This window comes from Poecile atricapillus, chromosome 15 (assembly GCF_030490865.1).
Source record: "Poecile atricapillus isolate bPoeAtr1 chromosome 15, bPoeAtr1.hap1, whole genome shotgun sequence".
In the NCBI taxonomy this organism is placed as follows: Eukaryota; Metazoa; Chordata; class Aves; order Passeriformes; family Paridae; genus Poecile; species Poecile atricapillus.
Window position 1 is genome coordinate 6377367 of NC_081263.1, and position 142022 is coordinate 6519388.

Here is a 142022-nt window from a genome sequence, read left to right on the forward strand (position 1 = left end):
ATGAGCTGCTGCCTTTCCAGGACAGGGCTGCAGCTCTGTGGACATGAACAGAGCAGGCTTCATCCCACCCCTAAACCACATTCCTGCCTCCCCTTTCCAGGCCCCTCGTGCTTGCAGACTTGCTCAGCCAACAGCCAGACTTGTTTCTGCTGTTCTGCACAGCAAGGACCCTGCTCAGGCATGGGGAGTGTTGCATAAACTTTATTAACTTTATAAATTCCAATGTTGCTGTTGGCTCAGTCCCACTGGACACCTGCAAAGGGCCAAAATGGGCTTGTCAGGAGGAATTCTAAAGCTCTGCCAGCTGCCTTTCACCCACAGCCTGTCTGCTCCTGCCACCAGTGCCCAATTTTGGTAGGGCTCCAAAAGCCCTGCTCAGGCTGCCCCTGCCTGCACCAGCCTGGAGACTTGGCATTGCTCCAATTCCTGCTTTTCCACGTGTTCTTCCACTGCTGCCAATGACAGTCCGGCCTCTGGGAGTGTTCATGGAGCAACAGGGACTTGGCTGGAGCAAACCCTGCCCTGGCTTGGGAGGGACCAGAGGTTCAAGGTCCCCCTGTAATGCCATATCCTGGGGTTAGGGGGGAGCTGGGGGTGGTGGGAGTATCTCTTGGCTTGCCCAAGGTGGGATAAAGAGCAAAGCAGGGTGGTGCAAGGGTTTTGCCTTTGCTGTCTGCACCTGGGATATTCAATATTAGAACACAGACATTCATTTTTCTTGGAATAACCACACGATGGTGGAGTGAGACAAGGATCCAGAGTGGAGCAGCCAGTCAGGAGCTGACTGTGTGGAGTCCTTGGGGAATGTGGGACTGCTGCCTGGGAAGGGGGTGGCAGAGGCACGCAGGGGAACTTGGGTGAATAGAGTCCAAAGGGACACAAGAATGATTTTATCTGTGGTTGCAAGAGTGGGACTGGTTGCAAATCAGTGCTTCCCTGAACCTACCCTTGGTGGGTTCCTTGAACCCATCCCTGGAAGTGTTCACATCCAGGTTGGACAGGGCTTGGAGCATCCTGCTCTAGTGGAAGATGTCCCTGTCCATGCCAGGGGGGGCTGGAGCAAGATGAGCTTTAGGGCCCTTCCAACACAAGCCATTCCATGATTCCTGAGAGGGAGTGGAGCAGGGTGCTGAGGGAGGAGCATCCAGCTCTGACAGGACTCCTGTGGGTGGATGCACACACATTTATTGATAAATACACCGAACACACACTACGAGATAAATCAAGCAGAGCCACAACTGAACATGAACTGCAAACTTTCACGTTTGTGTGGGGAGCAGCAGGGACCTCCCACCCTATTGAGTGAAGGAAGATGTAAACTTTGATTGATGCCTCCATGGGGCTTCTCCAAATTTCCACAGTCAAGCACTGGCAACGAGTTCTCCACAACTTGTTGTTTCCTCCCTTGGCCACCTCCCTGCACCCTGACTGTGAGGGACCACAGGCTGTTTTCTGGGGAATGTGCTTTCCTTGTAGCCCTGTCATGGGGCAAACCAGAAGGAAGGAACTTCTTGGCAAGAGCTGGCCTGGAGGGGCTTGTGTGGGAAGGATGGTGGGAAGGGGTCCCTCAGGAGAGGGAGCTGAGCAGCCTCCTGTAGATGAAGCCCAGCTTCTCCCGCAGGGCCAGGAAGGTGGGACGCTCCTCCGTGTTGCCGCTCCAGCACTCCAGCATGATGCTGTAGATCTCGGGGGGGCAGGGGCTGGGCCGGGGGAGGCGGTAGCCCCTGGTGATTTGCCGTACGGTTTCTTGGTTTGTCATTCCTGCAAGGAAGGAGAAGATGGCCCTGACTGTGATGTTCCCAAAGGATGCCCTGAAGGTACACCTGCAGTGGCCAAGATGTCACTGGTGCTGCTGTGAAATGGTGCCTCTCTGCCAGAGGGGAGCTAGAAAAGAGGATCTGGGAGATCCAGACCAACTTACTGCCCCTAGCACCCACTCTGCAACCACTGAATAGCCCTTTAAGCCAACCCCTAAGTGTACAATAAGCTGCTCGTGCTCCAGGAGCTGCTTCCATATCCCTTAGGAAAGGGGCACTATAACAATCCGTGACCCTCTGGCTTTTGGGGGCCACGGGCAAGCTGCCCAGCAGTGGATGGAGGGCACAGGAGTGGGGCAGCAGCCCTACCTTCATATGGGATCTGTCCATAGGTGAAGACTTCGTAGAGCAGAATCCCATAGGACCAGACGTCGGACTTGAGGGAGTAGGTGCGGTAGTTGGCTGCCTCCGGAGCCGTCCACTTCACCGGGATTTTAGTGCTGCTGCTGGTGGAATAAATGTCATCCTGAAAAGCAATGGGAGACAGGACATGAGGGATGGGCTGAACAGCACAGACAAGGCTTTTGGGGATGGCAGGGAATGCCTCCATCATGGGACAGCTTTATGAGCTCGAGTGGTGGGAGGGAGGGACCACAGCATCCCCTGAACTGACCTTGAGGAGCCGGGCAAGTCCAAAATCAGCGATTTTGCAGGTGAGTTCTTCTCCAACCAGGATGTTTCTGGCTGCCAGATCCCGGTGGACAATGTGCTTCTCCTCCAGGTACCTCATCCCATCCGCCACTTGGCAGGCAATGTTGAGCAGGTGGGAGGTGCCCAGGGACTTCCCTTCAGGACCTGTTAATCCAGACAATCACTGGGGGCAATCTACCAACATTTATTTTGGGTGTTCTGGTTTGGAAGGAGACCCTGTGCTGGCAGTGTGGGACATGGGGAACATGTAAAACCTCAAATTTGTGCTCCTGCCTAACTATCCTGGTTGTTCTGTGTGGGAAGATCATCACAGCCATGTGCTCCTTGGGCATGGGACGGAGGTGAGCTCTGAAGAGCACCAAGGTCACAGATACCCGTGGCTTGTTGAAAGCCAAAGGTGACCTTCTGCCATTCAAATCTCCCTGCAGGCCTCTCAGCCTGTTGCAGCTGTGAGCTCCAGCTCCTCAGGCACTGAATGCTGCTGGAGCCCCAACCAGAAACAAGGTCAGTGTGGGTGGGAGGGGGAGTACCCTGTAGAAAAACAGGTCTTGGTGGGAGCGGTTTGTTTTGTTTCCTTTCAAGATTGATTGTGCTGGGTCAGGAAAAGAAAGGCCAAGAAAATTAAAGTGGGTGATGAGTGGTCCATGGCACGTTATGAGCTCTGCACACGCACAAACCCATGGGGAGGTTTGGCTGCTTCATTCCTAAAGAAGGTGGAGTTGCCCAAGCACAGCAGGGGGATTCTGTGCACTGGTGGGAGCTGGCAGACCATGGGTAGGTGGAGGAGGGATGAAGGTCCCTACCAAGGGGCTTGGGCTCCCAAGGGTTGATACAGAGCCAGCCCACATGGACACCTAAAGGATCATGCCAGACTTTGTGATCCCAAGACCATCTCCACTAACTGCCCATGGATTGTTCTGCGTTAGCCCTGATCAAACAGGACAGAAACCAGGCTGGCACTCTCTTAGGGTCCCCATTCAGATTCATAGGGCTGCTCTGAGGCCCAGGAAGCAGTGACCCAGGATCCCCCATCCCGTGGGGCCAGCACAGCACTCACTGTTGAGGTAGCTGTGGAGGTTGCCTTTGCGCATGAGCTCGGTGATGATGTACACGGGCTCCTCCAGGGAGCACACGGCATGCAGCTGGATCAGCTTCTCATGCCTCAGGCGCTTCAGGTTCTGAATCTCCTTGGTGAAGTCTTCTGCTTTCATGTCAGCTGTGGGAGAAAGCCAGCACAGCCCTTGTGAGACACTTTCTCATGTGTCATTGGGACTTCAGTGCCTCCAGCTGGGATGAGGACCTTTTTTACCTCCTCACAGCCCATCCCTGCTCTCAAAGCTCAGGTCTGCACAACCTGTGTCTCAGAGACACATAGATATTTTCCATGGGGCTTTGGATCCTGTTTCCAGGATCATAGTCCAAACAGGACTTGATTTATCACAAACCCGTTGGATTTGATGTGATGTCACTTGTCACACACCCACTGGCTGAAGCCATTTTATAGGAATGCAGCCCAAGCACAGAAATATTCCAGTGGCTCCTCACCAGGTGCTACTGCAGTTTGCCTGATAAAACAGTCACAGTGGCCAAGAGGGTGAGGAAATAAAGGAGGGTCAATGATAATGGCAGTGAATGAGAGACTCAGCTGGCTGCTGTTAACATCTGATTCCCCACGTACCTTTAATGATTTTGATGGCCACTGGCACCGTGTTCCTCCACAGCCCTTCCCACACCTCTCCAAAGTAGCCCTCTCCCAGCTTCCTCCGCAGGGTGAACTCCCAGCGCGGGCGCTCCCAGCCGTCCCTCTCGGGAGGAGTCTGCCAGATGGACATGGAATGGCACACTCGGACCAGCCAGCCAGGAAGGACCTGCTGGTGGAGCCTGCACCAGCCCTTGGTGCCCACAGAGGAGCAGGACCTGCTGCTCCACCAGCCAGGGGCTGAGCCTGAGCACTGCCCTTCCCTCAATGCTCACTGCAGACACAAAACACACGGGGCATCCTCTGCATGAGCCCTGCTGGGACCCCAAGTGTGCAAGGAGGAGAGTTTGGAGACCACATGAAATACCAGGAGTTCAAGTCATAATTCACTCCTTATCAGACCTCCAAAGTGGCTTTTCTCCATCTCCACCAATAAATAAAAATCAGTGAATTCATATTATTGCATATTATGGCTGATTCAGACTTTAGCTCATTAAGCATTTCTTTTATCCCACACCTTTCAATTTCACTCTTGGATTATTCGCGTAGTTAATTGCTATTTCCAAGACATAATCAGTGGATGGAACTCTAATCAGGAAATGAGTTGGCAATTTGGGATTAATACTGTAATTAGACTTGTGAGTGCTCCACTAATTGGTATGAAAACTTCATAAAAGCCATGTGTTTTGTCTTATATTCTCAGGAAAAAATGGCAAGCACAGGTATTTCGAGATTCCGTATTGAAGGGGATGGCAGCAGCTTGGTTTCCAGTCTTTGAGATGGACAACATATTTCAGAAAATTCTGTGCCTTTTGTCTGGTCAAAAATACCAGCTATATATAATGTAAATTTATGTATATAGATAATATATATAATTATATATATATAATTATATATAAATATATTTATAATATCAATGCCATGCTGAGCCTTGACTAGGCTGCTCAAAGGTGATGCTGGCAGCTATACTAATGGCGGGCTTTAAATTTAGTTTAATAAAGCTCAAAACCCAAACGGACAGACGGATCACTTCTAATTATTTATCTAATCTAATCTAATTAATTATTTCTAGTTTCCCTCGTTTCCCTGTCCTTTTTCCCATCCCAGGCTGAGCGGTGCTGGTGTACGCACCGCAGGGCTGCAGGGCTGCAGCAGGGGGCTCTGGATGACCTTCCAGTTCTCCGTGTAGAAGGCGAGGAGCTCCTCCATGCTGGGAAAGGGGTGTCCCCTCTGGATGTAGAGGCTGCCCCTGGGGCTCTTGCAGATTCGGAAGTGGCTGACCTTGGCGTGGTTGCGCACTGTGGGGAAGCCCAGGTCGGGGAAAATTCACCTCGTGTAAAGATCAGGCCCTCCCCACCTCCCTGCTGACTCCACCCTCTCTCCTTTAAAGATTACGAGTCTTTTAATAAAGATAAAGGAACACAACTCTCCCCTGGACTGCTTCACCCCACTGCCCACCTCCCTTCTGATCCCACCTCCTGCCCCAGAGGACTCCTGGCCATTGTGACCCAGCCTCCTTTGGACCACGGAGGTGATGCTTTGCTATCAGGGATAATTGATAAGCCTTATTGACAGGCATAATTCCAGCATAGACTGCTCAGAGAACAGTGGAGCTGCTCAAAGAGGATAAACCAGGGACTGTGACTCCAATAACTCGGTGACTGATGGTGGGATGCAGAGTTTGCCATGACTTTCCTAGGATTATTTTTATGAGGATAAAACCAGATCATATTGGCACTGCCTTATCCAAAACCCCCTGAATTCAGATTCCAGTATGTAGGAGCAGCCCAGGCTCTGGTAATCTGGAGTGGCAGCATATTTTTAAACAACCTTTAGATGACAAAAGCTGCTGGAATGAAATCCTGAGAGTTAGTGCCACAAAACTATTATTAAACTGCAGTGAAATGTTTATGGCTTTCATACCCCAGACAGGAGCCATGCACTTTCCTTTGCCACAGTGATTCAACAATCCATCCCTGCTCTGTAAACTTTCCCCTTGGACTCAGAAAGCAGCCCATTCCCTTCAACAAGGTGCTGAAAAGTGCATTGAATTTATTCCCATTTCTCACCCCATGTTAAGCAAGCCAGGAGCTGCCCCTAAGGAACAGGCTGCTTCCTTTCCCTGTGCTAATTTTATCTGGATAATTGCCACAAGGTCACCTGAGAGAGAGTATTCGCCCTTGCTGCTCTCGCTGTCCCGGACGAGGAAGGAGCCGTGCTGGTTGGGAGGAGAGAGGAGGAGCTGCTCCGCTTCGTTTCGGCTGATCTTGCTGAAGTACCAGCTGGGGAGCAGAGCAGAGGGGTCAGGGCAGGGCAAGGGGATGCTGCACACATGGGTCTGCACCCATTTCAGAGGATTCTGCACCCTCTGAGCTGGGGAGAGGGAGCAGCTGCTGGGATCCTAGTGTTTGCTCTTCCCTACAGCCACCAAAAGCAGCACACTGGCTAGTCTATGTCTCAAAACCTACAGATGTGGCTGTCTGCACCAGGGCTGTTCCACTGGGTGGGCTTTACAGGCACTTGCTGCTGTTTATTGCAGCTCACTGCCTACAGATCATTTTACAGAATCCCGGAATGGTTTGGGTTGGGAGGGACCCCAAAAGTCATTTCATTCAACCCCTCCTGCTATGGGCAGGGATGCCTTTCACTAGCCCAGGCTGCTCAAAGCCCCATCCAGCCTGGTACTGAACACTGCCAGGGATGGGGCATTTCCTCCACCAGTGTCTGGACACTGCTCTATCAAGCTGTCCAGGTCTCAGCTCCATCCCAAACCCATGAGGTTTGTCCTCTTGGGCTGACAGCCTGTGGTAAATAAAGCACCAAGCAGCTGGTGCTGTGTGGAAGGTGCTCTGGTGAGGCTGTCCCCGTGTCCTGCCATGAGAGCAGCATCTGCAGGCACAGGATCCCTTTGCACTTCTTGACCTGCGGCTCATGGGCAGGACCGGCTCTGAGCCCATGAGCAAATGGCATCCATGAAAACATCTCTGGCAATTGCCTTTTGCTGCTCCAGCCATGCCAGTGCTGCTTGGGGACTTCACAGCACCAAGCAGGGGGGAAGACCCAGCCAAAGCCTTTTTCTGTGTCACATCACTGAGATTCATCACTGAATTCCCGTAAGGAAAGGCAGCTTGGCTGGCTGGGTCCCGACACAGCGGGGTGCACAGGAAGACGCAGCTCCATCAGCCTAAGGCCACCAGGACGTGAGAAGCCAAAAGTTTCGTCATTAGCTGGGATCACCGGCGTCTGAGAAGCCGCGCAGGAAATTATACGTGATGGGGTGAAGAAATTAGCACCCAGCTCCGACCTGCGGCTCCGCGGAGTCTGTGCGCTCACGGCTCGCTCCGGCTGGGCAGCCGGGCACGATCCTGCTGCCTGCACCCCCACGCCGGGGAATCGCCCTGGTCCCTGTCCTCAGCATGTGGAACAGCTGGGGAACAGCTGCTCACGGCTGGTGCTCACACAGGTACACACAGGTGTACACACACAGGTACACACAGGTGTACACACACAGGTACACACAGGTGTACACACATGTACACACACACAGGTACACACACAGGTACACACAGCTGTACACACACAGGTACACACAGGTGTACACACATGTACACACACACAGGTACACACACAGGTACACACAGGTGTACACACACAGGTACACACACGTACACACACGTACACACACACAGGTACACACACAGGTACACACACACAGGTACACACACAGATGTACACACACCTGTGTGTGTCCTACACTCTGCTGTAACCTGTCCCATGCCATGAGAATAAGGCAGGGATCCAAGCCCACGGTCTGCACCGCTGTGGTCCCAGCACAGCCCAACTGGACTGGATTTGCCTTCCTCAAAGCACACGCAGGGAGGGTCTCTCCCATCCGACCTGCACACTGGGGACCCTTCTGGGGCTTCTCCCGCTCCTCTCTTTACCCCACTCAGCACAGGGCGAGCACGGAGGGCTCTCCAGGGTGTCCCTCCCGGCCCAGCCCCGCGCTGCCCGCTCTCGGTGTGACTCAGGGCCGGGCACAGGGAACAGATGTGTCTCGGGGCGCTTTGCCCGGCGTGTCGGGACCAGGCTGCTTTATGCAACGAGGAGCCTGGGCTTTCCCCAGCTGCCAGAGGGCTGAGACATGCCCCGAGCTCTGTCGGCTGGGAGAGACACCGGCCGGGAGGAAGCCCCCGGCCCTGGATAAGCCGGATGGCTGCAGAAGCAACAGAGCTCTGGGCTTCCTGGCAGGTACCAACCCAAAATGCCTCATCCCGTGCTCCCAAGCCCTTTGGAGCAGGCAGGGCTCAGGTACCAGGTCCCCAGCTCCCTCCCTTGCTCCCGGCTCCCCTTTAACAAGAAGGAAAGCAGCCGGAACGAGCAGGAGCCTTTGCAATCCTGCCCACCAGCACCCCGCACCGCTGCCCGGAGCGGTCCCATCCCGTGCCCGGTGATGCAGCCGGGAAGGGGCACCCGCACCTCTCCCCAAATCTCGCTTCCTCTGCCGAACACCACCCCGCTGCCACGGGCTGTCGGAGCCGCAGCGGCTGCAGGGCAGGGATGCCCAGGGGAGGGCGGATCACGCTCGGTCCCAGCTCCGCGGACGGCCAAAGCAGGGGACGAGGATGTGGCGCTCCCCGCGCTGTGGAGGGCGAGCGCTGCCTTTCCCCGGGCGGGGATGTGCTACCCTAGCCCAGCCTCCATCCCCCCGTGGCTCCAGGGGATACTCACGGGCGGCGAGCCGAGGTGCCCTGGCTGAGGTTGGCCACGTAGGCGGCAGGGACGTAGCCCATGGCCGGCTCCCCCAGCAGCCGCCGGGCCAGGACATACTCGCCCTCTTCTCTGAGGACGCGCAGTTTGTCCCCTGCGCTTATGCTCAGCTCCTCTGCGCTGCGGGCTGTGAAAGCGTACAAAGCGATACAGAGAGACGACTTGGGGATGAAGGAAATGGAAGTCGCCTCCGAGTTCAGCGAAACGGAATCAGAGCCAAGATACCCCAGCGAGCAGCTCTCGGTGACGGAGCGGGGACGGAGCTTGTTCCAGAAGGATGTCAGGAAGGTCAGGCGCTTCCTGACGAACTGCTCCATGCCGGCTGATGCGGTGGGTGCGGTGGGCTATGGCACCGCGCTGGGGACGGCCGGGGGCACGGGGGATGCGGGGCTGCTGCCGCCGGCCGGGAGGCTCATCCTGCCTTACCCGCACGCGTCTGGGAGCTCGCCGGCCCTTCCCGGCCAACTTCCTATTTCTGAAAGTGAAACTGGTTCGTCTGGTGAGACGAGTCTGCAGGCGGGACGAGTCTGCAGGCAGGAGTCCCACGCTCAGACCCACGGGCACATCTGGGAGACAGGCACAGCTGGAGCCGGGCTTGCTGCTCTCGAAGAAGGAGAGCGGCTGTTGTTTTATTTAATCATTATTTTAAAGTGTGCTCTTTGCTTCTTACCAGAGCACCATAAACGCAGCTCTCTGTTCTTCAAGCAGCTCTTGTCACAAGTGGCTGACTCCAGTTAATAGTTTTCATCTCACTTGTGTGGGAGGATATTTTTTTTTTTCCATAAGACAATAATTGCATCCACAAATGTGGGAGAGTTAAAACAGAATCAAGGAAATAACCTTAGAATAGATCTGAAGTGTTTGGATATTTCCTGGGTGGACATTGTGGGGTTTATAACACAAGATCCTTTCTTCCTTCAGTCTACAATGACCTCCCAGAGTTCCTCACTAAGGCATTTGCCTCCTCACACTAATTCCCCGTTGCAGAGGATTGCTAGATTCACATCCCAGATCCACCAGGATCTGCTGCTCACTCAGCTTCCACCAGAGATGGGTCCCCCTCAGAATCAGATCTTTTCCTGATTCAGAGCCTGAGTCAGCCCCAGGTGTTTGCATGGCATCCACAGCCAAGCCCTGGGATGCAGCCCCCAGCTCCCACTGTGTCAGCACAGCCACACTTCCCCAGTCCTGGTCACACTCACACACTGACAGGCTCCAACCCCCCTCCCAAATCCCACAGCCATCAGCCAGAGGACAGAGATTACCGCCTCACATCTTCCATGTGCACTTTAAGCCACCTGAAGACCACTGTTCTGGTGAGAAACCCCAACTCCAACCCCCCAGCCCACCTGGACTTTGTCATTTAACTGTTCTATCTAATTAGTGGGAGTTTTGTGCCTGGCAACTCTAATCCTAAAGCCCATTATTTTGATTCTCCTCTGCTTGTAGTTCGTCTGTGTAGCTCATTTTGGGTATGTGGTTGGGATTTGAAAGAGACTGCTTAAAAAGAAAAAGAAAAATTAATTGTAGGAGTCTGGGCTGCTCAGCTGCAACCGTGTGGGGTATGAGGAACAAGCTGGACCCACCCTTGGGTCAACAGCTCTAGACATGCTGTGTCCTGTATCCTGGGTGTCCCATGATGGCCAAAAAAAATTGCAAAAGGATTTCCCTGTCTGGGTTTTGGGCTCAGCAATTTCCTCACCCTCTCCCAGGCAGAGATGCTCAGGGCAGAGGGCAGGAGTACAGAGCACTCCTCAGCGTGCCCTATGCATTCCTGAACTGATGAGAACAGGGAACAAAGAGAGTCTTTAATAAAATATTCTGCTCCCTCCTTACCCAAGTAGCACCTGAATGTATGGGTAAGTCCCCCAAGGTCTTCCCTCTGCCCAGCTCACAGCCTCACCTGCAGTGCTACACAGGGATGTGCAAAGTCTCCAAGCATTCTTCACACTTTGTAATGTCTCTGTGCATTCTTCACACTTTGTAATGTCTCTGTGCATTTTTCTCACTTCAGTGTGAGAAAGGGAACTGACGAAGGAGCACAAAAGGGTTTGCAAACCAAAGGGAAGGGACACCCCCTCTGCTGTCCTTCTGCAGCCCTTGTGACAAGTGTGCTCCTCACGTCACACTCCATCAGGAGCAAAAGAAGCTGCCTGGTTATGCCTTTAAAAAATATCAGATCCAGCACAGAACATTTGTGCCTCACTGTTTTGAATGAGGCCTTACTGAACTTCTGGTCTGCAAAAGGAGACTGAACTGATTTACCTTTACTGACCTTTGCCAGATTAGATTCTCCAGTGGTACCAGCGATAGACGAGTGCAGCTGATTTCTAACACGCAGGGCTTTGGATCTTGATTTGCACCTAAATGAAAGAGTACTTCCAAATGACAAACATCCCTGAGGACTAAATACTGCCTCTGAGCTGAGCCTACCAGACATGCAGAGCACACACTCATCCCTGCAAACCTCTGTCTGCACAGGTCACACACACACAGCTCAGCCCCATGACAGGAAAGAGGTGATAAAACACAACCTTTTTCTAATATTTTTTTATTATTATTATTATTATTATTTTCCTATTCAGTTCCAGGAGCATCCCTGCTGCTTTGAATCCCTTTTGGTACTATAAAACACCTAAAAAATAATGAAGAAAAAGCATGTTCATAGAAGTTTCTGGTCCTTGTGCTGTGGGAAAGAAAGTGTGAGGATGCAGGAAAAGTGATAAAGATAAGGAAGGCACAGGTATCAAAGGGATCAAGTATTTTCTCTTCAGTCCCTGTGACCAGCTTACAAGGATGAATTAAAAACCAATCTGCTCACAGATTTGGGGTTGTGGTGGGTACACAGGGACTTCAGCTCTAGCACCAGTAAAGAGCACCCCCAAAGAGCACCGAAACCAGCAGACCTGAGCAGCAGAGCTGCCTGCACAGCCCTGGTTTGGCTGCACCAGGGAGCCACAAACACAAACAGCACTTTGCATCCACCCGCGTGTCAAACACCACAGCGTGGCCTCCCAGCCTAATTGACAGAAACCAGCAGCTCCCCTCCACTAATGAGAGTGCCCATTACGCCTAATTAGCTGAGGTTCTGTTCCAGGTCCTGTTACGTTTACACTCAAAATACATCTTCCAGCAAAGAGCCCTTTTGGAGGGAAAAAAAAAAGGAAGAAGAGCATAATTCCAATTAAGCCCCTAAAGAGGCAGGAAGCTGGGTAATGCAGGTCATGCTGAGGAAAATGGTTTTGAGGAATGGTAGGTGACTCTGGGGTCATGGGATGTGCCACTTGTCACCAATGACTGGCAAAGCACAGCTGGAGATCAAGGGTGGCCATGCCATGCCCGGCACCCCATGCTGAAACACCCAACCCTGAGGTTCCACTTGCTCTTTTTGATGGCATCAGAAGATGGCTGGGGTTTCTTCTGGGCTTCATGTTCCTTTATTCTTTTTCTTTACTGATTTCCCCAGATGTTTCCTGGCAGCACAGTGCATTTGAGACAGGTTTAGTCTCTTAATGAATTGTTTCGGATGGGTGTCCACGGGTCAGCTCAGACAAGGGTTGGTCGGTGATGACAGCAGTGCATGGAAAGAGGAGCAAAGCACAACAGTGGCATTAAAGCAGCTTCAATTTGTCTCTATTTCCTGGATGCTGAGGAAGGAAGAGGCACCTTGGCAGACTCTGGGCTGTCACCACCAAGGGCAGAGCCCATCCTCGGGAGGCTGACAAGGGCAGGAAGGGTCCAGGGGCGGAGAGGCTCGTAGACAGTCAGTGCAGAGGGTTCAATACAGGAAAACTACAGTGGTCCTGGCACAGGGAGTGGTGCAGGAGGTGTGAGAGCAGGCACAGCATCGTGGGGGTCTCATGGTGGCTCTCTGAGCCCTGTTGGGGTGGGTTGGACTGGCTGCTGGAGAGCACGAGTGCAGGTCACAGGGCACCTGAAATGGCACAAGAAAGCAGAAAAGCTCTGTAGGAGCAGCTGGAGGCAGAGTGAGCTGTTTGTACAGTGCCTGGCATGTCTGGGGCAGGAAAACCTTTAAACCCACAGTAACACTTTTCAGGGATCCTGTAAACCCAGGCCCCATCAAGGATCTGAAACAATGGCAAAGAAAAGCCAATTCATATATCACTCTGCACTCTGTCACATTTCTGAAGCAGAGTCACTGGGTGGAAATTGTGTAAAGACCAAAACACCAAATCATGCTGATAAACAGCCTGGCCAGCCCCCAGGCTTTCCCTTTCTGCTTTTTGGTGTGTTCATCAGCACAGACCAGCCTTCACTTGCCCCATCCTTCAATCTAACTTCCAGAGAATGAATGTTCCTCCTAGTACTGACTGCCTGGCAGAGCTGCACTTCTCGAAACTCCTCTGCTCCTGCCCCTGAAGTAATCATTTACAACACATAAAACCCATTCACACCTTCTCCAGATTGGCAGGTGCCAGGGAGCTGTTCAGCCTCTCTGTCAAGGCTGCAGGGATCTCCAGGGGAAGCAGGAGAAGGGAGCTCAGGCTCTGTGCCCCATGCCCACGAACACCTGAACTTAAGTTCTGGCCAGGACTGTGTCACTGCTGAGAGTCCCGAGGCTGGCAGGGGCTGACAGGGACCTTACACAGGCACCTCACAGCTGTGCTGCCCTGGCTTGGGCTCAACAAACAGAGGACTGGTGCCTTCAGGAGTGAGGAGCACAGTGACTCAGATGGGGAAGGGGAAATCTCTGCCAGTTTGTAAGCAAATGATGGATTGCTCCATCTTCCCAGATGTCCTTGTTCCCCTGGGGAGGAACCAGTCCATCCACTCCATCACTGAGCTTTGTTATATCCCTCCCCACAAAGGTCCTTCCAAGGCTGTTGGATTTGGGGTTATGACATTAAATGCTGTTAGAATAAACCTACCCAGAGTGCCAGGAGAATAGGCCCAAGAGACCTCACCCAACCCACCTGGTCCATCCTATACTTATGTCTTTCCCCATCTTTGCCAAACCAGTTCTTAAAGGACCTCCAGGAATGGATCTGTCCCCAGACAGCCCATTCCAGTGAGTCACTAATCACTGCCAGCAGAAAGGAGTGTCTGACCTGCTGAGTTTAAGTCTATTACCTCATGTCCCATTCATCACCTCACTGCTCCACTCCTTCCTGCATGGGAACACTGCTGAGGTGCCCCCCACGCTGACCCTGTGGGGGCCCAGCCCACAACAAACACACTGACCTTCTCCAAGGAGGCAACATGGTCATCTTTTTCTCCATTTGTCCCCAGTCCTCTTGCCCTGTCCACGTGTGCTGGTGTTCCTGTGGTGCCACCTCAGCTGGCTCTCTAGTGCATTCACCTGGGGGTGAGAAAGCAGCAGCTCTGAGAGGAGTCTGCACCACTGCACAGATAATCTTTAACCTGTCCCAAACACAAGGAGTCTGCACCACTGCACAGATAATCTTTAACCTGTCCCAAATACAAGGAGTCTGCACCACTGCACAGATAATCTTTAACCTGTCCCAAATACAAGGAGTCTGCACCACTGCACAGATAATCTTTAACCTGTCCCAAACACAAGGAGTCTGCACCACTGCACAGATAATCTTTAACCTGTCCCAAATACAAGAAGAAAATGCTGGCTCAAGTTTTCTTTGCTGAGGTTCATGACTCCATGACAAGCATTGGGGCACCAGGTTTTACCTGTTTCCGTAGGGAAGTGACTGTCTTCTCCAGTTCAGCCACAAGGGACTCAAGATTCTCTCTGGAGGAAGAGCTTGGAGAAGGTGCTTCGTCTCTGGGGTCAGGGATAAAAAGTGAAAGGGGTTATGCAAACAGCAGCTTCCTAGGTGAGGGAATCATTTTGCCTTCTCCAACATCAACCTCCAAGTAAGCACCAAAGGGAAGGGCCCAGCTGCCAGATTCACCTGCCAAGAGATGCCAGCCAAAGATCCCCTTGGCCCAGGTATTTGCACATCAGAGTTGGGCTCTGCACTGAAGTGTGGAGGACTGGCTGAGCTCAGCATCTCTCTACTGATCCACCCCTGACCCCAGATTCAGAGGCCTGAACGGACAGAGTTACTAAAACTTCTGTTCCATAAAATGGAGTAGAAGGGGTGATACCACACCTGGGCGAGGCAGGCTTGTGCTTTGCAGGGTTTTCCTCCGGGTAGCTGAAGCCGGGTGACCTCTTGCTTCGGAACCGCTGCGAAAGAGCCCTGAATTGCCCTCGTGTCCGGCAGTCTTGGGAAGGAAGGGGAAGTCTGCAGTGAGCACTGGTGTTTAAAGCAGGACTCCATGAATTGCAGCAGCTCAAGGCAGAGCTGCCCTCCTGCACCATCCACCCTGGATATATCTCTTGGGCCAGAGGGAAGGAGGCAACAAAGGTGTGGAAAAGGGTGTGCATCAGTCATGGATTACCATGTCTCAAATGGACATCTGAACCAGAATGCAGCCCAAAGGGACCATGGCAGGATCTGAGGTTTAACGGCAGAGATTTAGGCTCCCAAATGAATCTGTGAAGTGGCACATGGTGGGGATCATGTCCTGTTTCAGTCTCTCTCTCAGCCAGAGACCAAAGCCCTCAATGAGGTAGACTTTCAGACAGATTAAATGAAGCTAACAGAGCTAACAGGCTTCCTGGAGAGGTGGCCAATGTCCTAAACCTCTTGGGGTTTAAGAAGCATTTGAATATAATAATAATTAAGGCATGATTAATAATTTGCTTTAAATTTTGATCAGCCCTGAATTGGTCAGGAGGTTGGACAGCATGATTGCTGCGGGTCCTTTACAACTGAAATATTCTGTTCTATTCTATTCTATTCTATTCTATTCTATTCTATTCTATTCTATTCTATTCTATTCTATTCTATTCTATTCTATTCTATTCTATTCTATTCTATTCTATTCTATTCTATTCTATTCTATTCTATTCTATTCTATTCTATTCTATTCTATTCTATTCTATTCTATTCTAATTCTGTTCTGTTCTATTGTATTCTGTTCTGTTCCTATTCTATATTCAGTTCTCTTTGCACTCATTTACTGACACAGGTGTCTCATGGTACAGACAGAAATCAACTACAATTTCATAAAATCTTCTGTGGCATGTGACAAATGCCAGCCAGAGTGATGCTCACATCAGTGAGTGCCAGAGCAGCCCTCTCCTTACCCTCACAACAGTCCTGCCACAGGCGGAGGTCCACGGCAGGAATCTCCTCACAGCTGACCATGCCCTGCAGGTATGATGCCACCTGGAACACATCTCTCTGCAGCTGCTGGATGTGGTCACTGTTGTCACAGATGACACGAGCCAGGGACGCCTGTCTGATCTGAGTCAGCTGTGCCGGCGTGAAGACTCCGGGGTTCTCATACCAGAATCTGCAGTGGGGTGTAATCACAGCATGACTCAGGACTGGGAGAGGAGGGAGGGAGTGAGTGAGTGAGTGAGTGAGTGAGTGAGTGAGTGAGTGAGTGAGTGAGTGAGTAAGTGAGGTTGGGAGAGGAAAAAGAGCTCCCTGACATCTGTGTGGCAGCACCCACACCCCTGTAAAATGAGCGTCTGCTCTGGTGTCAGGTGGCTGCAAACACAGACGGCTTTTTCTGAGCCCACAAACCCCCGTGCTCCTGCCCTAAGTGCATCACCAGGCAAAGACATCTCATTCACACAAGCAGCAAACAAGGATTAGAAAGAAGCTCCTGTGGATATTTTCTAGGATTTTCATGAGATATTGGGAACATCTCAATGATTCCCAGTGTTCTGCAGTGAAATGAGAATCATTAAATCAAGAAAGGACACCTTGACAGTAACTGTGACAAGTGTTTTTGCAAATACACTGGAAGGAGAATGCTGTTACTCATATTGAAAGAAAATAAATAATAAAACATTACAGATTCTACTTCTTCCTGCAGGGCGAAAAACCACCCAAAGAGAATACCAAAGGATTTGGGATTATTCCAGTGGCAATACCTGTCTCCATCCCTCAGCCTTCTGAACTGAGTTGTTAACAGGCACATCAGTGTTGGTCCCACTCTGGTCCCAGGGACAAGATCCTCCACCATAAGCGCTGGAAACAGGTCAATATTTTTGGTAGTTCCATATAAACTGCAGGATATTAAAAAAAAAAAAAAAAAAAAAGTTAAGAGGCTCTCAAAGAGTGGCGATAATATAAATCTGATATCAGCATAGAAATGTGTATGTCAGGAACTCTGCTGCACAATATTTTTAATGGTTTTATCTAAAAGACAATAGGACAAAGACCTGCCTTGGATGAGGCAGCCAGGGCAGATAGGATGCAGTTTAGTCTGACTGGAAAATAGCTCCAAGGCTGAATCTGCTCCCAAAGTACACCACAGCAGTGCCTGACAACATTCCACCCAGAACCAGACTGATCACTTGGAGAAACCTCATTTGTCTTACCCCATTGTTAAACCTCGGTTATTACCCTATCTGAACATCTCTGGGGGGCAATATCTGGGAAGGTTATTCCATGGGTGTACTGGAAGAAGCAGGAACTTTTCACTGACTGGTCTCCAGTAATTTTGATCCTTCCACATCCAGGCTACAGTACCTCCTGAGCTTTTCTCTGATCTCCAAGTTCTTTATCTCATTTCGGAGGTCCTCAAACTCCTGCGCAGAGGAGAGGTTGCAGAAGACCCTGAAGTCGTTGTAGGGTGGGATGCCGTGGTCTCGCCCTCTCTGGATGTTGATAGCAGCCAAGTCCAGCGACACAGAGTGTGCCATGGAGAAGAGTTTCTCCGTCAGCTCCATGTTGAGGAGTTCAGAGGGCACCCGCATTTTCCCAGGAACCCCAAACAGCCCACGGAGGAGGGGGTCAATCCCCCCCTCCTGCATGATCCTGAAAGGGGAGAAGAAGGCCTTGTGCAGGGGGATGTGGCCTTGTCGGATGGGCTGGAAGGTCTCGTTCAGCCGGTACAGGATGGGATTGATCAAGGTGTGCCCGAAGCGGAAAGCGGCCGTGGCAAAGGCGTTGAGAATCCCCGCGTTGACGTTGGGATCGTAGCCTTTGTACTCACCCAGCATCTTCATCCCAGCCTCCCCGAGGACCTTGGGCAGCCACTGGGCATAGGTGATGTGCTGCATCTGGGCACCCACAATCTTCCGCGCCTCGTGGTACAGGAGGTCCCCGTCCCAGTGCGGGTTGAGGGCAGCCAGCTCAGCGGCAACGCGGTTGTGCTCCCTGAACCACAGCGTGTGCATGGCCGTGAGCCCCAGCTGCTCGTTGGCACGGTGGTCTCCTGCCAGGAAGCACGGCACGGGGCTCTCATTCTCATCCCTCATGCACTCCGTGGGTGGCCCCACGGCAAAGGGAAGGAGGTGCTTCCCCGAGCTGGGTACAACTGGCCCTCGCTTCAGCAGCCCTTTCTGTCCGCCCAGATCCCGCAGCTCCCGCGATTCCTGCTCCGTGCTGCCGTAAACGTTGGAGGCGTCGATGTAGGATGTCAGGTGGTTGATCTGCTCCCTGGCATAGACAGAGTTCATCAGCAGGGAGGTCATCCCGCTGCCACACACGGGGCTGGAGCGCACAAAGAACATGCAGCGGCCGTTCCGCACGCGGGGGTCGTTGGCAGGGACCGTGATGGAGAAGCAGGGAGGGTCATTGCTGCACACCTCGCTGCAAGGGGCTCCGTCTGAGAAACGGGACATGCTGATGGCTGCCACGGTCTGGTCCATGTCGTGGTCCAGGAACTGGCCCCACTGCATGAGCATGTGTGTGAACTGGTCATCAGGGGTGATGGTCTCTGTCCCGATCATGGCAGTGGAGACAAGGCGAGGCAGAGGAAGGGGCAGGTCCCTGGCATCTTCTGCCAAGGAAAACCCTCGGGGGAGGTTAAATCCATTCTGGTAGGCTGGTTTGAGGAGCCTCTGGAAGGCTGTGAGGGATGCACCCCACATGGGGTGCTGGAGGTTGTTACAAGAGCCATCGTGGGTCCTGTACTTCTTGTGGAAGCAGATGTCGGAGCAGTTGGGCGTGCGGCGGTGGGCGGAGCAGCCCGACAGGTTGGCGATCATGGTCAGGTAGTGAGGGGACACCAGGTCATTGTAGCGATAGCCTGCAGAGGGAAGGGCAGAGCACCGGGTCAGGCATCAGCTGCAGCCTCCTGATTCCCACTGTCCCATGGAATGGCTCTGTGTGAAAACCCCTTTCAGGATGGACACGGCACAGCCGGCTCTTTGAGCGTGATGTTGCTGTGGAATTTATGGGAAGCAAAGGAAGCATGGGATCACATCAGGACCACAAAGCAAAAAAGAAAGCGAAAAGAGTTTAACTGCGCAGAGCTGGAAAGCAGAAATGTTGTGACTGGCAGAGGAAACTATGGGGGTGGTCTTGGTCCCTATTCTAGGTTTATTTTATGGCTCCCTGGGTTATTGCTGCCACCACGAGCTCCATCACCCACCCAAGCTCTACGTGACGAGCAGCAGGAAGCTGTGGGTGACTGCCAGGGCGCTGCTGGGCCGTGTGAAAGAGCTGAATGATGCTGCATTGTGTGGATGCTGACAGGGCAATGAGGAGGAGAGGCTGGCAGTCCAACCAGCCCAGACCAGACCTGCTGCCTGGAGAGAGACTTCTCACATTCTGGAATACATCCAGCCAGGAAAAAATATTTACAGGCCCCAAACACACATCCCTGCTCCATGATGAATCACACGTACAGGTAGAAGCACACAGTGTACGGGAATGTTCACTGTATATCAAGGAACTGCCAGGTAGGGAGTTTTGGGGTCCAGCTGCTGCATGATTGCCTCATTAGGTATTTTTACTGTTACATTACTTTGTTGTTTGCTATCTTAGCTCAACAGAAAGAATCTGAGTTGCTGGGACTTACCTGAGTTTGTAGCTAAGAGGTCAAAGAAGCAGAGACCAAAACGGGATATCCCACTTCCTCTGTTACAGCACCCAAATACCTCAGAGTTCCCAGCACTGTTCTTGTTGCTATTTGGAGGGCAGGAAACATCTCAGACCATGTTGTTGAGGGTCTGAATTTCAGACCCACAAGGATGCTCCTTTATCAGTTAGATGGTTAATATTTTTTTGAGGAATAGGGCTTTTATAGATATCTAAGAAACCTTTATCAAAACACAGAATTGAAACATTTTCCTAGGTATCAAACTGGTTCAGTGACTACAAGACCAGCCCTTCAGCTGTTAAAAAAACCTGTGAGATACAGAAAGAATTGCCAGCCAGACAACACATTTCTTGATATACCCAACATTTATCTGGATTTTTGATATACCACTGCACATTTTAAACTTCCTGGATGTCTCCACATCTACACAAAGTTAAGGGAAATTAAATCTCTCCTACCTGTGACATTCATGTCCACAATCAGCCCTTGCTGCACGTGTTCCTGAATCAGCTGCAGGGTCCTTTCAAAGATCTCCCCTGCCCTGGCTGTCTCGATGGTGTAGGGGTCCCTTGGGTAGCGGAACAGAGCCAGGAGGTCATTGGGAGTCTTGGGGCGCCTATTTCCAGGAATTAAAAGTGATGCAGGATCATTAAAATTAATCAGCTCTGCTCAGGGCAGTGAGACCCTACAAGCAGCAAGAGTCAGGTTCTAAGCTAGTCTATTGCTTGGCCCCCAAATGAGTGTGTAAGAGTAATGTGGCTTGCCTGCACATTGCAGATGATTAAAGAAAGGATATTTTTCCCCAGGAAAATGTACATATTTAATTCCCTCAGCTTCTCTGTTTTTTTTTTTTCTGTGATAGTAATTTATTTTTTCACTTTTCAGCAGCTGAAACACAAAGGGTTTCTGGCTTAATACAGGCTATCCATCCTTCCAATAAAAACATATATTGGGGTAGAAAAGGAGGGAATCATATTCACTCGAGAATTTATTTTTTATTGAGGAAATGGTTGGAATTTTTATATTATTATTTCTGCTCACCCTCCACAAAGTCAGTTCCATTCATAAAATGACTCCTCTGATTATTTTCCTTTTTATTCACTATCTCCAGAACCAACTCCAGCTGACAAAGCACAGCTAGAAGTGACATAAGAGATGATGCTCGTGCATTTTTCCAGAATCCCAAACCTGTTGGGAAGCTCTATCACATCCTACATGGTGCAGCTTCAACCTCCAGCACTCAAAACAATCCCATAGCTTTCCTTTGCGGGTTGCCAGTGATAAAATGAGCAAGCTTCATTTCTTGTGTGTTTTTTATCACTTTTCTGCTTCAGGCCCCAGCTCGAGGCACTTCCCACACTTACCTGCTGAAGAGCTCGGTGCGTGTGGAGTTGATGGCGTGGTCCACGCTGCTGATGGCCTCGCGCAGCGACGTGGCCACAAACGTGTCCCCGCTCCGACCCACGTCCGTGGCTGCCCAAAGCACAGAGACACAACAAAACTCCCTCAGTTTGCTTCGATATTAATCAGCCCTCCCAGCTCAGGAAAATCTGTGCACCAGCACCAGAGTGACCTCAGTGCAGAGCAAACCTCATTGTAATATAAACAGCATTGATTTATTTTTTAAGACAGATATTCTGAAGAATGTGAACTGCCTGAAAAGGAAGGTGACTTTTTCAGATGTCTGTGGACACACATTCAGAGTTTTCTCCTGTACGGCTTTGCAAAAAAACCAATCTGTTTCTGTTAGTGGTTAAACTGCAAAAAGAAAATGTAAAAACCACAATGAGTTAACCAAAAATAATATGTTTCCTTCCCATAAAGGTACTTCTCAAATTAATGAAATTAATTTAAATATATTGCTTATACATTAATTTTCTGTTTGTGGAACACTTATTAATTATTGGCAGTAATTAATAGATATTTATGATAATAATAGTTCAAACTTAGTGCTATCACATCTGCTACATAATTATAAATCAAAAATACCAAAGTTATTGTTGGAATACCTTCAGAAGTAAAGAGATCTCTTCTTTAAAATTACTACAGGATGCATTTTTTAAGCCAGGGCCTTTGTCACAGTTGAACAAACCAATTCCCAGCTGGCTACTGGTGTATGAAGCATCAATCAAGAATGAACCACAGAAATTATCTCAGGGAATATTTCAGACAACAAAGGCATTTCTGACCATTTTCAGCTCCCTGCTTATAACCCCTGTATGGAAAATGTTACTAAATTCTTCTAATAAGTGAGCCACTATCTATTCTGGCTATGGCTGGAACAGCTCTTTACTTATATTTTAAACTTTTTCGCTTGCCTTTGATTTCTCTTTCCCCTTTGCCATTTTTCTTACCCTGTAAGAAGTTCAATTTCCACTCCTGACCTCTGGTTTGACCAGCAGGAGGGCTACTCCTCCTTGTTCATTACAGCTTCCCTAACACAGAGCAGGAGGTTGAAAACCAGACTTAGCTTCCATTCCCAAGGGGGGTACACAGTCTAAGGTTGCACTTGATGATCTTGGAGGTCTTTTCCAGCCTTAGTGATTCTGTGAATCTATGATTCTGTGACTGAGCAGACATTTTAACCCCCTATTTGCAGCAACGATGTTGTTCTGCTCTTCCCTTCCCTGGCATGTGAGGTTTTGGTCAGATGATGATTTGTGAGCACGTTGGCACATTTTAATAAATTTCTCCCTCACAGCAGAGTCAATAACTACACAGACACTGACAGCTGGGCTTGCAGGAGGAGGTTTAAGACAAGACCTTTGGCTTTGCAGGGAGCAACTGCAGCTCAGCTGAGAAAACAGCAAGGGGCAGCAGCTGGGAGCTTTCACAACGAGGTGACTCCAATCCAAGGGACCTGTCTGCAAAGAAGCTGAAGAAATAATTTCTTACATAATTATCTGTTCAAAGTGTAGCTGTCCACAGAGCACAGCACCTCCTTACAGGGGAGCCAGAGAGGGCTCAGGGGAGATACGGTACCGGTGATGGTGAGCTGCATGGCACTGGAGGTGAAGCCAAAGGGGTTCCTTGCTATGCACTCGTATCTGCCCTGGTCAGCCACACCCAGGTCCTGAATGGAGAGGGTCCCATCCTGGCTGATGTGGAACTTGCCACTCTCTGTGATCTGGATGCCCTCCTGTTGCACCAGCAAAAGACAGAAGCTGTGTCAGAGCACGGAAAGTGTCCCACCAGCCCAGCCTCCAGCCTGCTCAGCAAACCCAGGGATGGATGTGATGAACAAATGTGGCCACCAGATGTTAGCATTGCTCTTCCAGAGAAACCAGAGCGCAGTCTGAGGACACCTGCTCCTGCTGTGAGGAGGTCCCTGCTCGGCTCCTTCCTCTGGCCCACAGGTTGTCCCCACAGGTTGTCCCCACACAGATACCCCACACAAACAGGATGGCTGGAACAAGTCCCAGGCCCTGATGCTCTCACAGAAGTTTCATGGCACAGAATTAAGTTGAAATGTTTCCACTTTTAGGACAGCCTGAAACTGATGGATTTTTGCAGGCCTTGATCTGCAGATCCCAGCTTTTTCTGTTTCTGACAGCATCACTCCAACCCAACCTCTCTGCCATTCTGGTGGCAGAAGTGACTTTAAATTTTACTTTTTTATTCTGCTGCCCTGCCCTGCCACAACCTAAAGCTTGCTCTGCTGCCCTCTCAGGGCCTTTCCTTCTGCTCCCACTGCTGGCTGAGCCCACAGAAAGCTGCAAAGAATGAAAGCTGTTTCACCTCCCACCAATTTTGTGGGATAAGTGTGGCTCAAGCATTTCTGTGCCTGACTGTGCTCCAAGGCAGGGCAGGTAACAAGGGGGGTCCCAAGTGTTGTACTACAGAACAGCAGGAGAAAAGTCAGAAGAACTTCATCTAATGAATTCTTGGAAAGAGCAGTCAGGCTGCTGTGTGATTTTGAGGGATCATGGCCTTGCCCTGTCAAAGCTGGAGCCAACAAGCATCATTCAACACCATCAGCAGGAATCCTGGATATAAGGACAAACTACTTAGAAAAAAAAAATCAATTTTCAGGTTGTTAATATTTTTCCCCAGGAATCAAGTACTTATCCTGGAATGTCACTGGCTTCAGGTGACTCTTTTGGAAGTAAGAACAGGAGAATATTTACTGCAAGGCTTTGAGCCTGAGAAACTGCAATGTTCTCTTAAAAAACCCAAATCAGTGGAAATGTTGGTCTTTATTCACACGTATTGCAAGACTAATGAAGCTGTGAGAGGTGTTGAAGGAGAGAGTTGTTTAATTCTCCCCCAGGGGAGCCGTCCCTCTCCCCAGAGATGTGCAATCACCACGTACCTTGACCCAGGTTATGGTGGGCCGAGGGTCTCCCTGGGCAGCGCAGGAAATGGCAACGTCCTGGCCTGTCTCTGCCACCAGGTCCTGGGGGGGACGGAGGAACACTGGGATCACTGTGCAACACAGGGGAAAAAATCACTGGGGTGAAAAATGCACCAAGGAAAATAGAGAAACCTGTGTATAAAAAAACCAAAACCATCTCAGCACGGGAAAAGCAGAGCTGCTGCTCTTGCAAGGGCTCTGCAGAGGGGCAGCAGCTCGCCCTGTGCTCTCTGTCCCGCTACCAAGCTCTCTGTTTGCAAATGTATGTAATTTATGTTCATTATTTTCTGCTCCTCTGCATCTCCACTTGGGGCAATTACACAGGAATGTGCTGCATCATTTAAAATACCTAATTCAAAGGCTTTCTAGAAAAGATGCTCCAGCTGGAGCAGGGATCATGACTTGCTTCGGGAATTATTGGATGAGGCTCTCTCGAAGTGCTAGTCAGGCCAGATTAAGTAATTATATTGATCTTGCTGGTCTTAAAACATTCTATGACTTCTGTGCTTGAAGCTTCACTAATTTCATGTTTCTAGAGAGTTTCCTTCCCTCCAGTCTGCCATTAGTAAAACCCTGCCCTGTTTGTGAATAAGAAGGAAATTTGCTTATTTAAAAGAATAATTTATAAGGGGGGCAAAAAAAAAGCAAAAGCTTTTAAAAAATTAAGACAAAAAAATAAGCTTTAATTAAGCAAAATTAAAAAAAAAAAAAAAAGGAAGACACATCCTTGTGTGTCTTGTGTTTTACAGAGTCTTGATTTTAGAAAACCTAAAGTTAGATTGAACCTATGACCTGGTAGGGAATGCATAAGAGTATTAAGGATAAAGAGCCAGAGTTAAATGTTTGCTAGAAGAAAACATTATGTTTTGCAGAATGTTTTACTTGAAAAAGAATTTTACAATTAATTCTATAGGAAACACAAAATTTTAAATATATATATATTTATATATTTATTTATCTATTTTATTTTTATATATTTTTAAAATTTAATATTATATATATATATATTAGTAAGGATTTAATTAATACACTTATTTTTGTTTTAAATTATCCAGTTTTTCCTTTACCAAAGGAATTTTCTCGATGACAACTCCCAGACTGCAGCAGCTTATTCCAATTTACAAACCTTGGCTCTCGGGAAGCCTCTCTCACACTTCCCACCAGCTGATGGAGCCCTCATGGCCAGACATCTGCTCCCAGTGAAGAGCAAAATCCCATCCCGCAGGAGAGGGGTCAGATGGTTATTTACCATAAAACCAAACCACCCTCACACCTGTGCCAGCCCCCGTGCCCAGCTCACCTCGCGGGGTGACCGAGAGCTGCGCGGCGCGGGTGGCGACGCCGATGGCGCTGATGGCGTGGCACTCGTACTGCCCGCGGTCGTGCAGGGCCACCCGGCCCACGCGCAGCGTGCCCGTGGACAGGACACTGTGCCGCCGGTCACTCGGCAAGGGCCCACCTGGGCGGAGGAGCAGCTCGTTAATTCCCGTTAATTCCCATTAATTCCCGTTAATTCCCTCTGACAGTCCTCATCCCATCGACGCCAAAGGGAGTTTTGCTTTTATGTGTTCTTCACATCTGCTCGTGGCTCTGGAGGATGTTAGTGGGTCGTTATAGAGTTTCCTAACTCCAGCACTTTGCCTATTGGACAAACAAATTCCTGAGGGCCAGTTCTGATCTTGCTTCCTATGGGAATCGAGGACAAGACCCCTTCCCAAGACACCTTCTCATGTATTAGACAAAAACAACCAGCAAGGAGGGAGGCTTCAGAAGGGGTTGAAACAAGAGGGGGAATTACTCCATTACCTGTGTTTCTAACTGGGGATTCTAGTCAATTATGCTAATTTGAACTTATAAAACTGTACTTGCCCCATGTCACATGTGCTTTGCCACATGTGCATTTCCAGCACATTTTCAGTGTGCAATTTGCCATGTTTGCATGGATGCCTCCGGTTAAAGACCTGCTTTTATATTACTTCCTACATTAATATTGTCTCAAAAGTGTTTTGTGTTGTTTCTAGATTTTGAAGGCATCACCATCACTGGAGGAGTCTGTGTGATAGTCACACATTTCATTCCCTTCCCAGCATCAACTGCCTGAAATATCACCTTTACACACTGAGTTGTCTTCTCTGGTCAGCTGGGAAGAGCTAGAAGCTTTTTTCCTTCCTTCTAAGTATTTTCTTAGTGCAACCTGCAGATTTTTTGACCCCTGATGGATAGCAAATCACCAATTATCCAAACTCTCTGCTTCATCAAATAAATGAGAACATTTGGTATTGCCTTTCTAAATTTGTTGGTCTGATTTTTTGTTTTGGAAACAGTTGTTTTAATATTTTCTCTGTTTCAGGAGAAAAGCTGAAAACTAAACTGCTTTAACAGACCCAGATAAAATTATCAAAATTTGTCAGGTTATCAACTTTTTATATATATATATATATATATACACACAATTTTCATCCATTTATTCATCCTCTGCTTATTCATCCCAAACACTAAAACCCCCCACACTCAAAAGGCTTTGAGGTGAGCAGTGCTTCACCATTTCCCCTCCTCTTGTCCTGCTTTTAGCACGTGAAAGGACTGTAAAGCTTGGTTGACTTTTTTATTTATGGAGTGCTGAGTGCAAACCTGGTTACAAAGCAGTTATGAACCTTGCTTCTTGTCACTGTGCTCCTTTCCACGTGCCTAAGATATATTTTCTGGGAAGTGGAGGAAAACAGGTTAAAGGAGATGGAGAACATGCTGGCAGAGCAGAATTTCAGCTGGTCCTTCTTAACTCCGCGTCAGGGCCATTGCTGTGGAAGCTGGAACACAATACCCACAAACTCTCCACAGCCCTAAACCATTAATTATGGCTTGTGAAGCATAAGGAAAAGTTGGAGGACCTCTGGGCCAAGCATTACTGGCTTCTGTCCCAGAAAGTGTTGGATGAGATCAGTTCAGTGGAGCCAGCATTAACAATTATTTGAGACTTTAAAAGTTCACCACCACCTGTTGTCCCAAAATCCTTTTTCCTAAGTTAAGAGAAAACTCTGAGGAGTGCCAGTGAACGGTGCCCTTCTGCAACGTGCTCTCCAAGGGCAGCAAATCAAGGACAATGACACAGAGCTGGCACATGGTGGTGGCACTGCAGAAGGAAGTGGTGGAATTATCATCCCCAGAAGTGTTAAAAAAAAAAGTGTAGATTTGACATTTAGGGACACAGTTTAGTGGTGAACATGGCAGTGTTGGGTTAAAGGTTGGAATCGATGATCTTAGAGCTCTTTTCCCACTCAAACAATTCTATGATTGATATCCACTGACCTGGAGTGTCCAGACCTTGCCTTTCAGAGCAGGTGGGAAGCCACTGCAGGAAGAAGTGTGAGATGGAAACCATCACACTCTTTCCTTGTGGCAGAGACCCAAGATGCTCCTTCCTCAGTGCTTAACACCATCCTTGGTGATCTACAACACAACTCCTTGTGGGACTGGGTCTGTGCTGGTCAGTTTGTCCTGTGCCACCACTGGAAGCCACCACCCTGGACCAGCAGCTCAGCTGTTCCCACCCACACCCCGTGGATGATGGCAGGGAGAGAGAAACCACGAGTCAAGTGGGGCAGTACCTGCCCTTGTCCAGGTAATCACTGGGGGAGGGTGACCCTCAGCAGAGCAGGGGAAATCCACGCTTTGTCCCTCAGTTACTGTCTGATCCGTGGGAATGACGAGAAACCTGGGGGAATCTGGAAGGGAAAGCAGTGACTGAGCAGCAGGAAACAGGCAGAAAACTCAGGGAGTTCATGGGAGCAGAACCAGTCATAAAACTCAAATACATCCTGCTGGCTGAACACCGTGCCCCAGAAATGTCACAGAATCTTCACAGGACCAGCCTGGGAGCCCTCACCTTGCACTATGATCCTTGCTGTGGCCTGGATGGATCCCTCAGAGTTGCTGGCATTGCAGTTGTACTGCCCCTGGTCCGAGAAGGTGACGTTCTGAATGAAGAGTCCTCCAGAGCTGGTGGTGGTGAAACGGGAATCCTGTGGCAAAGGGGAGCCCGTGCCAAGGGTCCAGCTGATGCGAGGAGGGGGATGCCCAGAGACCCCACACTCCAGGGTGACACTTTCCCCAATCAGTACTTCAGTGTTCTGTGGCTGGATCACAAAAGAGGGCTTGGCTGGAAGGAAAGGAGAGCTTTAGGAACCAGCTCTGCTGCCTGCTCACTGATGGACACAAGTTGTTTGGACTCCTCTGCAACCCACCCTGGTTCATCCCTGACATCCAAATCCTCGCTGTGAGCAATGGCCCCAGCATCTTCCTTCCACCTCCTCACACCCACTCACTCAGTGCTGGAGCATCCCCATGCCTGTGTCCCCTTCACCCTTGTGCTGCAGAATTCATCCCAGACTTCAAACTCCCAAATTACCTTCAATCCCTAAGTACCCTTTTCCCACTCCAGAGGGAACCCCTTAAGCTCAGGCCTCGCTTGGCTGTCGCCGCTCTCTCCCTCAGCACACCAAGAACATCTTGGCACATACAAAGCTGGGACAGACTCTAATTTATCTCCACTCCCATCCCCATCCCCAGCCAGGTTGTAAAGGGGTGCACAAAGCTCAATTACATGGGGTGCCAAAATAGCGCAGCACAACTTCCTGTGTCTTCACCTCCCCAGCAATGTTCTTGGCCATGCACTGGTAGATGCCTTTGTCCGACTCCTTGGTGTTCTGGATCATCAAGGTACCATCTTGCAACAGGTTCAGGCGGTTGTCATCTTTCATGTCAATCTCATTACTGAAAAAACAGCCACAAACAGGCAAAAACTGAAAGGAAGGAAGACTGGTGGTTCCCCCTGGGGGATCTGGGGGCTTTGCATGGCAGTAAGTTGGTGTTTCTGGGAGCTATTCTGAGACTTCATGAAATTTGCAGCAAGAGTTCTGATTCACAGCACTGAACTGCAGCTCCAGCTCTGATTTGCTCCCTGGGTGAGCTGCTCTTTCTCTCCCCACTGATTACACAGGACATTTACAGCTCATCAGGAGAGCACGCTGTTCCCATGTCACAGCATCGCTGCCATTGTCAGGGCGTCCTGGCCCAGAAAGCCTGTTCTCCTCACTCACTAAATGCAAATTTAACAATGAATTAATATTGTTCTTGTTTTCAACCATTGCTATTCAAACTCGAGTCTCAAGGGCCTCAGAGGAGCAAAAAGCTCTGAGAAGTCACCATGGGACCCCAACACAGCTTGGACTCCAACCCAGCCCAAGAGCTGTGAAACATCTTCCTTCTTTCTGCAATGACCTACGACTCCTGGATCCCAGCCGGTGGCAGGAGGTCCCAGTGCTGCATCCCATTTGTCCCAGCATGAAGGAATCTTGGATGTCTGCAGATGATAGAAAGGGAAGAAGGGACCTCTCTCCCCCTAGGACAAAGGCTGAAGCCACTATGCAATCTAATCTGCTTGCTGGGCATTTATTTAATTCCCCTGGTGTCTCCTCACTCCAGCCATATCTCATTTGTTGAACATTTATTATCATTACCCTTCTTACAATGCTGTCTTTGGGAGCCTGCCAGCATTTCCCTAACAAAACCTTCCTTCCAAAGGGACTTAACTCAGCCATAAACTTTTGCTCTGGGCTGAAACTCTGCCTGGTGGGGGGTTTGCTGAAGATGCATACATTGATCATTTATTAATAACCAAGCCCTGCTCAGGCTTCACCAGACAAGAAGCTCGTAAAGCAGCAAAGCAGCTTCAGTTCCACAGTAGGCACACAATATTTTATTGTGTAGCACTTCCCAGAACACTCTGGCATCTAGCACATAACCTGTACACGAATTTGCAAATTCTGACCCTCAGTGGAGCACAGCAATATTTCCCTTTGGAAAGAAACATCATACCTTAGCACAATCAGCCTTCAGTGAGAAGCATTTCAGCAGTTAACAAATGGCAAGCATGGTGGCTGAGAGCAACATGAAAGACTAATTTTATTTTTTTCCTGATCAAAAGACAATTGCTTTCAGCCTGCAGAGTATGTTTATAGGAAAGTTATAAGCTCTTGGAATCCATTACAAACACAGATGAAATATTTCAAATGCAGATGAAAACACCATTTGGATTACATGGTCACCATAGAATGCTGTTAAAAGGAAGGTAAATACAACCCATGAAATAACCATTCCTTTTTTATTTTTATTTTTTTTAACGTTGTGTGAAAAAACTTCTGTAATTACAGGCAGGCACTGAAGAGCTCAGTGCTTGAAAACCTTTGCCATCCCAGGGCTCCTTGCATGTGACTTACTTGTTGTGCAGCCAAATAATGGCAGGCTTTGGGTTGCCTTCTGCCCTGCAGGTGAAATAAACTGTGTTTCCCAAGAGCACATCGACGTCGTGGGGTTCTGAGGTTATTCGAGGCCGCTCTGCAAAACACCATTTGAACACAACCCAGTCCAAAGCAGCACAAAACCACCCACAGCCCAACTGGGGTGTGGTGGGGCACACAACACCCATCCTGCAATGCCCCAAGAAACAGGCACCAGGCACAGCGGCATCTGCTCAGAGCCACCCCAAAACTCACTAACACCTGCAAATATCATGAAGGAATAGCATCATTCACCTGTAAATGCCCTGGGGAGTCGTTGCTGTTCCTATTCCCAGTGTGTTGGGCAGTGGATCAGTTCCCACAGAGCTGACTGTACAGTGGTTCATTACAGAGCTGGTCCCTGTCTCCCCCCACAGAAGCAAAGAAGTCAATAGCATCCTCACTTGGGTTGTTCTTCTGCCCTTGGCAGCCTGCAGCTCCCTGCTCCACCTGAACGCAGAGCCAGCTCCCTGCAAACCACAACACTTCCTTCCCAACAGGATTTCACTCATTATGGCCCTAATTCATCATCCTATCCAGCCAAGCTTTTCACTGTGTGCTTCACTTTGAGATGTACTCAAGCACCAAGCAAGTTAAACATTAAAAGGATGTGCTAAAACAGGGAGGAATTTATGGACAAGCCCTGGAGTACTTGATCTTGATTCAGCAAAAAGCTTACCCGTTTCACAATCTGCATGCTCACCAGTAAGCCAGTAAAACCATCTGGATTATTCCTAAAATTGAGAACCTGTCACCTCCTCCAGTGGAAGGTCAGTGTCTCACTCCTCAGACCACAAGCTAATGGCTCAGAATAAATCCCCAAAGGCAAACCCAGCACAGCCCCACAGTGCCAGGGCAGATTTGCCCCTGTGGCTCACAGCTGCTCAAAGCCATGGGTTAATGGTACCAGCAGATTTCAGACTGACTCAAATATCAGCCACCTGCATGGGTAGAGCTCTGTGTTGAACTCTGTATCATTTGTCTTCCCAGCTGGCACACCACCAGAGTGAAAGCCAAATGCCAGCAAAATCTTCCCACCAGGTGCTCTGGCTAATTTGACAGACACCCCACTGTGTTTCCATGCCTAAACCAGAACAAATTTGCACTAACAGCTGTACTGTGGCACTGGGAGTGTGTTGGGGACAGCTTGTTGTGTGGCACAGCCACCCCATGTGTCCCCAGCTGCTTTCCCTAGACCCTTCCTATCCCCCCCTCCTTGAGGTCACAGACCCTTTTGTGCCAACTCAATTCTTTGCATGGCTGTGCCCTAAATTAAACTGTGAAATGGTCAAAACTTTAAAAAAAATAATTAAATCATAAGAGAAAAGCTGAATTGAATGGAGAGCTCTTCAAAATCCAGCTGAGCTCACATTTGGCTCGCAGCAGGGCCATGCACAGCTGGACTGGCATATCCAGGAGGGATGATAACAGCCAGCCCACGTGGGAGAAAATTTCTCAAACTGACTTTACCAGCAGCTAAGCACCATGGAACTGCAGCCAATGTTTGTGCCAACCTCCACTTAAAAATCAGAGTTTTGTCTTACCTCCACTAAAAAATCAGAGATTTGTCTTCTTCTATATGAAATAACTAATTTTGGAATTTTTCAGAACAAAACCTAATTTAAAAATCTAAATTTAAAGAATAACAGCCTAACAAAAGCCATCGGCTACACCACAGTCAAACACAGCATTCAGCTCCATATCTACTATGCTCTCCCTCAGGTTTCCAGTCATGTTTCCAGCCACTGCAGCTCTCCCAGTGCTCCCCTTCTGTTCAGACTAATGGGTATATCCTTTGGTTCCTGGTTTAGCCACTGTTGCAGCAGATCCTCTACCAGCCCTACTCTATGCAAAAAGCCAAGACAACACCCAGCAGCCAAAACAGAGCTGCCTCAAACACCTCTGGGAATGTCAGCTTCCTCCTGCAGCCCCTCTGGGATTTTCCCATTTCAGCAGTGAAGGAGGGAGAAATCGGGATGCCAGCAGAGGGAAGAGGGAGGAGAAGGGCTGGAAGAAGCAATTCCCAGAGCAGAGGCCGGCTGCAGGGGCTGAGGGTGGCCGATGGAGGTGTTTGAGCTCGCTCACCGCAGTTGAGCTCCTGTGCGGTCAGGGTGACGATGGAGCGGCCGTGCAGGTGGCGCGGAGCCTCGCAGGTGGCCGCGGTCTGGATGCTGCCCTGCTCCGCGTATTTCTTCAGCAGCTCTGCCAGCCACAGCAGGTCACAGCCACAGAACAGGGAGTTGGAGTCCAGCCGCCTGCAACAGCCAGGAAAAGGCAGCTGGGTGCTCATCCTCTGGCTGCTGTGCTGCCTCCTGCTCCGGGGCACAGGAGGGGACACAGCCCTCCAGAGGGAATGGTCACTCCTGTGGTTTGCCCTGCATTCGATTATATCCCAGGGAAAATTGGAGATATCTCATTGCCATGATGGTTAACTAGAATGCTTAACCAATTAGAAAGATTTGATTGAAAAACTGCCATCAACCATTCCAATTTCAAATAGAAATTATTCAGTTAAACTTGATTCTGCAGTTTTGGACTACTTGAGACACTGAAATCCTGGGTTTTACCCTGGGCTGGAGATTTCAGTCTTTAGTGAATTCTGTAAGAACTGCCCCTGTTACAGCTTTTCTCTTTTAGCTCCAAAAAAACCTCCCCCTTTATTTATGTGTGGATGGGATCAGGCCCTCTCTGTAACCAGCTGTGAGGGGTTGCAGCATTTCTGCACAACTGGAAGAACTTTTATTACTGCAACACAAGCCTGAACCACAGAGAATGGAGCTCCAGTGACCTCCCAGTGCCCCCAGCCTCTTCCCTGCACTGACCTCGTTCCTATGAGCAGCGCTATCCATGAGGATAAATAACGAGCAGTGCTATCCATGAGGATAAATAAAGACTACAGGGGGATTAGCTTGTGCCTCCTTCCCCACTGACAGTTTTACAGTCGATGGGTCTGGGCCATTGTGATGGTTTTCAAAACCAGCACAGCCATCCAAAACCAAAAACAAAACGAATTTAAAAATCTAACACTTTCAGGGTCACATATTTGAGAATGTGAGATCTCACACAGGGTCACGACTGAGTATTTTATAGACACCCCAGCTTTTTCTCTGGCACCAACAGACAGCATTTCACAAGATATTTCCTGTTAAAGAGAAGTGAAGCATTTTACCTGCTTGCAGAAATCACTGAGGGCTGCAGTGAGAAATACATTATTTTATTGTACTTGAAAATCATGGCAGAAAACCAAAATTCTTTACCTTTTGCATTTTTTTTTTCTCCCAAACACATCATAGAACTTATTTCCAGAGATCATAAAACCAAAGCAAGAAAGAAGTAAGCTTAAGAGACAGACAGGTTATGTGGGAATGGCACCCTGGGGAATTCCTGCGTGGAAAGACAATCATGCCCCTTGGCACCCCTCTGGCTAATTTCAATCTGGAAAACAAGCCTTTTCTTTTATGACTATGATTTTTCTTTCCATGTTAGATACTGATCTACAGACATGTTCAAGGTCATATCTATGACCTGGACTTTCTACATTTTTCAAGGATGTTTTATGGGTTCAAACTGTTGTGAAGACTTTCCAGGAACCTTCATTCCTGTGGCATTATTAAGCTGATTATAATTAGACACTAGCATAAAGAAACTTCTAACTGCTTAAATAAGCTTTCAGGTCCAATCAAAACTGTTTTATAAACTTAGCAGTGGCCTTAGAAGTGCAACAGCTAAAAGCTTTGCCAACCAGGCACATTCTTCCTCAGGTCCTGCCCATCTGATTGAAGATAAACAAGTCCTCTTTGCAGGCAATGTTTTTTACTTACAGCCGTTTGAGGGATTCCAGTTGAGAGAATGTCCCTGGATGAATCCTGGAAATCTTGTTGTTGTGCAAGAATCTGCAGTGGGAGAAGCCATGCCAAAACATTATTCAGTATTTGCACTGTGAGGATGATAACATTCCAGGTCACAACTCAGTTTAAATGCAAAGGCTGCTCATCAAAATGGAGCTCAGTTTTTAAATTCCATGTTTGTTTCCATGAGCTGGAGGGATTTCATCCCTTGGTGGGTGTGATGTAATATGCCAAAGCCGAGAGCGGGTGTGGGTTGGAAACAGTGACTCAGGATGTGATGGAGCAGGTTTAAACTGGACCCTTACAGCTTCTCTGCAAAGAGAGGGGAAAGGGCACAAAATCCCCTCAGATTGGACCCACCCTCTGTTCTCTGGGCCTGGGTCAGCTCCAGTTTTTAAAGGACCTTTTCCTTCCCCTGTGCAGATGATGTGACAATTTTACAAGGGCAGTCATTGGTGTTGGACAACTCCTGCCTTAGACTCCATGTAGTTACTAACCCAAATCCATCAGCAAATCTAATTCAGACAACAGCCACCTAAACTGGGCTTATCTCTGAACAAAACTGAGGTAAATTCTCACTTCCAGAGTCTTAGCACACACATAAAACTCTCCAGTTCTTAGGGAGAAACCCTGATTGCTCTAAAATGCACAATCTTAGTGGGGACCAAGAGGGGACAATCAACTCCCCATTACCATAATGGTAGGGGAATTTACCTGTGTAGTACAACATCTAAAACTCATAAGAGACCATTGATAGAAGAGATGAAGCAATTTTAATAGGTGATGGAACAGGAGAGAACACAAAAGCAGCACAGCTCGAGTGCAAATGTCTGTGCACACACACGTGTGCACCAGAGCTCAGCCTGGTTGCCCAGCTTGGAGGATAAAAATCTTTCCTTTAAAATTTAAATCCAGAATTTTTGTTGGATCCAATACAGTGACTGAGATCAGCCACGTATGATCCAGGTCTGAATTTTCCTAGGGGTGTGGGATCCCACAGTTTTATTTCTTTGGCATGTATGGATACAAGGCACATTTCCACATGGCCCAGAAAAGTCTGCTGGTTTCTCCATGGAGCAGGAACCACACATTGTGCTGGTGGCCCCATTACTGCTAGAAACAATCCTGGGGAGCAGGAGACTCCATTTCCTTACTGCTTTCAAGAAGGACGTGTGTTTTTCTTGTTAGGCTTTCTTCTGACTTTATCCCTTTTCCACCCCCTTTTTATTCTCACTCTGCCCAGCAGTGACTAATGTTGCTGACCTTATGCTCAGAGTAAAATTTCACTTGGCTTGACCAGCTCTTTCTGCAGATTTACTCCTATTTAGATGGAAACCTGAACATAACATAAAATGGGAAATTCCCTTCACATCCTCAGTCGCCCTCCTACTTGGCAATTATGTAAAATACCTTTCCTTAAAAAAGTTTCTTTCGCATTTTGGAGATCACACTCCATGCTACCAAAATTGCTACACTAAATAAAGGGGTTTCCCCCATCTCCTCACCCTCTTAGTCCCAAGAAATATCCCATCTTTACTCACAGCCTTTCAAGTTTAGGCAGGTCACTAAAAGTCTCCAGCTCCAGACTTTCCAGGTTGTTGAAATGCAGGTACCTGTGACACAGAAATCACATGGAAATCACATGGAAATCACACAGAAATCACACACAGATTGCAGTTTAAGAGACAGAAGATCTTCCCAGGCCAGTCCACCAGTGCCCCCCAGCTGGTCACTGCTCATCTCAGGGCAGGTGGTGAACAGCCAGAATCCGTGTTAGTGTCTCCAGTTTCCACATGCAAACTCAGTAGCCAACATGGCTTTTCTGCTATTACAGAAAAATAGTTTTAATTCCACTAAAATCCAGAGTGTGACCTGCCACTCCAGAGGCCATGGGGACCTCCTGCCTGTCCCAGGTCACCCCTTGCCACCAAGAATAGAAACGTGGTGCCTGCAGAGCAACTCACCCCAATGCCTGAGCCTCCCTGCTGCCGTGAGCTGTGACATTCACCAGCACAACTGACATATTCCTAACCTTTAGATGGATTTTCTACAGTCCCCAAATTGCCAAAAGTGTTCCCCTTTATTTTACACAGGCATAAATTTCACAGCAGACACAGATTAACCACAGATCTACAAATACTCATTCTGCTATTGTAGCTGACTGCACTGAGAAATAATTGCCTAAGCCTCCACATGGCTGTTTGATTTGTAATGGAAGGATTCATGATAAATGGTCCAGTATCAAAGCACAAACTGGGAGAGGGTGACTCAGATTCTGCACTGGAGGGTCGCAGTGGGGAAGACAGGGATGTGCTCTAATCAGTCTCAGATGTCTGCTGAGATTGCTTTGGACCTTGAGGAAAGCATCTGATCCTGTCCATCAATCGGGTTATACTTTTTCTTGAAAAGCTGGCTTGTGGGGGACAGGAAAATGGGGTAGGGTTTGAGCAAAGCTATTTCTTCTGGAGTTAAGCCTGCCTGGGATTGAAAACAGATGGGACTTTCAGCGGGTTGTTTGTTGGTTTTGTGGGTTTGTTGGGTTTTTTTTTTCTTTTATTCGTGACATCAAGTCTGGAACGCTCACTGCTCAAATATCCCTGTGGGCAGCACCAGCTCTCTAGGGTCAGCTTAGAGCCAGTTCCAGCTTCCTAAATTTTCTCCCAGGCATCCTCACTGAACTGGCTGATGAAAAACCACATTGTACACAAGCTTGGTGGCACACCTATTGTTAGGATTGCCTGAGACTTCCAACAATGCTCTGTCCTCTTGTGCTGTCAACCTGGAGAACAAGCTGGATCCTATTCCTTTTACAGCAAAATCCTTGGTTACATTCCAGCCCTATAAACTCTGTGGCTGGGAACAATCCAGGAATTAGGCCTTTGGTCCCTATTCTCCAATGATACAAGTAATTCCTATATTGCAGTTATTAAGGAAAAATAAATCTTTAGGAAGAAAATCTTCCCTGTGAGGGTGGTCAGGCCCTGGCACAGGTTGCTCAGAGAAGCTGTGGCTGCCCCTGGATCCCTGGAAGTGTCCAAGGCCAGCTTGGATGGGGCTGGGAACAGCCTGGGATAGTGGAAGGTGTCCCTGCCCATGGATGGGGTTGGAATGAAATGAGCTCTAAGATCCCTTCCAAGCCAAACCATTCTATGTAGGATTCAAATATCCAAACTCACACTCTCTCCCCCAGTCACAAGTAAGAAAAACCCAGTCCCAGTTTAGGAAGGCACTTCAGAAGAGCCAGACTTCAGTTTGTCCATCTCACCTCAAGAGTGGTACACTAAGAGTCAAAAAACAAAACTTCTTTGAATAAACAGCAGAGTTTTGCCGTTCACAGAAAGGAAGCAAATGGGGGCTGTTGGGAGTGTCACTGTGATGGACTCCAGCTGCCAGGAAAACACAGGAGGCTCCCTCCATCCCAGATTCAGCACAGACTGCCTTGAGGAAAGGACATTACTGGGTTTGTTTGGATCCATCATCTTCCCCCACTGCAGTTTCCAGGTGTTTTGAGGCATGGGAGCACCTTCATCCTGGTATCTCCCAGCAATACACGGCTGCCCCAGCTCTCAGCTTCATCCATTCATTCCCAGCACAGCTTTGGATGAGAGAGAAACTCAACCAGCACCCTCAATTTAAGTCAGGGAGCAGATCTGACTCTCTGCTCAAGGAAACCCCAGACACAAACCCAGCAGAGCAGCTGCCTTCTGCTTCCAGCCCTCCTGCAGACTCCTCTCTCCTCCCATCATAAGGTCCTTGGAAGTAAAGGCCATCAGAAGCACAGCTGGGGTCTTCCTATGCTCCAGAGGTTTAGGGGCAGGAGAAAACATATGGAACACTAGCAGGAGGAGACCTCAGTGCTAACCAAGCAAAACCAATACTCAGAACAGCCATTTTCAAATGGACCCCGTGTAGCCTGACAAATCTGGATGATACAAGAGCAGAAGCTCCATCCTACCCCTCGCTAAGTGCCTGCTGCTCTCCCAGCCAGGGAGCACAGCGTGCAAACAAGGCTCATCTGTACTTACAGCTGCTCCAGGGAGTGCAGCCCGTGGAAGGCATGTTGCTGGATGCTCTGGATTTCATTTTTATAAAGGTAGCTTTCAAAAGGAGAGAAAGGAAACAGCATTAGGCCAACTGATCAGCAGCTATGCTCTAAAAAGTCACAGGAAACAGCAATGACCCTCAAGCCAAAGCAGAACTTGCTGCCTGGATTCAAGGGCAATGTTTTATACCTCTGATACTGAATTCCAAACACACAGTACAGCCCTGACTGGCAAATGTTAAAAGTGGGTTGTTAGATTTTAAAGAGGCTAAGAAATTATTGAGCTACCAACTCACAGGTATTTCAGGTTCTTCAGATCTTCAAAGGATCTTCTCACGATTTGTTTTATCTGGTTATTGTTCAGCAGCCTGTTCAAATCAAGAAGAAAAACACAGCTGGTGAAGTCAGCATGTGTGATATTTGTGACAATTCCATTCTTGGATGCCCACTGAAAAATTCTGAGCCCAGGTGTCACAGAATTTGAGAGTTAATGGGGTTAGCAAGTCAAAATTATGGTACTCATATCAGCCAAGGCTGTGAGAAGGCTTCTCACCCACAGAGTCCAAGTACTTCAAATATTGTGGTATTCAAAGTATTTTCCTTACCTTTTACCACAGTTTTCACCCCAAAGTGACTATTTTTTCCAGGGAAGGGATGAGGGGAAGGGAGACAGACAGAAAGAAACAGTGGGGATTGAGATATTAAATCACTGCTGCCACTCTTGTACAATCACAATGGGTTTTGGAGGTTCCTGGTTGTGTTCAACAAGTGAGCAGGGGAGTGCAGAGCCAGTTTTCAGAAGTACAAATGCAGTTTAAAACACCAGTTCCCAGTGGAGTTACAGGAGCCATAAAACACTAATTTACTCTAATCACTTTGTAACTGATACCCTCAAATGAGAAAGAAATAAATTCAGCTTTGACTCCTGAGGCTGCTCAGAGACAACTTCTTTCAATCTCAGGAGCCTTGTGCCAGATTTTAATGCAAAACCTCTGGTCCACATGGCACTGGAAAGCCGTGTGTGACTTGTGTGTGCAGTTGCCGTGACTCTGCATGCAGCTGGGGGCCAGTGCCAGTGACCAGGAACAGCCCAGCTCTGTACAGCCACGCTGTGCAGCAGTGGAACCACACAGCTGAGCCCTGCACAGCTCCCCTGCAGCCCCTGCCAGGCCCAACACTGAGAAAACACAATAAATCACTTATAAATAGCTCCCTAATACACAAAGTTTAGCTATTCCCCGTGGCTGCCCGCGGGTCTCTCGCGGTGGTGTCCCACTGATAAAACCCAGAGCTGGTGGAGCTTTTACAGCTGAATAGCCCAGAGCAAGGAATTCACCAGCCACAGTAATTTTTAAAATTCCTCAATGGAGTTGTGGGCAGAGAAGGAATCTGTGACTGTGAATTGCAAAGATTTCTTTTTCAGGTGTTGCAGGGAAAACAGCAATTGTCTGTGCAAGCAGCCAGACCTCAAAACATTGTGTCACATTCAATACATGCACTGGATGTGCATTTACAAGTTCATTTTTGCCATAGCTCTGCTCCTGAGGAATGATCAGCCACCAGGCAGCAGGTGAGAAGACAATTCAGCACTTTCCCAGCAGTAAAATCCAGTCCTCTGCCCTGCTTTTCTGGAGAAAAAAGAACAGCCAGCCTCTGTCATTACAAGCCAAGGTCTTTTCCTGGGCAAAAACAATTTGTGCAGGTAAAGGATGGAGAGAAAAGACAAAGAGATGGGGAGAAATGGTAAAAAACTTGTGGAAAAAGAAGATGAAGGTAAAATCAAACATCTCAGGGATGACAGAAGAGATAAAATATGTCAGAAGCACACAAGTGTGATGGCAGCTTCACAAGATCTCTCCAGGCACCTGAGCCACACCAGCTTTCCACTAGCTTTTTCTCAGGTGGAGAATCATGTGAGAAACTCAAGAGCAAACAACTTTGGAAGTCAGGTAATGAGGGGTTGGGAAAATCCTTCTTATCCTGGATTTGAGTATCCCCCCTGGATGAGCTGCCCTGATACCAAGGGTGTGGGTGCCAGACTGCACAGGGCTGGGCACAGGCAGCCTGGAGAGGGTAGGGCAGAGACAGCTGGAAAGTTCCTGCACAGCTGGAAGCAAAGGCTCCATACACACAGCTGAGGTCAAACAGCCCGGGCTCACTCATAAGGATGCAGAAATGATGTCAAGTCCTTGGAACACACGATCCTGCTTTGACAGCCAGCTATGCTGAGTGGAAATACCGTCCCTGAGCATCAACCCAAAAATTTATTTGATGACTGAACACCCAAGGGCTGGAAATAACTGCCTGAGAGCAGTGTGGGAGAGGGCTTTTGTCTATTTGCCCGCAGGACAAGGACAACACAGGCACCAGCAGTGCTTCCCTCCCCTCCTCTATCAGCTTTCATCTCTGGCCAGAGCAGGATGAAGGCAGCTCGCTCTCTGTTATCTGATCCTTGGCCCCACTTCTGAGCACACAATGGGTTCTGAACACCGACGTCATTCCCATGATGTGAGCACCTGTCCCACACCTGGCACTGGCCATTTGCCTCCCCGGGGACAGGTGACAGTGACCAGGTGAGCAGGGTCACACCAACAGCCTGAGCAGCCCCACTCAGCAGCACGGTCTGGAGCCCTTCACTGATTGTTATCTTTAATGCTCAGAGTTCAGACCAGGACTGATCTCCACTGGGATTTCAAATTGCATTATGTTGTCTGGCTGTGTTTTGGGGCTATTTAAAAGCATTATCCAACTCTGTTTTGTTGTCTTGGCTGTTTTGTACAGTTTGAGGCAGTGTAAGCACTGACCCAGCCAAATGAGATGAATCCTGGAAGTTCAGATGGCAAGCAGCACACAGGGCTCTTATCTCATCGTCTGATACTTAAAAATTTGTTCATTGCCTGATTCAAGAATAAAAACTGGATGGAAGAAGCCATCTCTGCTTCCTGTCTCAGGATTCCCCATTGTAATAGAAGGATAAGTCCTGGGAAACATTCGCAAGTGAGATAATGATGAAGTCCATAAAATAGCCCACTTATTCCAAAATTCTGCTTTCAGAGAAATCCATGGACAAGGCAGCACATCTGGCTCCTAGAAAGACTTTGGATGGCTCCTGCACAGCCATCTGCTCCTTGACTCCTGTGCAATTCACCCAGGCAGAGAAGTGTGCAAAATCCTGGCATGGCCTGGCTATCAGTCCCAGCTGCTGCCCATAGCAAAAATGCCCAAATTCCTGCTGCCCTTAGAGGGCTGAAAGCTGAGATCCCAGATCTGCTGGGAGTAAATGCTCTGGAGGACAGAGGCTGGGAAGATAATTATCACTATCATTATCTTAAGCAGACCCTGTAGTAAAACAGGCTAAATTAAAAGTATCAGAAGCAAGTTTCCTAGCAATAGGATGGGGCACTCCCCTTCATGCCCCATGAATTGGACTCCACACGAGTAAGAGAACGCAATCACGCAGTTTTTATTCCTGCAAAACCCTTCTGGGACGTTTGAGATGTACAAGCACCATGAGATCTGGCCCAGATTCACAAAGAGAATGTTTTACATTCAGTTTCCTCTAGGTTTTATGTCCTGACTGCCTCTCCTTTCTCCTTCCCCACCCTCACTCCAGGTTGCCAGGCACAGGCTTAAGTTGCATTAAATGAGTGTTTTCTGTTTTGAAGAATGTATTAAATGATGTGACAGGACAGAATTCAGACTCAAACCATGTTCTCTTTCTTCTTTTCATTTGACAAACCACATGCTGCAGTCATTGTGACAAAACAGCGATTTTTTCCTCATGCCATTAATAGAAATCATCACGTAGTGCATTTAGAGGGGGAGAAAAAGTGAGTTTTATGTTCAACCACACATTCCCCCTTGTTGAAAGAATGATCTGGAATAGCCATTTCCCATATTTAAGGGAGAAACTTCTGTTCTGAGATCCAAGCAGGCTCTGACATCCCCTCCTTGCTGGCAGGAACACATTCTCTCAGGAGTTACTGGAGGGTAAATACAGAAACTCCACGTTACTGCTCTGTTCACCCTGATACTCTTCACCAGCAGCACCTAAAGCAGAGCTGCAGGGCTCACCAGGAGTGTTTTGCTTCCACCTGAGCAGAGAGAAGAAATATGATGTGAGCAGTGACAGGGCAGAGGGCCAGGCAGAGGCACAAGCAATGTCCCTGCACAGTCCCTGCTCTCTTGCCTCAGGAAGAACAAAGTACACACTGGGCACATTTAGAAACTTTGGTCCCTGGGCTGGACATTCCTATGGATGGTGCTGGAGAGACCCAAGGAGCTGCCACCCTTTGGCTGTGGTTTGAAAACACAGCAATGAACCAAAGGGGTTAACAGGGCAGTGCTGACTCCTGTGGGAACACGTAAGGAGAAGCTTCTCAGAGGTGTCATCATCCATCCCCACCCAGAAATGACCTAAAGGAGCAAAAGCTGGAAAGCAGTGAGAGGCTGTGCCTCACCATGGGCACACAGAGTTTCCTCTCTCTCCCAGCACCTGCTCTGAGCTAATGCTGGCTTCAGCCACACAGCAAGTGATGGCAAACCGCAGCAAAACAGCTGTCCTGGAGCTGGGGCGGTTGTGGATGCCATACAAGAGGGGATTTTTACTTCACTCTCCCTGCTACTCCTCTTCTCTTCTCTCTTCTCTTCTCTTCTCTTCTCTTCTCTTCTCTTCTCTTCTCTTCTCTTCTCTTCTCTTCTCTTCTCTTCTCTTCTCTTCTCTTCTCTTCTCTTCTCTTCTCTTCTCTTCTCTTCTCTTCTCTCTCTTCTCTTCTCTTCTCTTCTCTTCTCTTCTCTTCTCTTCTCTTCTCTCTCTTCTCTTCTCTTCTCTTCTCTTCTCTTCTCTTCTCTTCTCTTCTCTTCTCTTCTCTTCTCTTCTCTTCTCTTCTCTTCTCTTCTCTTCTCTCTCTCTTCTCTTCTCTTCTCTTCTCTTCTCTTCTCTTCTCTTCTCTTCTCTTCTCTTCTCTTCTCTTCTCTCCTCTCCGAACCTCTCCTCTCCGAACCTCTCCTCTCCTCTCTTTTTTTTTTATTATTTTATTTTAATACCAGGGGTACGCACTAAGAGTTTAAAAACACACAGCACCATCTGCACAGATGGGAACAGAGCAGAGCCAATAGGAGGGGATGAGGAAATCTTAACCACTCTGATATGTTCAGCCCAAGAGAAGTTCCCCAGCTGCACACAGCCAACAAGGAGGCTCCCAGTGGTGCAGGATTTAGGATATCTGCTCCCTACCTGTGCTGCTGTACCAGGAGTCCCCAGCTGGAAGCAAACAGTGACTGCATCTCTTCCACAAACAGGGCTCCTGTTTTTAATGTTAAAGGAGTGTTCTGTGATTTATCAAATCTCCCACACCAGAGGAAAGCAGAGAGGAGCCAGGGGAGGGTTTGAACTGTTGAACAGCCCCACTGGACATCCACACAGGCTCCTCTCCTGTGAGGCTCTCAACCATTTCCCTGCATCCAGAACAGGCTACAAGGGTTTCCTTTTCAGGGTGGTTTATAAACTGTCAAACTTGGACACAGAACAGCCACCCTGCCCTAAAGGAGATGGAGAACAGAAGCTTCACCAGAATCTGTTGCTCTTCCTCTACCATTAGTGGAAAATGCTCTTTAAAAAACATTTATTTGCTTAAGGAAGATTTATTTAAATTCAATGGCAGAAAGCTGCAAGCTCAGAGGCCTGCACATGGAACCTGATCTATTCTATCCTCCAAACCCCTCACTTCAAACTTTCTGGACAAATTTTCCCAGGAAGTCTCTCAGGGATTTTAAAGGATTTATTCTCTTTATCACTTGAAAAGCTATCTAAGTCCTCAGGCAAAATTTACCATCTAAGAAACATCAGCAAATTCTTCAGCTCTTGTTAGTTTTGATGTGGGAATTGGACAAACCAAATTTCCTGGTGAGAAATCTGCTTCAGGAGTGTGAGGTCCAATGTTCTCTGTCAGTTATCAAGCTCCTCCACCGTGGGAATTAACTGCTACAAGTGTGAGAAAAACTGAGTGTTCCAGTCTGCTGGCCAGACCAGGAAATACAACTAAGCATAAGTACTGTCTAAATGGAAAGGTTTCCTTGGCAAATCAGGTTGATTTTCAGAATCCAAACATACAAATGCAGTATTTTGTTAGAGCAGTGTTTCACCTGGTCCAGTATTCCAGCTCTGACAATGGCCATGGGACATTGTTTAGGGAAATCAGGGTTGTCTGCCCACCCCCAGTGAAAACACATTGTTCTTGCTACCCTGGCATCCCAAATCATGAGATCAGGGATGCCAGGGGGTACATTCCTGCCTATTCCTTCTAGGATTTGCTCATGGACTTGCTGTCCTTGAGATCTCTGTCCAGGAGAGTATGGAGACAGAAAGGAAAAAGAACTGGAGAAAATCATGGAGCACAAACAGGTGTTAGAGAGAGACAGGTCTTCCCCTCAGTCAGGCTCTGTCTGAATCTACCTCTAAGCAGAAGACAGAAGCAAAAGTCCTGCCCAGGTCAGAGACCTGCCCAGTCCAGGCTGCTGTCAGGGCAGGAACTGGGAGCCCTTACAAAGCTCGGCAGGTTGGCTGGAGCACCTCTCCCAGTGAAGCCCTGCCAGCATCCTCATTTTCCCCAGGGCTCTGCTGAAACTCTCCTGGTGGTCCTGGGAGCTGCTGCCAAACATCTGCCTGCATCACAGTGAGGTGACATTATCTGGATCCCTTTGTTCCCTGACTCAGGAGACCTCCAGGGGTGGAAGAGCAGGGCTGGAGATCAAGAGGCCTCAGCAGAGCTTTGTGATAAGACAAAACCCTGCAGACTTGTCCTCTATTATCTCTATAGATATTTTTTTCTCATTTCTCACCGTATCTGACCCTATCTCAAATGATGGAAATCCATCCAAAGCATCCTTTCTTCTCTATTATTTTTGGCAATTTAAGTACCCCAGGGTCTTGTTTGGGAGACTAACCTGGGCTGTTCTGGATGAACAGTGGCAATAAAGTTTTTGAGCAGCCCACTTGATGACAACCTGTCCTGGGCCACAGGCAGGGTGCTCTGCAGCATCCTGCATCATGGCCTGGCCACTCAGTCCCACACACAGAGTGGGGCAAATGCTTTGGCAAATGCTGATTTTTCAAAGGTAATACTTCAGCAGGTCTCAATAATAAAGTCCTGCTGTAATCCCACTTTTCCAACAACTACTTAGAGTTGACTGAATGCCTCATTGCCCAGGTTTGCCTTCCTTCAGCTCCACAGGATCAGACACTTCAGATCACTCAAGGCCAGACAGAAAAAAGCTACCTAAACTTTCTGTTTCCATTAGGGACCATGCATGTATGAACATCTGTCAGGTTCCCAAAGGAGCTGTTTTGCCTCACTGAGGAATTCCAGCTTGGACCTGGAAATCCTACTGCTGTTAGCACCATGTCACAGCTCAAATAATTAGATGTGAGTCTCAGGAGCCCAAGTGCATCCAGCACCGTGCTGTGCTGACACAGCTTCTGGTTCTGATTTGGGAGCTGCTGTGTTTGCAGCCCCTTGGCTGCGGGGTGCAGATGCACTCAGATCTGTCTCCAAACCCTCAGCCCAGCAGCAGCCAGAATGAGCAGAGGCTCCCAAGAGTGAGGAGCTGTTAGTGCAGCAGCCTGTACAGTGATGTGGGAGTGGGAAACAAGGCTGGAGGGGCAGCTTTCTACCCCCATTCCTACCTGGAGCAGGGTGGATGTAGGCATCTCTTATAGGGCAAGGCATAGGGTAAGATGGAATTTGAAGGATGCTCAGTCAAAGTCACATAGAGCAAGTGATGTGGTTCATGCATTAGAGAAGACCATAGAAAGGAAGAATTTTAATTCATCCTTCCACTGTCTTCATCCCAGGTGAGAATTTCTTTTATGGGCTACTCTAAAGCCACACCTGCTCAAACATCCTCAGTCAGTGCTAGAGGTCATCATATTTTATTTTTAAAAAGAGGGGTTAATTGTAAAAAATGAAAGTTATTAAACTCCACATTTAAATAAAAAAAGGCAAGAAACATGACACAGGTGGAACAGAGGGAATTTTAAAGCTTTGGCTGGATATGCACAACTTGACTGAAATAAAAGCCCAAAGCCACCTTTAAGCCATCTTAGGGGACAGCACTAACACAAGAAATAAGTGGATACCTTTGGAGTGCAACTTACAGTGTGTTGAGGTTCTTCAGTCTTCTGAAGGCTCCAGGTTGTATCTCCTTGATGTGGTTGAAGCGTAAATCTCTAAAAGCAGAGGATATAATCATTAGACCAGGGAAGGGAGTGGAGAAGGAGTGGGGACAATGGTTGGGGTCTGCTCTTGTCTGCAGAGTCAGACAGTAGCTGGGACAAGCCTACAGTCAGAAAACTCTTTATTCTAATTTCATAGAAAACCAGACACTAAAAGGACTCAAGGGATCATTCCCATGAGCACCAGACAAAAAGCCTGCAGCAAAACACACCAAGTTCACATGCAATTACTCTTGCATCTCATCCTGATTTGTAGAGGAACTCACATCATCACATGGACCCATAATTTAGCTCCCTACTAAAACTATCTTTGCCCTAAAATGGTTAAATCTGCTCAAATAACCTCATATAATAAGAATTTCCCATTTTGCTCTGCAATGCTCCAAGACTTACAACAGCTTATCACTGCCTGCATTTCAAATCTGTGCCAACTTCAATTAGAATTACTGGAGTCCAGGGGATTCTGGCAAATTTCAAGGGCTGCCCATGGAATTACATCAGCTTGGAACCCAAAAACATGGGGTTTGGATTGCTAATGGGATAATGAAATAAGAGCTAAGTGCTTTAACCTGGTTAAACAAGGAGAAACACTTCTATAGGGAGCGTGCATTGATTTGGCACCTTGCGTGGCCCACTGTATTATAACAAATCACAAAAGGCTGACAAACAGATTGCTGCAAGTTTCTGTCCAAAGCACACAATGAAGGGGATTTTTTTCTCCTGCATCACTTGATCTATCACATTTAGGGAATACTACACTTTTTTTTCAGTTTAAGGCAGCCTTTTAAGGGCATTTGCTTTAAGAGGGGAAAAAAAGCACGAGTTGCCCATTCTGGTGGTAAAGTCACACTTGGAGGCAGAGTTTAAAACAAGGATTCTACAAATGGGTGCAAATCCAACAATTGTTCTGAGGGAGGCATCAACAGGAATTGTGGCATTTATAAAATTCAAATTAGAAAGAGGTGCAGTCATTGCAGGAAACCCCAAATGGAGTTTGAGGACCTGAGGGGGCTGAAACCGCTTGGAGCAAGTACTCAGGAAGAGGCTGCACGTTGAGTAAAGCTGATTTGATTTTAAGGTCATGGAATCATAGAATCACAGGTTGGCTTGAGTTGGAAGGATTTTTAAAGTTCATCTCCTCCTGCCCCCCTGCCATGGGCAGGGACACCTTCCACTGTCCCAGGCTGCTCCAAGCCCTGTCCAACCTGGCCTTGGACACTTCCAAGGATGAGGCAGCTTCTCTGGGTAACCTGTGCCAGAGCCTCAACACCCTCTGAATAAAAGAATTCTGCCTAATATCTAATGTAAACCTGACTTCTTTCAGTTTAAAACCATTGCCCCAAGATGTAATATTTCTTTAGCTTAACGGTTTGTGGAAGGTAGTCATTCTATGCTAAAAATTTCATAATAAACTTACTTTTTAGGCAGATAATGCAAAGCAGTTTTACTTAAATTATACTGAAATATCAAATCTCTGCCTTGTTACCCCTTTGTTATCACTGGATGTAACAGCACATGGGCCAGTGGAAGTTGTTTTTTCTGTTGTTTTTTTTTCCTTTAACTTTTCCACTTTGACCAAAGGATTCAAAAGTCTAATATAGAGAGAAATCTTTCACCTCTCTCAGTGGTAAATGTTGCACAGAAAAGAATTAGAGCACAGAAAGAAACACAGCTTCACAATATTTAAAAGCCCCAGTATCTCTAATTGTAATTCAGCTCCTCTGTTTGTCCACTGCAAGCTGCAGTCCCAAAGGATCACCTCTGACATTTTTAGGTGAGTTTGGCTTAGCTTGCATTGCTTCAAATGTGCATTTCTTTCCCCTCAGAGGGAGTTCCGTATCCTTCTTCCCCAACAATGTGAATTTGAGGGTACCTTGATGGATTTTTCGAGGCAATGGCAGCCACCATAAAGCCAAACACAATTAAACACTGGCAGCAGTGACAGCACAGCCTGCTGCCTCTTCTCCCCAGCCTCGTTAAAAGGAAACGAGGAAGGACTAGAGCAGGAAAAAAGGTGAAGAAATGCAAACTTGATTTATACCCAAAATGCACAAACACCAACCCCGCTGCCCCAGGGGGTTGTAAAGGGCCCTGTAATTAGTCCAGGCAGCTGGCTGCAGGTAATGGGGAACATTACAAATACATGGGAGGAACACACAGGGGTCAGGGCTGGAGCTGGTGATGCTCAGGGAAGGCAGCAGGGAACAAGCAGTGAAGTGTAAAATCCAACTTCAGGTCACAGGCTGCAGGTGGGGACAGAAAGCCTCTGAGCATTTTAATGAACCAAGACAACTGCAGTCCTTTAAACTACACAGAACTAAAGTTCTTTTTAAACTACACCACCCCCAAGGAGCATGTAATGAAGCTTAGCTCATTATTTTAATGAAATATTTTAATTTTTCTTCTGTTTTCTGTTCCAGGTAAGGCCTTTAGATGATTCTCTGGACCCCAGCTGTCTTTCAGTCCTTGCAAAGTTCTTTTTGGTTTGCTCTCCATCACAAAGGCAACAGCTTTCCCCACAGACAAAAATGGAGCAGAAACACTGCATCTCTTCTCTGAGCACTTCATTTCAAGAAATTATGTGAAATAACTGGAGAGAATCCAAAAGAAAGCAATGGGAATGATATGAAGTCTAGAAAACATGACAATGGAAATAACTGAATTTGCTTCTTTAACCATAGATACAATAACTGTGGCAGGAAATTGCTACAAATAGAAAGGGCAAATAGTCACTGGCTGAAACTGAAGCCAGGGTGAAGACAGGGGTGTTGTGGGTTTTTTTTTTTTAATATCTCAATTAGCAAGGCTCATAAATCACCCAGTGGACTTCAGGAGAGACAGGCATTAGCCACACATGGTTTAGGTAGGTGGATCCTGCCCTGGAGGATGGACCAGGCTATTCTGCTCCCTGTACCCAGACAGCATTAAAAGGTACCAGTGTTGATGTCCCTGTGCAGCAAAGAAATGGGCATGCAGAGGAACTTAGATATTCCAAAACCCAAATACTTTGGCTCATCTGTAGCGTTTTTACTCCAGACCTTGCCTTAGCAAGGGCTGCACTGGGAATTCCCTGCCTTGCATGTGTTTGATTGAGAACATTCCCGACAGAGTTTGTCTCCTCTCGCGCAGAAATGCCTGTTCCTCTCTATTCCCAGGGCACTCACTCTGGAAATTGACGTTTCTTTTCAGGAACAAATGTGTTTTTCACAGGGACTGGCCATGGAGCCTCTCCCAGGGCAGCCGGTCCCAGCTGCCCGTGCCCCAGCAGCTGGGCTCCCTCCCTCCTGCCCGCTCCTTCCCACCTGGGAATTCGAAAAATGGGGGGAAAAAATAACCCCTTGTTATTTAACTCTCCCCCATGATTTCAAGGATGGCAGTCTGGGTTTACAAATGACCTTCCCACAAGGAACAGCTGCTGCTAAAGGATTCTGGATCCTCTTCCACCTTCACACAGAGAGCAGGCCTGGGGCAGCAGCATCACCCAACACAGATCCCCCTGCTCAGAGCCTGTTTGACTGGTTCAGCTTAAAATCTCACCAAACCCTCGTGCTCTGACAGGAAAGTGACCTGGAATATGTGGATAATCCAGGATCTGCTGCAGAAATAAGTCACCTTCTCTGAATCTGGGAATTTTTAACAGAGGCTACAAAGAATGCCAGGATTTGCACATGGATGGGGAAATGGGTTTTTACAGAATGGCACTCGAATCTGTCTGAGCCTCTCAGCTGCTATCAGAACAATCATCCCTGCAAGCCTTGTGTTAAATAATTATCAGTGATTAGCATATAAAGCAATCAGTGGCTTTTACAAGAAACTTCCACTTCTGTTTAATCTATTTAGGTTTTCACAGACTCATGTATTACTATGTTAACTAAGCAGATAATTAGCTACAAGAGGCATTTTACTGCAGTTCTGTGGAAATTGCTGGGTTTGTTTCATTGAAGAATCCTTTGTGTTCCCAAAGCTGTGCACACCAGTGATGCTGATGGTTCTGCTCAGAACTGGTTGGGAAGTGGCAGCCACACAATCACTACCAACAGTGACACCGAGAGTGAAGGTGCTTTTACAGAGATGTTGAAGTTCCTCCCAGTGTTTCCTGAGGAAGGGAGGGTGTGAAAGACATCCTAAACACATCCTAAAAATATCCTATAATTCAAGTTTCCATTATACAAGAAGAGCCAGGACATTTATCAGAAAGATGCTCATTCCTCACATTTATCTGCACAACATCAGAGTCAGCTCTGCAGGTTCCCCAGTCCTGCCAAACCACTCCAGTCCTGGCAGGAAGGGAAAACTGCCTTGATGAGATGGAAATGAAGCCTTCCAGACTCACTGTCATCAGTTCCCCAGCTCAGGAATGTCCCTGTCCCACACGAGTCCCCAAATGGCTTTAATAAATGACAGCCTTCATCCCAGAGCCCCTTACATGGACAGCTGAGCCCTGCCAGCCCTGCGAGGCAGATGAGGAGACCATGGGGAGGCTCAGGGCTGGGAATTTTCCAACTCCTGGCTATTTTGGGCCTTACCAGTTTAAGACATCAAAATTTGACTGTTCAAAGACTGAAGAGGAAGGAAAATATGTTGAGCATGGAGATCCAAGGCAATGAAATGATGGGATCATGGTTGAAAGAGTGGAGAGCGAGCAGCTGCAGGGAGCCTCACTCTGCAGAACAGGCTGTGGTTCCCTGCACTGCCACACAACTTATTTTGAAGATTCAGGAACACTAGATTTTAATTAAGAAATTACCACAGGCATTCCTGAACCCAGCTTTTAAAGATTTCAGCTCCCACAGACAGGAGTCAGATTTTCAAAAGGGCTCCCTCTGCGTCAGCTGGGGCAGGAACTTGCCCATAATCCAGCAGCCAATAAAACCAGTATAAACCCATAAACCAGTGCACCAAGCTGGTTTGATCTCACTTTTTCTGTCCACGTAAGCTGGTGGGAATGATACACCTGAAAGGCAGTGCCAGGGCAGGAGGGATCTGCTGGTGCCTCATTCCTGGTGGAATCATTTCAAACACCACCTGGCATCCCTTTAGCTCTTTCCAGGAAAGGTAGGAACAAGGAATACCTCCAAAACATAGTTTTGGTCCTGAACATGTATTCAGGTAGGCAGATTACATAAAAAAGATGCTGAATTCATCAATGTTAGATAATTTGAGCTATTACTTATTAGCAGTGGGATGAAGATTAGGGTCTGATCCTACCCAAGGCATCTGGGTCTATTCTCGGGCATCCATGGCAGCATGACTCCCTTAACCTAATGCATAATTCCTTTGTACCATCTATCCAAGATATTGCCTACATCAGAGGAAGAAACAATTCTCTCGTCCTGAAGTTTTTTCTGGCCCTGATTCCGAGGAAGTAAAATAAACACTTTAATATTGGGTCATATGTAGTTTAAGTGTCAGTCTTCCATTTTTTTAAGAGCATGATCATTAAAGTTTTTACCCAGAATACACACACATTCTTTCACTAAAAAATACTGACTTCTCCTTAAAGAGCACACAGAAGAGTCCTGGTATCCCTCTGGGGAGAGGGATGAGATGAGGGCAACAAAAATACAAATACTCAAGTGGGAACCAGATGCTGAACTGGGAAGTTCAGTGAAAGCAGGATTTTAAACACCTAATGTAGCTACAATCACAAGACTTAGGATGCTTCCATCAAAAGATGCTGGAACGTTTCTAGAATGAAAATATATTTGAAATACCTCCCTTCCCCATTTTCCTGCCAGTGAAGAGACTTCTAAAAATAGAACATAAAGTTCTTGGTCACTTCTAGAAGGTTTAATAAGGATTAAATACTATAGTGAAAGAAGTCAGAAAGAGATTCTACCTGGCACATGCAGAATGTGTGGGTGTGCATTTAATGGCTGCATATAAGATTATCACACAGAGAGGAAATGAGTAATCCCTTCTTCAACCCAAAACACACGACAGAGACCACAAACAGAGCAGCATTTCCAAGAACTCATTTGCTTAGTAAACCTTTCCCCAACAAATGTATTAAATTCCTTCTCAAAATGTGAGAGCTCATTAATAGACTAAGAGAGCTACACCCTCTCCTACTCCAGCCTTCCTCCTGCGGGAGGAAGAGAGGAACTGAGCAGGCACCAAAAGCAGCCCAATGAGGAAGGGAAACAAAACTCGTCAAGCCATGCTTACACTGCCCAATTAGCAACCAGGTCTGTGAACAACTGGGTCACTTTCAGTTCATGCCAGCGATGTGTTCAGATCCCGGATCCTGCCCTGAGCCCTCAGCTATGTTTCTCCAGCAGTACTCATTCATTACGTGCCCTGCATAATGCAGAAAGAAGAATAACCCATGGATAATTGGATTGCAATCCATTAGCTGCCAGCCAGAGGGGAACTTCTTTCCATGGATTTCTTCTACTCATGCCCACACTTTTCGAAGCTTATTGTTTTAAATGTCACACTGCAGAACAAATGGCTGCGAAGGTTAAAGACCTATTGAAATTTTCAGAGTGTATGTTCCACAGCTGTTCCCTTCCTTGGGCTGCTGGCTGGAAGAACTGCCTGAATCCCAGCGGTAACCAGCAGATCACATCTGGATAATCGTGTTCCAATTGAACAGACACCAGCCAAAATAAGTTTGCAGTTCTACACCGTGAATTTTTATGGCTTATCTGTACATGTGGTCATTCCTGCCATCCCAGTCCCTGCTCAGGATAAAGCAAGCAGACTCCATTACCAAAGATAAATAGTCTACTGCTAAAACCAGACTTTGGGCCAGATCCTCAGCTGTACCCAGCTGGGATTGGGAAGGGAGGAGGGAAATGGCGACCCAAGAGGAGCCAGTAACAGCTCATCAATCCTGGAGCTGGTTTCATGCCAATCCCAGCATCGCTCAGGGAAGGCGATGGGCGGCTCCGAGTGCTGCCAGCTGGCTGCAGCCCCAGGGGCCATCTGCCAATGGGGAAGCACAGCCTATGCCAGCTAGGAGACTTCCCCACTCTTCCAGGATTCTTAGAGAGGGTGGCACGGAGTCATGGAGGTCAGAAAGTCCCAAACTCCCAACTTCAAAGCAAACTCCATCTGGAAACTGCAGCTGTTCTTCGAGGGAACCGAGCTGGAGCCTGGGATCCGCGTCTGGAGCTGCAGTCACAGACTCAGTCCTGTTCACACCAAAGATTAACTGTGGAAAATATCCCAATCCCACATTTTCTGCTCAGAATAACTCCGTGATCAAGACTATTCTTGCTGTAATTCCAAATGTTCAGTCTGACACAAGGGTTCTCCCAGGAGAAACACTAACATACCAAAAAAGCTGGAGACGTCAAGGCTTGGTTAAGAAGCATTCCTTGATCTTCCACAATTCAAAGAAAGTTTAATTATTCAAATGCTATTTATAACAGATATAAATGGGATGTTGGCAGGGAAATGCGTTTGCATACATTAGATCTTCAAGATAGCCTGACAGTCAGGATTTTTCCTTGCCACACAAAGGCCCATGATCTGCCAACACAGAGCACTCACCAGGCTCATCTGTCTTTATGTCTATGAGGATCTTTGACCATCAATATGTGGATTGCTTAAAATTATGCAGACAGTGGTAAAAGAGCATAAAATGGATAAATCACCTTAAAAAATACTGGTTCATGAAGAGTCATCTTCCTTTGCAATATTGCAATTTTTATATCTCACACCTACACTATTTCTTTAATGTTTTAAAAGCCAATTTCCCACTCAAGGTGGTGCAGAGGATGAAGTGTGCTGCTACCAGAGGAAGCTTGGAACCACACCATCCCAGAACTGGGAAAGAGTTGGTGACACAGTAAACTTCCCCCCTCTGCAGTCAAACGATATCTAGCAGAAACACACTCAGGCTCCACTGTGACAGCAAATGGTGCCTCATTTCAAACAGAGAAAAGGAATTAAGCTTCAATGATCTCAGAAATACTTCAGTTCAGCCAATGGAATAAACCTTTCCCTCAATAAAATCTAGGTTTAAACAAGGAGGAACATGTCACTTTGCTAAAATAAGTGTCAGGGTATTTTAAATATTTTAATATCTCAAGATGCAGGGGAATAAGGGGAAGAAAAAGGCTGGTAACGAGTGTGAAGAGTCAGATGCTGCAAGTTACTGTAAGAGCACATAAGCACTGCCCAGTGAGCAAGTACTGAGCAGGGTCATACTGAAAATAATCATTACAGCACCAGCCCAGGCAGAGAGAAAGCTTTGGCAGTCGTAGCAAGTGCAGATCCCACCCTGTGGGCCACCAGTGCAAGAACCTCTGTGGTCTCCACCCACCAAAGCAGCCCTGGAGCTGCCCAATGCCAGCATCCTGCCCACAGCACGTTCCTCTGGCTGCCAGCAGAGAAAGTGCATTAGCAATATTAGTGAGATGCTGTTGGGAGAAATGCTGGTATGGATGTGCCAGCTGAGATAAAATTGAGTTTGTTATCAGCAAAGGGAAAAGTTGCTCAAACTCGTGTTGGAAAGGTTTTGCAGCTGGCAGCAGTTTGAGGAGGATGAGTAAGAAGATTCATTTTTGACAAGTCTTTCCAACTATTTACAAAAAAAAGGTCATCCAAGACAAGGGATCAGATAAGAGTAGCATGAAAGGAAGGATTTTGTCACATGTCACTGCATCTTAAAGCCACCTTTAAACTCAGGATTAGTTTAGAATCACAGGGAAGTGCTCTTCTGCACCTATCAGTAAGAGCTCTTCAGGGGTCTCCAAGTTTTCAATGTCCTTTTCCTCCACCTTCCCCGTTTGAATGGACTCAGCCACCAGCTCCTTCACCTTCTTATTTCTCAAGGAATCTGTGAGTTATCACAGTTGTTACTTTCCAAATAAGCCTTAACTTTGGTTTCAATAGTTCAAGTAGAAAGTGGAAAACCAGTACTTAAAAATTCAGTAGAGAAATGGTGTTGTATATATAAGGAAAGTGTTCATGTCACTGGAGAAAAAAGCCTGAGCTGCTCTATTTCCTCTCCCTGCTACACCCATATACAAAGCTTCTAAAATGCAAACTGTGTTCCTTTCCATAAGCTCAGTTTAACATTTTTGACCTTTAATTCCCCAAAACTGTCTCCCAGCGCTTGCCCTGGAATTACTCTCATTAAATTTTTCAATTCCCTTGATTGTCCCATTAACAATTAACTGATGCCAAAAGAAGCAGTTTCTGTTTCGTGTTTTAAAAGCACAGAACAGTTCTTGAGGCAGATAATTCTGTGGGAAAATAAAAAGAGGATAAAAGAATGCCTTTGGCCTTGACTTATTTTTTTTTTTTAATTTTTTTTTCTCTTCTTTCTGAAGACCATGCAGGTAAGAAAGGCAGGAAAATGAAGTGGTTACTCACAGAATGTTTGTCTGGGGCGGGACCTCGGGGATGGTTTCCAGCATCAGATGCATGCATCTCACTGTAGTCCTGAAGCACAGGCAGCGGCTGGGGCACGAGCAGGAGAAACCAGGCAGGAGGAGAAAATACAAAAAGCCTCCAAGAGCTGAAGGTTTGATCAGCATGGTGTTTCCTGGAGTGTATTTGCCTCAATTCTGAGCTGCAGGGAGCTGACAAAAAAAGTTTCCCAGCCCCGAGGTCCAGGAGGAGGGGACTCATCAGCATGTGTTTGCAATTAAATTAAGGCAGTTTGACAGTCCAACCACCCACCCTCCTGCCATTCTGCACATCACTGGAGATCACACTGTCCCCACCCCTCTCCAATTGTGGCGCTGAAATACAAATTCTTCATTTTTATCTATTTTCGCCTTGTTGCTTCTTTTAAACTGCAAGTTAACTCCTCACCTTCTCCTCAGAAATCTGTCTGAAAGCACAATGCACCTCCATGGACAGGAACCAAAAAATGACCCCGTGCTTCCAGGGCTGAGCTGGGATGCAAAGATCCAGGGACAAGGTTTTTATGTCAAATTTTTTTGCCCTAGCACACTCTGCGAACTGAAGAGAGAGTCTTATCTAACAGCCTGACAAATATATTGTGCTGTAAGACTTTCAGGATAGAGGCTGTCTCTTGTTAAGTGTAGTTAAAACATCAAGCAAAAATATGCCTCCAACCATTGAGTGGGCAAGGGATGTAACAGATAAGGGATTTTAAAACAGAGACCACTAACAAAGCTAAATAACTTGCAAACAAAACCGAAACCCCACCCTGGAATCTATAAAGTTTCTTAGGCAGAGTAAAAGCTGATTCATTTCAAAGGTCTTTGACCAAGTATAATTTCTTTCAACAAGGATGTCATTTGGAAATACATCAGGGTTTTTGAGAAATTCAAGACAACTGAGGGGTGAAGAGGGGAAAAACCCCCATGAAATCAATGGAATTTGAACTGTAGGAAATACAGTCCTCCATTTGTTTCTCCCCGCTGGATGATAAAACTGAGATGCAAAAGGCAGGATTTGTTTCCAGTTGAATTAATCACCTTTATAGAGAAGCTACAGTGAAACCAGCTTATCTTTATGTTTCAAGCTATTACTACCCAAGCTGCTGAATGGACGGGTTGAGCACGAGGGAGGCTCACACACATTGGGACATAAATGTACTTGAGGAATGTCCAACACAGCACCATCCCACACAAGCTGGCAGGTCAAATGAAAGCTTCCCCAAACCTGCACATCTTCTTTGTACTGTGCACTACAAAATAATTAACGTGGCAAAGAAGACAAGAATGACATTTAAACCTTCCTGGTTCAGATTCTCTGCCACTTGAGCATTTGGGAAGAGCATTGGGTTTGGGGTTTCACCTAAAATTCCATGCCATGGAAGGTAAAACGTGTATTCTTTTTTCCAGCTATGAAAGAGAATTATCCTGCAGGCTTTCTGCACTTACTCCTCAGGCAATCAGCTGTTTGTTTGCCCCACCATCACTTGGAAATCAAAGCAAGCTCACTGAACTCATGGTTTTGGGCAGAGTGTCCTCTAGCGGCCACCCACCCCAACCCAGCCAAGCCTGCTCACAAAAACGGGCTGTAAAAAGCCAAATTACCATCGAGCCTTCATACAACAACTGGCAGCTGAAATCAGACTGCTCTGCTGAGTAAGCCAGGTTTTAATTCCCCTGGGGCACTAAGTGAATTAGAAGCACGTCCTCCATGTGCACCAGGCAAGGCTGGTTATGTGAAAATCTTACTGAAATTCTCTTCCAGGCTCATTGCACCCCATGTCAGCTCCTTCCAAAGCACCCTGGGCTCTGCTGGGACAGGGCAGCACAGCTGGCAGGAGCTGCTCTGCAGAGTGGGAAGATAAACAAAAAAAACGCTCTCTGCAGACCATGTCTCAGTTATTTTGAAGTCACCATTTCCCCCGGCACATCTGGCCACTTTGCAAACACGAGGAGTTTGCTTTCTGCAAAACTGAGTTCTAAATTAACCCTCTGCAACAACAACAAAATAATCCCTTTTTATTTGTATTGCAAAGAGGAGAGCTGGGCCAGGGCTCAGTCCCGTTTCTGTGGGATGAGTCCTGCCTGTGGAATTGCATTTCAGAGTCTGGCTGTGCTGTGGGGGATGCATTGAGGGGTATTTGCCCACTGCTTCGTAGGAATGGGATCTGGAGCAAAGTCAGCAGATTTAACAGAGCACAGGGAATAATTTCAGTGCAAGAAGGCAAGTTCTGCAACCCACACATTTTCTGAGCAGCAGATCTTCACCACATCCCACCTGCCTTGCTCATCTCCCGACGTGACAAACGGGATGTTGGTGAGGGTTAAGGAACACCAGCCATCCCAGGCCCCTTACTCTCACATTGATTGGTCTGATTTTCCATCAACATGACAAATTCTTTAAAAAAGAGTGTGCATTTCTCAGCAAGAACCAAAACTCATCTGAATACCAGGGATTATGTCAACCCTTGTGTCCCACGCTCCAGCATTTCCAGCCTCTGTTACACAGGCTTTTCACACCTGTAGAAAGCAAGAAAGTTGTGGGGGTTCCCTCAGGTGGGGTTTTTTTTCCCCTTCACCCTTTGTTTGTTTTTTTTATTTTTAAATCTCCCTTCTGTCCCTTTTCCTTCAGCAAAAACATTTCCCCTAGGGGACCTGCCCCCTCTCTCTACACCCCAGGGAACTGTGATGTTCTATGTTTTACAATGAAGTGAACATAAACATCATCTGATAAATTTAATTTCCTCAGTACCATTTGTATGACACATCCACAGCTTTCCAAAGCAGAAAAGTATTTTCTTTCAGCACGCATCACGTGAAGGAAAACATTAACATTGAACTAATCTCCTGTTATAGCTGGGAAAAGGACATTTATCATACACACAGATGACAGGAAGAAACACACAGATAGGCAATTATCCTATGGAATAAAGGTTAATAGATTCATTTAATTAGCAACAGCTGTATTTGCTATTATGATCAGATTCCTACCACAGCTGAAACCAAAATATTGTTCTCAATACTGGAGAAATGAAAGCCTTGAACACCCGCTCTCAAAAATCCACGTTAATTAAACACTCAGACAGAGCCCAGGGGACAAGAGGGGAGCTGCACTTCAGAATGCACAGAACAAACTCCTGACACATTTGGTTTAGGCAATTCCTTAAAGCACAGGAATGGATGAAATCCCATTTTGATACCTGTTGTTTACAGGTCAAACAGACAGGGAATTAAGTTCATTCTTTAACCACTCTGACACATCAAAATCTAGATCAGTCCTGTGTGTGGTGATCCCAAAATTCATCCTGCACAGCTGCATTACTGCAAGGTTTGGAACTCATCATCAGGGCAGGTTTCAGAGATCACATTCTGAGGACTTCATCTAAAACTACACACCTGCACCATATTGTTAAGCATTTTTCTGCTGTTTTTGTGTCTTGACCTTCAATTATGTATATAAGCACTTCCCTACAAAGTATTCTAATCACAACATGATGCAAAGCCACGTTAAAAAGGCTAAAAAGTCTTTACTGAATTTATTGATACAGAAACACTTATTAATGAAGTTTAAATTGCATAACACTTCCGCATGCCTCAGGCCAACTGAACTCGTTTTTACACAGGTTTTTTTCAGCTTACACACTCATGACTAAAGCAGCTTGAAGTTCAGTTCTTTTTGCAAATTTGCTGCAGGATCAAAACCTAAAAGGAGTCACATACAAAAAAAAAATGACAACTGCTGAGAACACAAAAGGAAACAAAGCAGGTACAATTCCTGGACAGCTCACAGATCCATACAAACCCCGCTCTGCCTCAATCCCTCTATTAGAAATGGCTACAAAACAACAGTGCAAGTGCTTGTGCACAGGGAAAATGTATTTACAATTGCCCTTTATTTACAGGCCATAAGCAATACTATTTCAGAGTTATACATAAAATTTCTACTATCTGTTTAGATCTGTGGAGTTTTTTTTTTGATAAGGGGACAATCTGACAACCTAGAACATAAATTTCCTGTATATATATATATATATTTATTCATTTATTTATTCAACCTTATCCAGGAAAAAAATAGCAGTATTTATGCATCTTATAGAAAGCTACAAAAATCTAGCAAATGTAATAAAAAAGGCAAATCTGGTGAAAAATCTGATAAAATACCTTTTACAGCTGGGGCTGGGATGGGGATAAAAACCAAACAAGGGATAAATGAAAGATAATCCTCCCTCAACTGGTCAGCTTTAACAGAATCTCTGCAAGGCTTACTAACAGGAACCTGAAGTGTAATGTCATTTTTAAAGCAACTTCTTTAGAAGTGTTGTGATTAAACTGAAGGATGACCTGGTAGCCAAAAGCAGGAGGCACCCTGGACTACGGAGGGGTGTGGAAATTGTGCCACAATGCAGAAAGGCACATACCTGGCATGACACTCATCAAGCAGAATTTTCCAACAAATAAGAGGCCACAGCCTGTAGGGAAGCACTGAGAATAATTACACACAGATTCCATTAACCCTCTATTTACCACCACATTCAGGACTTGCATTTGTAGAAAGAAATTCATGGGACTTGCCAGAATCCAACGATGGGGACATGCACTTTTAGAGGAAACCATCAGCTCAGTGGCCACACAACTGCCACACTGCAAATAAAGAAATCAAAATCCAAGGCAGCAAGATAACCTGGGCTACCATTGAGACCAGAAGTGGAGACAGGAAACCAGAGGCAAAACCCAGCCTGTGACTGTGTTACATGCTGGCAGCCACATGATACAGATTATCAGACAATATTCCCAAAGAGACACAAAAATCCTGTTAAGCAAGGAAAAGTTCTCCATCTCAGCCTTAGACATACAAGTTATTCATTTATTTTCAAAGCCACACAGAACTTTGAAACTATTTTTCATGAAGCAAGTTGTGCAACTCAGGACCATTTGGCAATACAGTCTTCACTTGTTCCTCCTCAGAAAATGAAGAGACAGCACACATTAAAAAAACTGAAAAATATCCAAGTGATACCAACTTAAGAGTTTCTGATGGGGCAATACCTTAAAACAGCCTCATTACCTGCTGAGAGAGCTTTTCATGCCCCCCAGCTTTAGGACTATTTCACATCAACACAAACTCCAGGGTTTCTTTCCAGCCTTTACCATTTTTAGGTTTTAGGTACATTTACCAAACAGGCTGAACCAAGTAAACCTCTTCTAAACACAGTATTTTATCATCCACATACATTGTGGACTCCCCATTCCTGGAAGTGCTTAAGGCCAGGCTGGATGGGGCTGGGAGCAACCTGGCCTAGTGGAAGGTGCCCCTGTACAGGGCAGGGGATTGGAACAAGATGGTCCTTAAGGTCCTTTCCAACCCAAACCATTCTGTGATCCTATGATTCCATGGCATCTCCTTCCATCACCATGACAGAGAGATGTGGGAATAAAAATTTCAGCTCACATCCACAGAACTGCAGAGTGCCAAGTCCTTCCATATGAACCTCTTAAAATTTCTACTTCATTGCTGCAGGAATAAAATCACCTACTGAGCTGAGCAGCCTCACAGCACTGTGGAACACTTGTGAACAAGTTGTATTCTGGCCACCTGCCACAGCAGGGGCACACACACAGAACACCTGAACACTGCATCTCTGGACTGCTCTCAGGTTCTGCAGACCCTCCACAAAACTCTGACTGATTTACTGCTCAGACTGGTGCTCTGCACCTCACTCTGCTCAGCCCACATGATCTGGGTTACCTCAAACGACAGCAAAACCCGCAGATACTGCCTTCAGCTGCGCAAACTCGCTGCTCTGCAGCTCTTCTCTACCCTCTTCCCTTCTCAGAATTACTCTGTAAACACAACAGTCCCAACCCTGACTACCCTTGCATCCTGTCAAGCTTTGCAATTCCTCACTTGCCTCCATCGCTTTAAAAAAAAACCACAAAAACTCCTTCTCTGGAACAGGTGTTTTCCACTAAAAAAACCAATATTTTTATAAACACTTTTTACTGAAAAATTATATATAATTTACAGGCAAAACAGACCAACCAAAGGGGAGCTGATGCTTTCCTTCTCATTCAAAACCTGGATGCCACAAGGGTAATGCCAAAAATTCTTTCCTTTCTGTAAAAGTTGTGCTTTTCGGATTACTGGAAGAAATGTGATTTGCCAGGTCAGGTTTTAACTAATAATCTTCATCCTCCGTTAAACACACACCATGGCACATACATAGCAGGTTTAGTGGGAGAGAGCACAGACAGGAAAGGTCTTTGGGGAACTGCTTAGGAGTTTTTCCCAACTGATATTCAGTAGAGCAGCCATGAGATTTTTAGGAGTATCTCCTGCAGTTAGTTTTGAGGGAATTAAATCCTCCCTTCCATAAGCAGCTGAGCACTTCACCAACTTGCTTCCTAAGGAATCCCTGCTGTAGGATAAAACTATAGCACACAACTGAGAAGAAAGAAGGAACTCAAAAAAGCTATAATGTCAAAGTTTACAGCAGCCACATTCCCCAGCCAGCCTACTGCCTCGGGTGTCACATTTGCAGGCAAGCAAGTGGGACATGTTTGTCAAGCCCTAAGGAATACTTTATTCTCTGCCTACTTTCCACTTTCTAGAAGAAGGAAAACTACTTTTCCCTGTAATAAAGCAAGTAATACTTCAAGGGATCGGGCAAAGGCAGGCTCAAGACCTTTTCTCTCAAAAAGTTTACAGGAGGGTCTGGCTTTAGTTCAGAGGGTTTGGTTTCCTCCTCCTCGGGCCTCTCCTCCTCCATGTCCTCGCTGTTGTTGTTGTCGTCCGAGGGGTTGGAGATGCGGCTGGCGAACACCTCCTTGTCCAGGAACACGATGGTTTCCATGCGCCGGCGCCGCACCCGCCTCCGTTTGAACCTGGGGGGGCTCTTCAGCCCGTTCCCAGCTCTGCTCATCGCCTCCTGATGGATGATTTTCTTGATGGTGCCTCGGATGGCGATGCGAGCCAGGTCCTGCAGGCTGCGAACGGCCACGGGGGCTGCAAGCAAACGAAACCCGTCAGCAGAGATGGAGAAACTCCCCGAGAAGTACTCCCAGGAAAAGTTCTGTTTGCTCAGATTAAATCAGGCCATTTGAATTCCCTGCTGGGATTACACAAACAGCTCTATTCAGCTCCTGTCAACTTGGATAAATTGTGTTGCAACTTTCCAAACAAAATTTAATTGTGCGTTTCTCTCATTAAAAAATTTCCTGCCTTGATTTCAAGTTGTCAATTATTCTAAGATGCACATCTTAAAGACTGTATGAATGCAGACTTAGTGGTGGGAGCTGTGACTGTTTAATGGCTCAGAACAAGGTATTTTCCTGTGGTAGGTAACTAGACCTGAAGTCTGTTTAATTCTTCCATAAAATCATTTTTCTATTGTACTGTTCCTTCAGCTTTGCCAAGTTCTGCACTTATAAAACACAAGTACTATTTATGCTCTTCAAAAACTGTTTCAGACTTAGTGGGTGAAGACAGGCTGGAAACCATTTTGTAGAAGTAATTATAGAAACATTACACTAAGTTACTGTATTAAAATGCCTCCCACATTAATGGCCTGGAAGACTATTCTGTCTTTTGCACTCATTTGCTGCCAGCCTAGAAATGCAGCAAAAGTTTTTAAAAATGTTAAAAAAAATAAAAATAAAAATGTACAGATGCACACAGATCCATGAACTAAAATGAACTAAAACTGATACAAAAAGTCCCTGTCCTCTGCCAACAAGTGAGCTTCCCTAGGACCTGAATGAAAGAAGCAGAAAATAACTACATATAATTTATGTGCAGGTCTCACTACAAAGAGAGAACGTGCTGAAACATGTACTTATTGGACTTTCTAGCATGCTGTGGACTGTTTCCTGAGCTCCTCTCTGTCATGCAGACACCTTTCCAAGTTAAGACCAAAGCCTGACTAATCTCTTTATGAAAGTACCTCTGTCTTCATGTATTCTTAAGAGGCCTCTTGACATTGAAGTCTTAATCTAAAGATTGGGGCCACTGATACGACCTGCATTTCAACCAGCTAACCAACTGCACAACTTGTATCCCTCAAGCATTCCAGGTCCAGGATAATTCTGGATTGCTGGGGCTGAATGTCTTTGAGTAGATACAACCTTTGTTCACAGGTCCTGCTTGTGTATTTTCCCCTCCTTGTGGCACAGTGCCTGAGAACCATGACAGGATTCAGTCAGTTAGGACTGGAACAGAATGTGCGAAAACAAGGATAAAACACCCTGCAAAGTTCAGGTACAAGTTCACAAGAAATCATTTGTGCTTAGAATGATGGCCCAGTGGAAGCTGTCCCTGTCCACAGCAGGGACATTGGAATTAGATGATCTTTAAGGCCCCTTCCAACCCAGGCCATTCTGTGAGTCTGTGATTTAGAATCTACTTCATTCAACTCCAATGTCTGCACAGGACAGACAACTGCTCAAAAAAAGGAAGGACTTGGAGTAATTTTCCTTGAAAGGATTGCCAGGGATGTTACAGCTCCCAGGCAAGCAGCAGAAGGAACTCTTCCATGCTCAGGAATGTCTGTACTCACGCAAGTGAACGAGCCTTGATTTTCCTGAATCTGCATGGTTTGGCTGAATCAAAGGTGCAAAAGAAACAGCAAGAATCTTCTTTGTCTCCCAGGCAGAAGGACCAGTCCGAGTTATCTTGGTCAACTGAAGCAAAACAAGGAGATTATTGTCCATTGTGGGAACTACAATGAGATTTTTGAACAAAAAAATGAACAAATGACTTTTCTGCCTCAACAAGTTGAAGTACTGGAAGCTGCAATAGTAAAAGGTGATAAGGAGAAACAACATTTTTTAAAAAAAAAAAATAAAAAAGGGAACTTCTTGCAGGATTAGCCCCAGGTAACTTCATCTAGTGCAGTAGAGCATGGGCACTGGTAATTTGGGTCACTCTTCTTCCCCAGATCTTCCTCCAGGCTGGACCAGAGCAGCTGTGTCTGACCTCTGAAAACTCCTGAGTCACCACGAACACTCACTCCTGGAAAGGTCTCCAGATCAAATCTCCTACCCCAGCCCACTGCCTCTTACTGGGAAGAAACCCTGCACCCTGCTCCTCTCACGTTCCCTGACAGAGGTAAAAGGTCAGGCATGTAACCCACTTTTAACTAAAATGAATCCACTGACACTTGTAAATGGAGACATCCTGCATGCTTCCTTCAAGAGCCAGTCAGGGTGCAAAAAGTTGTGTTTTGCCATTAGGCACAACACTAAATTATATAAGTAAACAAAGCTTTGTTCACATTTTCTGCAGTGTGGAAGCAAAATTGCAATTAACAACAGATTGCAATATACAGAAGACTGCAGAACTACAAATTTCTTAAATATCAGTTTTCAATCAAAGTCAAAAACAGTGCAATTAATTCTTTCTTCAGCCTCCTACAAGGGGAAGATTAAGGAACGGCTACTGACTAAACCAAGATCAGAATTAAGAATAACTGAAATATTAAAAAAGGTGCTCAACCTTCTCTTCTAGAGGCATGACAAGAATTCCTCCAACTTTCAACAGGTTCTTCATGTAGTCCTCGTGCTCCTTCTGGACTCCAGCACCACAGTAAACACGGTCATACTGAGTGCAGTCTGGAGAAATCTCTAAACAATTGCCAATGACAAAGGATGGCTCACAAAATTCAAACCTGAAAATGTAAAAGACTTGCATTAGAAAAGAATATGGCAATTTATTGAATAAATGACTTTCACAATTCTGGAAAAATTGAACTGTGGAAAACACCTGGAAAAACCCCACAGTTTTACAGGATTTCCCCTCCAAAGCCCACCTATTCTAGACATTATTGTAACAGTTAGACCACAGTTAGAAGTCTCCAAATCACAGCACAATGAGGTCAGAATTCATGGATTAAAATCTCCAAAGGATATGGATGTATAATTTCATACTTGAGCTGCATGTAACTCTTTAGAACAAGCTATTTTTAGTCACCTGACGCTGACTCAGCTGTAATATGCAAATACAAATATTAGACCTGCGCTTCCAAATGTCAAAGTATTTTAAGAACTGCACCTGGGTTTATTTTATATTTTCAAAGGCTTTCAACTGATTTTCAGATGTGGGGAATTAGCACCTGATGCTACAGATGTAAGCTGTGCTGAAGCCAATGGAAGTTTTGCCATCAGCATCAAAAGAACTGTGAATTCACCCTTCATAAAAAAGACTTTTTGTCTACAGTATTTCTGACTCAGTTCAAAAGAAAAATGAGTGTTTCCCTGATGCCTCTGGTTTTTTTACAAGCTCCAAAACTCCCTAAGGTTTAAGCCCTATATTTAAAGGCTGATTTTGGTAAAAGTTGTTCAACACATTCATTCTTTCACTGGTATCATGAGTGGCAGCTCAACATAGCACCTATTTATTCCTAAACGCTTCCTGGAGCTTTCTGGGTTTGCAAAGAGTGCTGGACATTCAGAGCAGCCAGAGAACAGTTCCTGCACATGCTGTTCCAGGAGCACAACCCAGCAGACATCACTCAACAAAGCCAATTTTCCAGGCATGTTGATTTCTGAATTCAGCTCGCTTTTGCTCCATAGCTATATTTGTCTGAAGAAAGCCTTCCTTAAAACATCTCCTCAAACAATAGCAACGTGACTAAAAAAAACCCTGTTGAGCACCATCCATGCCACAAACTTTCAGTCTTCTGCCAACATGCAGGAAATACAACCCCCTCCTCAGCAGCTTCCCAGGGCAGCAGGAACAGCCAAAGGCTGAGTAGCCTAAAATCCTGCATGTCATGATTTTAATTTTCTTCCTCCCAGGAGAGGAGGATAGCAGGTATTCACAAATGCTTTGCTTCTCCATTTGAACAAACTGTGAAACAGATCCAAAAATGTGACAGGCACAACTTTTATTGCTGAGGTTACTATTGGCAATGGTTATCTAGCTGGGAAGTTATTACTTGTGACAGCAGCAGAATGGAGGGTCTAAGGAAGAACATAAATCAAATCCCAGGCAGTTTTAGTACCAACTTAATCATCATAAAACTACCTTCATATTTTAAAATGCCATTTTTCCTTCTTCTCAGATAAAACATATTAGGCCACCACAAAAACCAGTTCATAATCTCATCACCATGCAGGCTCTCACAGATCACAAGCACAACCAAGTATTGTCAATTACAAGTTTTAAGCTGTTACTGCAAGTGCATTTAAAAATAAACAGACTTCCTCAGCTCCCTCTAAGCCCTGCAACATCAGCACTGCTATTAAAAACATGGCAAACATTTCTGAAACTCCCCCACAACACACACAGGCTTCGAAGGTCACACATTGCAGCTCAGCAAGCCTAAGGAGCCTGAATCCTCAGATTACCCTGAATCCAGAGGGACCACATGGGAGCAAGAACTGACCTGAGTAAAGCCAAAAGCACAAAATTAATCCCAACAGGCATTTTGCGCTCTTACTTGTCAAAGCTGTCGCTTGTTTTAATGAAAAAGTCCAATTTCTGCTTGGCGTACTCGATCACGTCAGAGTGAAGCTCCACACCGTGGTTAACCCCAAAAGGACCTGCAAGTGCAGAACAGCAGGGAATGGCAACAGCAACAACACAAAACCCAGCAGGATTAATGCACTTTGGGTTCCTTCCTCCAGCAGATTGTTCCATGTGTGTCAGGGTCGGTGTTTGGGTAGGGTCAGCTCTCTCACTGCTACAATGGGATGTGCAACCCTGTACCTGCAATTTCTGGCAACAAAAGAGCCTCTCTGCACAATTGATTCTGGATCATTTGTTCTTAACTATGCAGGAAACTTCACTATAGGAGGGAAACACTGATGCCACTGCTGTGACAGTGACCACCTGGAAAAAAATCCCAATGGCCTGCATGTTTTAGCATATCCATACTATTTTTATACCCCCTTGCTGATATGCTAAAAATCTCTGCAATTAATCAGGAACAGTCATTATACACTGTACCTCAATTAACAGCAAAAACAAACTGGAGAATACAGAAGTTGTTCAGCAGTCATGCTTTTTATTCAGAACTGACAGGGTAACTTTTGGAAAAAGAATATAAAAGCCCTGGAGTTACATATACCAATATGTATTCTAAGTAATGTCAGCAAACCTAGGAGGAAATCACAAATGGGAAATGAGACTTTACTCTGAGAATAAACATCCCAGAAGTTAAAATTCTGGACATTCCCCCAAAATTTAAGTAAGTACCCTACAGCCACTTGCTATCTATCCTGGCAGCACAACTCTGACTGAAACACTGCAGGGGAATTTAAATTGCCCAATTATACTTGGATGATTTGCTTTGTGCCACTGTTGATGTGGTCACAACATCAGTTCTGCTGCACTGAAGTGTTTTGTAGAGCATACTCCCATTTGTGCAATGGGAATTAAGAGTCAAAAGTGGATCTCAAACATGTCTCAGCCCAGACAGGACTGTGAACACAAACCAGGTACAGTCACAGCTTTTGTGGACTTGCTCAGTCCCACTCTGTACTCCTGATCCTGACCTCCAGTTTTGCTTAAGGGGAAACAAACCCAGGTTTGTGTCCAGACCTGCAGGAATCCACTACAGCCACCTCTGGAACTACACTGCTGCCTGATCTGATCCACCACAGAAATCTGGATCCCATCCAGTTCCAGAGAAGGTTGTGAGAATCCTGATAAATTGCCGAGTTGGATTAATGCATTCTTTACTTTCCCAGCTACCTTTTTAGCTTCATTAGTGGAGGAATGCCTCATCCCTGATTTCAAAACCTGTTTTTAAAGCTCTAGCACAAACAGTTAATGTGACTGAAGAGGTATTTACCCAGGATGAGTCCAACCATGGAACTCAGATAACCAGTGCCACTGCCAAGGTTCAGAAACGACAGCCCTGGTTGCAGGTCCAAAGCTTCCATCACCTCTGAGTAAATGCACGGTGCTGAGAGATGAATGTTTCCATGCTTCCATGCCAAGTCCTTGTAGGCATTGTCTTTGAACTCTTCAAGGTAGTAATCTGCACGATCAATGGCTCGGAATGCCTGCTCCACCAGCTCTGTCCTGATGTACTGGGCCTCCTTCAGGTTATCAATTAATTCATCGTTATCTTCTCCCGCACTCACCGCGCCTCCCATCTTCAGCAGCCTCCTGTAAACACTGAAAGTGAAATACCACCAAAACAAGGTGAGGTACAGAACATTCACTCCAACACTAAATTATGCTGCTGCACATGGGATAGTACTTTGAGAGAGGTCTTTATGTACTCCAAGGGCCATAAGCTCCAGAAAAACCTCACCCCAGCACTCGCATCCCCCACCGCAACAACACAAAACAAAATACAGCAGATCTGGCATCCAGTACCTGATACCAGTGGGGAAAAAAGTCACAATAGGCAATTTCAGCGTGCAAGGCCTGTCTTCAAACCCTCCCACCATTTTACCAGCACATCAGCTTTTCCACAGAACCCTTTTATATAAAGGATTATTCCAGCTCCTGCGCTTAGGGGTCATTTTTCACTGCAAGCCCAAACAACAGGGCAAGTTTGGGCTGTCTGTCAGAGCTCCTGTCACACACAAACTTTCTACCTCTAACAGCACCAGAGGCACCTGAAGAGACTAAGACACAGGCAGAAAATCCAGAAAAATCTCAAATTGCACTTCCTTTGAACGTGCATCAGGACGTTGACTGCACAGAGGTTCAGAACACCCAACAAAACTCTGACCTGTCAACCTTGGCAAATGCACTTCAGCAAATGCACTTTCACACAGCTCATCTCCAGAGCCTGAGCCACCACCATTAGTAAAGCACTTAGTGACAGACAGCAGCTCCAGAGAGAATTCCCACTGCAGCCTACAGGTTTTAAAGGAAAACGTATAGGGGAACAAAACCACTCAAAATTAACCTGGTTTCTTCTCCCCTTCTCGTATCTTAAGGAAAAAAATATCCTTTTCAGAAAGCACAATATGATTTTTTAAGACATGTTTATTTACAATGCCCTTCCCTGCTCACAGTAATAACCACGAAGCAGCAGCTTTGGAGTTCTTCCCTGGGATCAGAAGATCTGCCTACAGCGAAATTGTTGGGGTTTATTTGTTACATTCAGTCAGAGCAAATTATACACTTTCATTTTCTGAGGAAACAAAGCAAAGCTACAGGACTCCAAGGAGATTTCACAGTTGTTCAAATAACACACTGTTCTGATTACCTGGAGAGGCACACAAAACAGGATATACTTAGGCAGGGAACTCGAGCCAGTTCTTAATCCGTTCATGTTTCAAACACATCAATCCAGCTCAAGACCATTAATAACAGTTGAAATAAACTGCCACCACTCCCCTTTCTACAGTTACTCCTTCATTTTCTCTAGAAAATATGATTGTGTTTAATTATTTCACAGTGGGAACACATCAGGTTGAAGGTTCAGGTGGGTTAATCTACCAATTATTTTTTCCCTCTGCTCTTACACACAAACAACCAACACAGTTGGTTATATCTTTGGTTTTTTAACATTCCAGATTAAAATACTCTCTTCACCAAAGATCTTTGATTCCCTTGACTTTCTTTTATATATTTTTGTTTTCGGGCTTCCTTCATTATTTCACTCCTTTTGCTATTTAAAAAAAAAAAAAAAAATTAAAAATCTACATTTTTAGATTTAAAGCACGAATAGGAATTGTGTCTTTAACAGTGCTCCACTTTGGATCCCCAACAAATTCCTGCTGATGTACGCAAGCCCCACTGGGACAACTGGTCTGACCTGGTTTTTGCTCAGCTCCATGGACAACAAGTGCTCTTCCATTTTCTACAGCATGGAAAACAACAACAAACACAGCTAGCTGAGACATTTTCATAATGGGATGGAGGAACATCCGTGCTGTGACAGGTGTCAGTCACTTCTGAAATCATCACTTGCACTGGGCATTCACTTACTCACAGTAAAATGCATGTTTTATAGGTAAAACTTAAAACTCTGACATTCAAACCCCTCTCTTCATGTGACCCCACACCTTTGCTTAACTTGGTGGGAAATGGGAACCAAGCAGAGCTTATTTTTATCAAACTTTTCAAAACAACACACTCTTCCCTCCGCAGCCAGCCCCGGGCGCATTTTCCTCCCTCCTAAGGCAAAACAGAGATTTCCCCCAAATCTGAGCAGGGACAAAATCCACAGGCAGAAATTCGGACCGCTGCCCAAACCAGAGACATCAGAGGTGGCTTTGCGTGTTGAAACATCCTCTCGTTGCCATCTTCTCCTTGGAGAAAAACAAACCAGAACACAAACCAAGCGCGCAGCCCGACGCCTGCAACACAAGTGGGACTGGAGCGGTTCGTGCCCGGGCACAGCAACAGCGCTCGCGGCAGGGCTCAAAGCCGTGCTCAGGGCACAGGAATGCGGCTGCTCACCCCCAGCACCCTTCCAGGACAGTCCTGCCCTGGCAGCAGGCGAGGGGAGCTTATTCCGTGATTTCAGACAAAAGCGGTACCTCAACGGATGGATCGGCTCCGTTCGGCTCGGCTCCGTTAGGTTCGGCCTCTTTCGGTTCGGTTCGGTTTCGCTCGGCTCGGCTCGGCTCGGCTCGGCTCGGCTCGGCTCGGCTCGGCTCGGCTCGGCTCGGCTCGGCTCGGCTCAGCCCAGGCCGGCGCGCTCGGGCTGTAAACACTGCCCAGCTGAGCGGCGGCGGCGGCACTGCGCATGCGCGGAGCGCTCCACCGCCGCGGGCGGGGGGGGAAGGGAGCGCACCACTGCTGCCCGGAGGGGGGCGCAGTCCGGGCCGTACCACGCAGAGCCGGCGCGGGGGGCTCGACTGTACCACGGCTGATTCTCTGAGGGGAGTCCCGGGGATGGAGCCGGAATTGGCTCCATCAGATCCGGGGAAAACTTCCAGCAGCTTCTCCCAGAAGCCTCCCCGCCACCAAAACCTTGCTGTGCACACTCAGAGTCACGTACCAGGACCAGGCGCAGGCTGTGACTCTGGTTTTTCCCATGGCGCAGCTCCTGGGAACATCTCCCCATCCCAGCGCGGATACTTTCCTCCATTCCCGGCCTTTCCCAAAGTTCTTGTTCCCAGCACGAGGCTTCCTCTCCACACCTGCTCCTCCAGCTCATGGCCCAGTTGTCCATACCTGCTCCTCCAGCTCGTGGCCCAGTTGTCCCAGTTGTCCCAGTTGTCCCAGTTGTGCCAGTGCTATGGTGCTGTGGCAGCGCCGTGTCTCAGCTCCGGTGGCATCAGGGCCATGCCAGTGAGCTGCTGGCTCAGACACAGCAGCCGAAGCTCCCGTGTGGAGCCTGGCCAGCAGCAGATGTTCTGTTATCATTAGCCAGGCTTGGGAAAAGTCATGGGAACTGGGGAAGAAATAGTGGGATCTCGGGGAAAAAAATAATAATCATTTTAAAAAAAATTGTAGTGGAAAGTGGTTGATAGTTTTCATTTTGAGCCAATGAATATCCAAGCTTAGTCACATGCTCAGATTATGGTTCTGGTTTTTTCTGCAAGCTTAAATGCCAGATGTGAATTTACTGAGGGATAAATAAGTGAGATGCAGATTCACCTGATTCCAGGGGCTGGGGCTTGAAGAAAACACTGAATGTTGTGTAACTTCACAATATCTGACTTGTCATTCTCGTCATGAGGGATCTCTGTCCTGTAACTGAGCATTGGGCCACGAGTTTTAATTTTACACACCCATGTGGGCTCCTTCAGTGGCCTGGGGAAAATGTGTCTCCTGTCACCTGTCTAAGACTGAAAGAAATTATCCTCTAAAATTGTGTGTATGTTTTCACGTGTAGGTGAGCCACCCAGCATTGGTTGATGCTGCAGATAAAATAAAATTGTCTGGACTGGCCTTGACTGCAAAATGAGAAAGAATAACTGAAACAAAACAAGAGGCCTCTTAATTCAAGTTCTCTGGAGATGAATTGTGAAAAAAAAAAAGCTGTCTTGGCAGACACAACAAGCCTGCAGCAGAAAAAAAATAAGAATTACCCTGGTAAATGAGACTCCAATAGGAGAAAGTGAATCAGCATCTGAGATTTATTTATGCTTTAAGGTGATTATCTCAGCTCCCTTCATTAACGTGATAACAGCAGACTCTGCAAACAGGCACAGGGTAATACTGTAGATGTCTGCACTTTCATTTTGCAGAAGACAGCTGCCTGGGAGAATGGGATTATTTGTGGAGAGCCAGCTCTGAAACTCCTCCTTGCTGATTCAACCGAAACAGGCCGTGGTGATTGCACTCTCCTCATCTTTCACTCGGAGAATGCTCAGGGATAATGGCAACACACTGGAAACTGCAAACGCAGGACACACAAACTCCTTGCACGTGTGATTCCATTCAGCATCTGCTCCCTTTGCTGCTGGAATCACTTGAAAAATAGCAGTTGGGTTTCAGTTTTTTGGTGGCTTGGTTTTGTGGGGGTTTTTTTTGTGCAAAAATTGTTAAAGCAAAAGCTGGGTTAAAAAAAAAACAAACTAAATGCAGTTGTTGCTGAAGCAGCTGTACTGTCAGCAGAGAGCTCACAGGGGCAGAGGAGAGCACTGCTTGTGCCTCTTTCTGGCAGCAACGAGTCCTCAGGAAGCCCAGTAAGAACTTGAGGAGTGCTTTAGGGATTCCCAAATACCCTCTCCCCTCCCGGGTGTATTCATGACTCCCAGCAGCCTTAAACTGCCAAGATCAGTGAGGTTTGCTTCTGTTTCCTGCCAGAGAATTAAGGGATTAGCCAGGAGAAGCACACAGGGAGGATATTTACCCACTGCAGGTCCCCACCTCATTGCCTTCACCCCAGACATGTCAGGAGCACATGGGGAGGGAGCAGCTGAAAGGACACGGTCATCCCCAAGGGACAGGTTGTTTTCTGCACCTCTGACTCCTTCTCTTCTCTTCTCTTCTCTGCTGCAAATCCCTTGTGCCACGCTGTGCCCAGGCAGCCACACTGCCACTGCTCCCTGGGCTCGTCCCCAGCTTCTTCTCTCTTTTCTTTGAGAATGTAGCTGTGGCTGAAAGCACCTCCATGGGTGTCAGAGCACGGGGCTCGAGCTCTGGAGGATACCAAAAATTGCCCAATAATATTGCAAAAATCCCCACATTTAGAAAAAAGGAACAGAGTTGGGTGTTTCATCATTCCTCGGGTCTCCAGCTGCTGATTCACTGTGTTTCTTCTTTCCCTGCTCTTTACAAAGTCCTTCCCTTCCTCCTCACAGCTCCTCGGGGCTTTCGGAGCCAGGAGTTAGTCAGCAATAGATCACTGACTCTCTCCTGTCTACAAACACCCCACTTGGAGAGCCCCAGCACCCCTGGGAGTGGGAAAATCGGTGCAGAATTGGGAAAGCAGGGCCTGGTGGCACTTAAATCACAGCATTTCTGTCCCAGCCGTGCACCACAAGGTGTCCCCAGCAGTACAGGCATTGCTGCGGGGTGCGGAGGTGGCACCTCAGCATCTTCTCCTGGGCTGGGGCAGGGCAGGGTCCCTCACAGGCACAAGTCCCTATTCTCAGCAACCACAGTCTTACCAGGGAGAATCAGTCTCCATCCTTCGTTAGCTGAGATAATTGCTGAGAGCGAGCAATTTTCACAAGGCCAAGCTGAAGCCAAGATTTTCCTTGTCTTTATTTCCCCGTGTTTTACAGTTTCCACCTTCATTTTTTAAAACCAATTTCTTTGATAAATATTTTCAGAACAACGGTCAGCATGAGTTAACTTCTGAACACTTAGTGACGCTGAGTTAAAACGAGATGATTTCATTTATTTGGAAGATCAAACAGCAGAAATGCATTTTATCCCCCAAACCAGAGCCCAGCAGACTGAGCTGACCTGCAGCCTGGCGATACAGATGGTTGGTTAAGTCAACGGGGTAATTAGTGAGTGACAGGAGGACTCACATAAATTAAGAGCTGGGGGAGCATTAAGTCTTGGGGGTATATTTTCACCATTTTTTTCATTTTGTAAAATATGCTGTGTTGCCTTTTCTGTGGTCAGTTTGGCTCTATACCACTTTCATATGCAAATATGCTATATATGCATATGCACACACATGCATATATGCAAATACATGCAGACATATGCATTTACACTAGAATTGATATTAACACCCTGGCAGCAAGTCGCTTGAGATCCTCCTGCCCATGCAAAGGATTTCTGTATTTATATAAATATGTGTGTGTGTGTGTGTGTGTGTGTGTGTGTGTGTGTGTGTGTGTGTCCTCTTGCTTCACTTCATCTCAGGGCTCTGTGAGTAATTGCTGAAGCAAGAGGAAGAACATATGTCTTGATTTCCACTGGATTGCACCGCACATAACCAGTGCCACATGGAAAAAGGACTCCTGAAGCCCTGGATTCATCTCACTTAAGTGTGTCATCAAAGGAAGGCAGCCAAGGAGATGCTGCAGCCTGGCTGAGTGTGGGAGAAGGTGTCACCAGACATCCCTGACAGTGGGGACATGGAGCAGAGAGGTGTTTCATCTTTTCTTGGTACTGCCAGGAGCACCAGCGAGCCCAGCTGTCTGTCCTGCCTCTCTGCTGCCTTGCTGTGGCCCATCTGCCGTGATTTAGGAGGCATCTCCCAAATAAAAATCTCAGAAATCAAGCTTTTCATATTGACGGAGGAAGAAAACCATTCCCGCATCTTTCAAGTGATTCATGGATTAAATAAAATCGCTGGGTTTTATGGATTTATAAATAATAAAAGTGCCATCAGATGGCAGCCATATCACACTTCCCTCCTTTGCATTTGGCAGTCCAACGTGTCCCACCTGCAGACTCACTGGTCAGGCTGAGCCAGCCACATTTGTCCCCTCAAAGACCACGGGGGCTCATCCATCCTGCTCAGAAGGCCCTTCCAAAACCTCCCTCCTCCAGCAACAGGAAAACATCTTCAAATTTCCAGTAGAAATATATTCCTGGCCAAGATGTGCCTTATTTGATCTCTCACGCATATTATCTTCTAACATAAATCATTCCCCTTCCTCCCACCCTGAATGTATTTATGAAAAGTAATCATATCCCCTCTTAACCTTTGTTTTTCTAGGCTAAACAAGCCAAGCTCTTTTAATCTCCTCTCCTAAGATAGGATCTCAGTTCTGCTAATCACTCTGCCAGTCCTTCTCCGCACCTGTTCAAGGATAAATTAATCTTTTCTTTTTCCAAACAGATATCCCAAAACTACACACAATATCCCACACGAGGTCGTACCAATACTGATATTTCTCTGTGTCTGCCAAATGAATGGTTTGTTGCATGAGACTTTCTGCAGAACAAATGGAAAATAGATGCAAATCCATAAATTAATAACCACAACGCAACCTTAAACACAACAAAACCTTACTCAAGGAGATCACTGTGTTACTTGGACTTTCATTCTGTTCCTTTGCATTTGTGGGTGCAGGTCCTTAACAGGCCTTCATCAGTGGGTTTCCATATTTCATTTACCCTGGATGAGCACCAGCACCTTGTATTAAAAGAGGCACCGAGGAAAGTATTTTCTGTGTTTCCCTCAGCCTTTGCTGTGGCAAAACACCCTTTGAAATCACAGCTGAGGGTTTGAACTGCAGAGATGGAAAGTCAAATGATGAAAAACATTTTGCATTCATCTCTTCTCTTTTCAAAATGATTTTCCAGTTTTACTTGGGGTTTAATTAAATTTCTGTGACCCAGGCAGGGAGTTCAGCCTTTCTTGATTAATGCTCTTTTAAGTGGCTCTGCTGATAAGAATTTAGCATCAACAATTGAGCTAACAAGCCCCAGTGAACAGTTTATAGCAGAAGACTAATTCTATTAACACTTTGCAATGTCAGGACTCCACTTTGAGCTCAGAGCTGAGAGGAGAGATGGGGGAGAGGGAACAAATGTAAAATTTGGCAAATAAATCACCAAGTTTCAGCTTCTTTGTGGGCAGAGCTCATCTAGAAACTATTTTAGCTGACAAAATAAGAATTTCACCTGTTCTTTTTTATTTTTTCCCCTCCTGACTGATGTTCTGCACTTTTTTTGGCTGGTTGTGATAAGGGCTGGGAATAAGGAGTGGAACTGAATGGCAGCATTGATAAGAGAAATGAAAGGGTAATGTGATGACACGATGCTGGACTGCCTGTGCTGGATGTGTACTGCAGTACAGCATGGTCAGGACAAAGATGCTTCTGCTGACAGTTTCAAATTAGTCTGCTGTGAGAGAAAAATTGAGGTAAATGTTCTGCAGAAACCTTTCTGTTATTTTTGGGGTGACAATAGAAATATCTTGCAGTTGTGTTGTTGTGATTCACAAGAATTTTCTCTCTCTCTTTCCTTCTCCTCCCTACCCTGCTAAAAGAACCCCTAAAATCTCACTCTGTTTGTGGTACAAAGTCTTGGTCAAGATATTGCAATTGATCCATCCATCCACAGCTTCTTATCTCTAGTACCTGGACACCCAGGTTTGGACTTGTCTGTTCTGAGCTACCCACAAACCTCATGCAAGAATCTCCTTTGTGGGAGCCTCAGAAGCCACAGCATTATTTCACAGCTGCTGTTTTCCTTTCTTGCATGGACAGCACAGATGCTTTTCTCCATCCCTGGCCACCATCTCTCCTGTTGACCTTTCTTACTTCCTCAAGGCACTCACTTAGGATTCCCACTCACTCCTGCTTTGCCTGGGATCAGTCCTGTGGCTCTGCAGCTCGTTAAGACTGGAGGAGGATCAGGGATGCCCATGGACAACAGGGCTCTTCCAGGGCTGGTGGCTGAGCTCTGTCACAACGGGAGCCCCCAGAACCCTTCAGTACTCCCTGAGCTGTTTCCCCTGCCCTTCTCAGAAACAAGGGTGGGCTCTCAGTAAGAGCTGATCCCTCCCAAGGGTCACACCCGTGACTCCCAGCAGCCACAGGCCAGGCAGGGCTGGGTGGCTGCACCCCTGTGTTCATCCATGCTGTGATTGGTGTTCACAGGCTGTGCCCATTTTTAGTTTATTTATTTTACAAAACAGGCTAAAGATTCGATTCAATTATTTAGGGAATTTGATTACCTTTGCTGTCAGTGCAGTCAGGGGAGGATTGGCAGTGTTTCAGCCCCTCACCAGCAGTGATGTCCCACGCCACACACTGCTCCTGCTCTAACCCCACTCCCTCTGCTGGCACCTCTTTGCTCTCCCTGGGTGAAACCGAAGACAAAACATGCCAAGGGCACACAGCCACCCTCCCTCGCTTCTCTCTCCCCCCATGACTTTTGCTACAGCATCGCTGCAAATTGTAGCTGTCAGCAGGGGAGCACACTCATCAGGGGGCTGCAGCCATAATCACTGCAAAGCGGATGCGTGGATCTAAGTCCTGGATGCTCCCCAATATCAAATCACAGCAGGGACCCAACTAATACCCTTGTTCCCTCTCCTGAAAACGTGAAGACCCACTGAGAAATCCTTGATGAGGGAGGCTCAGACTGTGCTCCCGACCTCTCAGGACAAGAGACAGCCAAAGCTGTGGTCCCCAAAGGCACCTGCACTGGCGGTGCTGCCAGGGCCGCGCTCGCCGTCAGAGCCACGCCATGAACGTGGTCAAAGATCCTCCTGCCTTCATCTCTACAGCTGTTGGAAGTGGCCTTGTGCACAAAGGGCAGTGTTCTCAGTAAATCCCGTGGAGGGTTGCCATGTGGCCAGCAGAAATTTTGTTTTGTTTTATTTTGGGAAGCGGCACAGTAATATATTCACCAGCTCCTAGCGTAATGGGGTGACAGATGGGAGCTGGGCTCTGGCTTTCATGGGAAAGGCTCCACTCAGCAGGGAAGCAGTAAGTTTCCCACCTAATCTTCTGCAACCTTCAGACTCCTAACAACTGTAAGAAGCAAAGCAATGGGTAGTTATTAAATTAATGACTTCATCCCCAAGCTGGTCATAAATATTTTATAGTTTTATCTCTCCACCCTGTAGACTGCTCTAGACAGACCAGACTGTTTATTAATCTAGCTTCTGGATTTATGTTATTTAATTGCTAAACAGCCTCAGCATGGTTAGACCGGATTATTAAATGTTGGAGCCAGAGAAGGAGTCCTCTAACAAATGGCAAAACCCGAGGAGCTTGATCTTGGACTTGGCTTATCAAAACCCACTTCCTTGCAGTGCTAAGGCCAGGTTATCCCCTGTTTGAGTCCAAACCATTCAACCATTGCCTTGTGCTCAGTGAAGGTGGAGTCTGGGACTCGTGAGTAAGGAAGAGGCAAGGAAAAGTTCTGGCTATCCTGGTTTCAATGAGGGTGTGCTGGTGTTAACCTGCGGTGGGCAGGATGCTGCGAGGGCATCTCAGCATGTTCAGGTCCTTCTGGGGAAGCCCAGGCAGAGATGTCCTTGTGCTATTTCTTCATGGCTCATGTTTCTTTGGGTCATCACAGATAGTCCCTGTCATTTAAACAAAAGAGCAGTGCAGTCATAGATTTGAAGGCAGGCTTTAGAGGTTCTTATGCTTCCTTGTTGATAGGGTTGAAAATGTCTTTAAAACAGATACTACCGTTTTCACAACAGTTGCTGGTTTATTCATCCCACTGAGAGATGTGGATGGAGGCAGCTGGAATAACAAGAGCTATTTGTCTGAGGAATGCATCATCCTCATGCTTTCCAAAGCCTCCATCCCACCAGCCCTTCTGTACAAAGCAGGAGGTCATTTCAGGATATACCTCCTCATAAAAGTGTAGGAGAATTGAGTGTGCTAACAAGGTCAGAGCCTTTGAATCCAACCAAGCTGTTGGAGCAATTTCCAGCTCTATTGGCTGCTCTATTGGCTGCAGTGTCATCTCCAGCCCATCCCATTGCTCCCCAGCCTCTGCATTGTCTTTCTGCGGCCCAAGGTGGGTGAATTTGGTGCTAAATGACATCTCTGAAGAGCAAAGTTGCTTTCTCTCTCCAGTAGCCTGATGGGAACAAGGCAAGCCCTTCCTGACCACCCAGCTGTGCGTTTCTCAGGACCCCTTGGTTGTGGGAGCAGGGTGAGTGGTTGGAGCCTCCACTTAGAGGAGCTGTGGGACAAGGGGAACAAAAACCAGAAAAATGCACGAAGCTGGGAAAGATCCCCTCCTCTTTCTGCTTACAGCTGAAAGCCGTGGCTGGAACACCTCTCTGGGAGAGATTAGGTCAATGCTGACAAGTGGAAGGTACCACTGGAGGAATGGGTCATTAGCAGCTTTTAACAATTAACAGCGGCATCAGTGAGGCCAAATGACTCTCGTTAGTCAATGGTTTATCGATGTGTTTAGAGACAACCGTATGCTGACAAGTATCTTTCCCCTGGCATCCTTGATGCCAAAGGCCCACTCTGACATTCTGCTCTCACCCTACACCCTGTTGGAAGAGGCTTAAGAGCTCTCCTAAGCACACCTATAAACTGACAGTGCACCGCCTTAAACCAATTCAATTCCCTTCCCTGCGATAAAGGATGCCAGTTCCGAGAAGATAACATCTCCCAGTGATGGCTCCCCGAGCTGCAATTTAGCACAAATCTGAGCGCTCTATTATCCAGCTCAGCCAATTCGTTAAGGAAGGACAGGCGAGCACATCTATTAGCTCGATCATCATAATCAAATATTGGCACAAGGAACCGCTCAGAGCTGCAAAGTCGAGCGAAACCCCCATAAAACAATTATGTGCCCTTCAGGAAAACAACGTGCCAGCTGGTGAGGTGAACATGAGTCCGACTGTTTTTCCTCCTGTGAGAAAAGGACAAAATCCCTTCAACTCCAAGTTAAGTCCAGCAAAGCCTCAAAGCGACTTTATTCTTGGGGCTCCTGGGCAAGCTGGGCTCCATCTCCAGCAGTCCTCGTTTCTGGGGGTTTTTATTCTCAGGGACCACTGGTTAAGGGGTGCTAAGCCTGTCCTAAGCTTCTGCCAGTTGTTCTGCACCTGGACATCTTGCAGGCAGAAAATGAAGACAGAAAAAACTTCCAGTGAACACCCATGGCCATGTACATGCTCAAGGAAAGGCTTTAGGAGATCTTCCTTCTACCCAAACTTTTCTCTACATTTTTCTGACTACAGTTCTTGCCTTTTTGGCTGTGTTTTACTCTGCCCCTTCACTTTTGTGCCTGGTAGGGCCACCTCCTTCTGCTGTAACCCAGCAGTGCTTGTGCTTCTGTGCAGAGACAGACAGAGGAGTTCAGTTCAGTTAATCAGACAATTTAATTTATTGGTGATGAACCTGCCTGAAATTCCCATTTGATCCAATTTACACAGCTCCAAATGGCCTTAACGTGATTTACCTTATTTCACCTCTGCTACAGCAGAGCAAAACTGAATTTTGCCAACTTTAGAAGTTATGTCTCCAACACAGTGATCAGTGAAAAATTCTCTTCGTTGCCACAGCTTCAAAACATGAACACTTACCAGAGAAAAGGTTCTGTTCTTCCAGGAGGGCAATCTGTGAACATCACAGTTGGGTTGATGCAACTGAGCAAATCTTGTTGACAAAAATCAGGTTTTGAAGTTTTTTTTGGAAATCCAGGAGGGAAAGGTGTCCATCTCTTTGTTGAATCCCAGGGCTGGCATCTCCTGTACTGCTTCTGAAGGCATCACCTCTGCTCACACACCACCTGTGGGAGAACAAAACCACAAGGTCATGAAATCCTAGAATGGTTTGGACTGAAAAAGAATTTAAGGACCATCTCATTCCAACCCCCTGCCACGGGCAGGGACAGCTTCTGCTATCCCAGGTTGTTCCAAGCCCTGCCCAACCTGGCCTTGAACACTTCCAGGGATGGGGCAGCCACAGCTCTGGGCACCCTGTGCCAGCACCTCACCATCCTCACAGGGAAGAATTCCTTCCCCATATCCCACCCAGCCCTGCTCTCTGTCAGTGTGAATCCAATCCCCCTTGTCCTGTCACTCCACGCCCTTGCCCCAAGTCCCTCTCTACCTCTTGGATGTCCTTCAGACACTGCAAGAGCCTCTTCTCTTCTCCAGGCTGAACACCCCCAGCTCTCTCAGCCTGTCTCCACAGTAGAGGTGTGGGGATGTGGAGCACTGGGGGTGCAGGGGAAAAGTCCTGCCCAGGGGAATTCTGCCTCCAGCCTTCCTGGGACTTCTGATTCCCATCACAGCACTGGTGGGATTTTAAGCACCTGCTTGACTGGATGGTGGCAGCTCCTTCTTCTCCAAAGCCTTCAGAGATACCAAACCTAAATTCCCCTGAAATCTCCTAGCTCAGGAGGTGGGAAGAGCCAGGTGGGAGGTGAGCAGTCCCTGGCTAGAACTTCAGGTCAGCAGGGCCATGCTGACCACCCCCAAGCCATGGTGCAGGACAAGGACAAAGCCCAGTGGGGACACATTGGCAGCAGCTCGAAGAAAGACCATAGGAACTAAAGTCACAAACAGAACTGGGTTTTATTATGAAATAACCCTGCCAGTACATAAGGAAGTTCTGTCTGCAAAATACATTTCCTGAGGAAAGTAGATCACAGTATTCGTTTTCACAGAATAACATGTAGCCTGCTATAACTTTCAATGTGACTCTTTATTATTTAAATATTAACAGTATTCCTTCACATAAACAAGTACTCAGTCATCACATAACCAACACACAAACGACAAAATAAATATACAACAAGAGCACAGTTCATTTTTTTCCCGACTTAAATATTAAATAAATAATAAATACAGAATTTTTATTTCCTGTTATCAGTGCCTGAAACAATACGAATGAAAAAGAAAAGAAAAACTGAAAAAGTCTCTCTTCCCCCAGTGCCCCTGCCCCCACAAAAAAACAAACCAAAAAATTATCAAAATGTCTCAGTTATAAAATATCTTTAAAAAAATTCCCATCATTAAAAGAATAAATAACAAAATATATAAAAAATAACTTGGTTGCATCAAAATTACAAGTAGGAGTTGTAGATAGGGTTTTTTTCTTTTTTTTCTTTTTTTTTGGAATATCATATTTATGGTCAAAAGTTTTAATTTTTAACTTTTTTTTGCTTCTTTTATCTTCATTTCTATGGTGCAGTGTCCAGTTTAAAATAAGTATAAAATTAATAAATAAAAAAGTTAAATAAATAGCAAAAAGTTAACATAAGGTGTTGTAAATATAAATTACATACATCTTGCCAAAATTAAATAATTTACAGGATAATTAAACTAACTACTTTTTTTTTTCTTCTCTTTCTTCCAGTAAGTGCAATTTCTCTACCTTTAAATACTAACTGAATTGCAGTCACAATCAATTTGGACTCTATTTACATGTTAAGAACATTGTGTTTTTAACACCTCAAATTTTATACTTTTTTTTCCCTTTTTTTTTTTTGTATTTTTGCACTTGGAATGGGTTCTAAAATAAGTGAACTCGTGGAGTCTGATCCTGCAAACACTTAAGTGTGGGAGCAAGCCCACCCAGGCCAGCTGCCCTATGGAACTGAACACAGGGAACAACTCCAATCAAGCCACTCATGGGCTTCCAGGCCAGATCCAGTGGCCATGGTAGCCACTGGAACTTTCCACTGACTTCTCCAAATTGGGAATTATACCCTAAATATCTGCAGGATTTGGCTCGAAATGACACCACACTCTTGCCTTTTGTTGGGGTCAACAAGATCGTCCCCAGCTCTGCCTGCCCCACGGCTGGGAGTGATACAGGATATGGGATGTGGGATGCTCCCACGCCGGGGTCCCTCGGGGGGGTTTTTCCCCACTGAAGTGTTTGGAGAAGGAAGCGAGCTCCGGATGGGAGCAAACGTGAGGAGCAGCCCCGTGGGGTGACAGCCGGCTCTGGCCATGGAGCAGTGCTGCAGAGCATCACCCCAAAGACATTCAAAGAGTTGTTCTCTAAGTGCACAGAGGGCTGCATGTGCCCAGCTGTTTATAACTGCTTCTTTGGAAAAATTCCCAATACCTGAATGCTCTTTTTTTTTTTTTTCCTTTTCTTTTTTTTTTTTTTTTTTTGTGTTGTAGAATGGCGATCGCGCTGTGATTTCACGCAAATCCTAGAACACCAAACCAAACCATCCTCATTGCCCTGTGGATACATGTAAGGAATCAATTCCTGGTTCACGGTACGTAAGCACTTTGCTGGCTATCAATTAACATCTCTCTTTTTGTTGGTTTTTGCTTTTTTTTTATTTGATTTGTTTTGCTTTGTTCATCAGAATCTCAACCCTTCTCTGGCATTGATGTATGATCTCTGGACTGGCAGTACTGCGCCACTGTAGGGATGATCACAATAATGAAAAGAACCAGAACTGTCATCAAACAGATTTCCAAAAAATCATATACACCGGACCATGAAACATTAAAGAAATTCTTCTGTTTGAAATATCTGGAATTGGCCTATTCATAATAGCTACTCTCATATTTAAGACAGACAAAGGAATACTGTAGTTGCAAACTCCAAAAGCTTCCCTGAGAACCTTTTTTCCATTGCGCTTTCCACTGGAGATCCAGAACTGCTCTTCGGATTTCTTTCAGAAAATAAAAATAAGCTACTTTATAATACTTCAGAGTTCCCATGCCCAGTGGATATCTGAACACTTCGGGGTTGGGAGGCCCAGCACAGGTTCAGATTTACAGGTAGCTTGCAGCTCCAGCACTTGTAGCAACATAGAACATAACTCATGTGTGAGTAGGTGATCTGGACATACGACCATAGACAATATGAGGGTTTAAGCCAGTCATACGCTAGTCTTGGATCAGACAAGACCCCGTTCTTGTAACATTTTAACCCTTGGATCAATTCTGCAAGAGCAAGCAACTCATGGAAGATGCCTGCTCTTCACCTGCTACCAAGCCCCACAGCCTACTGGAGAATTTAACCTTCCATCCTGATCTACCTTGTGGTCCAAGTAGAAAAATTCCCACTTTTCTCAAGAAGGTCCAAAGTTAAGTAAACGAGAACATTGAGTTTGATCAGTTCCATGTCTCAGAAATGGCCTCTTGGTTACATTTTGGTCCTTTTTTTTTTTCATTTTTTTCATTCATTAGACAAGTTTCCTAACTTGTAAACCTGAATACTTGGAGGGGAGGTTCCATCTTACAGTCTGTTTGCTTGCTGCTTTCCATCCCACGGCACTACACCTGGATGCCCTTGACGGCTTGCTTGATGCTCTCCAGCAGGTCCTTGTTCTCCGGGTTTTGGTAGCACTCCTGGTTGGTGTACATGTCTGTCAGAGTGTTCACGTAGGCATCAAAGTTCTGCTCACTAATGGGCTCCTGCAGTCAAAAAAAAAAAAAAAAAAAAAAAAGCCAAATATAAAAGTGTTAGTGGGAGAACAGGAAGAGAATGAGAGTCTTTGTAATAAATCATCTGCGTATTTCAGTGACCAGAGAAGTTGTGGATTCCTGAAAGTGCTCAAGGCCAGGCTTGGAGAAACCTGGCCTAGTGGAAGGTGTCCTAACCCATGGCAGAGGGCTGGAACAGTGTGAGTTTTAAAGTCCCTTCTGACCCAAACAATTCCATGATTCTCTGTATGTACAGACAGCCAAAGGTCTCCACGTCAAAGCCCTTTTGTGTGCAGTGCTGCATCTAAAGCAATCTCATCACTGCCCTAATCCCACCGGATCTTAACCAGGTCCTTAATTTTATGCACTGGCCTTGTGGGGCTATTAACAGCACCAGGTTAAGTGTGTGCAGGCAGCCTGACAGGCTGGAGGCTGAATTAAGGCATGGAAATGAAGGGCTGGAGGACGACAGGACTGCTGAAACATCACGAAATGAACCAAAGGCAAAGTTGGGTCACCTTGGGCTCACAGCTGCCCAGCCCAGCTCTGCTGCAGCACAGCTCCTGCTTTCGAGGGGCATTGCAGGTATCTAACCTGGGCTTAATGGGGGGAAAAAGAGAGGGAAAGGGAAGAAAAAGAACAGGAGTAAAATGAGCATAAAAGTCTCATGGGCATCATTTAATTAGAGTTGCCTGAAACCTTGAAAAAATATTTGCTGAACAGTTTATTTGACCTTTATGTGTCAAATACTTGACAAAAAAGCTCTCAGCGAGTGGTTTTCTGCCAGTTAGGCAGCTGGGTGAATACTATCCAAAACTGCTCTGCTGGAGGGTGGCTTCTCTCCAACCAGCCTGAATTTAAATACAAACCCCAATGAAAAGGATTCCCAAAAAAAAAAAAAGAAAAAGGAAAAAAAGGGATGGAAGAAAAAATAAATCAAAAGCTCATTCCTCTGATCATTGCAATGGTCTTTATGAGTTGTAAGAGGACAGCTTCCTCAACAACACGAGCCCCACCTCCACACACCTGGTTTTGACAACAGTAATTACATTCCTGGGAATAGAAAGAAGGTAATTAATAGCCTTTTGTGGTTTTACTATTTTAATGCAGTCTTTTCATTTCTCAGTAACTCTATGGTAACATGCTGTGGGCTGTTAGACCTTGTTAAATTAAACAAAATACACTCTCTTTAAGAATGCTATTCTTTAGCTGCCAGCTATTCAAAACTCAATTGAAACTACCTGCATTATAATAGGAGCTCTAAGATCTTTCTGACGTTGAAATCCAATCCCTCCTGATCTCTGCTTGTGCTGTCTTAGCCTAAAAGGCACTGGGTGCCCTTGATAAAGTTTCCTATTTTGTGATAGTGCTCCCAGATGTAATGAGACAGAACAATAGATACAAAGGGAGATCAGCAGAAAATGACAACAAAAGGGAGATATAATGCAAGCTTCAGAGATAAGGGAAAAGTAGTGATCGTATAAAGGACACATAGTAGTATGGAAAGAAATTCTCCCAGTCTTTAATTGTGAAAAAACCTTATTGTGAACTGGGTTTGGCACAGCTGCCTCGATGACATCAGCTTGAGCTGAGCACTGTCAAAGTTTCTTACCATGTGTGGAAGGCGGATATTGGCAAGACTTTGGATGAGAGCCTGGCTCAACCCTGAGAGCTCCAGGAACAGGGCTTCATTTTGCTCCTCTATGATTTTGTTTTCCTCCTCAATGTTCTTCAGGTTCTTCTCCATGGTGGAGATCTGTGGAGCAAGGAGCACGGCAGGGTTACCAACCCTCAGCAGGGGTACCCCTTACACCCTGCACCCCTGGGCTTGAGCGCATGGCCAAGGACACCAACCTGGGACTGCAGTTTCACCATGGCTGCTTCCATCTCCGAGTTGGACTCATTCAGCTCACTGATCTCCTTGTTCAGCTGCTTGATCTCCTCATCGTTCTCCAGAACTGCAGGAGGGAAGGTCATGGGCAGTCAACAAATGCTCTTGGGGAGAGCAAAAGTGTTGAACTTTCTGCTGAGCCCTTCCTGCCTGCACTGTCCTTACCTTGGCTTTTACAGCCTCAAAACAAGACATACCTCTCACCTGCCATTTTTTTTTCCCCCTATTTTTTTATAATTAATATTTTTATTATCACAGCTCAATGATACTTGAACAGGTCAATATGTAAATGCAAAAGCAAAGGACAGCAGAGCAGTTGGAGTCCAACACATCCCCGCACCTGGCAAGGTTGATTGTCCTGAACAGTCAGGTCACTCTCTCCAGTCCTGAGTTTGGAATGATGCCATTTAAAAAACTAATGCATGTCTTGATGAGAAATTACAAGGTCCATAAAATAAAGCAATATTTCTAGAGAACTGCAGGTATTTATAGGTTCCAAACTATCAAGTTCAGTGCTTGAACCTTGTGAAATACCACAGAATGCTCAGTAATAGCCCTGGAAATGCAAAGTGCCATCGCTAACAAAATTCCAGATCCAGAAATATCTCAGTATTAAAAGCCTGAATAGGTGAAAATTGCTGAATGACTGCAAGGGATTTGTAAAAATGCCAGTGAATATATGAAAAAAAATAAATCTAAATTTCAGCATTACTTCTTTTGCCTTCTTTATTATTGCTCCCTTAAAATGTGTGACTCAAGGAGTGAGACAGGTACCATGCCACCACAAACACCCAGATAACACAAGGAATGGGTCTTCAAAGTTCACGATGTCCTTGAAACCTGTGCCCAGATTTCAGCTGAAACTACCCCAGTTTAAAAAGGAAAAGATCTATGGGCTCAATACCCTGATACACCTGCAAGGCAAAGGAGTGAAAAATCTTACCGTCGCTGGTCTTGAACTTTGTGTTGAGAATTTCATCCCCTGAGAGTTTTCCTTTCTTGCCAGCAAAAGTAGCTCTTGGACACCCTGACAAACTGAAAAACAAGTAAAAATGGGTTTCATAAACTCTCAGTATTTATAGGTGCTTACGTACCCAACATAAGAGCATGTGCCATTTGGTGGAATTCAAGCTGCGAGACAGTTCTTCTAAAAGCTTTTTATGGTACAGAGGAAATTGCTTTATGAATAATGCCACAAAATGCCCCATTTATAAAGTGGGAGCAATTTTCTTTAAGCAAAGATTAAAAACACATTGCTTCCTGAAAAAGGAGGTGTGCCAGGTGTGGAGGGTGAGATGAGTCTGGTTGTCTTGGGCACCAAACTTCTATTTGTAGTACTCAAATTCTGTTCCAGCATGCAAATAGAGATTTAGATGAGAGGTTAGGAAGAAATTCTTCCCTGTGAGGGTAGTGAGGCCAGAGTTGCCCAGAGAAGCTGTGGCTGCCCCATTGCTGGAAGTCTTCAGGGCCAGGTTGGACAGGGCTTGAAGCAACCTGATCTTGAGGAAAGTGTCCCTGCCTGTGGCAGGGGGTTGGAATGAGATGAGTTTTAAGGTCCCTTCCAACCCAAACCATTCTGTGATTCTGTGAATATTAAAACAACCACACATTTTCTCTATTCAGTAAACTTCAGCCTGACTGAGCTCAGCATCAAAACCACCAGTTCCTGAGCCTTGCATGAGGAGCTGAATGCTGCTCAAGCAGCATCCTGGGGCAGGTGAGTTTGTCCACAGTAAAACCATCACACTCACACTGACTTGAACCCCGGGATTTACCTCCTGTGAGTGAGGAAGCTCCCGTTGGCATGGCCAGAACCGTCACAGCCTGGGGTGGGGCAGGTTGGGCCTTCATTCTTCAAGGACTTCCAGGAGAAGGAGGAGCCGTTGAGAGATCCTTCCTTCTGCCTGCGGGCTGCCAGAGGACACCCCGAGGCGCTCCGGTGAGACGCGTACTTGCCGCTGATGTGTCCCAGCCCAACGCAGCCCGGGACCGGACACCTGGGGAGTCACACAAAGTTACAGCGTGGCAGCCAAGAGGAAGGAACAGATTGAAGGGATAAAGGTGTAAGGAAATTATGGATGAGCAGGAATGAGGAAGCCTGGGAGGAGAGCATTTGCATTTGGGTCTCGTCTGGAGTTTACAGGGGAGGTACTTGGTTGATGGAAAGAGCAGATGGGAAATTAAGAGCTGCGGGTGTTCCTTCAAGAGAGCCAAAGAGAATCAAGGAGAATTCTGCAGGAGGGAGGTCTGTGGAGGTCACATCACACACAGCAAAAGTAGGTTCCAGTGGTGTCAGGAACCAGGTATTTGGTGCCTTACTGGGAACAAAAATGGCAGGCTGGTCTGTCTGACATGGGATCCTGTGTACCCCAGGGCTGACAGCCACACTGAACCATCACACACGTGCTGCTGGCTCTGCCGGGTGTCACTGCTGATGAACCCAGGCCCATCTCTGATCACCCTTGACCCTCAAGGGCACTGTCTGTGCCCCTGGGGACACAGCCCTCCCCAGGAGCCAGTCCCTGGGCCAGGAGCTGTTCAGGCTGTGCACAAAGAGCTGCAGCCCTTTTCCTGCCAGGAGGGGATCCGAGGGATTTCTGAGCCTGCATCGCATCAGACAGGACAAATCACGGAGCCATCACACACCCTGCAGCCACGGCACGGCCTCGCCTGCCTCCCCCTTCACATCCTGCCTCTCTGGGAAGATCAACCCACGCTCTCAAGGGGATAAAGTGGGAATTATCATCAAGGCAGCACATGAGCCCTGCCCTTACCAGACTTCTGCCTCTTTATGGCCAGTTGAAACTCACAGGAGCTGCGAGAAGTCTTGTGGAAGCACCAACACAACTTGTGCTACTGCCAAGCACACCAGTGGCTCTCTAAAAGGCACCTCTTTCCTCCCTCCTCACCTAATGGCATTCTTCCTAAATCCAGCCTCCTGCAAGCCCAGTTTATCCATCAGGGTTTCTACTGTGGTTTGCATTTGTTTTAAAAATGCTTGCCAATTATAAATACAGTTAAAAGTTTATTACTCGAGGGAGGTTGCTCAAAAATAGGGGAGGTAGAAAGAGGTAAGGAATGACAAAAATAACCCCCATATCCTCAGTTTGGAAGCAATTAGGGACTTTGAGGCTCTCCAGCAAAAGCATTCGTAGAGCTGCTCCTGAAAATCACAAGCTGCGTTTCTCCACAGAAATTATTGCCCTGATTGTTTACATTCCACACAAAAGGGAGATGACAGCAAAAGGGGGGGGGCCTACACCCAGCCTTTTCCCAAGATAATTTGAAAAATGCTGATCTCGATTTTAATCAGCTGCAAATGCAGCACAATTCACTTATAATATCCCTGCCAGCAGGATCCTCAGTAAATTCATAACATCATTGCTTTTATATGATCACGAGCAAATTACTGAATCCTCAGGAGGAAAAGGAGAAGGGGGAGAGGGGGGGAAGAGCAAGAGAGAAAGTGACAGACCCCAGCATTTCGTATGCAGCCGTTACAGCCCAACCATTACATATTTTACACCGTTAATTTAACTTTTATTACATTTTCATTGTTAAAAAAATAAACCAGAGCCTTATTGTGCAAAACAGCTGTCTTGGACATATTTTAAATTATTTTTTTTACATTATTATTATTTAATGGGAGCACCAGTAGTGTTTGATCAATTAGACACCTGTGGATGCTCCCGCTCTATGGGCTGGGCTGAAGGTTGAGGTAATCTGTTCAATCACGTCTGCAGCAAATTACTTGAAGGATGAACAGCACAAACAACAGGGACTAAATGACTTTCTCCTCGGTGACGAAGCGCAAAACTCGGCCGGGTTCCAAGCGGAGCTCGGTGCAGACAGAGGAAGGATTTAGAGCCAAAGCTCCTTAAGATAAACCCCCACCAGGCACACCTTGCCGTGGGTGGTGGGACAGACACTTCCACAGGCTGGGGGAAGGCACCAGCCAGGGATTGTTGTGCCATGTTGTTTTGCAGGTCTCAGAGGAGCTTCTGCTCCTGCTGGGTGTGCTGGAGGAGAGGGGGTTACTGTCTGGGCCATGGAATGTTGGGGGATGCCTTCGCATCCTGCTGCTGCAGAGACCCTCACAGCCCATCCCACATTTCCTGCACCCATCTCCATGGTTCCACCAAGATCTGTCTGGGGGTGGGTGGCACCAGCTTTCTAGGAGTCAGAAAATCCAGCTTTGGTGATGCTCCTACCCCATTTGGAGCCTGGAACCTAGAGAATCTATGGATGCCCCACATCTAGAAGTGTCCCAGGCCAGACTGGATGGGTCTTTGAGAAATCTGGTCTAGTGGAAGGTGTCCCACCCCATGGCAGAGGGTTGGAATGAGGTGAGATTTAAGATCCCTTCCAACCCAAACAATTATATGATTCCTTGCAACTTTATCTTCCCAGTGTTTGCATCTTTAGGGTGAACTAGGAGAAACCCAGCCCCTGGTGAGGATGCTGGTGGGGACCCTCATTCTGCTGTGGGTGTCCTGCCAGCCCACCCCGTGTTCCCCATAATAAAACAGCCACACAAAAACTCCTTTCTCCTTGCACTGGGAAGTGATTTCTGTGCAGAGAAACCACACTGGGGAAACTGCTTGGCACATTCCTGCCCTGTCCTGCCCTGAACGGGGAAGGCACAAATGAGCAAAGTCACAGCTTCCCCAGCCCCACAGGGCACGAGTCCCTGGGGAAACCATGGGGAGGGGTGACCTCCCTGCTGGGAGCTCCAACCATGCTGAGAGCAAAGGTACAACAGCCAGCAGTTGCACATCACAAATTTGCAGCCTGCCCTTTCCATCCCTGTGTCCCTGGTTAATGGCACAGCATTGCAACACCACCAGCAATTCAGTGTATTTGAGCCAAAAGAGGCTTTTTTCCTGCAGATTCTCGAGTAGGTTGCTTAATTTTTAATAAACTCTGCTAACTCCTGCTAATTACCACACGGCTCATTTAACTGGGAGGCTTTCCTTCCTGTAGACTGAGGAGGAAGAACAGAGCAGATGGCTCAAATATCATCTTTTTCTGAAAGGTCCTTCCCCCCCAGCAGGCGCATCCCAGCTTCCCACAGCCCCCGCAGGTTCTTCTACCCCCACTGGGTCCCACTTTGGCTCAGCCTCTTCTCCAGGCCAAAACCTGGGCACATGGAGAGATCCACCTCTGCTCCTCTGTGAGAGCAAGACCTGCCCTGGGAGTAAAATATTTTTTTAAAAAAGATCCATTTGGAGACAGTCTGCTGAGTCAAGGGTTTTGGGCAGATATGCCAGAGCTCATGGGCAACCAGAAACTCCTAGAAGTGGTTGATAATTTTTTTCCATGTTTCTTCTTTACCCCCTTCCACTTGCACTTGCTGGGTGAGTGTACAGGCTTCAGAAAGGCTGGGGATGCTCTGAGGTAACTAAAATATATAGGGTCCTGGAGTCAGTGCTGCCTTTCATGTCCTGTAGCTGTGTAAGGAGATACAGATCCCAGACCCCACATGCTGAGCCTGTGATGCTCAGACTTGCTAAAAGTCAGGACAAATGGATTTCACAGCTCATGAAAACTCCTGAGGTGGACTAGGTAATTTCAAATCCCTATTCCCCACAGGAATAAACCCCCTGGGATGTTTTGAAGACTTCAGCCTGAGGCAGCAGAGAAAGGTTTTTTCACCTCACTTAGAATATTCTGCCCTGGCAAAGACTCCACAAAACACAATTTATTCAGGGTTACCAGATCCTGACCCAGCTCAATGCTGGGTAGTTTCTACTTCTGATCTGCTCCTGGCAGATAAGCCAACCCATCAGCCCTTACCTGCCCACTGCTTCCCAAAAACCTGCAATGTTTGGCTTGACTTGGGGTTTTACCCTCATTTACAACACCAGTGTGGCTTTCCAGGAATTATATAAAGTACAGGGAGCAGAGAAACTGTTTGTGCCCTGCCAACCTACCTTTCACATCTACACCATTACCTCCCCACCACCCATTTTTTCCACCAAACATCAAAACTGCCACACCAGAACACAGCAAAGAGCTTTGGCAGAGGATGCTCAAAGCAGAGTGAGTGAGGGGGGATGTGGGGTGGGTGCTGATCCCCCACGTAAATCTGTGTGAGGCAAAGTGGATGGAGTGACAAGCTGTGTTCAGGAGTTATTTCCAGACTTACTTCATCAGCTCTGGGTCTTCTTTGTCATCCTTTGTCGGGGTGATCTTGATCCCACTTTTCTTGGCACGAGGGCAGCCTGACAGACTGTGGTTAAAAAGAGAAGAAAGGCCTGTCTCACTGGCAGAATCTCTGCATTTGCTATTCCCCCGCTTCAGTCATCTTTCCCTTGAATTTGGCACAGTGTTTTTGATCTCTCTCGTTTTGCAGCTTCACATCACGAGGAGAAGTCAGAAGAAAAAAAAATAGTAAAAAATTGAGGGAGATGGACAGTAATTAATGGTGTCTAGATAAGAAGATATCTGCTAACAGCTTGCAATGTTTAATGGAATTGTTGAAACAGAAGGCTCAGATCTCTGCTATTAATGTTCTAAAGTGATAATAGAAGTCATAAATAGGTAGCAATATTAACAGGAACATTGCATCAGCTAAAATCTGACCCTTTGTCTTTTATTCTGTTGAAAGGAGCTTCTAATCAGATGCTGGAAACATCAGAAAAAAAAAAAAAAAGAAGTCAGATTAAAGAGATGAAAATAGGCTTCAGTTGTCAGTAACATTAATGTTTTATTCAGAACTTTACAACTCTGCCCACTGCAGGGGAAAAAAAAAAAAAAAGCAACACAGAAAGAGGCTAGAAAGAAAATAATTTAAGGAAGATCTTACCTTCTATGCGATGCATAATTTCCTGTTATGTGACCAGAGCCATCACAACCAGGAGTAGGGCACCTGCAGAGGCAAAGGAGGCTGAGATTAGCCTGGGGTTGTGAGCAGGGGATTGACACTCTGTGACAGCTCTTCTCAAAGAGAAATCTGGGCACTGGCAGCACAGGAGCAGGCTTCTCCTTCCTGCCCCTTCCCCCTCTGCAAGGACAAGGTTTGGTCTGTAATATCCGTGGTACTGAAGTCAGTGCATGATGTGGCATTGGAGAGGAACATCTGTGGGATGTTGGGAGCACAGCGAGGGGCTGCTCTCCCATGGGGGACACAGTTCCCAGCCTGTGTCCCCACCCTTGTGCAGGGGCCAGCTCAGGAGATGATAATGAGCTAAAATATCCCTCCAGGACAGTGTTTGTCATCTTAAGGAAGGCATAAGGAGACAGCTGGGGCCATCCAGGGCCAGCAGGATGGACCCAAGCAGAGACAAGAAACCAGAAAAGCAGCTGACAGCTCTGGACAGCAGGGCCACCGTGGCCACCACCAGGGTCAGGTCTTGGTGACTTGGGGAGCAAAAATCTCAGTGAGGGCAAGCGGGCAGCCCATGGCAGGAGGGCTCACAGAGTGCAAACCTGGCCAATGCCTCTGATGGAATATGGTGAAGAAACAGGAGGGAAAAGGTTAGGTGAGCCCTGGTCCCCTCCTTCCACAACAGCATGGGCCGGGGACAGGCAGTCAGCAAGGGGACATGAGATCACCTCGGGGATCACCAGGTCACCACGGCGGCTTTTGGGGCAGGGTCTGCCCTCGGTCCTCAGCCCTGCCTTACAAAGTCACCTCTGAAGGAGCATCCACGGCCCTGAGTTTCCAGGTGAGCATCAGGCAAAGGCTTGGGATGGCTGCTGTGATCACCCAAAGCTGCACAAAGGCTGGTGGGGGCTGTGAGCCCAGCCAGCAGCAGGAGGATAATGGCCCGAGTGAAGCAGCACATCATTAAGGGCTCAGAGCCAGGACGGTGAGGGGATGTGAAGCGCCACAGCACAAAGATCTGCTCCCGGTGCTGTAGGGGACGCAGCGGACATAAAAGTTGTCATGGGGACAAGGAAGAGAGGCGAGGAGTGTTTGCAGAGGATGTGCACGCCAGCCTGCCAATTAGCCAGGGCTTTTTGAGTCAAGTGATGAAGGGGAGAGGCTGTGGGGAGGAGATGGAGGGGCTGCCGCAGGACGAGGGGAGATGCTGAGCAAAGCTCAGGGCACATCCAAGAGCTTGCAGAGCACCCGTTCTCCTCGGGAGAGCAGCTTTCAGTGTCCCCACTTTCTCCATCCCTGTTCTTAAAGCCACCAGTGCCTGGTTGGGATGACTGGTTGGTGTCTCCAGGACATGCCAGTGAAATGATGGGAAATGTGGTGATGCACGGGCAGCCCCCGAGGTCAGGGCCCTTGGGAAAGGCAAGATGCTTTCCCCAAAGCTGGCTCTGAGCAGCCTGATGTAGCTGAAGATGTCCCTGCTCATTGCAGGGGGTTTGGCCTTTAAGGTCTAAGATTTGGCCTTCCAACCCAAACTATTCTGTGGTTCTGCACTTGTGCTCTGCCCCGAGAGTCAGTGCAGCAATGGTTTCCACAGGTGACTTTAGTTTGGCAGCTTGGAAAACAGCTTTCTTAAAAGTCTTCTTTTTTTTGTGTGTGTGTTTTTTGCTTTTTTTTTTTTTTTTTTGTTCAGAAAATACCAAAATTCTCCTCTTTGCAGCTGCTCTGAAGGAGAATTTGTCATTTGCAGGTCACTGAATAATCTCCATTGGCAAAAAAATTTGTCGCCTCACCTTAGGTAGGAAAGCAGGGACATGTCCTGGTCCTGGAGGGGTAACAGGGAGGCTCAGGGCCAGGAAAACAGAAGTGCACATAGGTCTGGTGCAGTAAGAGCAGGACACATCCAGCCGGACCTCAATGAGGGTGCAAATTCTTCAGCTCGCTTAGAAATTACAGGTTTGGGAGATGACTGTGATATTTCTCAGCTCTACACTGTTACAGTAGAAAGCAAAACTATTTCTCTGTTGTTCTAGCTTCAGGGTGGGAGGAAATTGTGAAAATACTAACACCAAACTCTTTCTTCCTTTCAGGATTTTTAAAGAGGAGAGAGAAGTAATTTGATTTTTATTTTTAATTATCTAGAGACAAATCATACCAACAGAGACCTTTTATTGCATGTTCCAGCCTGCAGCTATTTTTTTTGTATCAGGGATATTAACCCCTGAAATAGAATTTATAATAGAAACACTGACATGGTCTTATCAGGAGTTCTGAAAAGCTATGACTGTGCAATCTATAATATCTCAAAATCCCTTCCTCCCTCCTCTGCTCCCATCCTCACCAGGACATAGAAAAAAAAGTGGTATTTGAGGAAATAATATTAACAAGCTTTTTGGGGGCCAGAATTCTCCTTTTTTGCACAGAATTTTGATGAAAAGCTCTGTCATTGGGTGCCAGAGGGGAACATGGGGTGCTCCACAGCAAGGCTGGACACAATGGGATGGGTGCTCAGGGGTGAGCCCATGTGCTTTTGTCTGGCCCTTACTGGGAATGGCCATTGCTCTGGAGAGCTTTTAACATCTTTAACACCAATTTTCTGATCACTTGGCTATTCTTTCAAACTGTTGGAGAAACACCAGTTCAGCAAAGCTCTTTGAAGAGGTCCTTTCACAATGTGTATGGTCTGTAGTGCGTGATTAAGTGTACTTAGCACTAATCACAGCAGTCCTTGCCATCCACCAGCAAATTCTATTAATATCAACTAATCCTGCCACCTCTGTGGTAAGGAGCAGGTGGTTAACTAACTTTTCCTGGCACCAGCCCCACACTGGTGGTGGGGCACAGAGAAGTCCAGGAGCCACCACAGAGGCTTTAGTGGCCAGTGGGGCTGTCACTGACTCACCTATGGCTCCAGGGAGCCCTGATTGCACACAGGACACAGCACTTTTGGGGTTTTTTCATGGTGACTGTGCAATGTGAGGCCCTTTGTGAGGCTTTACTCTCAGTGGAGGCTCCTCAGTTGTAGTTATGAATAGCTCAGGGTCTAAATGATCCAGAAACTGGATTCAGCAAATTCAGGGAACTCAGAGGAGACTCAGCCTGCAAGGATAGGCTGGGCCCATGAAAGAGATGATTATAAAAAAATCACAATGGGCTCTACCCCAGAGATGCAGATTGGTTGGAGAGGTTTGAGGTCTCCCCACTGCTCCCAAATAAATACAATTTCACCTTTCTTTAGGGGAGGCAACCTAAGAGAGTGTTTGGGAAACCCACCTTTGAAGAGCAAGCTCCTGCTGAAAAGGAGAAGACAGCAGCAAAGCTGAGTATGGGATTCAGAGGAAGATACCTGAATAAAAATGTCAAAACCAGATTCCTCCTTTCAGAAACAGCAATGGGAATGGGGAAGTTTGGATTTCTGTGAGCCCTTGACCACTGGCACAGGATCTGCCCTTGTCACCATGGCAGCTATCACCAAGCATTTGCTCACTCCCTCTTTCATTCCCTCACAAATCATGGAAATTAAGAGGAACCTCTCTCACTGCATCCTAAACAGCCCCTAAAAGTAGCATAAAAATAGCATCCCAGGTTCTCCAAAAGAGTTGGCTTGGCTGTGTGCTGGTGGTGAGTTCCCAGCTGTGTCTCTACCCAAAAATAAATCCAGGCTTTGGATTATTTGAGATGGACAAAAATGTTAAATGGAAAGGGTTATGGCCCAAATTAGGCGACAAGAGCTTGGGAAAAGATGCCAAGTGAAAAAGAAAATAACATGTCTACAGTGCCCAGAGGAAACCTGCCAGGTGTCCAAGTTATTTCCAATCACTGCCATCAGCCCCCTCCCCAAAATTATCCTTCCTCAAAGCCATTGCCTCTTCAACACAGCAGCTGGAAGCTGGACTCCACCAGAGCTCCTCACAGGCAGGTTTTGATCAGCTCTTTGAAAGGAGAAGGGAGGGGATGGAAAAGCAAAAGCAGAGCAAGAGGTGTGGGGGCAGGAAGGGAGAGGAGAGAAAAAAAGGGTGGAAATAAAGAAAAAAAAGGAGTTCCAAGTTGAGCACAAACATACTTGAGGTCAGCAGAGTGGGCAGCCATGAGGTTTCTGAGGCTCTTGTCAGCAAGAGGACAACCAGAAAGGCTGAAAGAGAAGAGATGGAATATCTGGATAAGCAAAAAAAAAAAAAAAAAAAAAAAAAAAGGAAAAGGAAAAAGAAAAAGGGCTGGGGCATGGGGAGGGAAAGGGGCAACAGAAGGGGGGAGGAAACAGAACCAAACTATCCACATGGTCACAAACTATACCAAAAAGAAAAAAAAAAAAAGCTGCTTTTAAAGTTCAAACCACAGAAAAAATGTCAACCCACCTGCGGTGAGAGGCATAGTTCCCTGTTATGTGTCCGCTGCCGTCACAGCCTGGGGTTGGGCAACTGGGTAACAACAACAACAAAGAGCATAAGTGTGGGAAAGGAATGGATTCCCCAAGACCCACGGGTGGGCAAAGCCAGCAGAGCCCCCTCAGGGTCTGTCTGGGGAGTCTCAGTCCAGTCCTGCTGCCAGACCCCCAACACCAGCCCCATCCATCAGATCTTGGTGTGTGTTTCCATGTTTGCATGGATATCAACCAGCTGTTTCCCTTTCAGCTCCCCTTCCTCCCTTTTTACTTCTAAAGGATCATAAGGATCCTAAAAACAATCTGGAAAAAAAACTGAAAAAAATGTGGCAGAGGCAAAGAAAGTGTTTAAAACCCTTAGCTGATGGGAGGGTTTGGTGGCAGTGGGGAACTGACAGCAGCCTGCTGGGTGCCATGGCCTGACAGACACGGCCACCCCTGGCTGCTGCTGCCAGGCTGGATGATTCCTGCCACACTGAAGCTCTGGCTGCAGGAATCACCTTGTTCAGATTTCAGATCTGGATAAGGTGCTTCACATTTCAGCTTTCTGAAATATTTTTTTTTTTTCCTCCCAGCCCTTACACCTGCAAAGAAAATCTTGCACACACTGTTTGCTGCCGAAAGGAAATGACAACAACCTCTGGCTGTGCCTGGGGGTGATGGGGAGATACAGGTGAGGAATGGAAGTGGCACAAGAACTGCACCCAGACACACAGCAACACACACAGCAGGCAAGTCTGCTCCTGAGCTAACTACAGCTAATTCATTACAGCCCTTGGGCCAGAGAGGAACAAGGATGTTAAATGGAGAGGGAAGGCTCAGGGCCGCCCATGACACCATTTCTTTATTCCAGGGCTGTTTCCATTTAGGACATTTCTCTACCATCACAATAAAATTAAAGCACAGGAGGGCTTCAGGGCTCTACCTCAGAAATTGCTGTTCACATCACTGGTGGGTTTTAAAAAACCCTGCAGAGCTTTGTGTAGGGCAGCTGGTCTGAGCTTTGCTCATTTGGGGAAGATGCTGCCGCTGCTCTGCCCCCACAGATCTCCCTCCCTGGCTGCTCCCTCAGCCTCCTGCCTGCAGATAACGAGTGACTTGGATGAGATCAGCAAAACGGTGCCCACCAACTCCCTGTGTGATGTGTGGGAGGGTCAGAGGCACAGGAAAGAAGCCAGGAACAGCTGGGATGCCTGGGAGGGGAAACCTCCCCATCACAGCCTCCAGGCTGATCCTGACGTGCTGTGAGACCAGAGCCAGGTCCAAGCTGCCGTGTGTGGCTCAAACTCCTAGACATCACCATTCCTGTGGGAATCAGTGTGGAGGCACACACTCCATCCAACAGGGCAGATCTGGATCTGTGCTTGCTGGGTCAGGGTCTCTCTACAATGCAAAATGCAACACAGCAGCAAACCTGCTGCAGCCTCAGGTCACATTTTGTGTTCCTGCAGCCTCACAATGTTGGAGCTATTGCTGCACGCCAACAAATCCTGTCTTCTCAATGAGACATCTTGTGTTCAACACCCCCTTCAAGAAGGTGCTGAGATCCCTTGGGTGCTCTTGGCTCCGCAACATCAGCCAGTGTCCCAAAACAGGAGATTAGGACATTGGGTAGGTGCCATCACCGTGCCAGAAACACTCTTCCAGGAAAATACCAGGAAAAAATGGCTCTGAAAGGAGTTTCCCACAACCCTGTCCATGAATCCAGCTTCCCTTCACCACTGCAAAGTAATGTAGGAACTTATTTTGCCTCCTTGATCAGAAGTTGTAGGAGGACGAGTAAGATCAATCACAGTAAGAAAGCTACAGTTCTTATTTTTAAAATGTATTTACTAATTTTGTTTCCAGCCTTCCTTGCTAAGTACATATTAATAGATTTTGGAGGAAGAGACAAGAAGGCAGGACTTACGTGAGCAGCTCTTTCTTGATGTCCTTGGAGAGGAATTTCAGCTTGAAGTTGGTTAAAGTAACTTCACCTGGGTATTTTCTCTCTTCAAAGTTCTCCTCTGACACTTCCTGCTCATCAGCTTCCGAGGAGGCAAAAGAGTGAGCGGCAGGCTCTGACTGCAAGGGAAGGGGCAGAGTTGTAGTGTGGTCATTGCTGCTGAGCTGTGCAGGGAAAGGATCCCGAGTCCATCACAGCTGAGGATTAGTGCAGCACTGCCAGCACTCCTGAGCCCCCTGCAAGCACCTCACAGCACCCAGCCCAGAGATCCAACAGCCTGTAATTTCCTGGGGTTTTAGGAGAAATGTGTAATCCACGACTGTAAAGGGATTTACATGTGGCTTTCCCACAGTTTTGAAGGGATGAAGATCAGTGCAACCCCCTCACACTCTTCCTCAGCAGCCTCCCCATGAGTGGAGAGGCAGGTGATGCTCTCAGAGCCAGAACTCTCACTCCAGCTGGGGGTCATGGCTGGATTCCCCACCTGCAGGATTAATATCAGTGCCATGCAGGGCTGTAGCTGCTAATGGCAGATATAAATCATCCTGAGAAACATCACTGCTGCAAGGGAGCTGACAGGATTTACAATGAAGAAAACACTGCAGACCTAGGACAAGCAAAGTGCTGGGTTCTTCATTTGCAAGAGCATCCCAACAAATCCAAGAGCAGTTGCTTCCTGCCTGGTTTTCCCTGGCTGATATCTGACCACACTGACAAAGCCAGGAATATTTCTTTCTGTGGCTCAAAGAACAAACTGGGGGAGTTCTGGGGAAAATAGGACAACTGTGCAGGCAAACATGGCATTCAGTGTCCCCTGAGCTGTTATTCAAGCATCAAGAGCCACCTCTCACCTCCTCTGGCTCCTCTTCCCGCTGGCGGTTTGGTTTAGTGTAGTCGATGGGCCCATCCCATTCATCCTGGCGGGAGGTCTGGCTGGACTGGGGGGAGGTCATGGTGCTGCTCGTGGCACTGGTGCTGTTTTGGCGCTGGGACACATCTGGGGACTTCATGCTGGGACTACTGCTGCAGCTGCTGCTGCTGGGGAAGGTGCTCTCCCGTTTGCGGTGTTTGTTCATACTCAAGTCCAGAGTCCCATTTTCATCCACCTCAATGTCCATGGACTGAAAGTTTGGGAACACAACCAATGTTAGCAGCTGCCAGAAAGTCCCCATGGGGATGTTGTCCCTGTTTGTCTTTTGCAGTGCAGTGGGCAGGTATTCATGTGCCATCCTCTCCACAGTCAGGTAGGAGGAACTGAATAAAAAGGGTTTATCTTTCCTAAATATTTCAGGAACATGTCATGCACAGGCACCCCTCTACTACCAGCAGCGTGGCATTTTGACTCAGCTGATTGAACACAGGCATCTAGTGCCACTCAGGATGCCTCATGGCATTCAAAACATTTGTCCAAGGTTGGGAGTGCTCCATGGGACTTTGGAAAAATCTGTGTTCTTCTAAAAAACAGCTGGAGATCAAACTGGACACAACTGGGGACTTTGAAATGGCATCAGATACAGATCAGGGAGCAACTGAAACCAGCTCTGGGAATCATGGAATTACAGAATTGTTTGGGTTGGAAAAGCCCTCTGAGACCATCAGGTCCAAACATTCACCCAGCACTGCCAAGCCCATCACTAAACCATGTCCCCAAGTGCCACATCCACATGTATTTTAAATCTCTCCAGGGACGGTGACTCCAGCACTGCCCTGCACAGCCAGTTCCAGGGCTTGACCATCATAAATCATAATTTTATCCTAATATCCAGCCTCAGTCCAAGACTTGGCTTGGGATTGATGCTTATCTCACATGGGCAATTTGAACCAGGAGGCACCTCCACACCACTCTAAGAGCCACTCTATTCCCTCCTCCAAACCCAAAGTGGGGAGCCACAAGGGTGATTCTGGATGAGTGCCTGCATTCCCTCTATATTTAAAAAAAAACAAAATGAAAGGAAGGTTAAACCAAGGCGTTTCTCCCACCCCAGATTTCCAGTTTGGCCCCTGGGCAGTGGTTCCTGGCCACATTCACACACCTTGCCAGGGGCCTCTTGCTGCTTGGTGCTGAGATTCTCGGGCATCTCCCAGCAGCGGGTGGAGAGGTTGAGGATGGCGGTGGCCGCCATGTGCGCAGCCTCAGCGTCGTGGGAGTAGTCGAAGCCTGTGGAGGAAGATGAAGTGCTCTTCACGTAACTGCTGGAGGGGCTGTGGCTGGGGGAGGAGGCCTTTGGAAAAGGTTTGGCTGGAATAAAAAGAGAAGGAACAACACAAGGCTAATGTATAAGTGGCATGAGCAGCAGGGAAAGGTTAAATCAGTGTGACACAGTTAATGTATGCACAGTTCCTGGGTTTATTCCCAGTCCAGGGGCTGGTTTGTTGCCTGGGACATGCAACAGGAGCAGTGCTGGCTGCAGCTTGTGCTTGGTGTGAAAGGTTAATTCATTAACTGACTCTGCCATCAATACCCAAAACACAAGTGCTTTTCTTCATTAGAGCTGCTCCTCGGTGGAAGCAGTTAAAGGAGAAAGCTTAGAGAAGCCTCCTGGCTCTTTTTTTATTGTCCTCTCTCTGTCCATAACTTGTCTGCAGGGAGATTTCTAGTAGCATGTTTGAAAACTTCAAAATTTATAAAATTACATTAATAGAAAAAACATGGTCGTAAAATATGAGCTTTCAAGGATGACACTGGTGAAATATGGATTTTCTGACAGCTGACATATCATTTAAATATGCCAGAGTAACAGGATTTATTGCACAGCTGCACATTGCCATGCTGCTGCTCTGCTCCTGTATGTCACAGCAGCATCAAAGCCAGCCTGGAGATGCATACCCTCTTCACACCCTGTGAAATGAGAGTATTTCTTAGGGTGGACACACAATAAAACTTTCCCTAATAATAACTAATAATTCCCTATTAATAAAACTTAAAGTTGATCCCATTTAGGGGCCCTCAGTAGTTTCAGTGGGTGCAAACAGGAGATCGTCTGATTTAGAGCAGTCACAGGATTGTATTATTAATCAATTATCAAAATCTTCAAATTCTTAATTCATTCCACCATGCCCTTCCTAGGGGAAACCATCCCCCCTTTAGTGGGAGGCTCACCCGGGGAAGACTCATAAGCTTTGGCCTGATCATGGCAAAACAAATCCAACCTCAGTTGATGCAGCCACGGAGAAAAGTGATTTCATTATTCCCATTACAAACTCCTAATATAAGACACTATAAAATACTAATCTTCCCCAGCACTGCTTTCTTCCTCATTGCGTGCGTATATAATGCATATTGACATTAATGGGAGTTATGCACACACATGCAGGGGAATATAAATCCCTCTGGATGAAGATCTCTTTAAAATAAGTTCTCAGTGAAAGGAGCAGATTTCCCTGCTATGATTGGCAATCATATTCATCCTGTCGCTTTGATTAACTCATTGGAGGTTTGCCCACATGGTTATTCTTGTGTCTGGCTGCTTGTTTTCCTGTCCAGTTTAATCCATGTCTCCGAGGCGGGGTGCAAGTATCCGCCGACCCAACCTGACAATATCCAGGATCCGGAGATGCCAATTTCAATTTCACACCGTAGGCTCAGCGATGCTTTTCCATTTCATAAGTATTTCTACCACTAATAGACTCGCAATCAGCAAATTAGTGAAATAAGTGATGAGAAAAAATAGAAAGGATTATCCTAGTGGGTCTGCTGGAATTATTTTTGTCAGTACAATTACCCTGAAAATTCTTTGCTAATATTGCAAATAACACAATCTATTCAGCGAGAGAATCACTTGTACTGGGAAACAAATTACTTTTCCATCAGCCCTAACCCAGGATGACAGTGGCAGTTGTGCTCTCTGGCCTCCATCCAATTTCATTGTCTGATCCTGTACAGATTTAGTACTGTAATAAAGGGCGCTCCCATTGTAGTGCAACAACCAGGATGCTTTCAAGTATGAGCACTTTTTTAGAGAGCAGCTGCATCAGGATTAAACAGGATTGTGGAAGTGGGATTAGCCAGACAGAAAGCCCTCTTGAGGCTGCTGACTTCTACAAACTGGTTCCTAAATATTTTTTTGTGCCCCTCAATAAATGTCTTGAAGTGCACAGTTGGTGTCAAATAACAAACACATTTGTAAGGGCGGTGTCCCCATGCAATGCTCCTCTTGCCTTTGGTTAAACCTCAGGGTTCATTCAGCCATTTCATTTTCACCCAGAGTTATAACCAGTGCAAGGTCCTCAGAAAAGAGCAGAGGTGGGTGGCTACGATTGGAAAGAGCTGGAAGATAGAGGTGGGTGATCGATAGGTAGAGCTGGAGAGCAGAGCACAGCAGGGAAGACAAATGGGGGGAATGGGTCATATATAAGATGGAAGAGATGAAAACTGTAATCCATTTAGCTAGATGAGGAAAGCCAGATCAATAGATATGAGCTGCAAAGCAACGGGGACCAACTGAGGACAACTGTGTAACTTATCCCACCTCGAGACATCACTCAGATTAATGTTCCCACCGAGGTTCTTCCCAAAGCCAAAGCCTCCAAACAAAGCTTTCCCAACAGCCATGGGCTCCCCTCACCATCAAAGGTGCCCACCATGGGATCCACCTCACCCTCCCCATCCCAAGAGGGTCCAGCAGCTCAGCCCCAAGAGACTCCCATTACCCCAAAACCACGATCCCCAGAGCCTCGCAACATACTGAGAAAGGCAGAAAATTCAAAAACCAAGTCCATCCCTGCTCCCAACTTACATTTAAAGGCTTTAGGTGAGGTTTCGCTAGTCTGAATCTTTGGGGCAAGCATGCGTTTGCCAAAAACCTGAGCATCAAAACTTGCATAATCGAAGGTGACCTTGGAGTACTTCTCCAGCTCCTTGGCCAAGTTGGCCCGGGGGGTTGCTGGGACCATGTTGGGCCGGTAGCTTCCATACTGAGGGATCTCCAGTTGCTTCACAAAGCACATAGGCCTGAGGAAGAAACAATGAACAGCAATTATTTCTCTTTTCCTTGATGAGGTGACTGTTGAGAGGGAACCAGACACAATGAGGGCACAGCTGCACCTTGTTCCTAAAGGCTTACTGGGGACGAGGAGGCAGTGACAGCCCTTTTGCTCTCCCTCAGGAATTCTGCATCTGATTTGGATCTCTCAGAGTCTAGTTTTATTTTTTCCATCTTTTTTTCCTTTCTATCTTTTTTTTTTTCCTTTTAAGCAAAACATCTAAGTGTCAACCTCATCCAGCACAAAGTTCTTGCAGGCTGTCGTGGTGTGGCAGCATTTTCCAGAAGAGAACAAACTTGGGCAGGAACTCCCTGATGGGGACCCGTGACACAAGGGGGCACACGAAGGCGTGAGGACCCCAGTTCAGCTCAGCTCCTGCTGCAGGTTCATTGCAGAGGCACCCGGGCCTCTCCCCTGCCTCAGCCCCTCCTGGAGACCCGCTGCTACGGGGCTGCCTATCATGAATCAATTTGTCTTGCATATAAATTGTATATAAATGGTCTATTGTTATTCTCCTTCCCGTGACCTCTTTCCACCAGAGAGTCTTCAGAGCGGGAGCTCCTTGGAGCATGGACTGTCCTCGTGATGCGCTCAGAGCGCTCTGCGCGGGCTCCGCTGCAAATAAATAAGTAATCGCCCTAAATGGCCTTTCCAAAGTAGCGAGAGCTGGAGCACCAGGGTGCTCAGCAGTCCTGGGGAGCAAATAAATAAATGAATCAGAGCTCGGTGCCTTTGTGGGAGGGCTGCTCGGGGCTCACACTGCAGTTTTTATCCTGCTCTCGTTGCAAAATAATCAACCATATTCCAATCCATCTGTAGCCTCATGAATCACATCAGCTACGGAAGCCAGCATCTATCAGGGACATCCTTAATGGGAGACAGCCCTTTCTCCTGGGAAGAGAGAGCGGGCAAAGTATCAAAATTAATGTGACTAGTTTGGAAACGAGCGGCAGGTTCCTCTCCTCTGAAACGTGCAAGCTAAGGAAGAAAAGCAGGTGGACTTTAATGTACAACTGCCATGGAGTGATTTGTGTGTAGCCTAAATCTCCTCCTCCTCTTCCTCCCCCTCCCCAAGCCCACCCTACTTATAATGCTGATATAATAACCAGCCCTCGCTGGCAGTTTGTGCTGCGGAGCAATCGGCACAAGTGCCTTCTGCTGCACTGCTAAAACCCTTTGGCCTGTAGCCTCAGCATTAATTGATGCTACAGAAGCAATTCATTGTCCTCAGTGCTCTCCCTGGGATCATCAATTAAATATCTCCCCACCTTGGCGAGACCTATGATCGTAGTAACAGGACTCAGCAGTATCAAGACACAGCGGGAGGGAGCTGTGGTGGCTGTTCCTGGGAGCGTGGCGGGGCACAGAGGGCTGGGGCAGAGTGGGGCCGTGGAGCTGAGCCTTCCTGTCCCCCTTACCTGAGTATCCGGTCAGAATTGGAGCTGGTCTTCGCAGGATCACCAGACTGGGTTTGTTGCTTTTCATGTGATTTGGCTAATTTTTCAGCAGCAGCAATGGGGCACCCAGATAAACTGTGAGCGTGGGTTGGGGGTTATTTTGAAGGAGAAGAAAAAGAGAGAAGGAATCCAAGCATGAGGAATGAGCATAAAAACCTTCATGTCATGGACCCAGAGCTGCACTGAGCCTGTGAGAAAAGTGTTTGCTTCCTCCACATTGAACAAGTAAAAAGACAAATTCACCTTGCCCCTCATCAACACAGAAACATGGAATTGTAGATTATAGAATGTCTTGGGTTGGAAAGGAAAAAGCTCAACTCATTCCAACCCCCCTGCCATGAACAGGAACACCTTCCACTATCCCAGGTTGCTCCAAGACCCATCCAACCCAGCCTTGAAGACTTCCAGGGATGGAGCAATCTGTGCCGGGGCCTCACCACTCTCACAGGGAAGAATTTCTTTCGACCTAAACCTGTCCTCTGTCATTTTGAAGCCATTCCCCCATCCTGTCTCCCTGTGGCTGTGTAAGAAGAAGCCAAAGCCGGTACCTCCTGTGCGTGTTGCGGTTGCTGTTGACGTGACCCTGTCCTGTGCACCCGGGCGTGGGGCATTTCAACACGTTCTCGTGCATCGCCAGGACTTCGGAGCGAGAAGGGGAAGGGGAGAAGGGAAGGGAAAGAAAAACAACTTAATAAAAATCAGAGAGGAAAAAAAAAAAAAAAAAAAAGAGAAAATCATCAAGCCTTGTACGCTGGTTTCCTAGAAATCAGGGAATGTGAAATGCTGTAATTAGAGTTTGCAGAGGGAAAAATAAAAGATTTACAAGGCAGCAGTGCCCAGGTCAACACTAAATTAGCATCTCTGCACACAGCTTGGGCTTTTCTCCTCGTTTTCAGCTTGCAATCCAGTTTCTCCCATCCAGCCCCTCCTCCCCACCCCTGTTTTGGAACCAGGTCTCCAGTTTCAGGTAGTTTTAAATTATTGAAGTTGTAACTCTGCTTTTATCCTTAGGACTAGTCTTTGTTTGATTTTTTTTTTTATTTTTAATCTTCAGGATTATTGCGTCCTGCAGCGCTGACCTTAAAAGTAAAGAAAATAATTTGATCTGCAAGCTTTTGTAAAGCCCACAGCTTGTGTTAGTTATTTATTAATATTTTTGCTTGCATTCCAGCCTGTGAAGATAACTGTACTTTCTCCTTGTTTCTTCCAGTTCCCTGTTTATGTCAGGTCTGCAAACTTTGAAATTACTGATAAGGAAGGGCTCCTCTTTCTTTTGGTCTATTATGCCATTATCATAAACATACAACATTGATTTTTATGCAGCTATACATGGAAAGCTATTTAGGATGCTGGTAGAGAGGTGGAAATACAATCTCTCTCTGTGCATATGTATAGACAAAAATCTGTTATGAGGATGATAAATATTTTCTGTAGAATAGGTGAATCTTGGTGTAGCACTTTGGGAATTTTGCAGTGATTAGGGCACAGGAGACTCAGCAATCCTGCACATCATGAATCACTCCTCTTCTTTCCTGCATGGCACCATATTTGCACAGCAAGGAAGAGTAATATCCCTTTTTTCCCAACACGATGTCCCAAGTAGGGAAAAATATGCTACTTCCAGTGTAAAGATGGGCTCTGCTTAACACACCTCTGGAGGTGGGCAGCTGTTTTTAAAGACCCTCTTTGATTTTCAGAGAAGGGATCTCATTCTCCACAGGATGGTGCTAAAAATCCTTTAAGAAGGACAAGACTTCCAAGTAAATCCCCATCATGTATCCTGTGATTAGCGATAACACTTTTGGTGGATAACAGCATCCAGGATCAACTTGGAAAAGCACCATCCCACTCTTGTTATACTCTGGAGGAATAACATCAGACTTGTTCTAGGGACTCAGTCATAAAATTCATGTAATTTGGGAAACTGCAAGAAGAAAATTAGGCTCCAGACTAATTGAAGCAGCCCTTGGTATCCCACCATGTACTCACTCTCAGGGGGGATCCTGTCTTTGTGCGGACAGCCGGAGAGGCTGCGGTGGTGAGGGTAAAGTCCCGTGACGTGTCCAGTCCCATCGCAGCCAGGAGTTGGACATTTGATTTCTCGCTTCTCGGGTCTTGAAGGATCTAACGATTGTGGGGAAAGCGCAGAGGGAAGCAGGTTAGTGGATTCAGAGGGGAAGAAGTGGAAAGAAATGCTGAGGATGCTTCTCACCGCCTTTCCAGTCCAGCAGAGGGAAAGCTATGGGTTTGGAGGTTTTCTCCTTGGTGTTAGTAGTGTAACACTGGAAGTTTCAAAAATTGAAGCTGGCAAAGTGATTTGAGGAACTAACACAGCTGGGAGCATGGAGCCCCTCACAGCGTCTGAGCAGGCAGCCTGGCTCAGAGCCAGGGGGTGCTGAAGCCCCTGCCCTCGTGTTTTTCTGTGTCTAGATCCTACCACTACTTTAAAACCCACTTGGATTTTAAACCAGCCCTTCTGCACAGGCTGAGATTTTCAAGGTTAACTGACAATTTAGCCAAGCAATTCCTCTGCTATGAGGGAGGAACCCTTGTGACAGTGTAAAGGACGCCCTGATTTTATGCATTCGCTGCTGACCTCAAGGATGCCCCCATCCCTCTGGGCATTGAGGATTTGTGGTTGAATTCCCCCTGTGGGCTGTAAACTCCCGCCACAACAGCCTAATAGTCCGTGCTGAGCAGACAAATTCGGCTGTTCCACCAGGGATAGGGAGATACACAAAGGCTTGTGCTGTACCTTTGCCATAGTAGCTCTTCCGGATGCTGTCCAGTGGTTTGTTCTGTTTGTCCTCCACCTGGAAGTGCTTCACATGCTCTCCTGGCAGCCGGCTGGGCTCCCGCACGATTTTCACCTGCTCGGCTTTCAGGGCAATGGCTTGTTCCAGCAGCCCCAGGTTGCCCCTGGTCATCATGTCGTACATCTCCGACTCATCAGTCACGGCTGATTTCTGGGAGCGGGCATCGTCGTCCTTGTCGTCATCCGACCGGACCTCCACGATGACCGAGTACTCGGGCTTGGGGCTGAACTGCCCTTCACAGTGGCTTTTCTGGGGGTCCTGAGAAGTGTGAGGAGCTTCCTCGCAGATCACTTCAGGAGCCATCTCCTCCTCCTCTTCCTCCTCCTCTTCTTCCTCTTCCTCCTCCTCCTCCTCATCCTCTTCCTCCTCTTCCTCCTCCTCATCATCCTCCTCATCATCATCCTCCTCGTCCTCTTCTTCTGCTTCAGCCTTTTCCAGTTTGCAGGACTCCTCTCCGTTCGCGTCGTCCCGGGGCTCCGGACACAACTCGCTGCTGCGCTCGCTGGTGACCTCGATGACCTCCTCCGCGTCCTCCGTCTGGATGATGATCTCCTTGTCGCACTCCTCCTCCACCAACTCCTCTCCCGCATCCTCATGGACCAAATGCACGACGCTGGACGCCGGCTTGGAGCCCTGCAGCTCCGCTTCAGGCAGCTGCCCTTCGATGGCGAGGGTTTCCTCTGCTATTTGGCCTAAGTTTAGGAGAGAGTTGGCGATTATTTCTTGGTAGCTGCTATAGTTGGCCTTGCTGGGCCCAGATGTACTTGTTGCTGTGTTTTGTCCATAGTGGGTTGATTTTGCTGGGCTTCTCTCTGAAGGGGGGAAAGGAGGAATAGAAAGAAAAAGGGAAAAAGAAAGAAAACATGGGAAAGAAAGAAAAAATAAGAATTTTTTTTTTTGTGAGGAGATGAGAAAAGGAGGAAAAGAAGAAAGGTGTAAAAGAGAAAAGGAGGGGGAAGAGAAAAGAAAAGGGAATAAAAAAGAAGGCTAAGAAAGTGATTATATAAACTCATAAAATACAACTTTGTTGTACTTAATTGAAACCAGAGCCTGGCAGTTCCACCCCTGGAGCAGCCTAATTTATTAAACTTGGGGATGGCAGGTAGAAAGAGGATTTTCACACAGGATTCAGCCACACCATCTTCCCACTGCCACCCCTGCTGCCAGTGCTGCGAGGCCAGGGCTCCAAACCAGTGAGCAAGGCAGTGTCAGGACCCCAGCTGAAAATCCATGTCCTTTTCCTGGCACTCCTCTGCTCTTGGATAGTGGCCAGATCTGTCTCAGGAGGAGGATCCTGCTGAGCCCCTCATGGCACCTGTGTGGGACCCTGGCTGCCTTCCCCACCACACAGCAATCTCCTCTGTGCTTTCCACGGGTCTTTCCCTAGGGAAAAGCTCTCATTTTTAAGACACTGGAGGTATTGTGCCTTCTCAGCTTAACCCATTGCCGTTGTGTTTCTACCCATCAATGGGTCCCCCCAATAACTGAGGGACCCATCCTGTACATAATTCAGAGGAGCTATAACTCCTGGCTGTTAACACTTCCTGCCCTTTCTTCATCTGCAGAACGCAGCTCTGAAATCAATAAGTGTAAAGCACCTTCTGCTGCCTCAGGGCTGCGAGTCTCCTCCTGCTCCATCGCCTCTGCCTCGTCCTCCTCCAGCATCCCCTCCGACTCATCGGAGCCGGACTCCTCCTTGGCCTCGGCCTCCTCGCTGCCGTCGCTGTCGACGTTGTAGCCTTCATCCAAGGCCAGTTTGAGGGGATGGGATTTCCTCTTCGACACCAGATGTTCGGCCTCAGCATCCTGAAGTTTCCTCTTCTTGGCTAGAGGGCAGCTTTGTAAACTGCAGATGGGATCAAGGAGCAGAGAGGAGGCATTGCTGAGTGAGAAAGGCCTGCCTACCTCATCCCAACCAGCCAGGCAAAAGTAACTGGGAAAAACACACAAATACTACCCAAAAATAATCCACGACCCCAGATTTTTTTTTAACCTGGTTTTACCCTCTGTGGCCAGATGTGCTCTTAGACCTTGACTTTGTGCAACTACATCAACATTTTCCTGGAAATCAACACACAATGCTGGGATCCTGCCAGATCCCAGGGCTATGTTGGTGATGGGCACCATGAAACCAGGCATGGGATGCAGAACCAGCCCCTGGGACACATTCACCAACTGCTCCAATTTCACAATTCATGGGGTGATGAAAACCGTCAGTTAAGGCTTGCATGACCTCCAAGGCAGCCAATGTGTTCTCATTTGCTTTCCCCATCCATTGAAATACCAGGCAGACCAAAATCTCTGCCCATCAGCAGCTCCCACCAGCCCCAGACAGCTGAGTCAGGCACTTGTGGCCAAGTTTGGGGTCTGTAGGAAGGCTGCTATGAGTCTGGAGAAGCAGATTCCCACAGCATCCCTTAGGGACTGAGAGAGAGCCAGCAACAAGAATATTTGGGGCAGACAAGTTGGGTTGCTGCTCTGAACCAGATTTTCTCCAGTGAACACCTGTCTTTGGGTCTGTTGCTCACATTTTTCCATCCCTGCTGCCTCCAAGCCCACCTCACCTTCTGTGTCTCGCGTACTTCCCACGGATGTGTCCTGAGCCGTTACAGCCTGGGGTTGGACAGCTTGGGAGGGAAACAAACAACCATCAGGAACAGCAAGAGGACTCGGAGAATTAATTAGGATTGTATAAACTACAGTCAATTAAGCAGGTCCTGTGCCCAAGGAACAAGCTAGCTGCAAACAGGAAGTTAATTTCCTTCAAATGGTTCTGTTTGTCCCTTTGAATTCCAGGGGAGGAGGGCAGCCTTGCAGTTTGCTAAAAATTAATGAAATTACTCACCCCATTTAATTAGATGAACAGTTTGCTATAGTTTTATGAGTATGTTTAATTAAAGATTTGCATGTGTGAGAGCAGGCTTTTAAAGGCAGACAGCTACTGCACTCTGCCTCCCTGCTGCTACTCTCCAGTTTTCTTTCTCTCAGGAGAAAAACATGGGATTTTCCCTTATCTGGTAGTTTGTCAGGGAACTGGGGCCACTTACAGCAAGAAATGTGTGTGTTTTGGGGAAGAGCAGACTGGGACTTTATCAAGGAGGTGTTAGCCAGACATATTGCATGGAGATCCCCAGGACTAAAATCCTCAAAACCTCATTTTGGGGGAATGGATGGGATTTAGGTGACTAGATCTCCCAAATCCCTGCATTTTTTTTCCTGCTTCTCTGCAGAAGATGATGAGTTAAAGGCTTGCAGGGAGCTCTCAGCCTGCTCACAGCCACTGCTGCCTTCACTTGAGCATCCCTCGCACGGGACCACTCGCTTCCCCTGCAGGGGTAATTAGTCCCAGCTCCAGGAGCTGTAAGGGCCCCAGATAAGAAGCATTAAAGCAAACATTTTCTGGCAAAACCAGATTATGGCATTGATTATAGGATGCCCAAGTGAGTTGCCTGATGTCTGAGGAATTCTGGAGTCGTGTAGGATTAATAACCTCATTTAGCACTGTATCACCCTCAGCCTGGGAAGTTGGAAGTGCTAATGAAATCTCTTGATGACAGTGCAAAGGGAGAAGGCATCACCAGCCCAGAGGGGATCTGGCCAGCCTGTTATTCTCAGAGAAAAAGACATGGGACAACATTAAATAGTACCAAGTGCCAAATCAGGCTTTAGGGACTCGGAATTTCTGCTCTCAGGAGAGCTCAGCCCTTGTGGAAAGCTGAGGACAGGGAGGGTCTGCTCTGGGAGCACCAGCAGGTTATTAATGGTTCAACTCCCTAGAACACAAGTCAGATCTTTCTGTCCAAAAATTATGATTCAACCCAAAACTGGGGCAGGACAGTGCTGCTGAGCTGTCAGGAGAGTAGGAATCCTTCCTTCATGGCGACTGGCTGGTTTTAGGTCAGCAAAGCAAGTGCTGAGAGGGCAAATGGTGGCACCACATCCCCTAAGGGGACACTGTGCTCTGGGGACATGGAAGCTGCAGCTCATGGCTCCTCCAGATAAGTCCCCCCTTCCTGCTGTCCCCTTTGCTTGTGACCTGGCTTGGACCCGTGATGCTGCACATCCTCCAGTGCCATCTCATGTGGGATGGCTCCCAGCTCTTCTGGCATCACACACAGCCCCAGCCCCACCACACCTGACAGCACCGTGTCCCCTCTCCAGACTCGAGGTCGTACAGAACAAGATCTCATCCCACTAACATGTGCAATTGGAAGAGGGAGCTTCCCTCTTCACTGCTTATGATCTAAAAGTCTGTTTAATTTTAATTGCCCTCAGGCCTGACTGCTGTGTCCCAAGCAGCCCCAGCCACACTTTCAGTGACTGCACACCAAAAGACACTGCAGTGTTTATGTCACCAGTGACTTGCCTGAAAAAGGCCTCAATCAATGGCAAACAAGAGCAGCTCTGATGAAGATGTTACAGGCTTTTACAATTTTTCCTGTATCAATTAAAGTGGATTACCCATCACCCCATTTTTAATGTGGTTAAATGAAGCCTGCCATGAAAAGTATGTAGGAAAGAGACAAGTGGTTCAGAGCCGAGGTTTGCCAAAGCAGGTGTTGATTTGGGATGTTTCTGGCTTCACTTTGTTGATTGAATGCCTTTAAAAATCGTCAGCACAAAGGTGATACTCTACATGCTCTGGGCCAGGCTTTCCCTCCCCACACTCCACTGGGGAGTTTTCGTGTATTTTGGCAGGAGTCCCGCAAGGAGAAACGGGCTTCGAAGTCTATTAAAGCTGCTCTCCATCCCTCAAGAGCCACCACACCGACCAGCTCTCCCCCTCTCCACAGCCTTCATCTGCTTGACAAAAGGGCTTCTTATTGTTATGCAGACGATGCCCTGCTTCCAATTAGTCGATTAATCGTCCAGTTATTCAGGCAATTAGGTGACAGCTGCAGAGATGGCTTTGTGGAGCACTCTGTCCTGCCCCTTAGATATGTCACCTGCTCCAATTACCACCTCCACTCAAGTGTTCAGCAATAAAAGTTGAAGAAGGGGCATGCCCAGTGCTGGCTCCTCCCGGCTCTCCAGACTAATAGGAGAGTGGAGGAGCAAAACGCTCTGAAATTGGGTTGGTTTAGGTCCAATTACTCTTTGACACACGCGGGAGGCCGCAAGGAGAAGCAGCCCCTGTCTCAGTGCCTGTTAAGGGCTCCTACCTCTGGCATAAACCCCTGTGCAAGGTTTAGTGGGAGCTTACAGGTGGGGGAGGCTGTTACATCTAATGAGAAGCTCTGGAGGGTGCAAAGGCTCTGCTCCTGCTCCTTTGGCTGCTGCTCTTGGCATCCCAGCACTGCCAAAGGAGTGACAGCAGGAGTTGGGTGGCTGAACAGAGGACAGGGGGCTGAAGGAGCATCTGGCACCAGAAGTGACATGACAAATACGTGGAAAAACCTCTGGTTAGTAGGATGGTGTCCCCAGTGATCCTGAAACACAAACTGTGGGCATTAGGTGTGACTGGGGGCTAGATCTGGGGTGGGGCAGCGGATGGCTGGAGGGTCTCCAGTCTAATGTGATTCATCCAGAGCTCCTGTTTTCATCTCTTGTGATTCCTCTGATGTGTTCTCTAGTGGCACCCTGAGGACTTGGACACAACCTCCAAGAGAAGCCCCCCAGCAAGACCCCACTAGTCCCGCAGGTTTTCTCCCCTCACCCGGGTTTCCCAGCTGAGGGGCTTCTCTCAAGCCAGTCCCACCACGTGCCCCCCATCCCTCCCATGGCCAAGGAGGAGCAGGGTCCTTACCTCACCTCCTGGCCGATGAGCTCCGTGGGCACTGGGCGAAGGGCAGGATGCAGCAATGGGAACAAACACAAGGTCAGAAACAAACCAGAGCTGCCTGGCCCCCCCAAAACTGAAACTCTCCTGCCAGCAGCTGGGTTTCTACTTCCTCCCCAGACATCCCATTTGGAAAATAAAGGGCCAATGTATCCTGTTGTTCTTTGTGGCATGCCAGCCTGTAGCAAATTATAATCCTGCCTTGTAAATCCTCACGCTGTGCTGATTTTCAAGCAGGTGAGTGCACACTGGCAGCATCAGGGACTACCTCTCCTCTTTGAATCCGTCATGACTTTGAAGTCAATGGAACTATTCTGACATGCATGCATGTAACTCAAACACTTCTAAATAAAGATGGAGTTTTCTCATGCCTTCATCTCTCTTTTTGCCCTTTAAAGCTGCTCATCAGTTTCTTCTTCCACAGTTCACAACTGTTTTCCTGCAATGGCTGCATTCACCTCTATATCATCAGCATTTTTCTCCTCTCCCTGTCCCATCAGATTGAGGCAGGAGCCCCTGCCAATGCTCAGACATATGGTGGGGATTTGTTACTTGGGGTATAGGGTAAACAAGAGTTTGTAGGATTTTTAAGGATTATTGCCCACTTGTGAATAAGAGGGCTTCTCACTGCTCACCACAAGAACATATAACAACTTCAGATTGCAGCTGAAACCTTACATCCAGCCAGGAATCCAAATAAAGAAGAGAGGAAAAAAAAAATCCCTCAGCACAAGTCCAAATTTGCCCAGGCTAAAAACCATAACACGTTTGCTCAATTTGTTTGAGCTAATTGGGTTTCCTGGGATCCAGCTCCCAGTGGGATGACTCACAAGCTTCAACAAACTGGAGGCAGTGACGAGTCCCAGGGTGCAGGCAATAAATTACCTTTCACATTGAGAAACCAGATTCAAGTGTGGGGAAGGCAGGGTGTGAGAAATAAATAGAATCAGGGAGCGCTCATTTGCAACCTGAACGAGCACCTTTGTGTGTGTGCAACAAAGCAGTGAAACCCAAATATTCAAGCTCAGTTCAAAAGCTCAGTTCAACACAGCTGGCAACATCTGGCTTTGGTTTTGTTTTTAAAAGGTGCAGATGCTGTGAAGAGCAAGGAGGAAGGTGAGGACAAAAGGAAGGTTGCCCAGCCCAGCTGCAGGATGAAGCTGCAGTCCCTGCAGCCATCACACCTTTCCAGCCTTGTTGGTTCCTCAGTTCCAGCCACCTTTGTCACCTTTGTCACATCTACAGCCACAAAAATGAACCCAAATATAGAGAGGCTGCTGTGCAACCATCCCACATGGCTGTGTCACCTGAGGTGACACCCTGGGCTCTGTCACAGCCTCTCGCCTTCTCCCGGAGAGAAAGCATGCAAAGAATTTCAGTTCTTTTATTATTATTTATTTTATCAGGAAATAAATCCCCGTCAATCTTTGCATTAACCAGTTGTTTGTCCTCCCATCCCTGCCGGGGCACAGCCCATTTGCTTCTCCAGCATGAGCTACTTCTGCCAGGCGCTCTCAGATGTGAGACTTCAAAGCCGCTGGCAGAGTGAGCCTGATGAAAGCCCTGGGAGCTGATCTGAGGCTCCAGTGATTGCCATCCCCTACAGCAAAGCAGGCACAGGGGCTTTTCTTCCTTATTTGCTTGTTATTTTCCTTCAGCTGAGTGTAGAGGAGGAGGGTTAAATATCATAAGGACCTATAAAGTTTTGTGGTTGGGGCTTTTGCAGATTTTTTAGATAAATTTCAGTAGAGTTGGGGCAAGGGTAGTGAGCATAACTTGAGGAGTTAAGCCTGGACTGGAAAAACCAAAGCCTGTTTGGAAGAAGGGAAGTGCAGGGAGCTGAGGTGTGCAGAGCCCAGTGCTCCCACTCACCTCGGATAGACTTGGATCGCGTGCGTGCTCTCTTATCATCATTTTCTAAACTCATCTGCAACAGAAAAAAAAAATCATTACTGAAAGATAACCAGAAAATCATCAATAAAGGACAAGCTTGTATGTGGTAGTTGCTTTGTGTGTACTTGGATGGCTGGGAAAGCTTTCCTGTGTTTTTGAGGAGAAGGTTTCTTAGCTTAATGCTATTGTTCAACACACAGTGCCCAGATCCAGCAATTTTAAATTATTTTCCACATCCTGGGACACAGGAAGGACATTGTAGCACTGTAGGGGGACAAACACCCAGATGTGTTGGCTGTGCCTGAGGTAGACTTTGTTAAGGGCAGAACTGATTTCTCTGGATTTACAGCACAAAACTGCTGTGAGCACCTGGGTGGAATGCCAGCAAAGAGTCAGAAATCTCTGAATATGTGTCTGAGCAGATCTCCTGCCTGTAAAGTGAAATTTTTCACAAGTGCCCTAAAGAGCAACCTCTCCTCTCTATTTAAATTTGCCACAAAGAGGACTGCATCTAAATAACTCACAACGTGGACATCAAACACGAGGTCTGCAGGGAACATGGGCATGAATAAGTAACATCAGGGACTTCAAAGTTCTGGATATTAATTAAACATCACCACATGCCACAAGGTAGCAGAAGTCTGAAGTGCAGCCACCTCTGGGGTCCAGCACCTTTGAAAGCAGGCAGTGCCCGGAGGAGGGAGCAGGAAAGCAGGGACCTCCATGGCATGGCACAAAGATGTGGCTGGAATAATATAAATGGGATTTCATTAAAGTTGTCAAAGGAGCTGCTGAAGTGGTCAAAGAACTGTTTTACATCTCAGCCTCGATGCAGATGCTCTCTCTGCAGGCAGGAGTGTTTGGCAGTAAATGCCAAGGGGGAATGGCAAGATCGGGGTGTGAGCAGGGCAGGGGATCAGAGCCTGGAAGGTTGGGAAGACAATTTGGGTTTTACTGCAGCGTTATCATGTGGGACATTTCATCCAGAGATAACAAGAAGAGAGAAAAGGAGGTGAATGAACCATTTACAAGTGGGATTTGACATAATAAAGACAAACTCTCTTTGAAATATCCTCTACAGGCCCAGTCAGAGAAAGAACAAACCAGCTCCTGTATCATTCCTAAATGAGGAGGTTCCATGGCTCCATCAACCCTGATAGAGCAGGGACACCATGTCTGCTGTCTCTGCTCCAGGGGCAGGAAGGGACATGGATGTAGAGCATGTAGGGTACATGCTGCTAAGTCCCTCTGTGCACCCTAAAAATGTCCTGATGAATGCTACTCCCAGTTCCCAGCAGATGGGCCAGGGGTTCTCACCTGCAAAGGAGGCACTGCTTGGTGCTTTCCCTGAGGTTTGGGAGCAGCAAAGAGGGAGGAAGGCTGTTGGGGCAGGCAGGGAGAGGGGACTAAAGTCCCCAGCCCTTGGGGCATCACAGCTGAAAACCCCTCAGGAGAGGGATGAAGTTTTCCCCAAGCGCCTCTCTCCTTCCCACTGCCACCTCCCAGAAATTCAATGTTAACATGCAATGATTTGTTGGATGGGGATGGTGGAGAGGAAAGAAGAAAAAAATAAAAAAATAAGGGGGTGTTGAGGGGAATCAAAACCCGGAGCGATTTATGCATCCTGTCAGCATTCAGCTCATGGCACGGCAGTGTTGTGCTCCACGTTTATTACAATCTTCCCAATAACACAGCAGACAATTACTATAATTTGTATTTTTAAAGCCCCAGTTCCCTGCGGACCGATGGCTCCCGTTTAAAGTGTGGAGAGGAGCAGGTGTCACAGGGACTTCATTACATTTATGAGCCTTTCAACGCCGGTGTGCGCTGAGCTCGCTCCCTGATGCCGCCGCACGCCGCCAGTGCAGCGGCACCTTGGATTGCTGGGAGCAACCAACCAACAGGAATCCCAGAGAGGGCTTTTTCTTTCTTCTTTCTCTTTTTTTCCTCTTTTGACAGTTCTCACCGGGAACTGGCGTGTGTTGGGGTGGTGACCTGGCAATATGTGATTCCTGCAGATCAAAGTGGCAGAGAAGGTCAGGCTGTGGGAAGGGCAATGGGTAGCACCTGTGAGGGGCCAGCTCAGGACAAAAAAAGAGGGGCTGGGACCCACACAGCATGGAAAAGCAAAGCAAAATGTCATTTTTCTTAGCCAGGCAGGTGGGATGGGCTCAAGCTTCTTATCTATAAATAGGGGAGATCCCATTTCGGGACACATTTGTCTTCAGGAGTTAAATACCGTGTGAGCTGGCATCCAGGCTCCTCACTACAGCACAGAGCAATTCCTCACATTGCCTCTCATCCCTCTTTCAAACCAGGAGCAAACACCCTGGGAAGACAGGAACAGATTCAGTCACCACACAGGCAAAGGGGACAGGAGCCACCTAAGGCAGGGCCAGACCCACAGAATCACAGAATTCCCAGGGCTGGAAGGGACACATGGTGACCCAACCTTGCTGAGGACCACAGAACGGAAAAAGCCAAATAGGCTGCCTTGCCTGGCCTATTATACCAAAAAAAACCCCAGAAAAACCCAAACAAACAACCCAACCCCGAACTTCTAAATTATTGGGAGTTTTCCCCCTAGGGAAGACCCCCTTACTTGTGTAGAGATCCTGACACAGCCTCGCTGCTGTGTATTTATAATGTTTCACTTCATCACCGTCAGGATGGGGTGGGCTCTGCCCTCACAGATTCTGTTTTCTACCATCAAGCTCCTTTTTTCTTCTTAAATCAACATCAGGATCATCCTCAAAAATCCTCATTTCCCTCCAAAGTGCAGAAACACCAGGAATAAGATCCATTTCAGAGCTCAGCCCCTGCTCCTCCCAGGCAACTTAAACAACTGGCAGAGCCCTGACTGTGCTTCTGGAGCCTCTGTGATATCAGGCTCAGATGCAGGAAGGTTACATGAAACCATTGTCCTTTATTGTTGCCTTCTCAGCCAGAAGCCCTCTAGACAGATCGTTTTAATGTGAAATTTCAGGTCACACAGTGCATGTTTGCAGTCCTGGAGACCGACAGGGTACTTTCATTAGGTCTCTCTCTTGTTCACATAACAGCCAGGCTGAGGAGCTGTCTGGATTTCAGTCTTATTGCTTTAACTCTGAATGAAAACAAAGCAGTCCAAAAGGAAACCTGCAAATAAATTATTGCTGCCAGATGCTAGTCACAAGCACATTAGTCTGTCTGGAAAAGACAGAGGTTCATTCCACACCTCCTCACCTCATCCATGGGTTATCTCTAAGTTTAAATCAAAATCAGCATCTAGCCAGTTTCCTAACCCAACACTACCTGAAAGGACCCTGTGCTGGATATTCCCTCCAGGATTCACATCAGTGCTCTGCCTGTGGCAGTCAGGGTACTCTTAGGAACATCATTTCATCTCTATGTGCCCCTTTTCCCCCTTTTTTCTCTCTAAAAGTAAGAAATGTCCCCTATCCTGTTTACCCTGCACTAAGGAGCTCCCTGACACGAGCAGAATACAAGTTATAATGATAATTTGTCAATGCTGCAGACTTAAATCAATGATGTTCAGACAGATAAACCTGAAAAAGAGTTTAACCTGAGCACAATGTGAATTTTAACTGCCAGATTCCATAGTCAAGGTCTTGTTCTGCTGCCACGACAGCAATACAGCACGGATCTGAAGTTTCATTTTATGGAGTACCTACAGGGTTGACATTTTCTTCTTCCTTCTTGTCTTAATACACATTTCCTTTCCAGTGGAAGCCTGAGGAACATAACAGAACACAAACCCACTGGGAACCCAGCACGTGCTGATGCCCAGGTGTGCCTGGGCTTCGACAGCTCTATGCAAATCTGCCATTAAAGGCCCTGCTGAAATTCCCCCCGGTCAGCAGTAATACTTTATATGTATTCAAGAGCACCACAGAGCTCAGAGAAAATAAACACGCTGAAAACCCCTTCAGCCGGACAAAGGGAGGTGAGGATTCAGCAGGAATATTTATTTTACACTGAAAGCAGCAGAGCTTCCATCGGTGCTTATTTGTAGATGTAGCAAAATGCCAATTGCAAGAAGCAGCATCTGAGCTTTAGAGGGACAGACAGACACACAGTGCCTCTATTTTTAGTTTTTAAAACCTCCTCAACTTATATTTGCCTAGCAGCAGAAGGAAAATGCCAGAAGAAATGACATTTTCTCCTACAGAATTGTTGAAAGAGGATTTCTGCTTGGTCCTTCCCTTCTTGAAGATCCAAGGAGTCCCTTTTTTAGCTCCTCAAGGGAAAAGGCAGCAAAACTGCCTCTCAGTGAGGATGGGCTTGAATGGCCTATCCTGATTTCACCTCCCTTTTGTTTCTTATGAGGAATTCCTCCTTGGCTGTTGCAGGCTGAACACAGGTGGAAAGAACTGGATCTGGGTCTCCAAATTTCCCTCCTTTCCTCTCTGTAAAGTGCCATGGCATCTTTGTTCATTGCGGAAAATGAGGAGGACTTTGTCCTGCTGGACCTTCTCTAGCTGTGAATTTTTAAAATAAATAAATAAAGATTGATGGAGGAAGAAATACTCTTGATCAACAGCACGCCTCTACTTTTAAAGCTACTCAGTAGTAGCTCCCAGCTGCTATTTTATAACCACACTCTGAGATTAGGAGGATTTTTTTTCCCTCTTCTTCCTTTAGGGTCTTCCTAGCTGCTTGATTTAAATCCTCCTGACGTTCCACCTATTGTGAGTCCTGTTCTCGGCTGAATAAGCTCCCGTCTGCCTTTTTCTCTGACTGCTTCCAGGAAAGGACACCCTGCACGGTGTTCCCGGGCTCGCAGCCGGGGAGGGGGGCAGGATTTTGCCTTGACATGTTGAGATGCAAACCCACAGCTTGTACCCACCTCGAATCCGACACTCCAGCTGTGTCACAAACATCCTCCTGAAGCCGTGCTGTCACTTTGCATTTGCAGGAAGGGTCCAGCCCCCCTCTGAAAGCAGCCAGTGCTGCGAGTGAAGCGCTGCCCGAGCGCCGCTGCTCCGCAGCGATGGCAGCAGCGTCCTCCACACTCGAGGGAAGCGGAGCAGAAAAAGCTGCTCCTGAGCATCACATCTGACACAGGCACAGCTGCACCGCTGCCTCCACAGCGCTGACAGCCCAGCATTAGGCTGGGTGATTCCAGAGGCCGTGCTTGAAGTTGACACACACCTTCCTCTCCACTCCTGGGGAGCGCTACAAGGCACGGCCCCAATGCCAGGGAGACCTAAGTGGCTCCGTAGGTGCCGATGGCTCTTGTGCCAGAGGAAGGGGTAGGGAAGAGGGGGGAAAATATTGTAGTTCCTCAATCTCATTTTTTTTCCAGCTCTGTGATAAGCCAGTCGCCTTTTCCATGAGATTATCCTTGAGTGGCACAATGTGAGGGGATTGCTGAGATGCATCTCTGCGAAGGGGATGGCAGGGATGGGCTCTGGTGGCCCCACCACCATCCCCTCACCTGTGCTGACAGCAGTCAGCCCTCACCAACAGCCTGCCTGCTATTCAGCTACCTCCCAGCTAGATCCCAATGGAGCAGGAAAATAGAGATTTGGGAGACAAAGGTTCATTTTGCCACCAGACACCGTGGTCCAGGAGGAGCCCTGGCAGCAGCGTCCAGGCTCAGCTGGCTCCATGCAGAGATCAGCTCTCCCCAGCACTGCAGAGATCTCATTTCAAACCTGTCATGGGAAATTTTATCCCATGCCTGCACTTCTTTAGAGGAAAAAAATAAATAAGTAAACGTGCCCCACATCCCATTGTCCTTCACCGCTGCGCATCCTGTGGATTATGAGCTGTGACTGGCATGAAAAAGTACATTTAAATACAATATATATTTATGAGCACACAGAGAAGCGCAAGCATGTGCACACAATGCGGATCCAAAGGTTAGAGAGTGATTGGGACCTCTCCCCCCGTGAGGTAAGGAGGCTGCACACTCACACAGGCTCCCTCCAGACTTCCCCTCCCCATCCCCTCCTCTCACCCCTGGCACTCAGATAAAGCACAGATAAGCAGAGCTGAGGATTGCAAGGAACAGTTAATAATCGTGATGTGCTTGTTAGAGACAGAGCACCAGATGAGCGCCAGGTACTGGGAATGTTACCTTTTGTAATCATTACTTTATTAACATACGACAATCTTATTAAATCTAACCTAAGTGCTTATTTGGCAGGTTCAATAGAAAAGCCTTAATTGAGCTCATTTTAAATATAGCAACAACTGCTTACTCTGCTTTCTAAGAAGGTGTGAGCTCTCCTGGCGACACCTGCGTGCAGCTGACAGCTTGTTAGTGAAGAAGGATGTTTTTAAGTGTGGATTTTTGCTGGTTTGGGGTTTTCCCGGCGTTTGGTTTATCTAGGGATGCAGGAAGAGTTGGCAACATCAGTCACCCAAGGAAGCTTCCACATCACCCAGGTGGGTCCATCCACTCACTGGAGACGGTGCCTGACTACTGAGAGGCCAAAATAGGACAGGAAGCAGCATTTGTGCAGTGAACAGCCCAGTTCTCTGCTTAATTAAAGCTTCCTAATCTGCTGGCAGTGAATCTGCCGGGAGGTTTGACAGCCTTGGCTGTACCTCTTTCATCAGGCACAGCTGCAGCAGTAAATGAGTGGCTGTGTTGAGCCCCAGGAGCTGTCCAGGGTCCCGGTGGGGATGAATGACTCACTTGTCCCCTCCAAAGGCACCACAGCTTCACCTGGTGTTCAAGGGGCTCCTTCCGACCAGCCGGCGCCTTGGAGAAAGGGCCTATTTTAACAGGCCTGGGAGTGACCTAAATACCCAGATCTGAGCCACCCTTGAAGGATGGCACCGGAGAGGAAGGCAAGGATTTAAATATCTGGACTCCAAGCCAAACTTCGACAGCTGGAAGCCCTCCCTGCCCGGATTCACTATACAGGAGGCTTGGCTGTAGCACGGAGACAGAGATTTCCAAGTCCTGCCCATCACTTTGTGGGTACCGGAAAGGCTCCATTCCCCCAGGAGCAGCTGGTCCAGAAGGAGCTGGAGCACATGTGGCCCTTGTCCCATGGCCAGCACATGGGGTGGGGGGGTCACTGTCCAAAAAATGTCCCTGCCTGTGTACTCACCTTGATGTGTGTGCCGTGCAGGCCAGCGGCTCCCTCGCAGCTGCTGATCTTCTCTCCACACGTCCACCTCTGGTTCAGCAGCTCACCCCGAAACTCATTTTCTGGGGAGGGAAAGAGGAACATGGGGTCAGGACCCAGAGCCAGCCCAGCACCCCCTCAGCAGCACCAACCAGAGGTAGAAATGCAGTATTTATTCCCTGCCAGCTTTCTTTAATGGCCATACAAATCCTGAGGGTCTCCATGCCCTAAGCATAAAGAAAGCCCAAACCATAAAGAATTTCCACCCTTAGCCTACTCCAAACACTGCAGCTCTGCAGTGTTGGAAAACACACTGTTAACAGTTCAAAATTAATGTTGAAAGACTTGGAAAACTCAATCTTAGGGTGATGTACATCCAAAATTGTTCCTGAGATAGGTGACTGTCAAAGTCACCTTTATGTATTTGTCCTAAAATGGCTGTTCTGAAGCCAAGAGGGCAGCTGGGGAGACTTTTCTAGGTGTCACAGGAGAATCATTTGTGTTAGAGACTCCAAACCCTGTTTGAAGCACTGTGCTCTGGCCTGGACCTTCAGAAAAGGCTCAAGGCTTGCAGACAAAATCCAAGAGCTGCTGAAACATTATTCAGCTTCAGAGAAGCTCTGAGGAAAGGGAGTGGGGAGGCACAGATGGCCAAGCAGATGATGAAAACCAAGGAAAATGAGGGAAAGAAGCTAGAAATGGACAGAAGAAAGGAGAACAGAGGGGGAAAATATCAAAGAAGAAGAAATAAAGATGTTTCAATAGCACACTCATGGGCCAGCACTGCCTGCCTGCTTATCTAAAGCATTTCCTTCAGCATCCTTTGCCCAACAGCACGTTTTAAAACAGGAGTATCCTCTATGGGATGCAGCAGGGGCAGGAGCAGAGAGAGGGTTAAACTGTACACACAATGGATCCTGGATAACCTGAAAGATAGATTTTTGAAAGGAAGAGATGCCATGACATTCAACCACAATGGGGAAAAATTAGCAACACGTGCAGACTCATCCTCTCTGGGCCTGTTTTCTCATGTGAGCTCAAGTCAAAGGCAAATGGTCAACCCTGGAAGCTGCTGTGGCTAAATCTGGCTCAAAGTGCCATCTCCTCCTTGCCAAAGGCCCCATGATGATGTTCCATGCCTTCATCCCTTTAAGCAAGAAGGGGGAAAGGACAGGGGCAAGGAGCCTTGGCCTGGCTGAAGGTGTGCTGGCCACACTCAGAGGCCTTCCAGCCTGCTCCAGACCCTCTGCCCAGCCCAGCTGGAATGGCCAAGGCAGCTCTGTCAACACTGGAATCAGATTTCCTCTATTCCATGCTGCTTAAATGCATCTGGTCTCCAGGGAGGATCAGCTTGCACTGCTGGCTCTGCCCTTTCCACCTCCCTCCAGATCCTGGCTTCAGCAGAAACAAAGCTCACCATGTGAAGGACAAGTCTGTTAACCCCTGCCTGGGCCACCCACAAGGTGTGGGATATTGCCTTAAATGTGTTTTCTAGCCCATGGGAAGCAGATTCCAGAGGCAACAGCATATTCTGGGGTCCCCTCCTGGCACTGAGGTTGGACAGTGATAGTTCAGAGCCTGGAGCACCTGCATCCACACCCCTTGGAAAATTGCTTAGATGCTCAGCTGGTCTGATGGATCACAGCCCAAAGGAAAACACCAGCTTTGCCCCCATCTCCCTCCTCAGTACCACCCACCCAGGCAGGACTGGAGCCCACACTGGAGTCTTGGGCTGCTTTTCCCCATCAACATTCATGACAAGCCACTGCCATCCTTTGCCAAATGATGTTCTCTCCCAAACCTTGAATCTATCTGTCCCTTTATGGGATATTTACAGCTGTGAGCCAAAGCATTGCAAGTGTGGAATCCTGGTACAAAACAAAAGGTTCCTTGAAATGTTAAGTCACCTTCATCCAATCCCAAACAAGATGATGAGGAAACTTTGGAGGGAGACCACAGCAATTTGGAGTGTTAATCAGACTCGTGTGTTTTACTTCAAATTCCCAAAGAGAGGAGAAAACATTAATTTTTAAAAAAAAACCCCTAAATTTAGCCCTCCAAAGAATCATAAAAAAGTCCCCCAAAAATAAACACAACAAACCTCATAGGAAGCTTTGGGGTGAGGATGAATACAAAAGGAGGAGGGGGTGCTTGGTGGCAGTCAGCTCACACACCTGTCCTCACAGTGCCAGGGGAGCCCCAACTGCAGCCCCACCCTGTCCCCAAATCTCTGCAGAGGTTACACCTGCTATAGCAAAGTGATGGAGTGAGGGGAAGGTTCTGTAGAGAAAACACGGGTGGTGAAGGCTGCCTTTCCTCATAAGATGCATTACTGCATATTTAAACTGCAAGTCTAGAGGAAAAACATATCAATCTTCATTTGTTCCTCCAAGTGTAAGAAAAGGAAAAGGAAAGGAGAAAAATTTTTCTTCATTTTTGTTCCAGCACATTTTTCATGGGAAAGGTGAATCTTGAGTTAACGAGGCAGCAGCATGCTGAGAGCAGGCTGGGTCCCTCAGCATCCCACCAGACAACGTGGGCTCGCTTCTCAGAGGCCACACTGCAGCAGTGTGAGGGATCAAAGGGAGCATTTTGTGGCCCCATCTTTGATGTGAATTTTTAAAAAAATCTCAAAACCAAATTTTACACCTTCTCTAATCTGAGAAGCCACTCCTGGGCTGCTGCACCCCTCTGCACTGCTGGCTGCCTGACATCCCTGCATTTTATAGAAAACAGGGAGAGACACTTTTTACATGGGTGAATAGTGCTGGGACTAGGAGGAAACCAGAGATTTAGATTTGCTGTTAGGAAGAAGTTCTTTATTCAGAGGGTGGGGAGGCCCTGGCACAGGCTGCCCAGAGAAGCTGTGGCTGCCCCACCCCTGGAAGTAGTCTGGACAGAACTTGGAGCAACCTGCAGTCATGGAAGATGTCCCTGACAGGAGAGAACTGGAACAAGATGATCTTTAAGGTCACAACCCAAAGCATTCTGTGTTTCTGTGAGTTTGCAGTTTGTTGCCCACACACACAGCTCTGTGGCCACTGCCTGGAGAGCACTGAGCAGTGAATTTACTTCCCTGCATGGCCCCAAGCCCTTGGTGCAGTGAGAGCTTTCCTGCTGACAGGTAACATGAGCCTTATCTTTGATTTAAGGCCTCAGCTCCAAGCTGCAGCACTGAACGCCCTCACACAGCCCCAGGATTCAGCACAATTAATTGCCCCACGTTCCTGCCCAACATTTGCCAAGTAAAGACCCCTCTGAGCCAGCACCCCACACACCTCAACCTTCCCACTTGCAGGAACACAGCAGCTCTACATCAGGGTGCTTTTTTCCAAAGGAAAGGAATTAAAACCTCTGTAGGAATCAAAATACACTGAAAAAGTAGAACCCAGCTTCTTCAGCAATTCTCCTCCATTCATCTCCCATGCCAGGAGTGTTGGTTTAGCCCCCTCTCAGGGCACAGGAATGCTGCTTATTCCAGGCAATTATCTCTGTTTACTGCAGCAGGGCTGTGTTCAGTGCTGCAAATTTAGCTTCCCAAACACGCATTTAATTTAAGATCTAATACCGGATGTTAATTGTATATTGCACAGTAAACGACTGATCATTAAAACATATTAATTGAGGTTTAACAGCTGTGTAATAGATATTACATCTCATACTTATCAGCAAATATGATTTAATAATTAGTTAAGATGGGATGTATGGATGGGAGATGTAGCATGGCTGGCTGGATCGTTGTTTTACTTTGTTCGTTTGCTAAACTAAAGATAGTTTTCCTTATCACATTTAGAGAGGAGCTGGGCAATCACCAGGGAGATCATCAAATGGTTTGGGTTGGAAAGAATAAAGCTCATCTCATTCCAGCCCCCTGCCGTGGGCAGGGACATCTTCCACTACCCCAGGCTGCTCCCAGCCCCATCCAACCCAGCTAGCCTTGAACACTTCCAAGGATGGGGATGTTGAATTTTGATGTTCTCCCCTGGGAGAAGTCCCAATGAGTTTGTAATCTCTATAAAAAACAAAATTAAGGGGTCATGAGTAGTTTCCTCCTAAAAGCTAGAGCTGAGCTGTGGAGGGCTGACCCCATCCCTGCCTGTTTGCACAGCTCACAAAGTTTGCTCAGGAGCTCTCTGCTGCTCATCCCCACATCATTCCCGGCCATGGCTCCTCTCCTGGCAGCACAGAGCCAGAGGGTGCCTTGCAGCACTCCATGGCTGTCCAGAGACCCAACAGCTCATTGCACCAGAGAAGTGCATTTGTGATTCCACTGCCCCAACAAACACACTGTGCTGGCTTAACCCACCCTGCTACCAAACCACACGCTTTGACGTCATGAAATCTGTGATGCATGCTCTGACCTTTTATTTTCCCCTTACCCAAAGGAAAGGAAGGGTTTGATTTCAGTAGGAACAAGCCTTTCCAGTGCTTTCCTTGCCAAACAGCCCCCTGCAGCACAGCGTGCCTTGCTGGCACACTGAGCCACTGGCTCAGCACTAGCACAGCTCCGAGGTGCTCGGCACTGACAGCCAAGCACAGCTCAGCTCTGCGGGTCCTGGGGCGCAGAACACAGGAGGGGAGCACCAGACTGTGCCGAGGGAAAGAGGACAGGTCACTGCCAGCATCGTGCTGCTGCTTCCCCATTTCCAGCCACCAGAACCTGCCACTCTCCTTCCCAGCCATTCCTGCAGCCCAGGGAGCATCCCCTGCCTCAGCTCCCTCCTCCAGTGCTGCCTGAAGCACAAGTGACTCACGTTCTCCTTCCCAGCCCCTGCCACCTCACCTCTTGGCTCATCCTGCTTCTGATGCTGTCAGCTGCCACCCCTGCCCAGGCAGCTCTGTCAGCCCCTGTGGTCACCTCAGCCCTGCCAGCTCATGCTTTGTCCTGTCGTACCTGGCACCTTTGCATGCTCTTGAGCTCTTTGTCATCTCTTTGATGGGAACAGGGAATCACCCCTTCCCCATGGCTCTAGGACAGGACAGTGAGCAACTGCTTGAATCACAAAAAGATTCAAATTTCCCAAGCACAAAAAAAAACATGTTGCAATGGGAAGAAGCATGGAAAACTGCTCCTTGGAGAGGGAGCAAAACCCTCAGTAGTGGGATTCATTAACAAGCTTAAAATCCACCAGGAGCAGGGTCCAGACATCACCCTGCCATGGGACCTGACATCCCCAGACCCTGGCAATGGCTGTGCTGCCACCCTTCATCTGGGGTCCTCTTTCCACCCCTGCCCAGCACCTCTGCACACCAAATTGTGCTCTGGGGCAGGACCAACACTCCCTCCTGTTTCTCTGTATCACCCAGGGCTGCAGGAGCTGAAGCCCTGTGCACCTACAATGCAAGGGAAGCAAATGAGGCTACAGTGTCTCCTCATTAAGAGCAATATTCATGCTCCAGTGTTCATGGCCAGTTAATAAGAGTTTTTATTAGAGCCTTTTTTCTTTCCCTACCGAGCGGCAGCAGCACAGTACGCAGCAGCAGGACACAGCAGAAGGTACAAAAGGAGGTGTTTTTCACCTTCCATCCTTGCAGCACTTGTGTACTCTTCGAGAGAGGAACAAAAGCCGCGTGCCCGCAGCACCGCTGCTGTCTGCATGGTGTTCTTAAGTACTGATCAAAAAGATTAAAGAGTGAACATTGCTCAACGTCCAATTTTCCCCCAGCTCCATGGGGGAGCTGTCAAAGCACAAAGCTGCTCTGAGTGTGGCAAGCCAGGCCACCAACGAGAGGGGAAACAAAGCACTGGGGTTCTCCACCAGAGAATCCTTTTGGTGTTTCCAAGACCCAGGGCAGCAGCAGGGCCTAGAAAATCTCACAGGATGTGGGACCCCTTCAAGGCAAGAGCAAGACCTGAGTTGTGGATTTCTCTGCCTCCTGCCTTTACCCTGCCAGCCACAAAGTGTGAATGTTCCTACTTCAATTGAAGGAACCTCATTGAGATGGCTGATAATTCCTCTCCAAACATACCTGAGCCTGAATGAAAAGAGAAAATAACAATATTAAAAAAAAAAAAAAAGATTCCAAACAAACAAAAAAACCCACAAAGAAACAAAACCAACAAACAAACTCCAGCATATCACTTCCAAATGATGAGCACCATCATCCTCCTTTCTGCCAGGCTTATTGACAGCAGGGACCCCTCCTGCCACTGGTGTCATCCCCAGCATCCAGACTTTTGTCTGTGCAAAGGGAGCCCCTCTCAGCCACGCTCACCCACGCGTGCCCAGCGCGTGTGCAAGCGGCCGTGTGAGGTGTCAGCCATGCAGGAGAGCATCTCTCAGAAACGGGATGTTGCTTCTTTCTCCTTGCACATTTCCCTCATTATTTTGTTCTAATTTGCCTTTCCTGGTACCTTCTCTATTCAACAAAAGCTAAATGCAAACTGCGTCCCTTAATCTCCAGAACAGCAGCTCACTGCTGAGAAAATAATATAGATGTAACTTCCAGCATCACACACTTTCTTTTCCATTTATATGCAAATGCCGACCTTTCACCCAAGCTGTCTCAAAGAAGTATTTCCTTAAAAATGCAAATAGCATGTTGCAGGCAGTTACTCTGGCTGAGTCTTTCTTGTATTATTATTATTATTTCTTTTAACCTTACCAGCACTGTAAAACACAACAGCTAAACTGCACCCTGGCAATAATTACTTTTCATACCAAATTGAAAGCCTCTGTGGAGCCTCTGTCGAAACACCAGCAGGAGAATTCAGTGCAGATAAATTCTTGGAGATGCTTTTGGAGAAGCATGTCTTGGGTCAGTGGGAAGGAAGCAGCCCCGAGACGGTTGCTGCTGAAGGAAACCACCTGATGGCTCAGGGTGAGGTAACAAGAGACTTGTAAAACCCTTCCCGTGGTGCTGCTGATGCACAGGAGCCCTCAGGAGTGGGAAAAGAACCTGTGTAAGCTGGGGTGAGAAGCAGAACCAGGAGTGTGTCCACTGGCAGTGCTGGTGTTGGGCAAGGATGTCCTTCCCCACCCGAGGAGGTGTGGGAAGGCATTAGGGCTGTGTGTGCTCTCTGTGCTGAGCAAAGGGGCTCCAGGGAAACACTGGGACTCTGGGCCTGATGATGAGCAAGGGGAAGGGTGGCTGGAGAAGGTGAGGAAGGAGCCACGGTGATTCAGAGGAACAAGTAAGAGTCAGGGATTTCAGCTCCAAGACTCCCCTAATTCAGCTCTTTCTCTCAGCTCTTGGAAAAGCAGCTTCCACCTCCACCACGACAGCAGCACCAGCCCTCTGTGCATCTCCTCACTGTGGGCATGGGGACAGGGCTGTCCCCAAACTGGGAACACAAGCCCACCCCAACAAGTTGAGGGGTGAAAGAAGGCACCAGCAACTGCTGAAACCAAAGTCCCCCTTCCCCACAGCTGCTGTCAGCCTGCACGGGGAAGTACTCCCAGCATGGATGGACATCAGACAGATCGAGTTGGAGGCATTGATCTGGCTCGAGTATCTGACACACTGCATCCAAACCACTCCATCATCGGTTTGGAAATGAAGGGATAACAGAAGAGAGAGCCTGAGCACGGTGTTTGCACAGGGGGGTACGAGGCTGAGCACTGAGGGGAAGCCAAATGTAAAAAGCCAGCCACAGAAAACCTTCCTGGGATGAGGCAGGACAGGGTTCAGTACCTGCTTCTGAGCAGCAAATACAGATTTCCTCAGTGTGTAGGGGAAGAATAGAAGAAACAGGGAAAATATGAACTGGTCTTTCCTCTCCCATTTTAGCCATCCATAGATTTAGCTGTCAATGATTCTTGGATTCCTTCTGAGCTCCAAATCTCCTGAGATGCCCCAGTGCTGACTCTCACAGCCCAAGTTATTTTGGATCTGCTGTAACACTTCACCCTCAGCCCTGTAAATTCTGGGTAAAAACAACTGCAAAACCCCAAAAGTTTAAACAAAACCCCACATTGTTTCAAATTTGGCCCAAGTTAGGTGCATACCTGTGTTTGTGGAGCACAAACTGCTTGCCCCCAGCACAGGACTGGGGTCCATCTACAGTGTTTGCTCTGGGAAGTGTTTTCCTGGCAGGGATTTCTATCACATGTGACACCAGGTTGGGCAGAGGAGGGAGAAGCTGCCTGGAAGAGCCAGGGAAGGGGCTGGCAGTGCCTCTGACGCAAAGTTAGATGACTAAATGGGCTACTTCCCAGCTGCCAGCTTGTCTTTACGATATTAAGCCTTTTCTCTCTGCTGCCATATAAGAAGTGAAAAGTTGACACGTAAGCGTGTGTCATATGGAGTCAGGGAGACAGAAGCAATAAGGCATAAAAGGAGGTGAGATCATTGTGCAGCAGCAGCTCCCCAGGGGTACGAGGCAGCTCTGCTCAGTGCCCGCTGGCTCTCAGCCCCCACCAGCATCCCCCTCCCGGGCTTGGCACACTCAAACCAAACCATTTCCTCGCCAGAACCCCCAGACCACGGGCAGGCACAGGGTGCCACGCTGCCCACCACAAAATGAGGCAATTAATGCCTTCTGAAGGGTCAGCTCGTTAAACAAGAGTCAGCACTGCAGCACCAGTGTCTGCCCCCCAGGATTATTGCTGCTGAATGGGGTGGCTGCTGTGCACCATTTGCCTGAAAAAAAGGGAAATCATCAGATGAGTTTATAGCCCTGCTGGCACAGCTCTGAGCGCTCCTGCAGGCTCTGTGTAATTGAAATTAAATACAGACGAGTGATACCTTTCTGTCCTTCCTGCAGCCTTCGCTCACTTGGGAATATGATGCAGGGACAACAAGGAGGAGGGTGAGACAGCAGCTGGATGCCCATGGGCACTGCTCTGGAGCAGCATTCATCCCCACTTCCAGCCTCTTTCACCAGCTGAGCCCTCTGCTCTCCATCAGCTCTGTCCCAAAACTGAGCCAGGAGCAGGGGAAGCCCAGAGTCCCCAGTGCAGTCACCCCCAGGCTCCACAGCCAAGCACCAGCTCATATCCTGCAAGTCACAAGTTTCTCTCCTCCCAAATAATTTTCTCCCAATCCTCCCTGTTCTGGCAGGGTGTCCTTGCTCGGTGGGTGAGTGCAGAGGGAGCAGCCAACCTGCCAGAGCCACCTGCCTCCCTGGGAGCCAGGAGAGCTGCTCCAGGATGAGAGGGAGCTGAAGGTTTCTAGGGAATGTGGGACAGGAGCTGACAACTCTGTGCTCTGCTGAGACACCGCAGGCAGAGTTAACCATTTCAAATGTCATTTTTTTTAAAGCAACAACATTGCTCCCAGGCATCTTTTTTTTCCTTTTTTTTTTTTTCGTTTTTATTAAATAAAAAATGGAGCAGCTCTCTCCAGAAGGCTATTAATCCTCTCCTGTCACTTGTGTTCTTGGAGAGCGCGTTTCTCTGGGCAAAAGCAGTGAGTTGCTCGCTGACTAATTACATCAAAATATTGAGGGCAACAAACAAACCTTTAACTCCACTTGCCAGAAGCTCGCTAGATGCAAAGCTTCAGAATTATGGAAGAGAAACATATGCAAAAGCAGGAGAAGCTGGGACTCCAGACACGCTCATGGCCACATCAGCTTTCAGAGGGATGAACCCTTTCCTCTGTGATGGGGCACTCAGGTTGGGCTAACTTCACCCAACATAACTTCACCCAGAATCTCACCCACCCAAAGATTTTGATTTCCTACAAATAAAGATTTCTTTTTTTTTCTTTTCCATAGAAGTGAATTCATTTATCTTCCTCTCATTCCCACACAGGCACTTGGGCTTTGCGTGGAGAGCAAGGACTGGACACATGTCCCTCAGAAAGGTTCATTTTAGGTTTCAAACCTCACTGGAAGGCAGTTTTAGGCTGAAATCGGGCAATTTTTCTCAAAGGCCACCTGACACCTTCACTAATCCCAGCAGCTCACCAGAGCAGCCTTTCTTTGGGACACAGCATTGTAGATTTAACCCTTCCCTGCTTTAAAACTTTTGCCAAATGCTCAGTCAGCAGCATTTTGGCATTGACTTAATTCCCATCCCATCACCCTGCATTGCCCACACAGCCACAAAGGGAAGAGCCAGTGATAAAAGGAAAGCCTAATTCTGCATTTAGGTGCCAAACCTGATGTGCTTCCAGAGGGTTTGGATGTCCAAGAGCTGAAACTGGTGACTCAAATGCAAGCTTTGGCCCCAAAGCCATGGCTGCTAGAGAGCCACTGCCTTCCTCCCCCCAGTCCTGCATCTCCCAGGCTGGAGAAACACTAGGAGCAGGGGAAAGCTCCAGCTCTGAGATGTGGGTTAACCAAAGGCAGCTGCTGGGGAGGTTTCTCTGCACTCTGTAGGTGCTCAGGTTAATGGGGTGTTCACCACAAACCTTAACCAGCCACACTCAGGGAGCCCAGTGACAAGCACAAGTTGTTCAATGTCAAATTGTTAGTTTCAAGGGATTGTTTAAAAAAGGAGAGATTTTCAAAAGTCCTCAGACTGTCACCTATAGATTTTGCCAGCAATAATTTGTTCTTAAAATACTGCATGCATGAAAGCTCCCCTGAGCCATCTCTTGTACCTTATAATAATATTCACCAGGGGATCCTCCTAATGCTGGGTTTGAATCCTTTGCTGCTGAATACACCCGACCCCGGACTTGCAGAGAGGGCTCAGATAAACGTGCCTGGGAGCTGCTGCTCAGAGAGACGATTACAGCCCTCAGCATCGACCAGAGAGGTTCTGATTGCGCCCACAAGGAGCAAGAGGCTTCCCCAAAACTGGCACCAACCTCGCTTGCAGATGCTGTCCTAGGGAGAGCCACACGCTTGCCAAACAATTTCAAGCAGAGGAACGAGGAAAGCCGAGTCTCTACTGCAGTTTATATTTAATTAGAGGGAAGGCAGCTTACGCAGCAGTTTCGGAAACATATTGTCTTACAGCATATTGGATATTTGTATCTTAACAGCTCGACATCGATTTCTTTTATGTAAAGGAAGAGGGGGGAAGAGCACGGCGTGCCCTAAGTTGTGTAAGCTCCAAAGAGACTCCTGCACCACTTGGACTAATGTTTGGAGTAATCAAAGGCGTGAACTCATGTATTATGGATGGGAACGAGAGTTTTCAGGCTTCTGCAAAAAGGAATCTCCAGCGTTTGGTATTTTGTTAGCAGCCTGGCACCATATGGCTCTCCCCTGCTGATATTCTTTCACACCAGAACTTTATGTTCAGATGCTTTAGTTAATATTTTACCCAGCAAGCATAAACAAGATGCAAAGATTGCAGTCGACAGCAACCTTCTCTTAAACCATATATGCACGTTAATACTGAAGGCTTCTTTCAGCAAGTACTTTACCCAACACATGCCTGGCTTTATTTTTTCCTCAGAGGGTCCAAGCTGGGCCATTTACTTTAACTGCCTTCCCATCAAGCACAAAACAAGCAGCAAGCCCATGAAGGACATTTCACTCCCTCTCTACTCTGCTTCCTGGCTGGTCCCAAGCAGCACTGGATGAGTGCAGGTGACACACACATGCTTGTGTTTGCGTTCAATTTAAGACTGTATCTCTGCTTCTGCACCGTTTCAGCCTAAATTTTATCTTGGAAAGGCAGTGTTTCCCCTCCTCTGCTCCTTAAACAGGAATGGAGCCCCAGGCAAACCTCTCAGTCCAAAGGGAAACCTCACACAAGCACCAACAGCCTAAACTGACCATGAACAACGACTTGGAGCATCCAACTCGAGGTCCAAGATTTGTGTTTCCCTCTACCCTGCACCGAGTTAGACCCAAAATCACTTTGGAAAACTGCAGCTCTGAGATTTGGCTCTAAATATTACACTTAGACTCCCCCCCACTCCCCAACCCCACCCTCCAATATTCTTATTAGCCTTTAATATTCTTAAAACAAATAGGACCTAACAGATGTCTTTTCAGCCTGCACTCTTATTAATGAGAATATTGTAAGAATGGAAATCAGGTCACAAATGTTTAATACTTTGTTTAAAAAGTCTGCAGCTTCTTTAAAGAGTTCCACTAATCCCAACATGACAGATGTACAAGGCAGTTTTGCTTGGGGCAGATTAAAATTCTCGCTCTGATTTGCTCTTTCATTCGGTCTGATTAAAATAACATTGTGATTTTTTTTTTTTTAACGTGCTGACTTCAAAATAAAAAAAGGAAAGAATAAAAAGTGACCAGTAAAGGCCAGCATGATCACAATAAAAGCAAAGTTATTGTTGTTAAGATTAAAAAAAAAAAAAAAAAAAAAAAAAAAGCGAGGGAAAAGGAATGGGGGAACAGCCAACTCAAACTCAGGTTAGCATTAAAGCTCTGTGTTAAAGATGAAAGGGGAACCTTTCCAAACTATGTTTTTCCATTTGAAAGTGTTTATTAATCTATTCTCTCTGAAGCAAAAAGTTCAATGAAAAACAAAGATCAAAAGTATTTTAATTCAGGTGAAAAACATTTTTTTTCTTTTTTTTTTTTTCCCTTAAACCAAACCAAACTGAAAATCAGAGGATTGTAGAGCATGGCACTTCAGTTTTCTGCTCTAAAACTGATATTTGCTGGGAACAGCCCAGCTGGCAGAACAAGGTGATCCCAGCCACCTTTTCATCAGCCAAACTATGCCTGGGAATTCCCTATTTCCCTTTCCTGACATCCTTTCACACCAGACCAACCTTCCCTGGGCAAACTTTCCCAGCCAATTCATTTCCCTGCTGCTGCCAAACACCCCTGGCCTCCGAGTCAGCCATGAGTGTGTGTGGCAAGGGCTACTCCAGGGTGCTCTGATGGGAGCAGCAGAGGAGCAGGGCAGTGGGATGGAGCCCCAGGCACACTCCCAGCCCATATCCTCTCCCTACACTCATCCATAAACATGCCACAGCCCCATCTGCCTTTTCCCTCTTGGGTCTGCCCAAAACCAGCCACAGCTCCCAGTGCTGGGTCCATCCAGGGCATTGCTGGACCAGTTTCCTACAGGCACTGCCTCCCCAAAGGTTGCTGTAGCATGGAGGGGTGCATGGTTTTAAAAAGCAGTCAGAGCTGTTCAAAATACATCCTCTCAAAGGGCAAAGTCCTGCTTCAAGAGACCAGCTTTTCATGGAAGGTCAGCATGTTTGTCTGGACCTCTCCAGCCCAGAAATCTTCTCTGCCTCCCCACCCAGTCCTGCAAACCCACAGCAAACCTCAGAGGAGCACTGTGGGGATGAATAACCTCAACAGTAGAAAACCACTCGTTTTGGGATGTATATTTGCCATTTTTCCTTCAAACTCCAATTTGTGCCTTCTATGAAACAGCCCTTAGAAAATCCAGTGTTTAAAGATTTTGAGGATCTGCTCCACTCTGGTGATTTTTGATATTTACTGTTTTTAAACATAATTGTTCAATACATGCTCATGCCCCTGAGATGTCCTCGCTTCAGCTATTCCCAAGGCAGAAGCCACCTCCCCTTCCAGGCAGGATAATGTGGGAAAGCAGCTCAGGGAAGCCAAGGGATCCCCTCCTGTGCTGCTGCTGCCAGGGAACCTGCATGGGAGGAGATGCTTGGAACCCGCTCTTCACCTTCTGAGTGTCAGCCCTGTCCCAAAGGGCAAAGTCAGCACACAGCTGCTCCCGAGCTCTGCAAGGGCAAACACTGCACTTCCAGAAATCCCCTTTGACAGATTAATCTGCCAAGAGGGGAAACTCCAAATATAAGCCCACAAAGCCCTTTTCTCCTTGGTGAAAATATTTGTGGAGAGTGGGAGGGGACAGATTACCCTCCCATCTCTGAAGGGAGCAGAAGGGATGTCCCAACACTGCTCTCTGCCATGACTCAAGAGCTGGCTCCCAGATCCCTGAGAAGAAACTCTCACACAAATTCATTTCATTTTAGGAACAAGGTATTTTTTTTTATATAAATAAACGGCCTTTCTCCAGTCGTGAAAGGTTTCACAGCCTGTGCTTATCATCCCACTTTTCTATTCACACCGTGATTCTCCTAAGGCCTGGGCTATGGATCAAACTTCTACTTTGCAAAGGTAAACAGCCTCAGAAGAGATAAAAAAACATTTTAAGGTGGGATGTTTCATGCAATCCCACCTTAATGCTGTCAGAGACACCGGTGGGTTCTCACCACACACCCAGGAAGACAAGCATGGGAACATGGGTGGAGTTATTCTTTGTAGAAGCCAGTAAAACACAGCAGAAAGGAGGAAAAGGCAGAGAAAAAGGTGGAAAGAGTTCCTTGATGGCAACCTCCGCCCTGTCAAAACTCCAGAAATACCTGGGAACTGAGAGGCTGTGTGGCAGTCAAGCCCACGCTGATAATCCTTTCATTGCTGCTGCAGGACAGTAAAGCCAAATAAACCTGGAGTGTGAGCCCTCCTTGTCTGCACAGCCAGGGAGCAAACAGCATCTGCACAACAAATAACCCAAAAGGGGATTTGTTGGGGAGGAGTAACACACAGTGGTGTGTTCCCAGCTCTGGGAGCGTGGATCCTCCATGCTCAGCTCCCGTACAGCTATAATGTGGTAACAGGAGACGTACTTTGCCATTAAGGAAAGGGCTCTAACAACTCAGACATAGAGTTTACAGCTGGAAAAATAAGCTTTTCTATTTACAAACTCACACAAACTCACAAAGCAAAGGAAAGAGCAGGTCCTGTACCCCACTTTGCCACTAAAGTTCCACATATGACTTGCCCGCGGTAAGGCGATGCTTCCCCGCCTCTCCCTCCCCTTCACACGCCTCATTTCATGTCTTCTGGGAAGCCCAGCCCAGCCCCGGCTCCAGCCTTTACTGTAAATCCTCTGCTCCCCCTTCCTCGCTCTGCTCTCGGGGGGCAGAATGTCCCGGTCCCCCCAGTCTCTGTGCTGGGGACAGCAGCAGCATCCCTTCCCAAATAAACCCCTGCGAGGCTGCAGAAGAGGGCTCTGCCCCTCGCCTGACCGGGAGGGACAGAGCATTTTGCATGACATTGATTTTGGGGGTTCAGGAGTGTGAACTCCCCTGTCCTTCTCAAACCCTGATGCAAAACTGCGGGATTTCAGGAAGGGAAAAGAGTTTCCATTCCTGAGCTCTAAAGCTGTGTCATTCAGCCTCTTCCGAGAGTATTTCTGGCTTAGGGCACGCTGCTCCCCCCAAAGCTCAAGAAGAGCCCCGTGTCCCTTCCAGAACCCAAGTTTGGAGGCGGCACCCCAAAGCCGAGCCTTCCGGGGGGTGCAGGGGGGTTTAGTACCGTCTGCTAAAATGGCAGCTGCTCTGACGCCAAGCTACGTCTTGCCAAGTCAGCCCTGCCCTCATCATCATCATCATCATCATCATCACCATCATCATCATCATCATCTGACTGCCAGGAGCTGCTCCGGCCCCCGGGGCCGTGCGGGCCGGGCCGGGGGAGGCGCAGAATCGGGACTTCGCCTGCCCCTGCCCCCCCCAGCCCCCAGTTTGTCACTCCGGGTTGTTGGGGACAGTCCCGGGCCGGAGGGAACCTGTGCCCCCCTTCTGTCCCAACCCAGCCCGGGCCATTCCACAACAAGAAGCGGGAAATGGAGGGGTGGCACCCCCGACCCCCGGGCTGCTGTCCCCCTGCTCCCCCCGCCTTGGGGACGAGGCTGATTCTGGGAGCAAAGGGAGCGAATAGCTCAGACAGACAGGGAGTGGAGATGGGAGGAGAATGAGGGAGGTTTGGGGTCTTCAGGGACGGGGGTTCTCATCCACTTCCAGCCCAGGATTTTCCAAAACAGGAGGGAGCGCCCCGGCCCCAAAGTCACCAAGGCCACCCTTGGCAGTGACCTGAAGCAGCAGCCCGCAGCGGGACACCCCTCCAGCCGGCCCAAGCCCCAGGATCCCAGGAGGAGGAGAGGGGGCCGAATTTCTGTCTTTCCGACAGCACGAGATGCCCCCGCTGCCCCCTCACTCCCCGAGAGCTGCCACGGGACAGCGGCCCGGGGAAAGGGAGGGGATGCCCACTCGGGACCGAGCAGGGGACAAGCGGCACTGCCAGCCCAGAGCCCTCCCCGACCGGACCCCCGGGAATTCGCCAACCCCGAGCGGGGCCACGCAGCCCTTGGGGCCGGGACTGCTCGGTAACAGCCCGGGACAGAGCCGGAGCCGCCGCTCCGCACCCCAGCTCCAGCGGGACACGGGGGACAGCTCCCCTCTGCCTTCTGGGAAGGGAAAACCACAACTTTCCAGAGTTTTCCTACTCTTTGTGCGGCGGGGATCCCACAGACCCACAATATCACTTGGAGGGGAAAAGGAAAACAAACAAACAAGAAAAAAAAAAAAAAAAAAAAGAGAAAGACAAAAATACAAAAACCAAGTTCTCCTTGTTTTTCCCGAGGCAGGTGAAGAAGGGGAGAGAAGGGGGAGGGCAGGCAGGTTTGAAAGAGCCGAAGGGGACAAGTTGTGCCCGGCTTTCCCGGCGGTAGCAGCCGGCGCTGGTTTGTGCTTTGCAACACGCGCCTGCTCCAATCTGCGCCGCTCGGGAACAATAAACAGGATCATACAAAGAAGTGGAAAGGCGGCATCTTTGCTTCTGGTTTCTATGACAGCATCAGAGAGAGACAAACCAACTATAAACTCTAATTCCTAGATTCCTCCTCCCCCCCCCTCCCAAACTCCCTTTTGTCTGCCATTAATTAAAGTGGCCATATGGAAAAGGCTGATAATAACAGCAGATGAGCCAACTAGAGAGAGGGAAAGGAAAAGAAAGAAAAAAAAGAATAACTAAAAGTAGCGGCAGGGCGATGGCGAGGGTTTAGCCGGGGCTTTTCGCACTTGTTTTCAGCGGCTGCTCGAAGCGAGGGGGCCCAACAATAGCGGGAGGAGAGCGGCTGCCCCCGCACTGCTGCCCGGCCGGATCCAGGGGGGCTGTGGGCAACCTGCCCCCTTCCCCTGCCCGGCTCCGGGCAGCCTGGCATGCCCCAAACCTCCTGCTCCCCACGACCTGCCCCCTTTGTGTGGGAGAGCCTCCGAGGGTCCCGACCCCCTTTGGGGCCGCCTCCCCGAGGAGGGTCGGTCCTGCCCGCCGGCAAACTGCACCCCAAACTCAGCCCAGCTGGCCGGGCTCGATGGCAGAACAAGCACATCCACCAGCCCCCTGCCCCTCGCTCCCTCTCCGAATAACCCACGGAACAACCACAACAACAAACTTTGCTAAAATTGATAAAGAGATTAGCCAAGCAAAGCCTCTTCCGAGCAAGCTAAAAATAAGAGCACGCAGATTTCTGTCGTGGTCAACGTATAGAGAGAAATCCACCAACATGGCACACTTCCCTTGTGCCTCGCTGCTATAAATAGAGAACTCTAAAGTAGGCAATAATCGGAAAGAAGAGGGAGGGGGGAAAGGGAAAAAAAGGAGAAAAAAGAAAAGTCTGGCAGTGGCAGGAGGGAGCAGCCACCAGCTCTCCGCAGCCGCGTCCCCGGGCGAGGGGGGCCGCGGAGCTCCCCAACGCCCCAGGAGTGCGGAGCTGCGGACTTGGGCTGGAGTTTTGTTAGGAAGGGGCCTGGGGTGAGGGGAGCGCGGTGAGGGACCCGTGGAGCCCCGGTCCCCCCGGCCGTCAGCACCTCCGAGAGCTCCGCGGCCGCGGGGCCGCCGCCGCCGGCGCAAACTCCTCCCGGCGCCCGGGAGCGTCTTCTGCTAACACCTCCCTCCGGATAAACATCCACCGATCTCGCGGTTCACGAACCCGGCAAGCATCCTCTTCCAGAAATATTCAGAAAGTTTCCAGGTTGAATGCGACGTTGTGCTTTTTTTTTTTTTTTTTTTTTTTTTTTAATAAATCTCCTCCTTTCTCATCTTATTCAACCTCTTTTCAGTCAGAAGCATAACATGTCCACTAGCGTCTCGCAGCCGGCGAGGGAGCGAGCGAGCAAAGATGGACCTAGGAGCATGATGATCATCATAAAAATCCCCTCGGTTCTCCAGTGCAATTTTCAAAACAACAACCCAGCCTTCGTGCTGTAAAGGCGAAACGCCTGCGTCTGTTTACATCAACTGTGTGCTCCGAAA

At 47.5% G+C, this 142022-nt stretch overlaps 4 protein-coding genes across 4 annotated transcripts; all 4 read right to left on the reverse strand.

Annotated features, from left to right (window-relative positions):
- Positions 1-1120: 1120 nt before the first annotated feature.
- Positions 1121-9653, reverse strand: SRMS (src-related kinase lacking C-terminal regulatory tyrosine and N-terminal myristylation sites). Its single transcript, XM_058850756.1, has 8 exons — positions 8899-9653; positions 6328-6449; positions 5299-5465; positions 4147-4285; positions 3526-3684; positions 2431-2612; positions 2127-2283; positions 1121-1761 (listed from the first exon to the last, which is right to left on the reverse strand). Exons 1-8 carry the CDS (start codon positions 9252-9254, stop codon positions 1568-1570), a joined length of 1476 nt encoding a protein of 491 aa, XP_058706739.1. The 5' UTR covers positions 9255-9653; the 3' UTR covers positions 1121-1567.
- Positions 9654-11492: 1839 nt separating this feature from the next.
- Positions 11493-56133, reverse strand: LOC131585063 (peroxidasin homolog). The gene is made up of 23 exons (XM_058850754.1): positions 55910-56133; positions 46502-46573; positions 38643-38714; positions 38330-38401; positions 35846-35917; positions 34278-34349; positions 32542-32711; positions 30397-30514; positions 28722-28891; positions 28005-28277; positions 27727-27843; positions 25422-25580; positions 24080-24192; positions 22750-22906; positions 21132-21240; positions 20226-20383; positions 17469-18972; positions 16868-17002; positions 16070-16278; positions 15027-15141; positions 14602-14695; positions 14140-14257; positions 11493-12871 (listed from the first exon to the last, which is right to left on the reverse strand). The coding sequence occupies exons 1-22, from the start codon at positions 56071-56073 to the stop codon at positions 14162-14164; spliced, it is 4221 nt and encodes a 1406-aa protein (XP_058706737.1). The 5' UTR covers positions 56074-56133; the 3' UTR covers positions 11493-12871; positions 14140-14161.
- Positions 56134-59451: 3318 nt separating this feature from the next.
- On the reverse strand, positions 59452-71575 carry PCMTD2 (protein-L-isoaspartate (D-aspartate) O-methyltransferase domain containing 2). The gene is made up of 6 exons (XM_058850761.1): positions 71392-71575; positions 68736-69064; positions 67380-67482; positions 65435-65606; positions 64497-64620; positions 59452-62947 (listed from the first exon to the last, which is right to left on the reverse strand). The coding sequence occupies exons 2-6, from the start codon at positions 69040-69042 to the stop codon at positions 62565-62567; spliced, it is 1089 nt and encodes a 362-aa protein (XP_058706744.1). The 5' UTR covers positions 69043-69064; positions 71392-71575; the 3' UTR covers positions 59452-62564.
- A 13330-nt stretch (positions 71576-84905) lies between these two features.
- MYT1 (myelin transcription factor 1) lies at positions 84906-124167 on the reverse strand. Its single transcript, XM_058850755.1, has 22 exons — positions 124097-124167; positions 117006-117060; positions 115101-115131; positions 111919-111981; positions 110951-111200; positions 109294-110164; positions 108528-108662; positions 107087-107177; positions 106500-106613; positions 104835-105049; positions 102132-102256; positions 100950-101219; positions 100063-100217; positions 98128-98190; positions 97836-97904; positions 93755-93817; positions 93095-93178; positions 88722-88943; positions 87890-87981; positions 86910-87013; positions 86668-86811; positions 84906-85046 (listed from the first exon to the last, which is right to left on the reverse strand). The coding sequence occupies exons 2-22, from the start codon at positions 117058-117060 to the stop codon at positions 84906-84908; spliced, it is 3357 nt and encodes a 1118-aa protein (XP_058706738.1). The 5' UTR covers positions 124097-124167.
- Between the last annotated feature and the right edge of the window lie 17855 nt (positions 124168-142022).

Coding starts and splice junctions, on each gene's coding strand:
- SRMS (XM_058850756.1), bottom strand. CDS start 9,254: ATGGAGCAGTTCGTCAGGAAGCGCCTGACCTTCCTGACATCCTTCTGG. Junction 5,466..6,327: donor GGGCGAATACTCTCTCTCAG/GTGACCTTGTGG, acceptor GCTTCCCCACAG/TGCGCAACCACGCCAAGGTC. Junction 2,284..2,430: donor GACTTGCCCGGCTCCTCAAG/GTCAGTTCAGGG, acceptor ATTGCTTTTCAG/GATGACATTTATTCCACCAG.
- LOC131585063 (XM_058850754.1), bottom strand. CDS start 56,073: ATGCTGATCAAACCTTCAGCTCTTGGAGGCTTTTTGTATTTTCTCCTC. Junction 38,402..38,642: donor CTGAAGAACCTGAAATACCT/GTGAGTTGGTAG, acceptor TCCTTTTGAAAG/CTACCTTTATAAAAATGAAA. Junction 35,918..38,329: donor CTGCACTCCCTGGAGCAGCT/GTAAGTACAGAT, acceptor TCTGTGTCACAG/GTACCTGCATTTCAACAACC.
- PCMTD2 (XM_058850761.1), bottom strand. CDS start 69,042: ATGGGAGGCGCGGTGAGTGCGGGAGAAGATAACGATGAATTAATTGAT. Junction 67,483..68,735: donor CATGGTTGGACTCATCCTGG/GTAAATACCTCT, acceptor CTGCACTTGCAG/GTCCTTTTGGGGTTAACCAC. Junction 65,607..67,379: donor ACAAGCGACAGCTTTGACAA/GTAAGAGCGCAA, acceptor TTACATTTTCAG/GTTTGAATTTTGTGAGCCAT.
- MYT1 (XM_058850755.1), bottom strand. CDS start 117,060: ATGAGTTTAGAAAATGATGATAAGAGAGCACGCACGCGATCCAAGTCT. Junction 111,982..115,100: donor CTCATCGGCCAGGAGGTGAG/GTAAGGACCCTG, acceptor TTCCCTCCCAAG/CTGTCCAACCCCAGGCTGTA. Junction 111,201..111,918: donor AAGTACGCGAGACACAGAAG/GTGAGGTGGGCT, acceptor TCCCATCTGCAG/TTTACAAAGCTGCCCTCTAG.